Source organism: Diadema setosum, chromosome 17, assembly GCF_964275005.1.
Source record: "Diadema setosum chromosome 17, eeDiaSeto1, whole genome shotgun sequence".
In the NCBI taxonomy this organism is placed as follows: domain Eukaryota; kingdom Metazoa; phylum Echinodermata; class Echinoidea; order Diadematoida; family Diadematidae; genus Diadema; species Diadema setosum.
Window position 1 is genome coordinate 27781878 of NC_092701.1, and position 144179 is coordinate 27926056.

General features: G+C 37.8%; 2 protein-coding genes across 2 annotated transcripts; both read right to left on the bottom strand.

The window, feature by feature from the left end:
* Positions 1-29839: 29839 nt before the first annotated feature.
* On the bottom strand, positions 29840-73710 carry LOC140240853 (uncharacterized). The gene is made up of 7 exons (XM_072320627.1): positions 73672-73710; positions 65555-65738; positions 47288-47470; positions 38535-38647; positions 37319-37519; positions 36540-36639; positions 29840-32253 (listed from the first exon to the last, which is right to left on the bottom strand). Exons 1-7 carry the CDS (start codon positions 73708-73710, stop codon positions 30131-30133), a joined length of 2943 nt encoding a protein of 980 aa, XP_072176728.1. The 3' UTR covers positions 29840-30130.
* Positions 73711-87035: 13325 nt separating this feature from the next.
* On the bottom strand, positions 87036-106569 carry LOC140240728 (neuronal calcium sensor 1-like). Its single transcript, XM_072320490.1, has 8 exons — positions 106445-106569; positions 101458-101547; positions 98245-98269; positions 96169-96217; positions 93327-93416; positions 90140-90218; positions 88209-88375; positions 87036-87579 (listed from the first exon to the last, which is right to left on the bottom strand). The coding sequence occupies exons 2-8, from the start codon at positions 101519-101521 to the stop codon at positions 87481-87483; spliced, it is 573 nt and encodes a 190-aa protein (XP_072176591.1). The 5' UTR covers positions 101522-101547; positions 106445-106569; the 3' UTR covers positions 87036-87480.
* Positions 106570-144179: the final 37610 nt, after the last annotated feature.

The window sequence follows — 144179 nt, forward strand, 5'->3', positions numbered from 1 at the left end:
CTCTTTCGAGAGCACAAGAAAACATCACACAAAAATTGTGCGAAGGCTCAACAGAAACAAAAACCGCCCCATAATCAAAATCTGTGAATAGAAATAATCTATCATTGTAATACACTTTTATCCAAAGTTCCCGTAAAAATTGATTGTGATTTTTCGTCAAACCATCACCCATGTTGGCATCACTTTTAAGCTTCCGTCGCCATTAGCAATTTTGCTATGATGTCGTTTTAGCCTGAAGTTCATTATTTGCACGATTAGAAGAAGATGTAAATTTGGGTACTACTCAACCAATAACAACATTTGGGTACTACTGCAACAATATTTTGTACGATTAGGAGAAGATGTAAATTTGGGTACTACTCAACCAGACAGAGCGAATGATAGGCCCAGCCAGTTTTCACCCGAAATAGATATTCTAGGACTTTTTAGAAAGTTTAGCAAGGTCGCTACACCACTCTTCCATTGACAACTCGACCCCTCTGCTACTCGACCAGAAAAACGTCGCACTCATTATTACATCATTGGCAGTGTGGTTAAAAAAGAATTAGCAGCAAGGACAGGGGTGCCGAATAATTCTCAATCCAGCCCTGTTGTACGTGAGCCGTAATCTACACCCGAAAGCCTTTAGAGCCCTCTCTTTGTCCAACGAGTCCATTCTCCCCATGACAAAGGCTGAAGAAAGGCTCTAAGATAAACATTCATTTCGATCAGTCGATACGAGACCTGTCGTTAGTCTGCCATGCAGGTTGTACGGGGATCCCCAGCCAGGTTTGGACAGAAGAATGACATAGAACATCGTGAAATCGAAGATTTGGGTTTGGTCTCCCACTACGCGTCCAATCTTTTGTTGATCCCCTATGCCATCGACAGCAACCCCATCTCTGCCCCATCGCCCTCCACAACCCAGCAGCCCCTGCCTGGCTCCTGTTTCCTATTCTTTACCTTCTTGATATATTTCCTTTTGTCTGAGCCTGAAATCCTCTGCAGTTATATGTCATCATTACAGTCCGTTCAATAGATTCATTATCCACCTGTCAACTCAATGCGCCTGACCCTGAGATCATCTTAAATTGTCGTCTTTATGCAGGGGCAATTTTGCATTGTATCTGTTCTGTTACTTTTTTTTTTAATTTGCTCGGCAGGTTTGAAAGGTTGGTCTGGTCTGAAGCAACGTGGGCGGGGTCACAGCAGTACACTTTCATCACTGATCTCAACGCGTCTGTGAGTGACAGTTCTCGCCTTTCTAAATCTCACCGATGAGGGGGCTCCGATCGTTTGGCAGAGATGACGGAGATGAACAGATGTCTACATTGGTCTTCTTCGTCTTCTTCCTGGGTCTTGTTAATTGTTTTCGTTTTTCACCGTTCCTCTTCCTCTTATTCTACCTCATAAACTTCTTCTCCTTCTGATTCTTCTCCCTCTTCTTCTTCTTCTTCTTCTTCTTCTTCTTCTTCTTCTTCATCACCATCATCTTAATTCTTCTTCTTCCTCTCCTCCATCTTCCTCTTCGTTCCTTTCCTTCTTCTAAACGTAGAACTGTGATAGAGAGATGAGAAGAGCGAGTCGTAACAATTTACCATGGATTGTATGTGGAATCACGCACTATTGTCTATTGTTACTAGTAAAACTGAAAAGACCTGCCTTGTAAGCGAACGTTTGATCATATAAGTGACAACTTTTACGATGATAAAAAGCAAAGAAAATGAAAATTCCAATGATATAAATGATTTCTACCTAATGCTTGAATTAAATGGACGTTCGATGTTATCATCTCTGTTCATCTTAGTACGTCCTATGGGTTGACTGGCTTTTATCAATTTCCACTCTTCTCTTGCGTGTATATCTCTGTTGTTCATGCTTTCTAGAGTCCAGCCCCTCCTCCTCCTCCTCTCCCTTCCCTTTGCCCCTACCCCCTCCCCCAACCCCCGGGAAAACAATATGACGGGAACCATGAATGAGCGACACCGTACCGTAGCCCCATCATGCCGGTCACGGAGGCAAAATTTACTACGACACCTCCCACCCTTTCCCAGTTCCCCGGGTGGTCATTGTTTTGCCCCAGATACAAAGTCCCAGCCCTCCCCGCTGCACTTTTCAAGTCAGCGGGCCGAAGATACACAATCCGACACTCGGGCCCATCCCCCATTCATCACCGCCTTCCCGTTGCTCTTTCATTCATACCCCCGTGAACCCTGCGCCTCCTTTCCTTTAACCCCCACCGTCCCTAAATGATTGTTTTAATCTTCTAATCACGTCTTTACTTCGGAGGTATATCGCTACCTCATTCATAAATCAGAGGTGCCTTGGCTCAATCCATCAACACATATGCATATTGGTTGTGACACGGAACGAGGCGCGATGCCTGGGAAGGGGTAACTAAACATTAAAGATTTAAAAAGGGAGGGAAAAAAGGTAACTGTAAGTGACTCGCACTTACACGATATTCGGTGTTGTTTGTTTGTGGGCGAGTCCTCCGAACTGGCTGATGACTGCGGTGATGACAACGATGTCGGCGAAGTCTGGGGAGCAGCATTGACGACGTCGTTGACGCAGAAAATTACAAGAAGAATGATGACGATGAAGTGCATGGTGACATTGTTGATGATAATGACGACTATGATGATAGTGATTACATTCCGTTAGTGACGATGATATACTGCGGAGCAGTTAATTTCCATTTTATAGTTGTTGTTGTTGTTGTTTTTTGCTTAAAAAAAGAAGCATAGCTATGTCTCGGACCAAATACAAAATCTGCGACAACATTCTGGAGGCACAACAATAAAAGGGACAGCAAGTGGTGTCATGACGTGTGAATGACGTCACTATTTGACAACAGATTACGAAAAGTATATTTTCGTTATTGCAAAATATTCAGCATCTCGTTGCGTCTCGTTGCAAGGTAAAAATAATTTCATTAAGACCATTTCTGTACAGTTCACACTAATATTTTGTCTGTGTTCTAGTGGAAATGAAAACTAAATTGAGAGAAAAAGAAAAGTTTAAAAGAATAAACGAAAGCAAGATTCCATGCACATCAGGGAATGTCGACAGCTGCGAGGAGTAACCACAACTTTTGGATGATATCTTACTTACATCTGAAGAATTAGGGAAAGGAAATAGACTTGACCTGACCCCTTCCCATCCTGTCACGGACGACTTTCAGTCATAATCATCATACAACATTACACATCTATTTTTTTCCCTTATTGTCCTCCGTAGCTTGCTTCCATAGTCTTCGAGTACAGTGGGGTACGTGGCGGTTCGAGCAATGTGGTCGCATTATCCCACCGAACTAACTACAAAACTAGTTTGGGGCGTTACTGATAGACGTGTCTATATAGATCATCACAACGCGAGGAATTACTACAACTTATGTCTAGAATTAACTTTAGAAGAGGAAACTATTCGTTAATAGTAGGCAACCCCTTACACTACGTAAATCGTGAGGATTGGAATAGCCAAGTCTCATGGTCGAAAGATGGGAGTGGGGGGGGGGGGGGGGTTGAGGCGATAATTATGAGGACTTTGCGAAATAAACATCCCCAAACTCTTCGTCTGTTATCGTCTGACATAAATATCATTCTTTTGTTACAGATCGACGAGTCACGTGAAGGTTTAGTGGAAATTCATAATCTTTTGTAATTACTGTTGATCAGACCTTATACAAAGTGATGCACAAGACAGGGTGGATCGGTGACAATTGGATGCTCTTGTTTAACTTCGGAACTGCGGATTTTAGAGGATGCATGACTCAGTGAGGTTCGGTAAAAATCAATGCATGATGACTTATTTATGATTGATTCTAAAGCCATTATTATAATCTTATCTTGCACATTCAATAAGCTGCAACTCCATTTCATATTTGATAAACTATTCACCTTACTTTCGTTGCAGTCAGCAACTTGCTGGCGTGCAATGCTGGTAACAATTCGAGTCCGCTGTTCCAAGAGAGTTAAACACGGATACTATTACGTGCAGGTTCTTTTGAGATATTGATATCATCACTTCCGCGTTTGTACTTCAGCTACTTCTTCCTTGCAAGCGCGTGTGCTATTCCTAGCATATTATAACGTGCACACTCCTCAACCATGGTGTAGAAAAAAAAATCCATCACGAAATAAAGGTTATTGATAAAGAAACGACACCAGTTACAGATTTTGTCTCAGATGGCGGACTGGTTATAGCTAGGAGGTCCTCGTGTAGCTCTAATAGTAGGGGGTTCAACCTCCTTGCTTCTTTGGTCCGTCAGTATATATGCACTGTCCATAAGTTTATCTCTGAGTCTATCCTGCCTATTGGGAGGTGTATACAGGGCGATGACCTATACTTAATCATCGTATCCTTTACATTTTTGTTTGTCTGCCCCAATCTTCTCTTTATTATGGCATTCATTGCCACTCTCTTCCTTCTAGCCGAAAAGATAATTGTTGGTTCAAAAAAGAGCCGCGGATAAGACGATAGTAATCCGCGCCAGTCGTTTGTCGTTTGTCGTTTCATAAAACAAGTGTCCCCGATTTACTGGCAGACCAGGAAACAGCTGGATTGGATAAACGGTGATATGGGTAAAAATGAGCAACAAATATAACATATCTTTCGTCCATAATTGATGCCTGATACTCTACGATATGTATCTGTTGCCTTCAAGAAATTGAATGTTCCCGACTATGTCAGTCATTGACGAAATCATGTTCCCGTGTGAAAAGGTATGAGAATGATTTTCCTCTTCACCAAACTCCGCCTCTTTCCTTTCATTTTGCTTCTTCTTTTTCTCTCTTTTTTTTTTGGGGGGGGGGGGGGAGGGGCATTACCAAAGCATTATTCACCTTTCGTCATAGAGTTCTATTGGGACCTATTCGGGTATTCAAGCCTTGGTTTTGAATTAGGTTCTACCACTTTTCTTTTTTTTACGATGGACTTTGCCATACCAAACAGTGGGTAGACGTTATCCTCGAAAAGAATGATTTCATGAGAGATTGATTCTGTTTTCTGTTGTTGTTGTTTTTAAAATTTGATTTGAAATGATGATAAACCAATGAATGCTTAAAGTAAGCAACAATGAGACCTACGACTTTAGAGGACTATTAGGCAATGGAGCTAGAGTGTCTTGGAACAGAATTGGAACAAATTCAAACTAGGGACCTCGTGGTTGATAATATGTAGTCTTATCCATAGAACCAAAACTGCTCCGACGCGTTCATATTAAGAAGAACGCTGATGCTTCGCAGTTCAGTTGTTTCCATAATATCTTATTTTATTGATTGTTTCCCCCTGAAAGAGTAATAAAATCGAAATATACGACGTCTAAGTTCAGCATCATTGCTCTGAACTGAACTCAACTGAACTGAACTCAACTGAACTGAACTGAACTGAACTGAACTCAACTCAACTCAACTCAACTCGGCTCAACTCAAGTCAAGTCAAGTCAAGTCAAGTCAAGTCAAGTCAAGTCAACTCAACTCAACTCAACTCAACTCAACTCAGCTCAGCTCAACTCAACTCTCGGTATAAGATAGAATGGAAGAGGTGGAGCTTTGCTCTGTGCGCGGACTCACTTTAGATTCCATTTAATCGCATATAAATATTGAACATGGTGTGCCTACACACGTCATAACGATGATGAATTCCAATCAATACAAATTTTGGACGAAGGACAATTTGACTTGTTGATGATGTCAATACAGAAAGATATCTTAGGAAGTGCTGAAGATTTGCACAGACATGGAATTGGAGATGTTTGAAAAAAAAAAGAGATATGGGGAGAGGTGACAGGCATTTATGCATGCGAGGAAGAAAGACTGCCGTTTTACTTAGATGGTAAAGGGGTGGAAAGAATGCTAACGTGAGTTGGTCTGAGAATTAGAGAGAAGAATAAAAAGAAGGATTTTTAAAAAAATTGTCGTTTTTTGTCAGCTTCCCATTTTGCCACTACAACTTCTCTTTGAGTTTCCTGACTTGACATGAGCTATATTAAACTGTAACAGTGCGATTAATCAACTCATGCTTCCCAGGTACAAAAAAAAGAGAGAAAAATTGGAGAGCTCTAATCCTGTAAACGGCTACCTTAACATTAAAAAAAAAAAGCACTGACAATCTACTTTCGAAGAAGATCGACGATTTAACTTTAGCGGGCTTTTCATTATCATTCAAGAAAAGGGAAAAATTTCACCTAGAACCTTCATTAGTCTTTTTTTTTTCTGAGAGGACAAAACCTGCGTGGCGCAAATTACGGGTTGTCTGACAGCCAGCGCAATAAGGCTCAGACTTTCGGACGACGCTGTGTTTTGTCCAATGTATCGAACGAATCAGCGAGGTGTCTCCGATATCATAAAGGTCTTGCATACACGGAACTCTCCAGACTTGATTGGATCGGTCCTGAAAGAAGACGAGGTCCTCCGAATGTGTAACTTTTTTTTTCCTCCCCTCTTTATTCGCTTTTCAGGAGGCGCATGGATTCCTTTCACATTATTTTTGTCATGTCAGCGGCGAGGCAGGTTGGAGAAAGCGAATTACTTACGATCACTTGCGGCGGTATTGTTCGTCGGATTGCGGATGAAAGGGAGAACGACTCGAAGATTATCGGGATGACTGGGGCAGAACAATGCCGATAATCCGTTCGTCAATGGCAGACGGAGAAACCGATCGAGAGGGCACTGGTGTGATTATCGATCACACCCGATAGCAGGCGTCGTCAACAGCCTAAATTTTTTTTTTTTCATTTTTTTCCCTCACTGGGATATTTATTATTCTCTTTCATCTATACACATATTACAACATATTTCAAATAACATCATGCTTTTTTTTTCAAATTCAATACAATATACATCAAGAAAAAAGGTGTCTAAAAAGACACCATTTTTTCTGAAACACTTGCAAGTTATGATTATTTCTTGCGATAAATTTCTCTCTATCATAATATTCCTTTATACTATATTTACATAAATCAAAACGAGGTATTATTTTTCTTATTTTACAAACATAAATTTCATATCTCACAAGCATGGTAATGCAATTCAATGCCGAATTGTTAATACCCCCAAAACCAAATAATTTATTTTCCGTCGTAAATGTTATTTCTAACCCCGTGTTAATATTAATCCATTCTCTTACTTCAACCCACAATCTATCAACATATTGACACTCACTAAAAAAATGTATTAAAGTCTCAACATTCACATTACAGAATGAACATTCACTTCTTTCAACCAATCCAATTCTATTCAACATCTTATTTGTATATAAAATTCTATTAACTATTTTAAACTGAAACCATCGTAAACTAACATCTTCCGTGCTCTTAAACGGGGCCAACGATAAAGATTGCCATTTCTTTTCTTCAAGTTGTATCAATTGTCGCCATTTTAAAAATTCTTTACATTGATTTACATTGATATACATTATTTCTATTCTTTAACAAAACAGCATAAATATGTGAACAGCCTAAATTTAGTTGTTCCCGGGCCATTAACACAACTACGCCATAGCTATTAATCTCGGCACTTCGCTTTTCTGCGATTGCTACTTTCTTCTAGAATTCAATTTCTCTTGGGTTCATTATTATACTACTAGCGTTATCCACACTAATGATTTTGAACCAGGTTCCACCACAATATCATGTTTTGTTTTCGTTCGCAGCCATTATTGAATTTAAACAAATTCGAGTTTAATACCACTTTCCCTATACTTAACCACTGTTTTGTTTGTATTTTGTCTAATGAAATGAGCAATCCAGTCAATGAAACAAACATGTCACATTTGTATGTTTGGAGAGTAAATTCTACTCATACAAAAATAGCTTTATTTTTAAAGGAAACAAAATATAATGGGATTAACTTCAAAAGCAAGTATAGCAAGAATAAAATAAAGCATTTTTTTATCTTCTGTAGTGACTGTCATATAGAAAACTGATTACTCTGGAGATAGAAAATGTAGTTACGTTTGGTCATACAATGAATGCCGAAGGTTTTTTTTTTCCTCTTATTTCGCGTGAACTTGTTATATATCCTGTTTACCGCTTGTCAATTTTATGAACAAACAAGATCAAGAATGAACAAATTAAACAGGAAACAAACTCAGCTCAACTCAACTCAACTCAACGCAAGCCTACGTCATCATTGTATGTTCGAAGGCAGTTGGGTTGAGTTGTTTTCTCTTTGTTATTTTTTTTTTGTTTCAACAGAAATGCACAATGTCTCGATGAAAAACAAAATGTTACTGCTACAAATGAAATGCAATATAGCAGTTGACATAGCGTTCGGTTTCCCCAGGTAATTGGTACACCATTGCACAACGTATATAGGGAAATGAGTATTGTGGTACCAGTTGATTAGGTAAGTCGTCAGCTTATCTTTCGATTCGACACATATGTACTCCATAACAGACCCATTATTTCTTATCTCCACAATAGAGGCCTTACATACCTTTAAAATCTATTAAGTCGATTTTAACAGCAAACTGTGCCAACAACATGTTATGTGCATTATGTGTACGAACCGGAGCATGGATGAAGAACAATAGCTAAGTTGACATTAATAGACGGTTTGAAGAACACTCGTAAGAATCGGACTTTTGCTCTGTACAGTGTCTTAATTAGACGATTTGACGCTATAGAAATGCAGCTAACCGTGCACGATTAAGGGGGGACCGATCAATCTCTGCGCAATCGGTCATGTCGGTTCGATACTTTCTCACCCGATTCCCGCGTCCGACCACATTCTTTTGATCGTCCCTTTTCACGCCGTCTGCTCACGAACAGTGACAGGGGATCGTACCGCTATAATAATAAGGACGGGACAGGCGCAAACAGCGAAACTGATAGCTTGCGATCGTTTGAAAAGGGGGATGAAAATCGAAAATTTGTCGGGGTCTACACACAGGAATGTACTTTTCACAAGAAGGCGGAATAAACTGAACTAACAATTATCGACCCCTTCGAGCCGATCAATGCAATGCTCGATTGTCCATCGAAGGTCGCACGAACGAAAAGATCGTTTACCGTGGCTTTTCTCTTTCCTTTTTACGTACTTTTCACTCAAGTTGCCGATCGCTCCCTTCTTCTGTTTCCTTTTCATAGTTTTTCTTTTTCCCCTGGTGATCGGTCACTCCTAAATCATCCTTTCCAGTCCTATTGACGTGATGTAATTGGTTACGAGCTTAGACACGTATTGTCGCGTACCTCTTATCACAGTGCTGCAACGGAATCCTCTCTAGCTATAAAAGAAAATATAAACATCAGTAAATTAATAATATTATTGTTGTTTGAAAAATCTCTCTTCACCACATCCTCCAAGCGTTTGAGTATTCAGCGGAAGGCTTTCAACACAAACAAACAAACAATCAATCAATAAATCAAACAAACAAACAAACAAACACATAAATACAACGCAATAATGTGAATATCCATTTCTAGATAGAATTCTAAAAGCCACTGTCATTTTAAAATTGAACTCCATCCTATCTACATCATTCTGTTCCTAACTATTCATCTTTGTAACCCTGTAACTGAGGTGGTAACATTGGCATGAGATGTAACTGGTGGCAATATACGTGAAGTGCTTTTTATATACCATTGCATACATTAACTTAAAAGGGAATTTTAGACCAGTTGAAAGTTAGTGCGAAAAGAAAAGAAAATGTTACAAGCATTGAAAATTTGATCAAATCGAATCGAAAGTAATAGAGTTTCGAAATATTAAAGATTCACTAATCTTTGCAAAAATGTTTCTCAAACACTTAATATGAATATGCTGTCTGCACCTCGCAGTATCTCATTGGTTGTGTACCAAAAAAAAATGATGAAAATGCAATTGTTCTGGCAAAAGAGTGTTATATTTGGCTGAATAACTGCAAAATAATGATCGCTGAGAAATTTTAGGATTTGAGATTGAGTCATAATGATGTGTCAAAAATGCACAAACTTTATGTGAGTTGTAAAGCGATGACATCATCAACTCACAATTTGCATAAACATTTTAAAATGTTCGAGAATTATTTTGTGAAACTTAGCGCAAATTGACAACTCCATAACTTCCTTAATATTTACTCGATTTTGATCGACCTTAATGCTCGATATTGTGCTTTCTTGTCCGATTTTAACTTTCAAGTGGTCCGAAATTGTCCTTTAGTCTCCTGGGACTGAATGTATAAATTTCTATAAAGATGAAAACAGACTCCCAGGTTTCAGACACAGTCCTTCAGTGTAAGATTCTTACTTTCCAACTCAGCTTTTGTTGTGGGGATTGTGTTAAGCATTCGACCTCTGCTACCTTTTCACAAATAAAACGAGATCAGAGGTTTATGACACATCTGAAACGAAATCATCGTTTCACTGAAAATTTAAAAGGAAGAAGGTATTTTTAATGAGACCTGTTCAAGTCTCAAGGTTACAAGGAAAATGAGCTGAGGACAAAGGGAGAGATCAATTGATATAAAAGTTGCCAGAGTAAAGGTCACGTGTCTAGGAATTATGTAAGCGGTGTGGTGTTTTTATCACCCCATGATATGTATAGGGCTGCAATCTACAGCAATCCAAAGTTTTCGCAACTCCATTATGAACGGTGTTCTTATTCGTCGTTTATTTGTTATAAGTTCTTTTATGTCCATAGTGAAAGTGTCGCCACCACAAAAAGTTTGTTTTCTTAACATACAAAGAAGCCTACATGAAGAAAACTGACACCTATTCTTTTGTGTGAAAATGCATCAGGCACCAATATCTACAAATAGTAAAATTTTATGCAGCACACTTTGGCCATGAGCGAAGTATTTTAGGTAAAAAAAATAAAAATACAAGAAACGCAAACACATCACAATTTATTTTACCCCCTTTTTCACTCTCACTGCAGATGATTTTGCAGGGAGAACGGTTTAAGAAAACGCAGACGCTATCTTAACCATGTTAACCATATAATTGAGATAGTTGATGAAAACATGAAAAAATCTGGGCAAGAAAACCCCTCAAAAAACTTCTAAAACTTCAACGAATTCCCGTCGCTGTCTTTTACCCTGTGACGCTCTCGCTCGGCCACGTCTCTATATTTTCTTCTCTCGGTTGTTTGTTCGTTTGTTTGGCATTCTTTTTCTTTCTCTTTTCCCAGCTCTCCCTATCTTCTCATTGCCACCCCCCCCCCCCGTCTCTCTCTCTCTCTTTCTTCTTCCATGTCGTTACATCCCGGTTCTACTACAGTGTATTCTTTGGATGGCTGTCATGACAATTATTTCCCCTCCGTACTATCGTCACTATCAACGAGCGCAGTTACTAATTGATTATGATAACTACTCTTTGTTAGTTTGACTGACACCCTGATCAATACACATTTAACCAGGCTTCTCCGTTATATATCTGTTTGTCTCGGTCTTATCCTTTCACGCGAACAGACTCTAAATAGAAGAAGTAGACGCATGTAAATAATTTAGGGCACTGTATAAAGTAAACGCTGGCAATTTTCCATCATTAAGGACCTTGGTTTCGGGCCGTTTTTCCGCTTAAAAGTATCCGTATCAAAATCAATACCGCGCCTTGAGAGTGGTGTCAGACGAGGCGACTTCTTTCTGTAAGCTTCACACCTTCTCCGGAGATGACAAAGCCCTGGAAGACGGTGACTCCTTTCCCGCCACAAAAGACGTGGAGACGAGCAGACGACGTGTCTCCGAGAGTCTTTTCAACCCCAACATCCAAAATGCTCGGCCCGCATTGAGTGGGATGAGATAACTCTGCTGCCTGCGTGTGATAAATCCGACATTATCCGATGCGATTTGTCCGTTTTCTGAGCTCACCTCTCCCCTCTCCTCCCCGTCTCTCTTTGTCACCCATTGCCAAAGATTTGTTTCTTTTTGTGTATGTCTTGTCTAATTTATCTCTCTGCGCGGAGCAAGGAGAAACTGATGACTGGCATTCATGTCGGGTTTTTCTTTTTATTTAATGGAAATGAATGATTTCGTCCCTCTTCTGGTGTTTGCACCTTTTCTTTATTGTGTGAAGCATCAAGCCATGTCGTGATATTACATTATTCATGTCCAATACTATTCGATAAAAGCATGTTTCAAAATTCCAAGACGTTCGTATTCTATGTCCAATCTAAATGAATGTCCATCAATCTAATTTGCAAGTTCTTAATCCTCTGTGATATTCTATTCTAGAGGACTGTGAGTGTAACAATCCCCTCATCTTCCTGGATGAAGGAGGCAGACTTTATCAGAAGAAGAAGAAGATACGTGTTCGCGACAGACGTAACTGCTTATCAAAAAGTAGTGAATACTTTAGATTCTACAATGCTCTTATTTCATGTCGAAATTCAGTGAAATTTCTGCTATTTTATGTATCGTATTCTGTTTTTCCATTTGTTAAAGTTTTGTCGTAAAATTGAACATTGGTGCTTTTGGTGTCTTCTTCTGCAAGTAAAAGTTCATACACGTCACAGGAAACAACTGGACGTAAGATATCATATGTTGTACAGGACATTTTAGAGATATTTGGTTTGATCTCGCAAAGCAGCATGATAATACCATCAACAATCTCCATTCAATGATACCCATAAGGAAGCACGCAGTTGACGTGGGGTAAAGTAAGAAATAAGATGAGTCTAAGTCTACTTCGCATTGTATCTCTAACTCGGAAACACTAGCTCCATCGATTGCTTATTTCATTTGAGAAAGAAAGAGAAAGCTGGCAATAAACTGAAATTCAAATTAAGTCAACAATGTGGTTCTGTAACCTTCTGTCTATCAACGGCGTTTGGGAACCCTCGTAAAGAGCCAATGTTCAAAACTTTGACAAACTTGTTCATTCATTCCTGTGAGAAATAATGATAGACACATGGAGCTGACTCACAGGTAATAAACTGCAGTAAAATGTTTTTATTGATACTTTTGGGTATTTTAAGCAGGTCTAGATGTGGAGTGAATTTTAAGTAAATTCCTGTATATATTTTGTTTGATTCCTTTTTCACAAAACTCTGCAGCGATTGACTTGTGCATGGACGGGCAGATGATTTCGTTATTCACACCTCACTGGCGCTAAATCTTATCAAAATAAAACATGATAGAAAATATGTAAGGAAAGAAAATAGGTTAAGTGGATAATAGTTTTCATTTCCACAGCTTTTCAAGTCAGGGTGTGTAAATGAGAGGCGTAATCGTGAGACTTTTTTTTTTTTCTGGTCCGTCTCGTTAACTGTGAGAATCGCTTCGAAGTAAAAGATAATTGTGTTTGTGAAAAAGAATGACAGGCAAGAAAGGGTGAGAAAGGGGGATATAGATAGATAGATAGATGGTGAGAGAGGGAGAGATAGAGAGGAATAGAGATGGAGATAGAGATAGAGATAGAGATAGAGATAGAGATAGAGATAGAGATAGAGATAGAGATAGAGATAGAGATAGAGATAGAGATAGAGATAGAGATAGAGATAGAGATAGAGATAGAGATAGAGATAGAGATAGAGATAGAGATAGAGATAGAGATAGAGATAGAGATAGAGATAGAGATAGAGATAGAGATAGAGATAGAGATAGAGATAGAGATAGAGATAGAGATAGAGATAGAGATAGAGATAGAGATAGAGATAGAGATAGAGACAGAGATAGAGATAGAGATAGAGATAGAGATAGAGATAGAGATAGAGATAGAGATAGAGACAGAGATAGAGATAGAGATAGAGATAGAGATAGAGATAGAGATAGAGATAGAGATAGGGATAGAGATAGAGACAGAGACAGAGACAGAGACAGAGATAGAGATAGAGATAGAGATAGAGATAGAGATAGATATAGAGATAGAAATAGAGATAGAGATAGAGATAGAGATAGAGATAGAAATAGAAATAGAGAGGGAGATAGAAAGAGAGAGAGAGATAATGGTAGAGATAGAGCAGGTCCATGGATAGAGTTATATATATATATATATATATATATATACATATATATATAGGGAGAGAGATATGGGAATAAGAAATATAACAAAGAAGTGACTGCTCGTGAGCCTTTTAACAATTTAATGACAGTGTGATACTATACTACATTTATGGATAAAATGCAATTTCACACAATCATCAGGCTGAATTTAATAGAATGAATTCGGACGAACAGAATGGCACATGTTTCATATCTGACACGAAAGACTGAAGAATTCCTTTTCAATTTATATCAACTTTATATTAACCTTTCACTTCCATAGATAAAGAATATGTATGATTTTAGGTCATTTGGAGTTTTGAGAGGCAAGTGACTTCGCCTCATCCAGTTTGCATTATGTGGTTGCCACTAATCACTTGTTCCTAAAAACGTGTGAAAAATGATATTCTTGAACTTTCCAAGTTTCGGCCCGCTTTTGAGACACGTCTGTCATTAAGTTTGTGTGGGGCTTTATACTCTTGGACATGATGTGAAAATTACACCTTCAGCGCAAGTGAAGTCTGGTTAAAGGGGAAGGCTAGTAACTGATCAGTGGGAATCAGTGGAAATGCTGGGAGGTGATTGTTCCAATCCTTATGGGATTCATTCAAGAGTTCATTGTATATCTATTGTTGTGTGAAAATGATTTGCTTCAGAACGGTCTCATATTCAAGTAATGTGCAGATTAATGCTCCGTCACTGACCAGGGACGCTAACCTGGAAGCATTAAACTGCACATTACTTGAATATGAGACCATTCTGAAGCAAATCATTTTCACACAACAATAGATATACAATGAACTCTTGAATGAATCCCATAAGGATTGGAACAATCATCTCCCATCATTTCCACTGATTCCCACTGATCAGTTACTAGCCTTCCCCTTTAAACAAGACATAAAGACGTCCAGACATTTTGGCAGTTATTATAATCATGATAACAACATTGATTAAAATAATTATAGATAATAACAGTGATAATAAAATTGTAATTAATAATGATAATAATAATGATAATAATAATAATAATAATAATAATAATAATAATAATAATAATAATAATAATAATAATAATAATAATAATAATAATAATAATAACAGATAGATAGATAGTAGCAAGAAGAAGGAGAATCACCATCGTCGTGAAAGCAATTCAACGTTACTGCCAACACCCAGTATTAATAACATTGTATTACCCTTTTCGAGAGAGAAGAAGTCGCTCACACTATCCAAAGCATGTGCTGGTGTACCAGAATATTCAATCTGTTCATGAAATGTTAAGTATACATTAGAAATCCAATCAGCATAGGATTATAGTCCCTTTGGATGCGGTTACTTCATTTAAGGGCATGTATTCATCATTAGAATCCACAACAAAGCGAAGCTAATTTCATTCTATGACATACTTTACACAATATCAGACAAAAGATATTCAATATTCTATGACATACTTTACACAATATCAAGAACATTAGAGAACAATGAGAGAAAATGATTGCATCAAGCAAGATGTTATTTCCCTCCTTTCTGATATCTTTTTATATATATTCTGATATCTTTCTGATGCAAAATTCAAGGTTGCAATCTTGCCTTTTCTTATCACCATGAAGTATTGATGGCAAGACCCAGAATAAAAAGAATTCATAGAGATCATCAAGAATCGTTTCAGAAAAGATAGTATGCGAACGGGAAGATTCTGACACTAGAGGGCAGTATTACAGACTTTAGTGCAGCTGCTTTAGTGCAGCTTGTCAGCTTTCATATGTTTTGCAACAAACATTCTTGCTCCGATTATAGTATAAGGGATTATGCGAGGCTTTATTTAGCAGACCTGGTAATACAGATACTGTTACAATACAATGTACCTCTTGTTCAATGAAGATTGCACAATATTTTACACTAATGCTTTTTAATGTGAATGTTTCACTTGATCTTCTTTTCCATACTGTATTCGTCTGCTCATGATTTTACTTGAAATCATCAAAAATTCTTATGTTTCGTCTTACACCATCAATAAATGATGAATTAACAGCAAACTAAAGTGAGAAACGAAAAGTAAGTCTGGCGAGAAGGGTTGGAAGCATCGTATCTAAAGAATGGTTTCAAGAAATAAGAGAAAAGAAAAGAATGAAGCCATTATCAGAGTCGGGCATATTAATATATTCCGCATGAAAGCAAAAAACAACTACAACAATCCGTAGTCGAGACCACCAGGACGAAGAGAAACAAGAGGGGAAAAAATGATTAAGGAATTACTACCCTCCCCCCGAAATATTTTTTTCTTATTTTTCCACAGTAATTCACCCACAGTACAAGTTCAACTTAGTTTCCCTTTTTTCTCTTCTTCTTGTTTTTGCGGCGGCGTATGAAATCGCCCACTTATTTAGACAACTTTGACGCTTACTCATCCGGGAAAAATCGACCGACAAAGCGCTTGACACCTTTTAGGGAGGGCTTTACTCGCCTGTTTTCAACGACTTCGCATCAAACGGGTGCGCATTCAAATCCGGAAATGAACGTATCGAGCCGAAAAATTAGCCGCTAAAAGGGCTTTATTATCTAAAGACGCTAAACAATTTGGCAGACACAAGCAAAGTTGCGGTGTACCTCTGGAGTGGGTGTGATTCGCTTTTGTCTGGATCATTTTTCTATCAACACGCGAGGGGCTTTGGAATTTTGAAGATCAAACGTTTAATCTCTCTCCTTTTTTTTAATTCCGTTTTTTTTTTTCTTTTACGCATTGTACTTCAGCATGAGTTCATGCAAGTGTGGGAAGTGCATTGGTTGTTTGTGGCAGATGAAACATATAATGTATGTTACTGTGATGAAAACGATGTTGGTGTACATGACTATACTTTATATACTCTCTCTGACAGTTGTCAGAGGACTATCTTTTCAAAATTCCGTTGGTATTCTACACAAAAAGGAGATTATGAAATGACAATGATAGATTATGAATGAACATGACACCTCTGAAGAAAAGGTACTGAATATATCTACTATCAACATCTATCTATCTATCTATCTATCTATATATCTATCTATCTATCTATCTATCTATTTATCCATCTTTATCTATCTATCTATCTATCTATCTATCTATCTATCTATCTATCTATCTATCTATCTATCTATCTATCTTTCTATCTATCTATCTATCTATCTATCTATCTATCTATCTATCTATCTATCTATCTATCTATCTATTTATCCATCTTTATCTATCTATCTGCATACTTATATACATTTATTTACCAACAAAAAAGACAGACAGAAAGGTAACTTTATAGACATGAACAAATCAATGCGAACAACACATTGTAATGTTAAAGATATATTTATGCATTTATTTTCTGTAAAACTTTATATCTATATGATTCTGTTGGAAATGGAAAAATATATGAATGAAGAAATGACTGAATACAAGACAATCGATCAGATGTTCATGTTCATGATAATTAGGCATATTTGCATGTATAATATAAACTGACATTAAATCTACTGAAATCCAATCATCAGAGTCGGTGTTAATGATCTGAAAGCAACAGAATTATCTGGAACTTTGGCAGCTGCTTCGCGTCGTATGTAAGTGACTTTGAACACACTTGCTATCGTATCTCATACTTGTTGTCGGAGGTAGCGGATCTTGTTAACAAGTTTTCACGATTCCTGTTGACTTTAGCCAGCATGTAGCACTATAATATTCTGGAAACCAATTCCGACACTTCGTTCAGTTTCAGCCTTATTCAGAGTTGCCAAATTTCCTTTACAAACGGGTTTCTGCTCCCACCTAATAAAAGTATTTATCACTGTGAATCAGGTAATTCATATTATCCGAACGCGTGAAAATTCGCGGGTACGGGGATTAAGGCTCTCCCCCTAGTGTGGGCCGATTTTCACGGGCCGCCACCCCGGCAGAAAATGTCTCTAACAATGGCGATGAATTCTCGCTCCATATAGCTAAAATCAACGGATGACCTTGTCTCCGCGAAGTGGAAGTTCTTCCGTTTTCGCACCCTTGATTCTCTTTTAAAAGAAACTCGAAATTAGCTCAAGGTTAAACGGATTAAACTAGGTGTGTAATGCCGGGGACCTGACATTATATATGTCAACTGCAAATATAAGCTGGAAGAAAATATTTATACGGCTCATTCCTTACAAACGCCGCCAAACGTGAAAGAATTAGTCAATGAAGCAAAGCGGTATGACCTGCTTGATATGCCTGAGATTGCCCAGGTCAGTTTCTTCGAGCTTCATATATGTAGCCACTGTCGTCTTCGTCTTCGTATCCGTCGTCGTCGTCGTTGTTAATGTTATTTTTTTGTTCCATTTATTTCGTTCCTTCCTCGTCAGGTATATCTGTTCTAGTTCTGCACTGGAAACTCTTCGAGTTTCCAGTGCGTCATCACAATGAGTCATACAGCCCACGACTCATACAACCCATGAGTTCGACATTAGGGAAATAAGACCCATTGGTTCGACACGAGGTAAAAACAACCCACGGGTTCGACATTACAACACGTGGTTTAAAGGGATCGTATAGTTGTGGTTGAGATCTAATTTCAGGTTTCTAACATTTTTGGTGAGATAATGAGAAACCTCTTATGAAATATGAAAGAGCATGTAATTCCATGAGGAATTCAACGTTTATTTGATAAAAATTGGTTTTGAAATGGCTGAGATATCCAAAACAGAGCGATTCTAATAAAGTGTGGGACCCACATTTTATTACGATCGCTTTGTTTTACTTTGTTTTTGGATGTTTCAGTCATTCCAAACCCAATTTTCATCAAATAAACTTTGAATTCCTCTTAAAATGGTATGCTCTGTAATATTTCATAAGTGTTTTCTTGATATCTCGCAAAAAGTTAAAAGCCCAATTCTCATCTCCACCAATACTGTACCATCCCTTTAATGTGTCGGTCTCGCCGGTCTTGTTCGCCTAGTGTCGAACTCATGGGCTGTATGATTACCTCGTGGGCTGTATGATTATCTCGTGGGCTGTATGACTCATGGGCAGTATGACTCGTGGGCTGTATGATCCGTGGACTCTATGATTCGTGGGCTGTATGATTCGTGGGTGTTGAACTCGTGACGCGTGCATCCAACAAATCTCGTCACCCTCTCAAGCTTCAAACAAGTCATTCAAGTACAACTCATGAAACTACTCTTTATAAGGCGCATATAGATTTATTCAGTATGAAGTCTGCATCTTGTTTGAATTTTATGATGTCATAGTGCTAAAAAATGCACACTGATATACACGCAAACCCATAAACGCATAAACGCACACACAACACACACAACACTCACAACACCTTCATTCTCATCCCCCCCCCCCTCCTTCTCAGAGTGCACCATTTGCTGGATTTTTGTAATCAAGGTGTGCAACACTGCCAATCAATTCTTCACAGCCATTCCTTCGAAACTGAACACCTACAACTCAGGTGCCATCTCCAAAACTTGCCCTCCCTATCTTTCTCTCCCCGTCGCCACGTAATTCTCAGTTTCTTGCTCTCCCGTGCCGAGCGCCTCAAACAGCAGCTGAAGAAGAAGAAGAAGAAGAAGAAGAAGAAGAAGAAGAAGAAGAAGAAGAAGAAGAAGAAGAAGAAGAAGAAGAAGAAGATGATGATGATGATGATGATGATGAAAAGGAAGAAGAGGGGGGAAAAAGGATGAGAATGAGGCGAAAAAGAATATGAGCAGATGAGAACAAAATAAAGCCAGAATGACGATGGTGAAAAGGTGATGACAAGCATGATGATGAAGAAAAATGACAACAAGGAAACACGAAAATGCCGCGCTTCATGGTTTCAGAAAGTGTGCATAGAAAAGGTCTTTATCAGCGATAAACATTAAAGAGGCAGGATCATATTGCATTAAATATACGTCATTTCAGCTTATGCGATAAAATCGGTTTTTTTTCGATAATATCACTTATATGCCATTTACCTTTCAAACCCCTATGGCTATTTTACATCAATTTGTACGTGCTTTGTAATATTCTAAGCAATTGATTAGTGATCCTGTAATTCCATGACGTTAAGAACATGACAATGCAAGGGCCGTCCGTGACTGCTTCTTCAACAACCGTTCAAGTTTTTAACTAGTTCCGCACACCAAGACGTGGTGTTGCCTTTGTTGCAATTCACAGACAGGTTTTATGACACAAAGGATGATTCATTCATTGTCTTTTGCTATGAATACGCGACCGCAATATAATGTTGTTTTTCCCTATTTTCAATCGCATAGTATATTTCACATCGCAAGTTTTTACCCATATCACTTTTCTGCGCAGCATTCAATTCGAATCTTGTTTTGGTTTGTGGGTTAGGAGATTAGAGCTTTTTTTTTTCTTCTTTCCAAACCGCATACTGCCAGTATTGGGGGCAATTTGAGTCTATTTTGCGCTTACTTTGGACCTATTTTCCGCTTATTAAGCCCAGATAGTTACCTTTCTTCCCCCCTCCTATTGGAAGTCGGAAGTTTTGACGCTTACAAATAACAGGTGCTTGCAGCTCACCGTCGACATCAACGCAGAAAATTGAGTTTTCCGTTCCGCGTGCTGCGCGCCGCACTCAAATTCCTGCTGCCAATTAGATATAATTATGTATTAAAGATTTTATCATACACTAGAAAAGGAAAGAAAAAAAAAAAAAAAACCCGACAGGCCTGGAGCTTCAGCTTGTAATTTGTTATGACTTGTAAAATGCCTAAATTTTATTTTGATTTGTGCAATAAAAAGTGGAATTGACATGTCATTATTGACTAGTGAAAGACCATTTACATGTCTGTTATTACCACAGGCTCCCCGACTGTATACAATATCACCGAAGTCTTGAGATAGCAGGCGCGAATGTGTTTATAATGATTATATGCATCATGTAGATTACAAATAGCAGTTTGCCAAAGACGGATGACATTATTAAAGAATATCTCACAGTCGTTGACTTGTTTCGACCTCGTCAGTGATATCCAATTCTAACAATATTTGTCTGTGCTTAATTGTTAGTCGAGCAATTTTAGAAATATCTCTTTGGGTACGTCAGGATTCATCCTCTGTCATTTGCTATTTTATCATCATTTCTAAACCCTCTAACAGCTAGCATAATAGCATATATTCAATTTTGTCCATCTTCCCCATTACCCTCACATCATCCTTGCATTACTAAATTACACAAGTACCAATGCTATTATCATTCTCACTATACCATCGCCATTATCGTCATCATCATTATTGTTATCCTTATGGCAGCGTGTCGTTATTTCATCACTTGCTGTCAATTAATGTCGTTTCCATTAACACGATGGCTGCCATCATACCCGTCATCTCCACAGTCATCACCACTATAACCATGGTCATCTCTTTCTCCGTTAGCCCGACCGTAACTACAGCAACCACTTCCAACATCATCGCAACCGCCTCTAACACCATCGCCACCTCCACGTACGCCACTGTCATCACCATATCCATGCCAACCACCTCTTAACATCATCGCCATCTCCATAAACACCACCCCAACGGTCATCGTCATCATAATTACCACTACCACCTCTAACATCATTACTTTCTCCGTGTAAACCAGTACCATCTAACGCTAACCCAACTACCCCCATCCATACCCTCCCTATTCCACTATCATTACCTCAACGGTCATCATGGTCACCATCGCCATCACCTCTAACATCATCGCCGTCAACGTCATCAACATCTCCACCTGGGCCCACTACTATAATATCACCATCACCACGCCTGCTATCATCACCGTCAACATCTTTCATCAACACCACAATTTTCACCGTTTATTGTCATCTTGCTATTCCATACAATCATGGTCACCACCATCACCACCACAATAGTCGTGATAATCTTAATCGGTAGCAGCACCTCCATGAACAGACCACGAAAAATTACCATCGTTACAGCGAATTGAACTAGAAATATGTAGAGCTGGCTTTGTATCATTGCGAAAATTTTACTTTTTCATTCATCACCCACCAAAGAAATCTTCACCACAAATGTCATTTCGATTAAGCCCCTTCATAGGGTGAAATATTGGTGATTACAACTTGTAAACTTAATTTGCAAAAGTTATTTCATCTCATAGCACAGTGTTCAAAAAGGAATAATCAATTTATACATTTCAAATGTGTAACAACCTCAGTCCGTAGGCCAATCTACTTTTTTAATGTTCCCTGATCAACTACCATATTTGATGCAGAAAATCTACACTCTTTCCTTAACTTTTAATTTGCAGAATGTTTAAAAGATACTAATTATGATAATTTGCATCAAACACCATGTCATCATCGAGATCGGGAAACCAAAATTCCACTTGTTAAACGAACACAAACATCCTTTTCACGAAGCCTCGGTAACGCAAAGTACAAGTTCAGTGTGTATCGCCGTAGGTGTACATGCATGTGGCCGGCTTTATCCCGCATGAAAGCTATTGTCGTCGCTCTGATCCAGCTTGGGGCATTTTTCTTCTTTCTTTCCTTTTTTTTTTCTTTCGCTGCCAAACTTCCAAACAATCGCTCCAAATACTATTGTTCGCCGCTTGACTGCGGTTGTTATGAGGCGAAATCCGCCAAAAGTGCATTCACTCTGGATGAAAAAATATATATGTTGTGTCAAGGTGTGAAAGACTTCCAGATTGTTTCCTGCAGTTTCCTAATCTACAGCGTGTTAAAAGGTAGGGGAACTTTATTAAAGGGCTGTTGGTATCATGGAAACATGGTACGTGTTGGTTACCTTACCCTTTACCACCAGAGGGCGTGTGAACAGTTTCTGTGATTGGGCATTTTCTAAATTCTCTCTTCTTTTTTTTTCCCCCTCAAAGAATGACTGATCACCCAAAACGTATCATTTTGATAAACACCGACAGTTAAAGTCGGCCTTCCTTTACTACATTTGATATTCAATAAGGAAAGAAACAAAAAGAAAAAAAAATACTTCCGCCACATCTTTCACATAAAAAAAAAAAATTATAAAAAAAAAATTCTGCAATGGCGCCTTCGTCCAATAGTTTTGTATATTATATTATTATACCCAAAGATACAAGTCTTGCTTAATTGAAACCATTTAGTGTGATGTGTCACAAGTACATGTATTCCAAACTGCGCAAAAACAAATCGGGTTGCGAGGACAGATGCAAAAGCGTTCTGTATTCAAAGAGTGACGTGTACATGATTACCGTTGGTGGCGCTATGCCTCTTTTGGGCTGTGGAGGCACTGTATTTTATTTAATTCTCCTTTGTGTTGAATGATACGAGCTTCCTCCAATATATATATACCGGGGTAAATTATATTCTATAATTCTTGGGGACAGTGTGGTATAGGAATACAGTGTATATGATTTGTCTATTAGGGTAGCTTTATATCTCTCTTTGTGCCTTATTCATTTCTCACTCTCTCCCCCTCTCCCTCCCCCTTTCGTTTCCCCTCTCTCGCTCTCATCTATATGTTTCTCTATTTTTATAGCCTGCATTATATGAATGCATACATGAATAAAAAAAAAAAAAAAAAAAAAACAGGGCTCAACACTTACTTTCTTGTCTAGTGGCCCATTATGGCCACTAAAATCTTTAAATCTGAAATTTTTGTGGCCTGGAAAAGATATATAGAGGCCTGTAATGACAGAAGGGATAAAAATCTATTTTGAACCACAGTTGCCCAATCAGGCCACCAAAAGATAACTTTGGTGGCCTGATAACAATTCATTTTTAGTGGCCCTGGGGCCACTGGGCCACCACTAATGTCGAGCCCTGCACAAAATATTATGAACTATGTACTGCCTGCCCACTCCTCAAAGAACGACCAAGACACACTCACCAATGAAGTAAAAGATGACTCATATTCATACACAGCAAAATTTCAGCAGGTATCTTTTTTTTTTTTTTGCAAAATTTCTTTTCATACACCTATTCAGTGTGTTGTACATTTCGTCATGAAGATTCTGATCCCATAATACTGGCTGGGATGCCAACCTTGTATACAGCGTTGCAGTTTTCCGAGGGCTTAAAAGGTGTACTTTTGGTAGAAAATGGTATTTTACCTTTTCTGCAACAGACATGTGTTGTAATGACATTGGGGACAAATAGTATTTTCTATAAAATCTACAGTATCTTTGACTAAAAAAACAGTACAAAAACTTGGAAACAAGGTAACATTTGGCATCTCTGTACTAGGCTAAATGTAGTCAAACAAGGGGCAGAGGTACGGACAGGTTTGGACATGCAACTCCAGTATATCATTTACATTAGTTAACAATTCCCTACAAGGAGGCAGGATTGATATAGAGCTCTAGTATACAATATATCCTTGTCAACTTCAAATTGTGTCTGACAAAGAAGAAAAAATGTCCACGGAAGGGGAGATATTCATATTTCACTAGATACTGATAGATACAAATGTTACATTTCATTTCAATTTATAATCATTATTATTATTATTATCATTATTATTATTGTTTTTTGCCAGAAAATATAATGCCACCAAGTTGTTGAGAATTTTTTGGGGCAATGAAATTAAGCTCTTGATGATAATACATGTAGCAACAAACAGTGGAAGTTATATGCGACCTGGAGGAGAGACTACGAGGTGGGTGCAAAAGCTTGGCCCTTGAGAATGTATTTCCACAGATGTTCAATGAAAATACACAAGAGTCAGATCCCTTCACATTAAGCTTAAAAGCTTCACAGTGGGTGCAGGGATTCCCAAATCAAAGTCGGCCAATCTCTAACGATAATTTCTATGTCAATCTAGCCAAGAAAGAGATAGCACTGAAAGAAGCTTGCTGTCAAAGTCTGTATTCAAATGTATGCCCGGTATTCAAACACAGGAGTTAGATGGATACAAAACTAAAAGATTAACTCTAAAAAGTCTTGCTTTTGGGTTAGTACAATGCAGTTGGCTATCAAATTATCAGTACTATACATATGAAGTGCCATGTATTCTGAGCTTTATGTCTGTTGTACTCAGTGATGCCATATTAAAGGATTAAAATCATATCACAAAAATCATGATTATATTCAATATCAAAGCTAAAACCTGGTACTCAGAAGGGGGTAATAATTAATTTCCCTCCATTTGGAATTTGCTTGCAATGTATGAGAAAGCTCTAACAAGAAACATGTCTGGCTGTTGCATTTTGGAGGGATAATGAGTTGTTTTGCAGTATTTTGAGATCAAAAGTGTGAAATAATAAAGGTCAGTATACCAACTTTTATTCCTGAAGCGCCCTCCCCCACTCAGTAGTGAGTAGGAGGCTGCTAGTATGTGATGATCCAATCATGTTCAAGCAGTAGTATTACATCACACGCAGAACACGCTGCAGGCAACCACTCAAGTGCGCAGTAGATACTGCTGTGGCCCAATTGTAATTGATGAAATTTAATATGAAACATACATTGCAACCACGATCAGGTAATCTCTCAGATTGTAGAACCTCCACCAAAGCTTTTTGGTTAATATTTTGCATTTTTGTTGTTACCCAACTGATACCACATTACAGTGTTATTTCACACATTTTTTATCCATTTGTGTACATTTTAGGGCAGAAATCAATAAATCTGCAGCCACGCAAGAAATATGTTTAGGTTTTCACTGTAAGAAGTTATGTAGCATACTATTCATTTGAATAGTTAAGAGCCTCTAAAGCTTATTTTACAAAGTACACCTTGTTTTTACACCCACAGATGGTGTGAGAGAAGTAAATATGTACTGGAACATGTACACACATGTGCGTTTATGTAAAGTATAATATATCATACATATACGATATGCATGCCACATAGAGATGCAACATTCATCATTGTGCTAGACATAACTGAGAGCTTTCAAGTTGTCATAACCACAATCATCACAACATGGGCTGGAATCGAATAAACATTGTGGATGCCGTCATATTGTCGAGTTGCAAGTGAGGCAGAATGTAGCATACAGCGTGCATTTGTCAAATGGCTTAATATACACATCTTCTACACATACATGTCTCAATTCTATATTTGTCTATTTTACAATCCATACACACAAAACCAAACAATATTCTTATCATGATCAGCAGGAATAAATACTCAATGCCTCTGAAACTTTTCTTTGGAAATGATGCTACATAGTACTACATTTGTAGCTATATTCACAACTCAGTTGCATATGTCGTTGATATTCCAATGTGGAGTTACTGCTTATGAAAGGCTTCACTTAGTCACAAAATGATTTACAACATGTAGCTAGTCAACCAGCATAAAGTAAATACATGTATATATATTTTTTTCTTGATAAAGATAGAAAGACTGATATATATAAAAAACGGTAAAAATAATTGGCAGTTCAGCAATCAGCAACACTATTGCAAAAGATCATACAGAGATATATTGTACATGCACAGAGAGTGACAGTTTTGGGTGCATCACTAAAGTGATAAAAAAATGATGTGGTATATAATTTGAGGCATGCACAGAGAACTGAAAAGAAAACTCACAAACAAGATGAAATATATTCCAAGGAATAAATTTGCTTCCTTTCACTAGACAGCTTCGGCTGCGTATTCATGCCATATGTTGGCTTTGTTCACAAAAGTTGCCCTTAACAACCACAAAGTTTGCTGGAGGCTTGCACTACCTAGCAACAACTAAGTGATTTCCTGCCTTGAAGAAACTTAATGGGAGGAAGCAGGTAGACAAGATGCTTCGTTACTAGGCTGTAGGATATAAACAAACAAACATGACGTGTAATACATTATCTATTTTAATAGCAAATCATCCTGCCCCTGACCAAAATATCACTTCAGAATCAATAGTGTGGTTGTCATCTGAGTTCAAATGTTGTGTTTGTGTGTGCATGTGTATGTGAAATCTGGTCAATTGATGCATTATTCAATCACAATAGATGCCCATTGATGACTTCAAAACTTGTGTGAGGTTTGACATGGCACCTCTGCGAGAAAATGTCACTTAAACACACTCAAGAAACCAAACACAAGTACCAGGGCGATTCTTGCATTTGATCTTCAGTTGTATTCAATTAGCTAATCTACATTTCTAGCAATTGACATCTTTGCAGTTGCATAATAATGTCAGCAAGTTCCATTAAACATTTTGTGGTTCAAGTATTTTATATCATGATTGCTTGTAGGAAGCTGTAGACTCATTACTGTCAATACACGCCCATCATTAACATTTGAAATTACTGAATGCCTCCATACTTTATGCCCAGTGATAAGCTATACATTGCACCTGCTTCTGTTTGAACCATATTTCAGGAATCAATAGAGCAGCTCATGATCACATTCAAATTGTATGCATGATTGTCTTTTGTTAACAAAGACTTGCCTGACACAGCAACAACAAATACTGCAAACTGTATTCCAAGTACAGAAATGAATTAACCGGAAACAGTTGGCTTGAACAGCTATTAGCTACTTCCTTAATAGAGGGAGAGGAAAACATTGTATTTGAATGTATCAAGCTATTATGCATGCCTATTGTAGTTTCTTGGCTGGCCCCGGCCTTACCTAGACCGCTAGCAAGTTCCGGAGTTGTCATGGCAATAAACTGTGTGAAAACATTGCACCTCAAATCACAGCAGATGTACATCAGTGAACTAGTCCACTGGCAGAAGCACATCTGCAAATTTAAGTACATGATGAGACTAACTCGTCAAACGTATGCCTTCCCAAAGCGACATCGTCTTGAAAGCAAGGCATAATTTTGCATCTAATTTCACTTTGCTAGATTTCTTTTTTGAAAAAGCAGTGATATCTCTGAGGCTAAACACTTACAAATGTTGTGACAGCTGTCCATTGATGTGTGGCAGTGCAATGTGCTTACATAATTATATCACATGATTTCGAACACAAAAATTACAAAATGAAAATACTGAATTTGTGAATGCCTTGAAGCCATGGGGCCAGAGTACCATTTTGTTTGGCACCATTGCATGCAACTGAAACTAGTGCACTATTGAGCTACAATAAAAAGAATTTGAAATATCATATGACAAATTTCCTGCATGAACATGAAACTTTGGGCTGTCCTCCCCCACCTCCCCCCCCCCAAAAAAAAGTAAAATTCTATTCTTCTTGTATTACAATGAAATACAAATACGGCTTTCTTGGAAAGTAAATATTAGTGTGCTATTATTTGCGGTGCAAATCTGTACAGATATGCTGATTTTTATGTGCATTACATCAAATTAAAACAATTTAAATCAAAGTGTGTGTGCTTTTTAGGGGGGTATAAATACTTTTTCTATGAAGAGAATAATCTGGAAAAACTATACTTTTTTTTAATGCTAAAGAAGGCTTTAACTGAATTTACATGAAACATTTGAGCAGTTGGGTAATCTAATGAGCAGTGACATAAATTACATGTACAATGTATGTCTCTTGAACAACATTGGTAAGTTCATGGTTGACTGAAATTATGCAAAAATTACATCATGACGCAAAACTACAGAACATTTGTGTTCCATGTGGCATTTCTGGTTTTTACCCTGTTCTTGTCCTTTTCTGTGTTTCAGAATTCAGATTCAATTATATGAATAATTATTTCCACAGTTTACTCTTCCATAGTCGTTCCCTTCACCATTCTGTGCAAAAGGTTAAACTTTTCAACAAACAAAAAAGAGAGGACATTATTGTGTTATGTCTCGCTGTGAAATACGAAATACTGAAATACATGTATTGTGTGAATGTTTTTTTTTTTTTTTTTTTTTACTTCCACTACCATTGCTGATTATTTTAAGTTCAAAGCATCCCTGAACTTGTGAGCTACTTTTAGTGTGCTTGTTTGCTTTTGTGTGTGATAGGAAATGTTAATGTTAGAAGCAGCGTACAGAATTTTCTGGCCATATGCAATTTCTAACTGAAAACAAAGATACTGCGGTGAAGTACTGGAAGATTTTAAAATATTATTAAATGAAAACAACAAGCAAACAAAAAGCAAAACGGTGGTTTGGTTTTACAACATATTTAGATGAACATTACTACTGTAATTAGTACAAAGCATGTTTTGGAATGGTTAAAAAAAAAAAAAGTACGAGTAGCGGTAAACCTGTAGTACTGTTAATGGTATGATGGAAGTAATATTAGAATTTTCTGCCATGTTGAGCTACCACGGAAAATTCTGTGAGAAATACATTTCAGCCATATTTCAACTAGACTGGAGTAGATGAGAAAAATGAATTGGCAATATGTATCACATTAGGAACTGGTAGGGCAGAAAAACACAAGAATGACGATGCATCTTGTGTGGAGAAAATAAAACAAAAATAGTTATTTAACACTCATCCACCTCTCTGCTTCTGATAACGCCTTTTACCCTGGCCGAAAAGTTTGATTCTGCTGGGACTGAAACATACTTTAGAAATGTCTACAAGGTTCACTGAATGACATTAATTCCTTAATACATCTGAGTATATTGAGTACCACAAACTTATGATGTGTAGGACTTTCTGAGAGACTTGAGCATGATAGAGGAAAAGCAATTGAAGGCAACATGAAAATATCTTTGCTAGAGGTCCCATTGACTGAAGAGATTTTACGAACCGAGACATTATTCATCCTCGCAAACAGGTATTCACTGAATTCAAATAAACCCAAGTTGGCTATCTGTTTCCCAAATTTTTGATGAAATCCTAGCAGACAGAGACATGAATTACAGTTGTTAAAATCAATCAGGGCCCCATTTCATAAAAGATGTTAGGATGGCAACTCTTTGCTGGGATGGTAACTTCCAATAGCAACAGCCAATCAGAAAGCTGGGTTCTTGTCGTTACTATGACAACTGCCATTCCAGCAAGAGTTGCTATCATATCAACTTTTTATGAAATAGGGCCCTGATGTAGTGGTTTCCTGAAGGTGCTTTCCTGGTACGAAATAAACTTTACAGTCGGTACACATTGCAGTCTCATCTTCATACATTATATTGTATGATAAATAAAGAAATGTCACCATTGTCTGCACTACTCTTACCCTGACACAGAACGTTGGAGCACACACTCCACAATACCAAATTGACGAGCTGCATGTTCAAACATCTGAATCTACAAGGATGGGTACAAAACATCATCTGGGATACACTTTACTTGTGTATGTTGCATACACTTGCACATGTCTTATCGCTTGGTGAAAGGTGGTTTCTTATTCAAGTGTTCACACAGAGTTGTTATAATAGTGTCATATTCTTTCTTTTACACAGTCCAATTGCTCCTTCGCAGTAAATGAGAGCAGAACGCAACCTTTAGCTAGAGCACCACCTCACCGGTTGTCTGCACTCTGCCATTTAAATGCATCAAGGGTGCACTCTGGGAATGGGCTGGTGGGCTGGGGAGTGGTCGGGATGGAAGGGGTCTGTCACTCATGTCGGGACCCTCAAGCTGGACGTCAGAGAGCATCTTGATGGGAGAGCCCACCTCCGATGGGGTGAGGTACCCGTCTTCATCGACTCCAGTGGAGTCTGATGCTGCGCTACCGGCATTGGACAGCCGGGCACCCCTGCTGCTCGATGCCAGAGGGTTTGAAAACATGCCGGGGGAGTTGGAACTCTCACCGAGCATCGCCTCAACGGCAGCCGCCGATCCTGCAGAAATCGCCCTCTGTCGCTGCCCACCAGGGCCTCCCAGTTTGCCCTGTCTGACCCTGGTTTGGACCGCCCCATCGGTAGGCAGGTCACTCAGCTGTCCCTGGGACCGCCTGCTGTAGGACTTGGTCTTGTTGGTGGCCGCGATACCCTTCACGTCTTTCAGATGCTGGGGTGTCTTCGGTTCCCCGCTCTCCCCTTCCTCATCCCGGCTGCGGCTCTTCTGCCTCATCATCTTCAACCCGAGTCCAAACTTCCTCCTCACCCCTGAGACCTGGTTCTGCTTGTCGGAACTCCTTTGCGGGGAGTCAAAGTGCACCGGCGCCACAGCAATGTCGTGGGACTGTTCAGAGAGCAGATCTGGGTTGGACTGGGATTTCTTCATTCCACGCTTAAACTCCCGCTTGACGTGCTCCCTTTTGCTCAGCACATCCTCAAGGGCAACAGAACTGCGCGAGGGAGGTTTCTCTGGCTTTGAAAGATCCACGAGCGACTTAGATTTGATCATTTTCACTCTCTCAAGTGTCCGGGCTTTGAACGATTTTCTCCTGACTGCAGGTTCCGTTTCATTTCCGTCCATCTCCGATGCTGCTGCCACCTGGCTGTACACTACACCTGGATTCAAGACCGCAGTTTCTGCCTGATGTGCTGACACTCGGTGCACTAAACGTGCAGTGTTTGCCACAGATTCTCCCATGTCCTCATAGGTAGTGACCGCATCCACATAGCCCACTGAGAATGTACTGTTCCTGATCACGTGGCCCTGGACGCTGATTTCTTGAGGTGGCGCTTCATCGCTGATCCCCGCGTAATTCGTCTGATCGGCATCCTGCGCGGGGGTGGGGGGAAATATAGTGTTCACCTCCTCGTAGGCATACCGGGTCTTTTCTGGTGACAAAATGTAGGGGTTGTCTTCCAGGGGAGGAACAGCGTCGCGGGGCAGTGATGGAAGCTCCCGAGAGTTTACCCAGTCGGGGTTAGTCGGAGAGAACGCAAATGCCAGGTCAAGGGAACCGAGTGTTGGTGATCGATCGATGTAAGAGTCTGTAATTGAGGGGCTTCGCATGTTGTCCACAGATATTGACCTCGCAAGTGGGCTTCCCCCTACAGCGCCCTCTGGATACACGCCCTGATAAAAGTGTTCTCTCTCGGCAGAGGAGGCTCCCTCTTCCTGGAAGCCCCCTTCAAAGTAGGTGTGTATGAGGGGGCTGGGTGGGCTCTTGTCCTCGGCAGCTCTGCCAGAGGCATCTCTTTTGGTCTCCACCATGTAGTAACTGTGGTCCTGGGGCTTTATATCAGCCAGAGTCACCTGCACAGGAGAGCCTTCGTACCCCTCATTACCGATTCCTCCGAGGCCCTTCGGACTAGGGCTGCCGATCAGGGGTGTGTTCTCGTAGTTCTGCGTCAGCGTGTTGCGGTAGGACTGGGGGGTGAAATCCATGGACTGGTAGCTGGAGCGGTCGCTGGCCGCCGTGCTCTGGGTCAGGGTGCGCGGGATGGGCCGGTCCCAGCTGGCCCGGTCCTTGCTGTCCCGACCCAGGCCGGCCCTGGTGAGGGTGCTCGACCCGGACATGCTTCCCGCGCCCATCTCGGTGTAAGGCAGGTTCTCCTTGCCTGGCTCATCCATTTCTGTGTAGGGAAAGTTGTAGTCCTGGCTCAAGGAGGGCGTGGCACCTCGTGGATGGTACACCTTCTGAGGTAGGGACGGAACCCGGGGTGGTACGACTGGAGGTGGTTGAGTCCTCTGCGCCTGATCACTCCTTGTTCTGTCAAGACGATGTTTTGATCCTGGAAAGACCAATAGCACACATGCATGTTGATGGCTATGAGTGTATTGTGTTATCCTGAAAGAGCAGTAATGTCTATGATTAAAATGACACCATTCATATCACTTGAACTATTGTTATTTGCCTATTTCAGATAAAAAAACACAACAAATTTGACAGCCTATGATTACCAACATGAAAAGATCATTAACATTAAGCGACAGAAAATTTCAAGGGGGGGGGGGGATAATGGGTTTGTTGGGGTGTGCTGGACAAACTATTTAACTAACTTATGGTATACAAACCTCACTAGCAGCTTTGTAGGAGACACTTTGGAGGGTAAAATAAAACATCAAAATCACTGTACTGACAGATGGTATGCATCTTTAAGAATACATTATTTGTAATATATCATATATATATATATGGGCCGTGACGCGAGAAAAGGGCCCTTAGCGCCGCTGCGCGCAAACGCCAGAAAACGGCGCGGAAGTTTAACAAAGCAATACGCGCAAAAAAAGATCAACTAGCTAACTATGCGGAAATGCATAGACGCATCAAAAAGTGACAGGATTTGGACAAAACATGCTGTTTTGAATGTCATAATTGGAGCATTTAGGAGTGGAATGTCAGACAAAGGTTTGCATATCCAAATACGTCAGAGTTTCTTCTACAGTATGGAGGTGAAAACTAATTTTCGGTATATAATGCCCTAAGGGCCCTTTTCTCGCGTCACGGCCCATATATATATATATATATATATATATATATATATATATATATATCGTCGCTGGGGTGACAAGACCTTGTATCTACAAATTGTCAAATGTTCAGGAGAGCCAAAAAACATGGCGGCCAAAGCACTGTGGTGAATGGGATAGCCTTTCCTTTGACATGCCGTGGTGGCTTCATTTTTGGAGTAAGACAGTTGGGATTTGGACAGGACATCACTTAACCCATTATTTGACAATTAATCCAAAAAAGTCATTTTCACCAAAATTGCAGATACAAGGTCTTGTCACCCCAGCGACGATATATATATATATATATATATATATATATATATAGAGGTGTTTTTTTTTTTTTTTATAACATATCGTCTTGCATGTGTGAGTGTGATTTTTTTTTTCTCTTGTTTTTTGAGTGAGAGAAAGCATGGTGCCAGTTATTTACACATTGGATGAGATGTCTTTAATATGGTTCAAACTGTTGGGGAGTTTCCCAATGATACACAGCAAAACAGACAATTTCAAGCACACACAGCTAGCTAAATGTATATCTGAAACAAGAAAAATACAAATTTTTAAACATACGATTGTGCATGGTGCAGAAAGGTCGATTAGAACTAAAGCAAAGTATTTTCTGGGGTTCTGTACTTGGAAAGCTCGGACATGCATTTGAAGAAATGGCACATTAAGTGTAGTGTCTCCACAGAAAGTGGGGTTTACCAGCTACTACATAGCAGAGTTGTGTGCTACCTTTCTTTTATTTTCTTTACCTCTGCAAACTCTTATTTCAAGCTTTTCAGCAATCATTAGTAATCCCATCTAGAGGACTCATGGAACACATATTAAATTTTGAATTAAACAAAAAATTCTTAATACGGCAGTAACACTCTCATTTCACAAGAGTAAGTCTCATGAATAGAACACACACTTCTTAATGAAGTTGTTCAAAATTCGAATATATTATTGCTTTGCACCTCACTAACAGTAAGACCATCTGTACATCTTGAAAGTATAAGTCAGGGTTACAAAAAAATGAAAATATTCTGTGATATATTCCCCACATGGGCACGTACATACCACAAATAAGCCATTTCATAAATGTCTTAGATGTTTGTTTAAGTTTACCCAGCATTTTAAAATTGTCCATACTGGATGAAAGTCCTTTGTCAGTGCATATTATGGCCCCACTTTGGTGCCAGAGTTCATTTGGGATTGTCGTAGTAACGCACCATTTCTCGATCGGTCCAGCCGATCGTAAACCTTCTGGCTACCTGGAACCGGTACGGCGGCGCTGTGGGGAGTGGGAGAAGTGGCTCTAGCTGCTTTTTAAAAAACACACAGAAGAAACAAACAAACACGGACATGCATGGGTTATATCTACAGTGCATGGGAGTTTGGAAGAAGCAGACAGTGAACTACTTACGGAGCATACAGTGGACTGCTTAAAGAGAAATACCACACACGTTTAATGTTGGCTTTAGTAAACAGAGATAGAATGAGATGAATAAAATATTACAAGTCTCATGATAATCAGACTTATTATGATTTATGGAATTTTAATGTTTCACAATGTTTGTACTGATCGGAGGTATCCTTTCCAACCAAATATGCAAATTAGTTGCCTTGATATCATGAATTCATAACTATACAATTGGTTTGTGTAATAAATATCAGGAAAAAAAATATGGGTTTTTGTCAATAATTCAGCAACCACATCATTCAGCCCCCTAATACTATATAGCATCTGCACTGAGTTATAAAGCACAACAAAAATTGCTTTGAAGGATATAAAGTCTTTTTTTCATTTCATATCAATATACTTCATATCGAAATCAGAAATTCATTGAAAATTTGTGTGTGGGTCGATGGGACCCTTGTAAAGCCATGACATCATCACCTCATCAAATTTACATATGTGGCTGCTACTAGTATCACTGTTTCATGAACATGTGAAATCTCATGAATTCCATAACTTTCCTATTTCAGGGCTGATTCTGATGTATCTTCTAAACTCCCATTAATCGGATTTTACTCTATTTATCAAAGCCAAATCAAACATTGTGTGGAATTGCAGTTTAACCCTTACTGTGCCATGATGGATGTCCTTTACCATCAAGTCTTTTTTTTTTTTGCCTTATATTTTCAGCAGAGAGAGAAATAAATGGTCATCTTAATCCCACACACTAAGATTCATGCTGTGAAAAACCTGCCAAAGTGAGAGTGAGATAGGTGTACACACTTCATTTTACAATGGTGGACATATTTGAAAATACAGTGTGTTCCGCAGTGATCGATCGGCATTAAAACAATTCCAAATGCACATATGCTTGAAGTCTTAATACAGACATGTGCACACACTCACATACTCATCTTTAACTTTGGTGCTTCAATGTTTGCACGTTTACACAAGCATGGCACACTAAGGGTTAAAAGAAAGCACTTGTTTTGTTTTGTGTGTTTTTGAGGGATGCTACATAAAAGCAGAAAAGGACTTATTTGGCAAAAAGGCATGCTCACACATACTATTGTCTAGCTTCAGTGTGCAATAACATTGACTACTTCCTGAGTCCAAGCTAATATCAGACAGCCAAAAACCTGCAATATCTAGCCGACTATTCAAATAGAGAGGAGAAATGACAATCAAAGCATGTGAACAGTGATCCGTGGATGTTGTCTTTATACTTATCAGAATTTTGAAGTTCTACAGAACAATCATTTAATCAATTAAAATCAAAATTATGTCACTTGAACACAACAGAACGGAATGTCACACTTTTTCACGACACAGTGGCTCTATGAAATGCCTCAAATGTATTTACAATTATAGAGAGCCTCTGTGTATATTCAGCTCTCATTTCAGGTAGTGCCATTGACTCACATTATCATGAGTTGTGATTGCTCTTAAACCATCGTGTTATACAACAACCATCTGAAGAGTATCGTATCTTTACAGTCTTTGCTTTCATGAAGATTAACAATGTTGGAAAGGAAAACAACTGAGCTAAATTCTTGCCCATGCTGTTCTGGTATAATGCTGCTGCAGTAATGACAGAGAAAGTACCAAATACACGAAGAAATGAGTGAATTGATAAAGTGCACCAAAACAGTTCATGACACTCAGAGAACACTGCAAAAAAGACAAATTCACAGCAATGCACACTTCAAGATTGAAAAATTCCCAGCAAAGGCAGCAAGGCAGAGAGTAATATTCAAAAACCATGTAGCATGATTGAAGTATGGAGAGGAAGTGATAATTTTAGAGGGATATTTGCAGGTGCCACACTACATCACTCAAGCAAAAGCCATAATTTGGTAAAAGTGATGCTTTTTGATAGTGATTATTATTATTTTTTTAATGTACCTCTTGAGGCAGAGTGCAACTTTGAAAGCATACTTCGATTTGCATCAAGAAGACTTTATTTTCTTTTCACAAACATCGAATACACAGTGAGCAACGATTTACGAGCAGGCTGTAAAGAAGAGGTCTAGGTGCATCAAAAAATTTCTATCAACAGATGAGAAGCAGAGTTTTAATGAAAAAAAAAAAATGCTGAGCTCAGTAAACTTGCTGAAATATCACCTTGTGACCCCCTCCTTGGCAGGAGTCCAAAAGTTGCTAATCGGAGCCTCTCGTAGTCCTGGTTGATTTCTTCCGCACTCGGCCTGGCCTGGACTTCTCCCTAGATCAGAGAACAGACAGAATGCATGGTTAGTTGTAAAAACTCACTATCAAAAACAAGATGCAATGCCTCAGCAGACTTGTATTCTACAGAACTACAGAAGAAGAAGAAGAAAAAATATGCCTTCCCACTTATTTGAAATCTTTCTCTTAATGACACATCTTTCCAAAGAAATTCTATTATCAAATTTCAGCTTATTAATTGACAACATATCATCATGGGAGGTACCAGTTGACAGAGTCTGTTGTCACACTCTTGTGACTTCCAGTCTATGATCTCACACTCACCAGTTATTTGTAATTTTCCCTTCTCTGCCAGTCAATAAACCGATTATTGTGACTTCCAGGCCTGTGTCATCTCACTCGTCAATAACATGTGATATTCCCTACCAGTCAATATGGTTTATATTGACTACCACTATTCTGATGACATCAAACTTCTCGAGAGTCAGCTCTACATGATTATCAAAGAGAACATGGGATAACAAGTGATATTCCCCTTCCAGTCAATATATATTTAAATTGACTTTCATCAGTATGTCTTTAAACTATTTTGGAGTCTGATCTACCTGAGACAGAGAACGTGTGATAACATGTGATATTCCCCTACCAGTCAATATACATTTACATTGACTTCAACCAGTCAGATGAACTCAAACTGCCTGGGATGTCTTCTATACCTGATTTCCAATGTCCTCTGTTGTGTAGGTGTCCAGGAGGTCGTAGATCTCCCCGTCCTGGCCTGGAAGGGTCGCAAAGTCATACTCTGCTTCACCCATGGGGGCATTCCGGCCTGCCTTGAAGGAGAACCGCCCCGTTTCCGAGCTCTCAAATTCTCGGATGCTCTTCAGTGGCCACTGAGCGACCACAGACCGGGTGCGCTGGGAGACATAAGGATTAGTACAGGCAAAAATGTTATCTAGTGCCGACGTTGGTCAAAAAGTTCTTCTGTATTTTTAATTCTGAGACAAGTTGAATTCATCCAACCTATAATTCATTACATTCTACATAAACACAAAGGCACAGACACAAAAGGATATGCAAAAAGGAAAAAGAAAAAAAGACAGGTTTGCCAATGTATTCAAACTATACTGCAAATCTTCGCAATAAAGGTAACTGTTGTTCCTGCCACACACAGCAAGAACTACTATGTAATGCATGAAAACTAGATTTTTGCTCCTTAAAGGGGATGGCTAGTACCTGATCAGTGGGAATCAGTGAGAATGCTGGGGGATGATTGTTCCAATTCTTGTGGGATTCATTTAAGAGTACATTATATATCTTTTGTTGTGTGAAAATCATTTGCTTCAGAACGGTCCCATATTCAAGTAAAGTGCAGTTTAATGCCCTGTCACTGTTAAGGCATGCTAACCTGGAACATTAAACTGCACTTTACTTGAAAATGAGACCATTCTGAAGCAAATCATTTTCACACAACAACAGATATATAATGTACTCTCAAATGAATCCCACAAGGATTGGAACAATCATCCTCCAGCATTTCCACTGATTCCCACTGATTGGTTACTAGCCATCCCCTTTAATTGGTAGAGATATTTTATTGGCACAGGCCCACAGAAAAATATTGATGAATTAGAGTGCACCTGTATACCAGCCAGTAGCAGGGCTGCCTATATTGGCACATCAAAATCAGGAAGTTTTCAAAAAGAAACACTTGCATGTTACAGTACATACATCTCAGCAGGGAATAGCAATTCCAAAATCAGGGAGGCTTTTACATTGTACATCCTCTTTTGAGAACATTTTCAAGAATCATCCAAGTTGTCAGGAAGCACCCAGCAAGAATCGATTCCAGAGACTTGGTGGCAGCTCTGCTTTTGGGGGAAACTGAGGGTGTGGGGGAAGAGGACGGCTTGAATACCAGTGTGTACCTACCTTGATGGCAACGGTCATACCCCATTTGGAGAGGTGGAGAAGACACTTGGAGGCCCTGGCTCCTATCCTTCGCATGGACTCTGAGTTGTCTGGGTTCACTTCGAAGCACCGGCCTAGGTCAATGAAAGGGAAAAGAGAAGCAATGATGATGGAGATACCTGATGTAATAGTGAAGATGATGGTACTGATGCTAATAATATCAACAATGATCATAATAATGATAATAATAATGATAATAATAATGATAATAGGCCCGTTTCACGGTTAGGCGCCACTTTTTGTCAACCTAGGGGTCAAAATTTCAAGTTCTCTTTAAGAGATGGAATGTATTGATTTTTTATTCCCAAGAATGTGAATTTAATGGAAAATGTAATGCCAGAGCTTAATTATTATTACAATAGCTGATATTATGAATGGTTCTATAGGAGATGAAGGTAATTTTGCTAAAAGATAACACTATGATACCATGGACAGAGCTGACACACTATGTGTCCAACAGGTAATTTGATACTGTAACATGATTTAGTGATATTTAAGCAAACTTCGTGCCAGATTTTGAGTTCTTATTTGGATTTATTGGAAAATTGTACCGCTTTGAAGGAAAAATATGGTGTGAAATAGAGTAAATGACTTCAAAAAGTTTCTCTTGTTTTACACTTCCTCATTCAGGATGTGTAATATTTCATGGAGATAATGCTTATGTTGGGGGACATACACACACCTAATATTAACATTGTGAGTGTCCAACTTTTACATTTAAAATTTCAGCTGGAGGATGTGGTGGATGTGACAAAAACAGATCTATGATGTGAACGGACATTTTACACCTTGAGCAATAAACAAAAGAAATAAGCCAAGTGATTACCCAATGAACAGTCAGCACAAGTCAGTTTACAGTAAGAAACAAATTATGTTTCACAAGAAAGCTTTTGTTTTTTGTCAGCATAAATGATATCAGTAATATCCAACACGGTGGATGTGACATGTGAACGGAACACCAATTTCCTTATTTTTTTTTCCTGCACACCTTGCATTGCAACCAATGATTATAATGCATGCAGTACCATCAAGAATGCTGTATTCAAAGTACAAGTCACTGCTGACAAGGTTCCATGTCCTGTAAAAGTTATGAATGCCTGAAATTCCTTATAAGTGGTGGATGTGACGGATTGGAGATGTGAACGGACATTTTTACTCTTCTTCAATTTATACTTAATAGTAATAGTTGAAATCATTACTAACATTTCTATTGGCTCACATGCACTGAATGACCAAAGTATTTTTTAGGTCTTTTTGCAGACATACATGTACACTGTTAATTGTACAGTTCACTTAATTTTCTTTGTAAAGTGGAGTAAATTGGATCCAACACAGGGGATGTGATGCCAAAATTGTGAACAGAATTCCGAATTTTAATCTTTCTTTATCATAAACTGGTAACAGTAATCCTGCTTGGAAGAACCACATAGAAAAACCACATTTTAGAATGCAAATCACTGCTCACAAGGGTCCACATACAGTTGTATTCTCAAGTTTCAATGTATGAATGCCTGAAACTCCTTGGTGCAGATGTGACGAAATCAAATGTTAACAGACATTTTTTTACCTTCAATTTATGTGAACTGCATATGAATAAAACAATAAATTCATCAACATAGTAATGACATTCTTACTCTTTAACCAATGAAGTCATACATAATGTTTCTGATAGAGCAATTATGCACTCAATTTTTCTCACAGTAAATGATATCCAACATGGTGAATGTGACATTTTTATTGTGATCAAAATCCCCAATGTGCAGTTAAGTGTTTTCCCAGGGTATCGAAAAGAAAAGGTACAAGTAATGTGAGTCTTAGTCTTACCTTAACCTGTCCTACCTATAGTTTCTGCCTATGACAAACTTTAAAAGTGAAAACCTGGTATAAAGACCAATCCTCAATAATAATAACAAAAAATGCAGATTATGTGGTCATGACCCTGTGTGCATTATGCATTGTAAACCTACAGCACAGGCAAAAGCTACAATAACTCTCGCATATGTCACCTACCAGGATTCCACCCATAAACTTCATCATGTCACTTAAAAATCACATTTCTAATTTGCCAGAGTTTCTTGATATTGAAGCACCACTGTAAGTATGTTAATGCACAGGGTATACATAGGCCCTACATATTGACAAAATGAAATCTTTATTTGTATAGTTTGTGTTCTGTAAAAAGAAGAATTTTCTCCTCCTCATCCATATACCACCCTTCCACCTCTCCTACATCATCACCAGGATATGCCATTCTTTGTCAATTGAAGACCATTCATTTTTTTTTTTTTTTGGTGGAAATAACAAACTTTATTTCCTTTTTTGCTTCATGAGTATCATTATGTATTCAGATTAAAAAATAATAATTTAGGGTTAACAAAACTTGTTACACCTTCAGATGAACAAACCTTCAGAATAACATGCCTTATTTCATATTTGGATTTATGAACATTTGGAATAATGACCTTTATCTAATTCTGGGATTTACAAAGCCTCAGAAAAATAAACCCTCTCTCATTTTTCCGCTGAACGAACCTGTAAGTTAAGGGAATTTGTGTGTTTCAGAATAACAAACATTGGGAATAATGAACAACCCTAATGAGCTTTTGATAGCTGGCTATAACATGTAATCTTGTGAAGCACATACAGCAAGTGTATTTTTTTTTAATCATGGCTAATACTGAATAATGCTAATTTTTGTCAACAACGGGCAATTTGTCAGTCAGTTGCAATAAAAACAACTTGATACAAGGGTTTATTTATTTGCACAAATATTGACTTACCCTCTGCTAAAAAGAATGGGAAGGAGCACTGGTTGGCTGTTGGGGTTGAGGTAGTTTAGTGGATATGAATTACATTGCCTGCCTAATAATAAGGAGCTTGTTGGTTACAGAGTTGTATGCCCATGATTTTTTATTAGGACTACAACTATAAACACTGAATAATTGGTGCTTATTGTACATCGACAAGGGGCAATTTGTCAATCAGCTCCACTTAAAAACAACTTGATGTAAGAATTCATTTATTTGAATACCAGGTAAATACACAGTATCTACTGCACAGGATCACATACATACATCGTAGAACTAGCACGGGCTCTGTAGCGGAAGCTTGGTAGTCTACTGGATATGACGCCAGTCTTGTAATCAGGAGATGGTCGATTTAAATCCAGCTTGAGTATCATATGGCCATGATTTTTTCATCACACATTTGGTTATACTCATAAAACACTGAATAACTATGCAAGAATTCCTTTCTTTCTAAAAATGCATTGGAAAGTGGGGTTAAACGGACCCCTTCAGTGAGATGGACCCATACCATTATCTCTGTGAATCACCTTCACTGTACCTTCACTGGAAACTAAACATCAGGAGATAGCTGGTTTAAATCTGACCCAAGTTGAATGCCCATTATTTTTTGTCATGGCTACTACTAGAACACTGCATAACCGGTGCTTACTTATGTTGAAGGGCAATTTTCAATCAGTTGCAGTAAAGTGATATATAAATCAATTTAACTTCTTTTTTTTTCACCCCTCAATATAAGTTAACCATTCCAATGGTTGTGGATCATTTCACACTGTGTTCAAGTCTTGATGCTGGGTGAAGCATTGGGAACTAATGCTGAAAAATGCTGTGCATTGGGGAGATATACTGTGTGTCCGTTCACACCCCAAAATGTCACATCCACCACATATTCAATCAGTTTTAAACTTATTGAATATAGTATACAGGAGAGGTCTAATCAATGTAATTAAATAACATTTATATTCTTTTGCCTTTTTGAGATTAATTATCTGGAAAATTGATTAGAATATGTAGAACATCAGTTTTCACAGTCACAGTGACAAAATCATACTACATCCTCACTGTGAACAAGTATTCTAATGTAAAATTATAGTGAATGTGGTATAAAAGTGGGTGTCTGATATCTAGATATCTTGGGAAAGACATGTTTTTTAAATCTAAACATATTTTGTCCCCTCAAAAATAAGTTGTCTCTAGATTTTACGTGATATTCACGGAAATGTCCGTTCACATCTTAAAACGTCACATCCACCAGGGCATTTCACATATTTTTTAAGTTTTTCAAATTTTTAGTTTCATAGTAATCTCAAAATCAGTGGCATTTATAAGGTTGCTAAAGAGTCTAAAATGTGTTGAGATTTAAAGTTAATTGGACCAGTATTTACTGAGATGCACACCAAAATGTGTTTCTGACAAGAAAGGCTGGTGGATGTGACATGTGTGAACGGACACCATGTTTTGTGAAATAAAAAAAGCATTTGAATTTCAAATCCTAAATTGTTTCAGAGGGATAGCCACCCAACTGTGTATCATTGATTTATGCAAAAATTTTAGAAATAATCTAAACCATTAAAAAGTTATAGATTTATAAAATCTTGGTGGATGTGACAAAAATGTGAACGGACATTTAAATTTTGTTTTCAAATTACTGTCATTTCATCAGATGGAACTGAAGCACAAACAAACTTTCTACAGTCACTCATACAAAGCTATACTTTACTTTTACATTATTTTCCTGAGACTTGCCTTTGTTTTCTTACTTACACAACCCATATAAGCAGATGATTAAATGTGAACGGACAATGTCACATCCACCAAGAGAATTTTGGGGTGGAAAAAATGTAACAAAAAGGAGTTCAAACTTTTTAACTCTGACATGATTCATTATGGCTACTCATACACTTAACATAGATATGTTCACTTAACTCATAGCTAGATATGATACAGAATGGCAAAGTTTGCAAAAAAGGGATGTTTGCCAGGTTGACACACAGTGGGTCCGATTTGGGCACATCTTGCCTCACTGTGAGCAAATGCTTTGGAGTTGCATTTTCGTTATGCTATGGGAGGTAGACCCCATGGGGGTCTAACATATGCATATCAAAACATTTCATGAATCTACTCTTATTCTGTGTAGTAGACTGAAAACTGAAAAAAATGAAAAGTGGCGCCTAACCGGGAAACGGGCCAATAATAATAATAATAATAGTTATAATAATAATAATAACTATAATAATAATAATTGTGATGAAAGTATCATAGTTCAATGTTGGATTGGCTCATATGAATTGTTTTATGCAAAATCGTTTGAGGATACTAAAATTGGCAACTTTTAGAATTAATTAGATCAGTAAATTGGTTGCAAATTGGCAACTGGTTTGAATGAAAATTATGATGAAAAAATATTTGCTTAAATGAAATATGGTGAAAGTACACCTGAAATTGTTCTCACTCAGCCTGTTGCCAATTTGACCCTTGTACAGAGTGACATACTTTATGTAGTAGCACATCCTTAGACAAGGCACCTGACATAGCACCATGCATGTGTATGCACAGCTAAATGTACAGCTGCTACACACACACATGCACAAACGGTAGAAGCCAATATAGACTGGACTACATGCAGGTTGTAGTGAGCAACATGGATCCTCTTTCTGCTGGAATACTGAAGAATTGGATCCAAAATACCTTGCAAAAAGCAGGCAAAGAGGTTAGTTTTTGCTTTGTTTAAGTAAAACCATGATCTGTTGTGTAGTAGGGCATGTATCTGTACGCACTCATAAAACTTCTGAAAAGTTATGTTGTTATTTGCATTTATGTATATGTATGTATACACATTTGATGTTGAATTCGGAATTTAGAACTACAAAACAAAATAGATAAGTAAGAAAATATCGATAATTATTTCAATTGAAGGTTTGACAGTTCAAGTAAGAATTCATTTTTGATCGTGAATGTGTGTTAGATTTGAGTCAGTTCATCTACATGTGCATCATTATGTTAAATGAGGTAGTAGAATTGAGATGCCTATGGTATTGGTCTGCATTTTCATTTGTCAATTCATATGTAATTTTGATTGCTAAAATGTTATAGTGAAATGAATAGATTAAGTCTAAGGTATCTTTTAGACTTTTCGTTTGAGAAACTCTGTTTATATAATCATGAATCTGATAATTGGTTTCATGTGAGCACATGTATTTATGATTCTTTACTATGCATTATTACTCAACAGTTTTCACGGAATTATGCATGGAATTATGCAAGAAATCACAAATGGAACTAAGAACGGAGTTACACATATGGAAATAATTCTGGAAGCAAGTGAAACGAAAATGCGAAACTTCCAATAAAACATAATTCCCGTAGAAACCTTTGTTGGTGTTTTTGTACTGTCAACCACTACAGCCACAGTAATGGTAATGATAAAAATGATAACAATAATAATAATGATAATGATAACAATGACAATAATAATAATGATAATAATAATAATTATTATTATTATCATAATGCTACAGTTATTAGTAATAATTTTGGGGCGAACCGGGTGCACCCTCCTTAATTTCATTTCTTTTTTTTTTCCAGAATTATAAAGAATTATAAAATCATTAAAAATGTAAACCAAACATGAAATCTCACAATGACCAACATAAATATCAACAAATCTTCCTACCATGGCAGAACATCCCCTCCCACACCCTTCCCCCTTGCTCACTCTGCTTGCCTTGTGCCCCCCCCCCCCCCTTCACATAATTCCTGGATCCGCTCCTGGTTTCATAATAACAATTCTCATACCACTATTCTGAGTCCATGACACTCGGCAGAAACTGCTTCACAGTTTTCATTTTACAAGTTAACAGCTCATTTCTTCTTTAAATGAGAATCTCACTAAATTTCTAGCTTTAACAACAGTGTTTTGTTATACGTAGACTTTTAGTAGGATAGCCAACAAAATCTACTTTATCACAAGGAATATTCAATTGTATATTTGTGCTCAGATCTAAAAATAATGCCTCAGTACTATAATCAGTACTTTGATAATCTGCCTGATCAATTGCAAGTGGAGAAGGTCAAGGAAAGCTAGAAAGAGGCTGGGAGACAAGTCTATCATCCTATAGCAAAAACCCTCATACTGAGGTGAAAGACGATCCTACAGACCATTCCAGCACAAACAATTATTTATTTTTTTTCAAATAGCCTTGACCCTGCTGGATTAATAAAAGGCTTTCAAGCAAGCAAACAAGCAAGCACGAAGTAAGAAATAAGAAAAAAAAAAAAAAAACGGTTATTACACAACTTCTCCACATTATATCACAATTTTCATTCTTTATTTTTACTTTGCATCTGTACTTCTGAATAGGAACAACTTAGCTCAACGACAATTGTGTGCTCTACAACAACATCTTTTAAAAAAAAAGAAAAAAAAGACAATTCTGTATTCGTCTTCCCTCACACAGGTCAAAAGAAGGCAGGCTATTCAATCTGAGATCAAATCAGTGAACTCATGGATGAAGAAACAAGAAATGCCTTGATAGTATTGAAAAGGCAAAAAGAAAAAGAAAAAAAAGGCCCTGTATTACAAGATGTTAAAACCATTATCATTTTTAATATCACAACAAATATGAAAGTATCAGACCATCTATGCAAAGTTGGAAATTACAATTTTTTTCCTAATAAGGAATCACAATCACTTGTGATTCTTGATTGCGAATTCGACAAGTAAAAATAATTGTTCAAGTCCTTGTACGCTAAATATACTCTCAAAATGCATGGCTCACAGAGAGTATCTACCTGATGCATCAAGACTTCTTCAAAAGTCTTCACAGCGGTACGTACAACTGTACCAAGGGGTAATAAAATGTGCCTATAGTACTGATGGGATATCAGGGGCAACGTCATGTGATTTGAAAATGTCTAGAGTTTAGCACAGACATTATATTGTGACAAACCAGTAAAACTACATCATCATTAAGACAACATTCTGAGATTTTCGAAACTATACCAGTGTAGCTACTATAATTGCTGCCACCACAAAATCTGAAATGAAAATACTCACAGCCGAGTGGCTGTTGTAAAGTTGTTGCCATGCCAGCTACCGGTTACTGCACATTGTAATCACTGCCCACTGTCGGTACTTCATTGAAACTTAGCCCTTGCTGCTAAAGTGTGATAATCCCATCTAACTTGTATCGTGGCACTAATTGCTTCATTGTGGCTTTGTCTTTAAAAATCCAGGTTAATGAGAGTCTATGCACTATCAGTACATCAGGTAGCGCAGTACATTTTTTCCGGCTCGTCAAACTTTCCGCGTAATTTCCTCTTAAATTGCCTACTGGACTACCTGTTGTCCACAAAGCCCAATACTTCTGGAAAAATAACGATGAAAATGCAACACCCATCACTGACCTGCATTTCATGGCAAAGTTGTTTTTGTTTTAAGTCCAAATTTTATTCTGCCCCCCCCTTTTCATATGCATTCACAATTTAAAACCAAATCATTGTAAATATTTACAACAAGAATATGGAAGTTTGAACTATACTATCCCACATGGCATACTGTAATATCCACTGGCTTTCTTAATACAATGCCTATAATACAACAACTATTGTAGCAGACACTCTGAGCAGTGAAGAAAATGAGATTAAAATTAAACTTTCTTTACTAGTGGATTTTCTTGCTAGAAGTTATGGCCAGAGTATGCCAGTTTTAGCAAAAATTTCTGTGACCTTTGACCTTCATATCAAACTTCAACCCTGTCATTTCAGAATGTACGACCTGAGAGACAACCTGTGAATGCATTGCCTCTAGCTCCCTTTAGGGCAGAGACATACAATCACAAGAGTCTGCTGACAGACATGATGTATAATTCATGGGGTTGGTTTGTGACGGGGGCTTGTTGCTATGGTTACCTGGAAAATCCGCCCGAAGCTTGGTCTGGATCTGGAGGTAGAAGACCCACAGGTCCATCACCATCTGGCTGTCCGCCAGGAAGCGCCATTTCACCTTGGGCGTGTGAAGCTCGAAGATGTGCTGCTTGCCCGTTGGGTCGTGGCGCTTGTCCACCCTGTAGTATGGAGCCAGCCGGAGGCTGCCTGGGGAAGGGAGGATGTGATGAAGATTAAAAATAAAGATTGAGGCTTGTAATGAGACTACCTAACTAGCTGTTCTATATAATCATATCTCTACTTATGTGGAGGGGAGGGGGTACTGTTAGCAGGCACTGAAATTATCACTTACCAGTCTATCTCTACACATAATATAGGATTTTAGTCTTTATTTCTGCCAAACTTAATGCACATAAAATGTGACACAAAACCTTTAAGATTTATGAAGGGGGTGATGCACTGACATCATAGAAGGTTCACATATATGTTGAGTACATGCTGCCCTCTTGTGTCATCTACTTGTACATGGATGCCTCGTATGTTTTTATTCTTTTGTTTTCAGAATATGGCGGCACTAGTCTCACTGCCACAGCCAAATGACATGTATCAATCCCTCTGTGGATTCCGTTATACCCACACTGCACTGTTGTAATGTAGGTCTACAGAATATTCATGACCACTGTGCAGTACACTCAAGGCACTGTCAATATAATCTATTATAATGCAGTCTAGCTCTAGTCTGGGTGTTAAACTGCTTTGGATGAATAATGATGATGCAAAAAAGGAGACCAAACATCTGGAAGTCAGACCAAGTTGACCTTGGAGCATGAACCTGTGACTCCGCATTCTATGAATAAACACAGCCAGTTGTTGGAAGACAATGACACAATGGTCAACACAACAAAAACATACTGGGCCCTCGTGACAATAACTTGTTTTCCAACTTCTCTAGAGCTGTATATTTGACATTGAGGGCATACCATCCCTGGTATCTTTTTTTCAATATTATCCCTACCTTGCATTCTTGCCATCACACTGTGTATCTACACCTCATTTCATACAAAGTAAGTTTTCAGATACTTCTAACCATAGTGAAACCAAAATGGCTATTATATTTCAGCTTTCACAGGATGTCATGTGAATGATCAATTTTACAACTAACTATAGTCAAACTCCCATTGATATGAAAGCAAAAATCAACCCCCCCCCCAAAAAAAAAAAAAAAAAAAACTTTTATCTTGCAAGAAATCAGCACAAATAAGCAGTAGATCATTGACAAAATACTGAACAATTACTGATGAAAGTAAAAGAGCTTTTGATGTTGAATATACCCATTATTGTTTAGATCACATGACTTTACTATTTTAGGAATATAAAGTCACATAATCTACATGTAATAACCCATTGTCAAAGACAAGTCCTGAGTATACTCGGGCAAGTGTCTATGGGAAGTGCGTGTTGTAGCAAAATCACCCCATCCTAAATGGGTTAAATGTAATGTAAATTCAACATTTTCAGGCAAGAAACACACTGGTTCAAGATTCAACCTTTAACCTACAGATATGCAGTAATGGTGGTTGTTTTGTGTGTGTGACTAGGTCATATTCTTTTCTGACATTTGTCAGATCTGAACAAAACTTATGTGGGTTGGTTCTATAACAGCAAGTTTTCAAAGGATCCTTTTCTTGAAAGAACAAATTCTGCTGATACAAATCTTCTGCAGTAATGCTGCATGGTAATTATAATTGCAGCCTAGCATTGGCACGTTTACATCATGAATTACCTCTGTTTTGTGTCATTACTGATCTTCTTACACTGTACATTCTTGAAAACGAAAGGGGGTTATCAACAAACAAGCAGAAAATGAAATACAGGCTGGAAATTGGTATACTGTGTACTGGGCTGAACTGAGTAGGTGGAAGAACCAAAAATATGACTTCCAGTTTCAATTCCTGTGTAGAGTCAAACATTCATTGTTATGCACTACACAGTGTACATGTGTCACCAATAATATACATTGTACATGAGATAGAATTATTTTGAAAAAAGAAAGAAAGAGAGAGGGAGAGAGAGATAGAAGGAAAGACAAATGGGGGAAGACAGGGAGACAGGGAAAGAGACAGAAAAGAAAGAAAGAGAGAAAGAAAGAGAGAAAGAGAGAAAGAAAGAACGAAAGAAAGAAAGAAAGAAAGAAAGAAAGAAAGACAGAAAGAAAAAAAAAAGGAAGGAAAGATTCAGGACATGTATTGTGTACTTATCCCTACTGTACAAGTTGTATGACTGACTCTCGGTATCATGGTGGTAAACTTTCAATTAGCAGTACATTTTGCACAAATCTGGTTCTCTGTTTTGTTTTTGCTTGTTTGTTTTTATAGGGTCAGATCTAACCTGATTTTGGCCTAATAAATGCACAATGCTACTCTGTGTTCAGTATGACTTTGAAAACTATGCAATAGTAAAACCACACAAACAGGATCCATGAAGTTTCATTAAAATAACATACAGTATATAAGGGTTACCAAATTTGTCAGTTTAAACAGGGAATAATTTTCTTGGTATTGCATCGCAATTTGCTATGCATTTTTATACCATGGCTACACAAAGTAACTTTTGTGTAGAAGTTTTCTTCTACAGAAACGTACAGGATACCTTATTGCATAAATTAGCAAAATCCTCTGACTGACAAAGGGTTTCACAATGTATTCAGCTTTACTTTATTTTTCCCCAGAAGTCTTTTTCAAATGTCTGCTGTAGTTGCTTTGTAGCTCCTAAAAATTGGCACATGGGTTTCATAGTATCTGTCTGTAGATTTCTTAAACTTGCTTGAATCAAGTGATCTCCTCTTCACTAGTACCTGGTGGTACAGTGTTAGGCCAATTCTATAGAGAGATTCCAGTCCAGTTATACTTTGGTCTGATTAGAAAGAGTAAGATCTTATGAGAACAACAATAAAAATTTGATCAAAATTTGATAATATTATGAAAGTTATGAGATTGTGATGTTTCTCCAACTTCTGCAGAAAAGTTTTTCTACACTTGATATAAATGTGCAAATGAGTGAGCTGATAATGTCACTACCAAGACAATTTTTCAATGATTGTGTACAAAAATGACAAAAATTCCATGTTTCTGTTATTGAACTGTATGATGATGGTGTTCCTGATTGAATAACTTCAGAATAATGATCAGTTATAGATAGAAGGATTTGAGACTGGGGCATAATTGCATTTCAATGAAAAACTGGAAATTTCAAAATCTTATGTACAAATTTTATGGGAAATTGTGAGGGGATGACATCATCACTTCACTATTCGTATATTGACTGTTCAAGAACTGTTTCCTGAAAGATTAGCGAAACTTCAAAATGTCACGATAACTTCCTTAGTTTTCATGTGATTTTGATCAAATTTTCATTGTTGCACTAAAAAAATGTTGCCTTCTTCTTTCCCTGAGACTTACTTTTATTTGCACGGAATTCCCCTCTAGATAAAATATCAATGAACTTCCTCTTGCACAGTATACAGAAATTAAAAGTCAGATGACAAACTGATGAAACACTCACAATGACAACCACTCTCGTTTTGTGTGTGTGTGTGTGCGCTGGTTTGGCACTTTCCTGTCTCACATGCTTGACGTATTTTTGTTGTTGTTGCTGTAAAAACCATATTCTGGTATGATACTCCTTCAAGTGTACTCTCCAGAACAGGGACAATGATAATTTTGATACGAAACATTCTGCGAATTGTCACCGTGGCCTATACCACAAGTTGAAGTGTTTGTTTGCAAAAACCGATAAGTCCATATTTGTCAAATGGAGATATTTGCGATTAAAGGTCAAGAAAAATAAAGAGAATAATAAGAAAATTTTTGCTTCTTTTGACCATAACTTCAAAAATATACCTTTGTATGTAGTGACCAATATAGCATTTAAAAGGTATTATTTTGTACTTTATGACAGAGACCGTACTTCAAAATCTTCAAAAATGGACTTATCGGTTTTTGCAAACAAACTCTTCAGTTTCTCTTGACGGAAGTGGGCTAAGTGGGAAGCTGTATTAAAGTCTCGTGAGTTTCAACAGATCTTCTCTGAAAAAAAAGGAGAAGAAATATAAAAGAAAAATCAAATGCTATTTACAGCACAATCTCTCTATGTATCATGGCAGCAAACCAATACCCCATCACTACAGATGATGGTACTTAATAATCTAAAACATTGCTGAATCTTTCCTTGATGATAACCACACCGCTGAATATTCAATTTGTTTCTCTTTTGCTTTCACCTACGGTGAGAGATAAAGCAAAAAATCTGAAAATAATGCAAGTGAGTAATGATTGTTGCCTGTTTGTTTCTTCAACATAGATAACAAGTAACCAGAAATATTTACTAGTCACAGTAATGATGCTATTTATGAATGGAATAACAAAGCAGCACCTACACAAATCTTGTAAATAGAATTTATGTGCAGCTCAATCTTTCTTCCAAATTATGTTTCAGAGAGGAAAAAATTTCCTATGTAGAGTTTAAGTACGGTATGTGCCACACTCAGTTCTAGCAGGGAGGTGTAAGAAAAGGAGAGACAACTCGTTCGCAATTCATGCAAACACATGTTTGGTTTCAAAGCGTTACAATGGGATGTCTAGCATTCCACTATACGCTTTGAAGTCATGCTCTGCACCGCTCTAGTTGGAAGGCGAAGTTCGGAGACAAAGAACGCATTTCACCTTTCGTTGAATTACAAGCTTTATTCCCCCGTAAAATTTTAAATGAAATACTGGAATTGATTAAGAGTAGTTTAAGAAAGAATTCAATATTATAAACATGTATTTCTAGTTTCTTCGTAATACGCAAATCGAAATGAAATGAAAATTAGGCCCTCTTAAAAACCTAATATTTTCTTATAATGCGCACATTTCCGCATGTTAGTTTTCTATCCTTTAATCTGGGATATTTTGATCTTTCAAATTAAGTACTCCGCTAAAGCGTGCACCAGCATGCTTTTAAACTATTTGCTGTTAAAATTGTCAGTTTTACACTGCATTTTGATTCGCTGCTCCAATTCAAGGTACACAAATTCATTGTTGCCATCACATTGAAAGAGAGAGAGCGAAAAGCAGTAGGGGCAAGTATTTCTAGATGTGAGAGCGCTAGTCACGATTATTGATGCTCTCTTTTGTCAAAGCACCTGATTTCCACCTGTAGTTAAGCGCATAACTTCTCGGCGGTGCCGCGCATCCTTCAAAGGAGAGCAGGAGTTGTCTCTCCTTTTCTTACACCTCCCTGGTTCTAAAGCAAAGGATATCAAATGGCAATTGTTGCTTAGATGAATGTGTATGTGCCTGCACCTTGCTCTTCCTCTTTTATGGGTACTATTAAAAGTGGTTGCAAGTGACAGACAAAATGTGTAAAGTGGCCTTGGTAATCACCATTTGTAACAATCACTTTATTCATCACACCCTAGGGTAATGCAACTTGCAATATTCAACACAAGAAATCAAATGTTGAGAAGAAATTAAAGATCTATGATCAGTAATCCATCCCATCCACATTGTTTTCATTCAAAACCCTCAGAAGATGGCTTCCGCAGTTATATCGGAAGTGCTCACTATGATGTTCCCAAGTACCCGGCTAATTTCTTCTTCAAAATTAATTACCAGAACTTACTGCAATCACTGCACACTGAAGGAGATATCATGTTTCATAAGTATCGATGTATCATGACATTTTTTATGTCCAATACTACATACAGCCAAATGGAGAGCAAATGACTGGTATGTAAATATTACCTATTATTATTCCCATCGTACCTCTGGAACAAATGTACTCAAGACTATCAAATAAGGAACATGTGTACTCACGACTATTGAATAACAGCATGATAAATCTGATGGAAATGTACATTTCTTCAGTTCCACTGGCCTATAGAAGTCTAGTTGTAAACTGTGTAATAAGCTACACAGTCCAGAGTAGGTGGTGAGTTCTGTTCATACCCTATGCAGATAAAGTACACATGATCTGTGTTACCTTGACATCTTGAACCTGTAATCCTAATTGGGTCATCACAAATTGTTACCAAACATCTGGTTCTTTTGAATCGTACAGCTAAACTGTGCATTTAGAATGACAATTGTAACCTTGGTTAGCGCAGTGGCAATATCCTATAGAAAGTGAACTTACCATATATGGTATAAAATACAGAAAATTTACTGATGGCTGATTTCAAAATTCATGCATGATTTTTCACCTACATTATGCTTCCTTTTAATTTATGATAATATCTGTCACATATCAATTATCATATATGCTATATTTCAACATTGTATGTTGGATTATTCATACACACGCACTTACTATGTTTCCACTCACCAAAAATTCTGGAATTATGGCTTTGACCAAAGAGGCTTCCTTTCCTCTGAAACCCTAGCAGTACTCATGAAAATATTTCTTTGCTTTGCACATCATTTTCAAACTTGATGTCTGTGTGAAATGCATATACCAGGTAGTATTACCTCATTTTCATGCATAGCTCCTATTTCTGATGCTTGCCCTGTACATACTATTATATGTGACCGTGCACCTCAAAACGAACATTAAGTCGCACACACTGATTTTGCGTGAGGACTGAAAATAAGTGAAATGGGTCAACCTAGCTGTACTTGACTTTTTCATATTTTCTGAAAGAGCGGGTCTTCTTTTACATTATGCTAAAATTTGGTATCATAAAACAGGCAGGAAAAAGTGTATTTTTTAGCAGTTTATCTCGAACATTTTTGGTAGAATAGTGTGATAAGGTGTGTCTTTAGAATCCCTTTTTCATTTCTGAAAAACCTTGTCCACACTCTTCAATTTCAACTCTAATAACTTTTGAAAGGATAGTGCTACTGCTTTGAAAGTTGGCATTAATTATGGACAGAATGTGTTAATGAGGCATGCTTAATTTCAGTTTAATCTGATAATCCCTTCATTGTTGTTACTCGGGTGGTTTACTTCCTGTTTTTTGTCCCATTCATCGCACAGCCAGCACGGTTTGGTAAAGATTAAGCGCTTGAATAGACACTGTACTTCAGAGCCTCTTTTCTCAGTTCACACTTTTCCTGAGTTTGTGCTTTCTTTCCAATATTTAGATAGGTTAGGAGAGTCCATTTGATTTGAGTTATACATCATTTTAGAGCTTAAAGTCTGCTCTTTCAGAATATGCTCTTAACTAAAAATTCATGTCTGGCAACTTTGTGTTTGTTTTGAGGTGCAGGGTCACATATGCATAATTGCTGTTTTTATGATTGAGTGCAACACAGCGAACTGAAAGGAATGGAAATAGAAAATTGTGTGTTGATTTATAAATGCATTTCACCTTTGCAGGGGGGGGGGGGAGGGCTGAGGTTGCTGTATATGCATTAACTTTGTATGCTTGGGGGTTGAAGAAAAACCCATCAGTGTCCAGCCACCAAGATAATCAGGGCTGCCAACATTCATAGATCAAAATCAGCAAGGTTCCATAGAGCCATGCATCAGGGAGACACTAACATGAGTCTGAACATCATGACAAGTGAAAATAACTCCCAAATCTTTCATACATGTACTTTATTCTCTAGTCAGGATAAAAAAGAGATGGATTTTCAGGGAGCCTCCGGTAGAATCATAATACAAAGATTTGTTTCTTTGTATTAGGGATGCCTGTACAGAGCGTTAAAGTGGGGGAGGTATTCATGACCCCATTGCTACAAAACGTATGACACTCGAGTCCAAAAATAACTTGTGAAGTTCCTTATCCAGATAGAGCACTTGAATGCCCAATCTGACATGGTATAGTGCTGTTTGGATCGCTTTTGGAACTTAAACCGGCCAAAGTTTTGATTTGAATTTCATAAAAATCACCACAAGGGGAATATAAGACAGAGTAAATTGGCTTATCCACAGTCACTTTTAATATTAATTGCTGAATCTCTTTTTCCACACAATGGCCGTGGAACTCTTTTTTTTTTTTGGGGGGGGGGGCTGTGGGTCAATGGTCATTGGTACAAGTTTAGACAGAAGAATGTAAGGATGGGACCTTCAAAACATACAGATTCCCCCCCCCCTACCATTTTTTTTCCAGACACAAGAAAAATGCGTGGGGGTGGGGGGGGGGGGGGGGGGGAGTATGCAGTCCCCCCTTCGAAAAATACTGGTGGTGTGATTTTTTTTCCCAACGTTTTTATGTTTTTTTGTTTGTTTTTTTGTTTTTCAGTCAATGCAGTCCCTGCACTGTAAATGATCCATCTTGATTGTGTGGCACTGTAGTCTTCAAACCTTGTGATTTTGATATTTATGAAACATAAAACATGTATAGTGAAATTCACAGACAGTGAACTTTACAAATTTCTAAAAAAGGAACACTGAATATTCTTTTTGATAACAGCAGTCTGTTGATGACAGACATCAGCAACAGCCTCATTTTTCATGGTAGTTCAGTCTTTATATTTTGTGGTTTTTTTTTACTGTGTGGGATAACATTGCTCGACAACTTTCTAGAAAGAAATGCTGCAGTTTGAACCATTTTCTGCTCAAGATAGTACGTCAGTGACACTATTTTTCTTTTACGCCCATCGGGACAATGGAAGTAACATCCTTCCTTCGTGTGAGCAACAACAAAAGAAAAACCAAAACAAACCTGTAATTGTGACACCACAATCACATGACTATTAAAGCACTTCAAAATCAAACACTGGATAGTATATCTTTTATCTATCGACATTCAATTGGTTGTAACTTTCTATTCGAGCTCTTTGATTTGGTATTGATTTCCTGCAAGTGCACACCTTAAAAGTCATGATAGATGAGCAATAACTTTCCCTTTCGGTCTGAACTCGCATGTCACTCCTCGAAGTGATTTCAATCTACACTAATGCAAACGTAGATAACTAAACTTTGCATACATGTTCTGTACAACGGCTCACTGGAGCATACAGCAAGTGATAGGGTAATGACGACTGAGGAGACAAAGTACGAATTCCCACACCTTGTACAGATGTACAGACAGTGAAACAAAAACAACAAAATTTACTGAAAAACTACTTTCAGCAAATGTCAGGTAAGTCTTCAAAACATTTTGACCATTAAAATGCCTTAAAATGTACAAACGGCGCATTCAATTAGTTTCTCACTGGAGTTACATGTACGTCCAATGTTATGTCCAATATATTCTATCACTTTAACATCAATAACAAGTGTCACGTTCTCTGTCTGCAAATATTATGAATTTCAATCTTACTCAAAAGATATCTTATCTCCTTGTTTCTCTTGGAAACATATCACATAGAAACATTTGTTTATGCCTCACAAAGTAATTTTTTTCCCCAAAGTTCTGCCATAAAGCAATTACAATGTATGTATCTGGGTGGTATAGCAAGGCAATTGTGTGGAAAATGAGTTTGCTTTTGGTGATTGAATTCATCTACTGGTGATACACTACCTCACCAACTGAGATATTATGCCAAATTGCCGTAAGAAATTTAACAAAGAAAGCAATATAATGTCCTCTAAAATATTGTTTTTATTTTCCTTGCATGCTTTAAGTATTGCACAAAAGGGCATGATTTACCCAGCGCAGCCTAATATTATCACTTATTACTGCTGTATGAGTGTCCTGTCATTTTCATTACATTCCAGCCCCCAGCATTGCTAGGTACCCATTTTTACACTTTGGTCAAGAGGGACACTATTGGTCTATTTTAAAGGGATGATATAGTTTTGGTTGAGATGGGGGATTCAAATCTTAACTTGTTGCTAGATGATAAGAAACCACTTGTGAAATATGAAAGAGCATATAATTCTCTAAGATGAATTACAAGTTTATTTTAATATGAAAATTGGAACTGAAATGGCTGAGATATGCATAAACAAAGTAAAACAAAATGATCCTAATAAAAGGTGGGTCCCATCTTTTATGAGGACTTTTTTTTTTTTGGACATCTAGGCCATTTCAAAACTGATATTCATCAAATAAATCTTCCTCTTAGAATAGTATGTTCTTTAATATTTCATATGGAAGGTTTCTCATTATATCTCAAACTAGATATATCACTACAGCGACTGATATGACTCCGCCATAATGCATGGTTCTCCTAATAGGTCTATAGTACAATGTCTTGACAATGTGTGATGACAGTTTCACACAATTGGCAAAATATTAAAATGACAGGTTTGCCACAGATGTGCTGAATGTTCACTTTCCTAGAACTGGGTTCAATTGGATGAATGATTAAAAATGTCAGAGTGCTGGTATTTGGGGAACTGATGATTTTTACTTGACTTTTGACCCTTTTATAAGTTTATGCATTGAGTAATTTTCAAGGTATTGAGAAAAAGTATAATTTCAGTATCAAATGGGAAAATAGCATTATCTAAACCTGGCCTTTGACCTTTGACCTCACAGTTCCAAAGAGAATCACTGTTAGGTTGAACATGCATAAATATGTAAGTTTCATGACGATACCTTGAGTTACTTTTGAGATATGGAGGAAAAAGTGCAATTCAACACTTTCACTTGACTTTGACCTTTTGACCTTTGACCTTTCGGCAAGAAACTTCCCACAGAATATATATCGGGTAATACATGCATACATCAAGTTAAAAAAAAAAAACCTTCAGGCATTGCATAAATATAAGGAAAGTAGTGATATTTTGAGGAGTTGACCTTGACCTTTGACCCCCTGACCTTTGAACCATGACCCCCAACTCCCCTAGATAATCACTGCCCATTGGAACAAGCATATATACTAAGTTCCATGAAGATACCTTGAACCATTTGCGAGATATGGAGAAAAACATGAATTTTCAACCTTTTTTTCACAAAATAACCTGTGACCTTTGACCTTCGACCCTGTGACCCTAAAATCCAAATAAAGTATTATCCCCCCAGGATATACCCTCATACCAAGTTTGATGTAAAACCACCACACGGTTCTTGAGATATCGACAAAAACAAAATGGGACTGACGTACGTACGGACGGACGGATGACCCGAAAACATAATGCCTCCGGCCACTTCGTTGGCGGAGGCATAAAAAAAATTGGTCACGAAGCAAGGCCAGCGTCACACACACAAACAGACCCTGTTAAATTTACTTTTTCATGTATAAAGACGGAACAAGCGAGGGCACCATCACCAAAAACAATAGGCGTCTTCGTTTTACCATAACACACCTTCATGCCAAGTTTGAAGATGATCTAAGAAGAACTACAATTGTACAGCCAGTAGAGTGCTCACAAGAAAATCTCTGCGGCGGACGCGGCGCAACGAGGCCAAATCCATAGTATCCTCCGAACTCTGTTTGGGGGATACAATGAGTGGATGACCTATATGTCAACACTCAGCATACTTTCACACCCCATGATAGCATACTATTCAAATGATATGCAAATGAGTCCATTATGCCCATTGCATAAGCCCTAATGGATATGAAAGATTGAAAATACTGAAAAATGTGAAATACATACACTTTGTATGACTACGTTCCTCTTTAACTGGAACATTTTCTCTGTGTGTGCAGCTATAATTGTCATCTACAGAAACATTCAAATCCAAACTTCAAAACTTTACCTATTCCTCTCACACTGAGGACTGTAATTGCAGTCTATAATGTTCAGAACAATTGTATTCTTTATCTGGTATGTGTTTGTTGTTGTTTGCCATTTTCTTCTCTGTTGTCATGTTTGAACATGTGTTATATTTATCTTTTCATTTATGAAGCGCCATGAGCACTAAAAAGCGGACCTGTGCGCTAAACAAGTAGCCACTATTATCATTATTATCATTGCTACTTCTACTACTATTACTACTACTACTACTACTACTACTACTACTACTACTACTACTACTAATACTACTACTAATACTAATACTAATTGAACTCTGCAATACATCTTGTAAAATTATGTCTGCTGATTCTTTAACTCCTTTACATGTACATGTATCAGTGTTTTTTGTGAGTGAATATATGCTACTGTCATACATTGAATAGTACATGTGTGAATAATGTGCACAGCTATTAATATTTACCAGGTACCATATTTTTTCCTTTCATTGATTTCACATTTTTCACAGAGGAAGACATTCAAAACTACAGAAGCACTCTGAGAGCGCAGACCTCCGCCAAGCATGCAGCTCATTTCCACCACTGATCTTGTTCTTCCATAGAAGTGATTTCCACCCATACATACTTATAGCATTGTGTGCTGAAAGTCGCCCAATTTCCCAATATAGAAGCCTTTGTTACGTCATAAACCCTCAGCTGCACGGCGCGCCTCGCCCTAGCAGAAACTAGAGCACGCACTTTAGTGCGCGCATGCAAACCTCAAATACGCGCAGCCTGAACTCCGAAGTTCATTGACCCTACCTGCCAAAATATAAAAAATCCTTCATAAATTCCTCCAAAATTCTCAGATCACTACCAAAATTTGATCATCTGTTTAATACTTGTATCAATCTAAACCTTTCCTGCAAGTTTCATCCAAATTCGTTACCTACTTTTTGAGTTATTTTGCACACAGACAAACTAACAAACAAACAAACAAACAAACCAACGGTCACGAAAACATAACCTTCCCCCTTGGCGGAGGTAATAACACAGTAACAGCAGATTTGTGACAGAAAAAATCTACTTTGTCTGCAGATTATCCAATCATTGTTTTGATAGCAGAAATTCTAAAGAATTTGATAGGGCTGGGGTTTTAGGTGGTATGGAATTGTTAAATGGTATTGTTAAATTCAAGTATCAGAATGGCTAATCACTTTCGACATCCAGCTGAATCCCTGCTTGGCAAACTGCTTGGCACACTCTATTATTGCCACAAACTAGCATTAGACTAATATGAAAACATATGAGTGGGACTGCAAGGACAGCAGCAATTCTGCTTAACCCACCACCTAGGCTTCAGTTTCTGTACCCGTTCACATGGGTGAACCAACATTTAAGAATTTTTAGCTGGCAGAAATGTATCAATACATTGCTTTGAAAGTGATTGCTATACAGAATCAGAGCATATGTGAGTTTTGTCCTGGCAGCTCATATTGCAGGATATAACAGTAGTTGTTGAATTCATGTTCATGGAATACAGCAGTGAACACAGAAATGTACACAGTCATGCATGTTACATGATCAGGAGTTGATATTTTCACATGTTGTTAGATTTGCGAATAGTACCCAGATCGCAGAATTCCCACAAATAACCCCAGGAAAACAGGTACGGTATGAAGTCTCATTAATAAAGATTGTCTTTGATGCGTTTGAGGTGACAAAAAATGATGTCAAGTATCAAAACTAAGTGCAATCGTAAAATTTGCTTTGTGTTTGCTCTGTGTTGTGGGCTGCTCAGGTACAGCCCTGTCGCGATTTATACAGCGACTGGGCTGTGTATAGTTAGTGTACAGTGTATTTACGTAATATGTGTATGCACAGGCCTGTCACATCATTATCACAGCAAGTCATGCCTGTGTATAGTTAGTGTACAGTGTATTTACATAATATGCACAGCCCTGTACAGTGTATTTTAATACATAATGTGTATGCACAGGCCCGTGGCCTTGGGTCCGGCCTTAGGCCCCGCCTTTGGCCCGGCTGTACTTTGTACATGGTCTATGTGAAATCAGGCTTGTCTGTAACTGTATAATTACAAATAATTACAAATAATCACAAATGATCAACAGGTCCATACTACATATAGGACTATATGAATATATGATTATATGAATATATGAATATATGATTATATGAATATATAAATGTATGAATATATACAATGTATGTGAATATATATATTATTATATATGAATATATAAATGTGATCAGCCATTCTGTGACACATGGTGTCACCGCAAATCTTTCTTCCTAATTAACTTCACCATGCAAACCTTCAAACAACACATGACTCAATGCTTGTAATTATGAACTCTGTAGAGGTATGCAGCCTTCTTCAGATGGAAAACATACAGTTGGCTATCAAACAGAGCTTGCAAAACCATCAACAATTTATTGAGTTGGATTTGTGTGTGTGTGTGTGTGTGTGTGTGTGTGTGTGTGTGTGTGATAGAGCTATTTGGCTTGTTTCCTTTGCATGCATCATCACAAATTCCCGAAGTCTGAATAAAGTGAAACCAAGACCTTCATATAGATGTGCTGCTTTGTAAGGTGCTGGATCAGATGGATCAGATGCCTCCGGCCACTTCGTTGGCGGAGGCATAAAAATGAATACAAAAGAACAGTTCAATCTTCACCAAATGTTATTCATGTTGTAACATTCTATCTTGTTTATCTAACAAAAGTAATACTTTCAGGGAAAACATCAGAGGTGTAAAGAGCTGGCATGGTTCTACAGTTCATAAGAGATCACCTGGTCAAAATCCTCACATTGAATTTAACATATTACTGTGGAATACATTACATTAGTAAACACCCATCACCACTGATCCAGAAAAACCATCACAAACATCATTATGTGAAAGTTGAAAAAAAATTTTGGTTGGTTTTATACAACTTGTAGACATGTTGATTACTGGCAACTTTCCCACAATGATAATATCAAAAAAAAATCTTAAACACAGACATTGCAGAAAATCAGGCGCAAACACAAACACAGACACAGACACTGACAGAGACACAGACAGAGACACAGACACAAATGCACACACACACATGCATGCACACATGCACATACATACACACACATTGCCATCAAACACTTTCCTTACATACACTTCAAAGTAGCCTGATGTTCAGCTGAATTGCCACCTCCTCAACTAATGTGCATCTTTGGTAATACATTAATTTGTGGTACATGAGGCTAGACTTAGCCTTAACCTAAGGCTACATTCTAACCCCAATTATAACACTGCTTCCCACCATGAAAACCTCAATACAGTTGCTGAAAATTGATACATACAGGTTTTGATATCATTAGATCTGCCAGACTCCATGGAAACCATCCAATGATACATAATTTGTCACAACACATTGGGATCAAAATCTGCCACGAAAATGATACCTAAGCTATTAAACAAACATATAAACACAATTTCCAGAAAATTAGCTTTGAGGTTTACAAACAATCAAACATGCAGGATATTGAGTAATTGAATGTAATAGGCCAATGTAAGTCACCATGATAACATGCTTCTTTAAAAGAAATGCAAGTGTTGATTTCAACATATTCTTGGACTTGACATTCAGGACAGTAGCTTTTAACATAATTATAAAACTTACTTGATTTTTGAATGGATATGAGATTAGTTCTATTGTCATCCAGACCACATTCATTTGCCTTTTCTGGGGTTTAATGTCTCTATACCTTTATCAAGACATAGTCACACTTGAAATCAAAGACTAAGTGTGCAACTAGAAATGTCGCTATGGCGACTGGTATGCCTCTGCCATAATGCATGATTCTCCTAATACTAAATAGGTCTAAATAGTACATGTGGACAATGTGTGACTACATTTTCACAAAATTGGCAAAATGTTAAAATGACAAGCTTGTCACAAATGTGATGAATGCTCACCTTCCTTAACCTAGGTTTAATTGGATAAATAGGAGAGCATGTATTTGGGATTTACGGACTTTAACTTGACTTTGACCCATTCATACGTTTATGCATTGAGAAATGTTCAAGGTATGGAGAAAAAGTGCAATTTCTGTATTGAATAGTATATTGTTACCATTTTCATCTGGCCTTTGACCCTAAAATTCATCAGCTAATCACTGTCATTTTCATTTTTTTTCATTCATTTATTTTTCATTTCCAACAAACACTTATAAATATATTACACAAATTGAATACAGTACGTGTACTTACATAAATTTCATTATACAAAGTAAAGGATAAGTTTACAGAAAACTTGTAAGTATACGAAAATGTTGGAAATGGGGAGGAATGCTAAAAAGCAGAAGCAGGCAGAAGATGCATAAAGCAGGCAGGCAGAAGATGCATAGATATGTAGTATGTTTCAAGATAACTTGAGCCACTTCCTAGATATGGAGGAAAAACTTAGTTCAGCACTTTCACTTCATCTTTGACCTTTTGACCTTTGAGGCAAAAACAAAAGAAAAAAAAACTTCCCAGAGAATCTCTATTAGGTTAAACATGCATACACCTAGTGTAAAAAAAAAAAATTATAATCCTGCTGGTATTGCATAAACATGAGGGAAATATTCAGTAAAATTTTGAAGTGTTGCCCTTGACCTTTGACCCCTGACCTTTGACCCATGAACCATAAATTCTCTAGATAATCACTGCCAGTCAGTACATGTATGTTCCATGAAGAGACCTTGAACAATTTCCAAGGTACAGAGAAAAAAGGTGAAGTTTTAATATTTTTACTTGACCTTTTACCTTTGACCTCATGACTCAAACTTTCACCAGAGAATCTTAATTGAGTAATACATGTATACACTAAGTTTCAAGAAAATATCTTCAGGCATTGCATAGATATGATGGAAATAGTAAAATCTTATGTATTTGACCTTGACCTTTTGACCTTTGACCTTGAGCATGTGCACCCAAAAGTTGATAGGCACAACTTCACCCCCTAATACACATACATGCCAAGTTTCATTAGGATACCTCAAAAGGTTTTGATAGTTACCTTGTCCACAAAATTCAGTATGGACGGAAGGACGGACGGACGGACGGACAATCGAAAACATAATGCCACCGGCACCACTTTGTGGCTGAGGCATAAAAAGTAGGAAACCTGAAACCCCATCTCAACTAAAACTATGCCATCCCTGTAACACCTTGCTCACAGATGGCCTTGTTTTCTTTGAACCCATGAATACCACATAGCCACTAACAGTGTACAGATTTAGGTCATGTTCTGTCCTTCTATGCTGCACTCAGATACAAACTTCAGATTGCAATCCGCTTTGGACAATGAGTGATGTGTGAAAGAGTCACCATGATGAACATACACAAACTGCAAATGTTGCCACACCATAAACACCCGCATGTCATGAATCGTACATTAATTACACCAAATGTTGCAACTGTCAATTCATTTTAAAACATAGTGCAATAAGGATGTGCCCTACATTGCAAAGACAAAACAGGATGCAGACTTGCCATATTTGGGTATATTTTACTGGATGGCACAGAATGGGATATCTATCAGAAAATACTGTACAATCAAGGGCAATATTTTCCGCTATTTTGCGAAATCAAGCAATCCAATCTGCTCATCACTATTCACAGATCAAATGATTTAGCACTCTTCTGATAGGATTTATTCCACTTCTTTGTTGTTCAGCGAGTAAGATCGGCTACTGGAGGTTACACGAATATCAAAATATCCATCATGCCATATTAACATGCATTCTGAGCTTACTTCACTCAAGCAGATCGAGGCTGCGGAACATTTTTTTTTTTTTTTTTTTTTTTTGGGGGGGGGGGGAGTTGGGAAGGGGGTGTTGTGGTCAAAAGTACCCCCATAACACATAAACACATACACATGCACACACACACTGAGACAGAAAGAAACTCATTAAAGATGGAACCTTTGGAATGTTGGAGCCAAAAGTGTGCGTACAGTGTATGTGTGTGTGTGTGTGGGGGGGGGGGGGGGGGAGGGAACAGCTGCAGCCCCCCTCCCCCAGCATGGTTCCACAGCCGCTGCCAAGTCCAACAGTGAGACTGCACATTTTACACATTCGGTGTATTTCTGATTTTGTGTGGTGCATGTTTTGGGTTGCTTTTATTTTGGCAAATTTGGCAAGTCCATCAAAGTTTGCAAAATGAACAACGCGTCAAATCAGTTTCCCATAAAACATTGTGCATCGTTTATCATCTCTAAACTGGGAAGTTGTTAACTTTCCTCTTCAAAAGTGATATTACTTCTTTTTCATTCTATCAATGCAACTCTTGATTATGAATTCAACCTGTCATGGTTTCTCAAGTCCCCATGGACAAAATACCATATTTGCAAAACATTAAATGGCACACAGTTTATAAAGTATACAAATCTCTTACTACAGATTTTGGTATAAAAACATAATTGCCCGAATTCATGAAGGTGTTCTAAATTTAGAGCATGGTTTATGCAAATTTGTTCCGCGTAAATGTGCATGACAGGTTGTGTACTCCGACGGACGTCCAACAACAATCGCATGTTGATATGCGCAAGTCTAAAGTACCGGGTACCTATTTCAAGCTTGTCTAGTCCATGGACTAAATTCAAATCATGGTCTAAATTCAAACCATCTTCATGAATTCGAGCCCATATGCATCAAAAGTTCTCTTGACCTTAGTGATGAACTTCTACTTACTCTTGGGTTTGTCAAAGTTCGTGCCGACCTCCTTGTCGAAGATGAGGACCGTGGCTGCATCCTGCCCATCATCCGTTTCTCGTAGCAACACCACATAACGCTTCTTCCAGCTGGACGAATGCCTGTTGAGGAAGTTCTTCTTCTTGGAGTCTGCCTCTGGTTCCACTGCCTTTTTGAGCCAGCCCTGTCGGCCATTTTGATTGATCAAAAAATGGGTGGTGGGGAGGGAAGTGAGAGATGGGAGAGGAAATGACAACACATTATGATTGATATAAGAACGTATCTTTGAAAATTTGGTCTTGGCAAAGAGAGCGTGGTAATTTGCAGATATTTCTTCCGTATCACTGCACAACTTGGCTTCAGATTAGTCGGTAGCGTCTCTGTAATATGCGACAGGTAAGACTCCAAGGGCGGTTCCTTCTTTTTCACTTGGTCTATCATTCAAGATATTTGGCATGCCACCTGCCACAAGCAGTGCTCAGCTAGCATGCACAAAGTACAGTATGTCACTACTGTCGGCAACCGTCAGTAACCTATCTGAATGTGATGATGGTGGCAGTTTGAAAAGTTGGTGTCAAAAGGGTTGACAGTGGGGCACCTGTTCAAAGCTCATAAGAGGGGCCCATATACATATTTTACCATGGTTAACCCATCATAAGGGATGAGAGGAGCTTGGTCGCAGAAGTTATCATCTTGCCATCATCAAATTGGCAACTCTGAATTTCATTACAAAACAACTTTATACTGGAAATACTTAGATCAAACTGTATGGGTGAATGAAGTAACTCTGTACAAGTCAAAAAGAAATATAAAAAAAAATTGCCAATTTGAGAGAGGGAGACAGGATCTTTCTATCTTGTTATAGTGTGTTGCCAAATTACAACTCATCACAATTTAGCTACTTGAAACTTCCGCAACTGAAACAATTATATACTAACAACACAGGACACAGAGGAAAGAGATTTTTTTTTTCCTAACAATGATTAATGAATACAAAAATGATGAATAGTAAAAATTTATGATTAAAAAGATACACGTGTACAATGGCAAACTGAAATATTTTTTTTCCCTCAAACTTGACGTTTTAAGTAGCTATCAAATTTTGACAATCATTCTGGTGGTGCAAGTTGATAATAGAAGAAAAAAGGTTAATCCATCAACGGAGGAGCACAGCTGGCCAGCTTTCAGTGAAAAGGTTGCAAAGGTCGCAAGACTCACTCTGAAGTAGAAGCAGTAGGGAGTATTGTCATTACTTGTCAGGACCAGGTCTGTGTTTCGCGGTGCCATCTCCCGACCTGTTTAAACCCTCAATTTAAGTCGATCAAAGCACTGACAAAGCTAGCCCAAAACAGGTGGACAAAGCTTTCTTTCCGCAACAAAAACAAAAATCTTGCGTACAATCAAGAGTATATCCAAAGTATTCCTTTCTACTGAAAATAAATTCTTGAGCACTTTGTTCCACAGTGACACGATAATTCCCTAGCTGGCTGCCTCAGCTCAGAGTGCACTCGAGCTAAAGTTTCAAGTGCGATTTATATCACTCCTGAAAAAAAAAAAAGGAACCAAGGTTAGAGTATCACTGGCACATATGGGTAATTAAACTAATCAAGTGTTGCAATGCATGCTGGGTAAGGACAAGTTTGGGAATCATCTCTTGGCATTGTTGAAGCCGACTAACGTCACCATTTCTGACCCCGCAGTAGCTTCCGAGTTTCCTGTTTTTGCGAGGACATCCGACACGCAAAGGGTTGTGACTAAAGTGAGGGCTTTTTATGTTGTTGTTTGTTGTTTTATCTCAAAGATAAAGTTTAAACACGATAAAAATTTGGTCTCAAAGCACAGTACAGTGTAGTAATCTCATTCTGTGCCAACCATATTCTGTACAGTAGCAGTAGATGCTACCATGGAAATGTATGTTGACACATCTGTATGCAGTACACGCAGGTATGTCTGCATTTATAAACACGTCACATGAAATGTGTCCACGTGACATTTCTTGTTTGAGATTGCACACACTGTCATGCTGCAGCAGTCCTATTATCGCAGTTCTTCTTCCTTTGAGCTCCATGAATGTACAACTCCCAGAAATTGTAGTACATTTACCCCTACATTACATTAAACAGTATGTTAACATGAAATTGATAAGGACATATAGATCTGCTGATACACACTGTTGCTCCTGTCTTGCCTGTACTAGCATTTCATAGCTCATGTCCAGTATAATGCTGACAATATGCATTTTACATCTAGTAAAATTGTCACAACAACAAGCTCAAAAGTAGCATTGAACTTTTCAATATTCTTTTTGAAAATTGAAATTAACAAATTTCTAAGTGTCCAAAAATTAAAAGCTGATACACTCTGTATCTTGAGTAATTCTGAACATATTCAAAAGTCCAGATAACTATTCAAATAATGTTCAAAATATTTCACTTTTTACATAGCATGTTACCATGGCATCTGAAATTACCTCCTGTGATCTCCACAGCGTATGTTAAATATTGAGCACAATCTTTTCTTTTTCTTTCTTTTTTTTTTTTTTTGGGGGGGGGTACAAAATTGCTCTAAATGTATGCAATATGATTCATATAAACTATAAAAAGTATGTAAGATTGAACGAGCAAAGAAAATATCAAATTCTGAGGACACCACGATCTTGTGGAGGCTAATATTGAAATATCATCATGTATTACATGAACTCTGCTAAATAGTATCCACAATTTTGATAAAATCATGCATTCTTGATTTTCCGCCAATATGAATTAATACAACATGGCTATTAAAGATATCTTTTTGCCTACAGGTGCTTTCTTTGATATGTACACCAGGGTTTGTGCTATCACCAATGGTTCAACTCCAAGGCATTTTCCACATTGTATAAACACATTTAACAATGTACAAGTTTCTATACTTGTATTAGATTTTCAAAGTTGAAGTAATTATGGGGTCAAGATGAAAGTTGTGTACAACTTATCAATCCTTAGATACATTTTTTTTCCTGATTGCACTTGAGTGTAACAGATCTGTAATAATATAACAGCTATGATTGTGAAATGTAGAGATTAAATCAAATTCAGTTCTTCATGTTCATTTCAGGCAAGTAAGTGCACTGCATTGGTCAAATAAACTTAAGTACAGTGTATATGACACAGAAATGTCATTCTGTTTCATTTTTTTATTTTTTATTTTTTATTTTTTATTTTATTTTTATTTTTTTTTTTGGGGGGGGATATCCTGACAACTTTTATGCTGCCATTATCAGCATAAAAAGAAACCCAACAGTCAATGTATAAATAAAAAATATATATATATCCATGACTGACTAGACCTCCTTTCTTCCTCTACCTTTCTCTTTCTCATCTCTTTTTCTCTGTATACTAAGGATGAATGTGCGAGTGTGTGCGTGTGTGTACTATGTCTGCCAACAAATTAAGCAAAGATATGTTTTTGTGTCAATAACAGATGACTTGAGTACACATTGTGTTATTTTAATTTGGACTAATCTTCTGTGTGTATTAGTCCATATCACAAAAAGTGCTGTGTGATTGTATGTATAGTATTTTATCCTTTTTGGTTTGAGGGCTCCAGCCACAAGCATACATTTGCTTCTTAGGAGTCCTGGCATGTATTTGTTTCTTGTTTCTTGTACATTGTTTTATATTCTGCCAAATAAAATGAAATGAAATGAAATATATATTTTGTGAGTATGTGTGTGTGCGGGGGGGGGGGGGATAAATTATGAGTTATCAGCACATTTTTCCCCATGTTTCATTATAAATATGAACTATAAAATTTACAGATTGGTAACAATATACCTTGGTATTTACAAAATGTACAAGAGATGACTGAACCACGAGTACATTTTGCACTTAGAAGCAAGAGGTATTTCAAGACTCAATCTACGTAGTCTTGTTTCACGACAACACACATGCAGCTGGATGAGCTCATCTGACTCGGTCAAGAACAAGAAACAGGTATTGGTCAGTCTCATCACTGACAGCCAAACCACAAGTGGTCACTGTTCGCAAGTTAAGCAGTCTCTTTATTATAAGTGGAAATTGGGGTGGAAGATTTTCTCCTCTAAAAAATGTGGCCGGCCCATGCCACATTGATCAGTTTGCTGAGCTGTGTTTAGTCGTCTTTCCTGTTTATTTCACGATATGTGGGGAAAGGGAAGACCCTGTCAGCATTGTGGATTTCCTTCTATTGTTTCAAAACAGACCATGATGGAAGTGATGCAGTGTATGGTGTTTTTTACTCTAAGAGAAGAAAATTCAGTGAAAAATAAAACCCACACTGATCGTCAAGATTAATCACCCTGGTTTTCTAGTCATGCCTGGTTTCTTCTGGTTGCATTCTGCCACACAACCCTGTGAGACAAATTCCACTTCATTTAAGAAAGCTTTTTTTTTTTCTTTTCTTTTCTTTTTTTTAAGCAGATTTCAATTTCAATTTCAATTTCATTTGGGACTGTGTAATTTCAAAAGTGAATATATATACTGTCACTGATGATACATTCTCATTACAACAGCACACCCTTTACACCATATAAAGTCATATGGGGATCCAGTAATTCCTCATAAATGTTACAGAAGATAACATCAGTCCTTGGACAGAAATGGCGAATCACGGGTATGAGGATATTGGAGAAGGGAAACAGACAAATTCATTTCTATGACAATTCTTTTGGCACATTTTCTTAAAAGCTTTCACTCTAATGTTATACCACAGAGTGGAAAAGCAAACAGTATTTTGCCAAATGTACACATTGCTTGCCATAATCAAGGGATTGTTGTAGTTGTTGTTATTTTTTTAAAGACAAACTTGGATAAGGCTAACCCTGGTGGCATATACAATGTAGGCCAATATTCAACTATTAAGTGGTTCAACAATTGAAACAAACGAATGCCATCGATTACAGACGGAAATTCAATTAGCCTATAAAAAATAGTGAGAGCATAATACACATAATGGGGGTCTACATCTAAGGGGGGGGGGGGGGGGGGAGGGTTAATACATGACCGGCATGTGAAATTGTATGTACGGTGACATATCTTCTATGCATACACAATAATATGTATATGTAGCATATGTGGTTATTGCCTATCTCAGAATCAGGGGGTTCAAGGGATGAAGTTTAGACCTTTGTACTAATATGTTACTCAAGAAGAAGGCAACCAGTAGTTAAACATTTTTGTCTAGAAAGGACAATGGCATCTAGCTACAATGAATAATGCTGTGCAACCAAATATGAGCTTGCAGTTTACACAGAAATGAATGAGAAACAAATGGATGCACAGAATAGACATTCTGGAATGCAGGTAAATGATAACAATCTCTATGGCTAGCACCTCCAGTGACTCCAGGTACATTGTAGCTGAATGGCATTATTAGATGTATCCGCCAAGGGGGGAGGTTATGTTTTTGTTCCCATTTGTTTGTCCATGTGCAAAATAACTCAAAAAGTTGCGAGCAGATTTAGATGAAACTTGCAGGGAAGGTTGAGAATGACACAAGGAACAAATGATTTAATTTTGGTAGTGATCCAGAAACTTTTAAAGGACAAGTCCACCTTCATATACATATGGATTGAGTGGATGCAACAATATTAGTAGAACACATCGGTGAAAGTTTGGGGAAAATCCGACAATCCGTTCAGAAGTTACACATTTTTAGAGCATCTGCGCAGTCACTGCCGAATGAGGAGACTACTACATTGTATGATGTCACATGCGTACAACGGTATAAGGAAAATAAAAAGATAATTTCACAAAACTTTGTTTTTTGAATAAAGTGCACATTTCTTCGACTCATTACTGACGTATGTTAAGGGAAATATCATTCCCCTTGCCTTCTGAAAGAGAGAAGTCGAGTGTTCTTTTGTTATGCGAGAAAAGTGAAACTATGTTGAATTTTCTTTATACTTTCTTTATATCGTTGAACTCATCACAAGCTATAGTAGTCTCCTCATCCAGCCGTGACTGAGCAGAAACTTCAAAAATTCATAACTTTTGAACGGATTGTCCGATTTTCCTCAAACTCTCAGTGATGTGCTCTACTAATACTGCTGCATTCACTCAACCCACATGTCTATGAAGGTGAACTTGTCCTTTAAGGATTTTATGAAGAATTTTCGATATTTTGGTAGGTAGGGTCAATGAACTGGAGAGTTCAAGCTGCGCATTTTTGAGGTTTTCATATGCGCACTAAAGTGCTAGGACGAGGCGTGCCATGCAGTAGAGGGCCTATGACGCAACAAAGGCTTCTATATTATTGGGAAATAGGACGATTTTCAGCATGCATACGTACGGGAGGAAATCACTGATCACTATGGAAGAGCAAGATCATCGGTGGAAAGTAGCTGCTTAGCCGAGGTCTGCGCTCTCAGAGTGCTTTTCTAGTTTTGATAAGGCACAGTGTGCTGTACAATTTAAGGACAAGTCCACCTTCACAGACATGTGGATTGTGTGAATGCAACAATATTAGTAGAACACATTAGTGAAAGTTTGGGGAAAATTTTTAAAGAATCTGCGCAGTCACTGGTGGATGAGAAGATTACAACAGTGTATGATGTCATATGTGTACAACGATATAGAGAAAATAAAAAGAGAACTTCACAAAACTTCTCTTTTTGAATAAGGTACACATTTTTTTGACTTAAAATGTAACTGAGATATATTATTCCATTCAGTGCATGCATGCACACCTCAAATATGCACAGCTTGAATTCCCTCATTTGTTGGCCCTATGTTGGCCAAATGATAAAGAATCCTTCGAAAATAGAAAATTAAATCCTGGATTTAGACAGTGATCCAGATTAATACCAGAATATAATAACCTATTCTTTGTGTCAAAATCAACTCATTCTTACAAATTTCATCCGAGTCCATTCATCAATATTTTACTTATTTTGCAAACAAACAGATAGCTAGGCAGACAGACAGAATGACAAACAAACCAATGCCAACAAAAACATTATAAACCTCTTTTCTATTGGGGCTGGCAGAGACAAAAATATCAGTAATCTCATGAATGCTTTTGGTAAAAATTATCATAGCCAGTGCAACCCCTTCCCTCGCTTCATTATAGAAATCACTGTTGGTGAGTAGAATATCACAAGACTACTGAATATTCAATTAAAAAAAGATAACATATCTCATTCTTGTGGTGATCTATTGTAGTATGGTATGAGATGCTCAGCCTATTAATAAAGAAATCTGAGTAGTCCATAATTTATAGAAGATTGATGTCGCTACACAGGTCAGGTCAATATTAATAAAAAGAGACTTACTGGTAGACACTACAGTGTGGGGGAGGTGAGGGCATCAACATATCAAATTGGCATGTGTAAAATTCAGTCTGGGCAATAAGATAAAATCAAGTCACTTGTACATCCATGTAAATAGTCGAGTATGTATTGATATTGGACAAGTTGTGTCTCGGAATTACTGACTGTAAATAATTTTATACTGCATGCATGACTGTAATATGATGCGGGTCTCCTTCTATCTCTATACGAGTATCTGGTGTGCAACCACGGCTCAAGTCTGGAATTTCTGCCCCCCAAAAATCACTCTAGCAAATTGAATTTGATCATCATTTATGGGTCAAAGGCACCTAATGATATCGAAAATACTGTCAAATGGGCGCTTTGACTCACTTACAAGATACGATTATAAAATGAGTACAAGTACTAAGCAATATCAATACCGCTTCTGTTATGATAGAACTGTGTCATTTCCGGATCCTACTGTGTATGTGCTGCCGCGCTGCGCTGGCTGGGCTACCCGCGTTGAACTGGTACGATGTACACGGACTTGCGCGCACACCCACTATGAACCACTCGGTGTATCTGCAGCGGAGCGGAATTGATTTCCAACACAGCCGGCCGAGTCCAGCCCGCTGGAAGTCCCACAAACGAGTGGTGATATCTACTGAGCTGCACGCGCTTCCACAATCCGCACCACACACACGAAAATGACATGGAAAAATGGGCATTCTATAGATGTGTAACACTTCTTCTTATCTAAAATCCGTGTGAAAATCTACATACAGATAAAATACTGTGAATTATTCGAAAAATGTGGCTGAATCAAACATCAAACCTTCAAATTTACCTTGTATATCACCTCCGCGCCCTGGCCCAAAGACGCCATTGTTTATATTTACTTTATAATTTCGGTTGAAGTTAGCCAATCATGAAACATGCACTCCGGACAACGATGTGTATGGTGTCTTCCAAGTGATTATAAGTAATACAAAATACTGACTGCTAACTTCACACTGGCGCATTTCATGAACCTTACAGATATTAGTCATACTTTGGCTTATACCAACTCTATGACATTTTACTGCAGATACTATATGAATAGAGTCATCAAAGATTCATTAATGGTTTAAAAATGAATCATATATGTAAAATTTTCAACCTGTCTGTGCTAGTCAATATGCTCTGTTATATTTGCAAATTCATGAGTCAACTGATAGGTGCAAACTCAAGAACTCATGTAACTTTTGCTATCCATAAACAAATGCCCAGTACATTGCATCCAAGATAGGAAATCATCTAATTTTTTTTTTGTGAAAAAGGAAAATATTTGTTCCTGATCATTCAATCACCACTCTGTGGTTCTCGATCTCATATTTGATAACTTGCAAAATTTTCTTACAAGTTCCAATTTGCAAACTATTAAACTCCTGAAATAAATGATAGGCCTACATGCAGTATTTCATACATTTGTATATATATGTATATATATATATATATATATATATATATATATATATATATATAGATGTGTGTGTGTGTGTGTGTGTATATATATATATATATATATATATATATATATATATATACATATATGCCTACATACATACATACATATTATATGAAGAGTTTCATTGCAAAACGGCTATGCATCATTTTTAAACATTTTAAGTAACTCCATCGATCCAGCAAAATGAAACCTTTTCAGTGGGACACGTCACTTGTAACATAATCACAAAGAATATCATTCTTGAAGTTATGATTGACATCCTGAACATTCTTATTATTTTCTCAGTCTTTCAGCAGCTTTTATCACAAATATCTCAACTTTACAGAAGTGGAGTTAGCTTGTTTTGCAATGAAAGTGTCTCTCTCTCTCTCTCTCTATATATATATATATATATGTATATATACTGGACAGCAAAAGAAAGTACCCACTTCTGTCAAAGGCTGCACACAAAAATTCACCACCTAGAAATAGACAATTTTTGTACACAGGTATGCTGCAATATCCATTAGTAATCACATACCCAATAGCAAGTAATTATCTTTATTACAAAGAAAGAAAATGGCATGCACAGCATCTTGGTCACTGAATCAAAAGTCACAAAATGTAACAGAATGAGCCTCACAAGCCTTACAAGACATGGCATAATTTTCTAATGGAAGCTTGCTTAGACCAGAGTAAAGTAATGTCCAGTCTAAAGAGCTAACTGATTTTATTCTGAGAATTAGCATAATCAGGAAGTGTAGCATCCCTAAATACAGAATACACTCATTAACATCATTTTGACAAAACAGATGTTCATTTGACATATTGGTTGTTTAAAAATGTCATCCATTCAGAGGCCATTTTTGCATGGTGGAAAGTGCTGTTGTGTGGGACTTTTGATTCATTGACCAAGATGCTGTGCATGTCATTTTTTTTTCTTTGTAATAAAGACAATCACTTGCATTGGGTATGTGATTACAAATGGATATCGCAGCATACCTGTGTACCAAAATTGTTTATTTCTAGGTGGTGAATTTTCATATGCTGCCTTTGACAGAAGTGGGTACTTTCTTTTGCTGTCCAGTGTATATATATATATATATATATATATATATATATATATATATATATATACTCCTAGATGGGTCATTTGGAAGACATTTCCATTTGTTTTATATGCAAATTTTAAAATACATGTTCAATGGCAATTTACGCAATGGAGACACGAAAATTGTCTCCTTAATGACCAGTTGTCTCCCTAATGAAGACACTTCCCCCCAATATGTCTCCCTAAGGTGCCAACTAGGGATATATATATATATATATATATATATATATATATATATATATGTATATATATATATATATATATATGTATATATATATGTATATATATATATATATATATTTATATATATGTATATATATATATATATATATGCACATGTATATATTGCTATATCGTCGTGCGCATGGCAGATTGTCGTTAGCGCACTTCCCTGCGCCTGGCAGATTGTCGTTACAGCGTGGGAGTGCGCATGGCAGATTGTCGTTAGGGTGTGGGAGTGCGCGTAGGGTTAACAACATTCTGCCATGCGCACGGAAGTGCTCTAACAACAATCTGCCATGCGCACGGAAGCGCGCTAACGACAATCTGCCATGCGCACGACGATATATTTGTATGTATGTATGCATGCATGCATTGAATGTAAGTATATGTACATAATGCACCCATCAAAGGGTTACCTGTGAATAGAATTTTAATTTCTCTCACATCAATTCTCAATTTGTCTGCCCTTTCAAACTCGCTTACAGCTATTTAGAAGAATGTATAAAGCAGCTTTTAAATGCAGTTGATTTCTGGCCGACTCACCTTTCTGCACCTATAATGACAAACCTCAAAGATTTGTTTTTTTCTTATTATTTTCTCTGTCTTTTAGCAGCTTTTATCGCAAATGTCTCATCTTAAAAGGAGTTGAGTGTCATTGTTTTTTTTTTCAATGCAATTAAAGCATTGGATCATAAAGAGGAGATCACAAAGAAGAGAAATTATGTTTTAAATTTTGAATGACACTATATGGCGGGTACTATTCAGGCCTACACGATTTTTACTTCACAAAGATCTCATTCATGACAAGCATTCCTAAAATTTTGAAATAGGCAATAACCTTTAGTTTTGTAAAAAGCAAACATACCAACAGACAGACAGACAGAAACATGCACACGCACAGCCATTAACATATCAATTTATACATAGATCAGCATGTTTACTTTCAATGTTCAATATCGAGGTTTGGATTGGAACTACTACATGTATAGGAAAGTGTGAATAAGATGATGTTTTCATAACAAAAAGGAAGATATATTTTCAAGTCTACATGTGGTATAATATACTATATATAATATTATAGTATGATATTTGGTATTTTTTGTCTCTTGGCACACATAGTGAGATTGTGATTAAATGAACTATGGACTTTTTTTTTTCCAATTGTAACTGGTTGAAACTACTCTGCATCATGCCATTGCAAACTGCGTTTTGACCTTTATGAGAAAACTTATCTTAAAGTGATACATAGTGTGGGTTAGGACACCAGCTTGGGGAACAGTTTTGAGAATTAAAGGTCCTTGAAACTTGGAAATCAGCAAGTCATCTTACATCACAATCACTGAAGACCAGTTTTGTGCTGTGCTTGATTGGAGCACTCATCAGTAGATGACATGGCATGACGAGTTCTCCCATACCACATTGGGTATTTATGAATCTATCCTGGTATAGCTTGTCTGTATGGGATTGAACACTCTCCTTCACTTTAGAGCATTGTATTCAGTGGTCTAAGCTTTTGAAATTTGCAATGTCTACAATCAAATGTGCACTTGAATAGAGAAACATACTTTCTGCTGGTAATGCTTTGTTTCATTCTTTCAAAAAACTGAGATGGCTTCAGGACAAAGTGGCTTCCTCTTGTTTCTTTTTCTCTTTTAAGCCCTTTTTCTTCTTCTTCCTGGTAATAGTAATAATGATTATGATGAAAGTAAGAGAATATTAAGCAGAGGGGTGAGGTTGAGGTGTGAATGGTCTTCAACTTGTCACCCTGCCTTTAACCCGTTGAGGACTAGTCCCGAGTATACTCGGGCAGGTGTCTATGGGAAATGCATGTTGTAGCCAAATCATCCCATCCTCAACAGGTTAAGAGAGGGAGACAAATAGAAAAAAATTCACACCTCAATGATAATGATGATAATCATCATCATCATCATCATTGTCGTCGTCGTCATCGTCATCATAGTTATCATTACAATTATCATTATCATAATCATTGTCATTTGCACTATCATCACTTTTATCAATGATTGTGAAATCTTAAGCACAGGTACCTCTAATTACTTTGGTGTTGCTGTGTACACACAAAGACCATAATGTCATCTTAATTGCAATTATGAGAAGACTGGAATTCGTCCTGAGAAGACAAAAACATTGAATAATCTTTATATAGACATTCCTCCAGATAGGCCATAAAACAGACATTTTATACACACACAAACATGCACACAAACAACAGAAATACATTGCACCAGCATCATTTGGTTACTAAGTATAACTAGTATCCACATGGCCACAATAACTCTTCCAGAGTGCCTCAGAACACAACATGCTCAACTTCTTAACATCATTCAAACTTTTTGCAACATTTTCTTTTCTTCACTGCATACACATGACATCAAATTCTCAAAATACAAAGTGATGGTGATGTATAAATTTATCTAATTTATTCAATATTAATAAAACACCAAAAGATTGCACACATTATCACCACACGATTAGTGCTTTCCCTATTTACACATCAAAAAATGGAACTTCATAGTACAATGTATCCTCGTAGTACCAGCACAGTGAAAATCTCTTCCCAAACATTATGCAACTACTGGTTTCACAGCTGCACATGACTGATATTGGTACTGTATTACACCAGCATAAGTCTTAGACCTCTCTACCTGCACAGTCACTATGTTTGAAAGTATTGGCAGTTTGGTATATCTTGAATCAGACTGTGAAAGCTCACTGTTCGGTGATGAACTTTGAGCCATTATGCTCTCTTAGAATGATATTACAAAAAATTGACTTCAATACCCAGTCTTACTCCCAGCTTTACACAAAGTTTAAAGAACTTGGTGTAAAAGCTGCAGTTCCCATTTTCCCCTTTTTATGTATACAAGCATCATCATAAATACAGTAAAATTAACCCTGCATCATCACCAAATCGTGAACATTTCAATCATGTAGATTTGGTGGAAAAAAGAGCAAAACAAAACAAAACAAGAGACCCGCGGGTCTAGCGCTCACCTGAGTATCGCAAGTTCACCTTTCACGCAGACACTAATCTAAATTATTCACAGCTCTACTAAAATTTGACCAGGCATTCTCAAGTAGAAGATTAAAATGTATAATAAGGGCCCAAATTTTTTAAGATTCCTTAATTTGGGGGGATTGGGGCCCCCTGGGGCCCTCTGGGTGTGGCATGGTGCCCATTTTGATAAATTGAGATCCTGACCCCCTAGGGATGCTACCTGCCAAGTTTGACGAAAATCCATCATGAGGTTTTCAGGAAGAAGATGAAAATGTACAATTCAGGCCCCCATTTGGACCGTCCCACCCCCCACCGCGCCCCCAAGAGGGGCACCCCTGGATCTGCTATGAACAAACTTGAAACTACAGTCATTAATGTACTCACTCATAGTATTATCTTAGCTCTATAACTTCTGATTCTAGAGAAGATTTTTAAAGATTCCTTCATTTTGGGGGGTTTGGGCCCCCTGAGGGCCCCCTGGGTGGGGCATTGTGCCCATTTTAACAAATTGAGATCCTAACCCCTTAGGGATGCTACCTGCCAAGTTTGGTGAAAATGGGTCAAGGGGTTCTCAAGAAGAAGATGAAAATGTACAATTTAGGCCCCATTAGGACCCCTCCCCACCCCCCTCCCCTGGGTCCCAAGGGGGGCACCCCTCATTCTGCCATGAACAAACTTGAAACTACAGTCATCAATGTACTAACTCATAGTATTAACTTAGCTCTATCACTTCTGGTTCAAGAGAAGAAGATTTTTACAGATTCCTTAATTTTGGGGGGTTTGGGCCCCCCTGGGGGCCCCCTGGGTGGGGCATGGTGCCCATTTTAACAAATTGAGTTCCTAACCCCCTAGGGATGCTACCTGCCAAGTTTGATGAAAATCGGTCTTGGGGTTTTCAAGAAGAAGATGAAAATGTAAAAAGTTTACGCACGACACACGACGCACGACGGACGACAGACGACGCACGACGCATGATGGACGCCGGACGAAGGGAGATCGCAATAGCTCACTTGAGCCTTTGGCTCAGGTGAGCTAACAAACCAACCCAGGATTCAAGTTAATGCCAAAACCATCACTATCAATTCTGATTGCAACTTCATGAATAATATCATAATTAAAAGATCTGGTTACGATAGAGAAAGACAGCTGAAAATATGTCTCCTGCAACATCCCTCCTACAGACTACAGAAGAATTACATAACTATATCTTATCACATCATTTTCCCCTTGTATAATACAAAGGAGGGGGGGGGGGTTACAATAACTATAAATTTATCAACTACCAAATCTGTCACCTTATCATTTTTTTCTTTGTTTTTGACAAGTTGTATCAAATTACAGTATCTTCTCGTTTTCCTTTTCCTGTGCTTTTGCATTCTACAGTTAAAAAAAAACCTGCAATATTAGGATTATAATGATTCATAATACTCAACACATAATTCTGTGGAAAACTGCAGTATTCATTTAAAGAACAAAAAAATTTACAAACAAGTGAAGTATTTGGTAAAAACTACAACAAACAGACTTGGATTAGATTTGTACTGGTCACAAACTGAAACAGGATGTTATCAGAAATATAAGGCAAGGTTGCAAGTAAACACGCACAAAAACTTGCTGCGAGCTAGAAATAAGAAATAAGTCTGTACACTGTTTATTCCCTCCCTTTTATGATGAACATAAATTAGGATTAGAAAAGGGGCTCTATCCACCCACCCATGTGGTCATTGATCTGCAGAAGCATAAATTATTCTTTGTTTCATCACATCATTTGTACTAATGTGAGTTAAACTCCCTCTGCCAGTGAAGAACTCCTCAAACAGAATGGAAATAAATGCATAAATGAATTAATGGATGGAAGGATGAATAAATGAATTAATTAATGAATGAATGAACAAATGAATGAATTAATTAATTAATAGATAAATAAATGAATAAATAAAATGATAAATAAATACATAATTAAATAGGAATAAATGAATAAATAAAATGATAAATAAATACATAATTAAATAGGAATAAATGAATAAACAAACAATCAAATAAACATATAAAAGTGAATAAAGAAATGAATATATAAAAGATGAAAATGAATAAATAGATAAAGAAGAAAAGAAAGAAAGAAAGAAAGAAAATAATAAAAAGGAGTAAAAATGAAAACCAACATCTGGCAGTGTTTAAGCTGGTCTAATGGCACATTCAGCTGATACAAACACAACTAGACATGATTGATTGAAAAATAAGATCAAAATCGGTAAACATTATTGACCTATCAGCCAGTATCAGATTTCATTCATGTGAAGTTCAGTGAATGGCATAATATGAACAGGTAGAGTACTTACTAACAATAAAGATCTTTACAAATCTTTGATATGTAATACACTTATCTCTCTCTCTCTCCTCTCTCTTCCTCTTTCCCTCTGCACACAGCTTCCCCGAATGTAATTGACATTTTAAGTTTGTAAGTAAAAAAAAAAAAAAAAAAAAAACAAGAGAAGAAAAAGACCATCATCCCCATGCAACCCAAAGCCACAGTACTTTTCGTTATTAAACCGCAAGGATGGGCTGATTTTGCTACAACACACATTCCCCATAGACACTTGCCCGAGTATCTTGGTACCCGCCTTCAAAAGGTTAAAACAGATTGATCCCACAAGGGTTCACACATACATGACCTTTGTGATGAATATTCTGTTGAAAAACGTGGTAGCATGTACATTCATGGGTGGTCCGATTCATTCACTGCCCACGGGGGGGTGCGTTTGAAAACCATAAATAGCACCGATTAGCGAATGTGTGCAGTGAAGCATACGCTCATCTGTAACAGTTGATTCCAAATGAGATTCTTCAACTGTATGTGTACTTTAACCCGTTGAGGATGAGTCCCGAGTATACTCGGGCAGGTGTCTATGGGAAATGTGTGTTGTAGCAAAATCAGTCCGTCCTCAACGGTTTAATACACAGAGCTCAGTGATAAATGTTGTGCACAATTCCTTACAGGGATTTTCAAACATATCCCAGCCGGGGCCAGCCTTCCCACTCCATAGTATACCCACGTTGCCAGGTCTTCAACCCGTTGAGAACGGTTTGATTTTGCTACAACATGCATTTCCCATAGACACCTGCCCGAGTGTACTCGGGACTCGTCCTCAACAGGTTAAGGCGATACTTGAGTTACATGTTGTAATTTCTCGCTGACTTCGGGGCATCATACAACATACACACAGGCTTACATGAAATAGTCCTAAATGTATCACTACACATTGAGTGTTCTGCTGGATCCTCCTGATGAAAGTTGAATGCAGAGTACACATTGCATTCTCAGATAGAACACATTTAACTCTTTCACAACCAAGGGCAGGTATAGGTTCATTAAACGTGGATGCCATTTCTAAATGGTGGTCCTGTGGGGGTTAAATCTCGGCTTATACCAGAGAATACATTGATACCATAATACATGAAGTGTGTATACCAATTGCACATAATAAGAGAAGATAATTGCACCCAACATCATGGACATAAACAAACTTGGTCATATAATCACTGCTGGACAGGAAAAGTTTCCTCTGGTGATTACATAATCCCAAGATACCCCATTCCTTTGGTATCAGCTGGTTGAAAGTACAAATAGGGTCACATGATATGGTTACCCAGGGGTGTATCCAGGATTTTTTCTGGGGGGGTCGTAATCAAAATCTTTGGACCTTTACCTTTGCGAGGGAGTGGAGCGACCGAGCGGGGGGAGGGTGTGGGAGGGGGGTGTCCCCCCTCCCACAGTAGGGAGTTTTTTGAATTTTATATCTTAAAATGGGCCATTTGGTGCATACAAAAGTGACTTTTTCAGCATACTTAAAAAAAAACCCACACATTTATCATGTTAAAATTGGTGATAAAACCTGTGTTGGTCACTTGTAAGTTCATTAATCGGTAAGTTGAAAACTGCACAAGTGCATTTAAAAAAAGTTGCTAACTAGCTAACCTTACACCTTCATAAAGTACATAGACCCCAGGGTAAGGCCCTCAAAAAACAGAAATTGTCTTTTACAAAAAGTGGACCTTTTGAAAATTTGGGGGGGGGGGGGGGGGTCGTACAACCCTCCCGACCCCCCCTTGCATACACCCATGTTACCAAAACACTGAGGGGGAGCATGCAAGCTTGATGATAAACATTAGTTCTTGGTAGTTCATACTCTGTCTCGTCTGTGTGTTTGTTGTTTCTTTATCTATCTCTTTTCTCATATAAGGCTGGCAGGAATGATGGTTAGGCATTCCCTCATGGTTGTTGAAACATTATGATCAATGTAAGCAGGGGAGATAGAAGGAGATAAGCAGGGAGAGAGAGAAATATATAGTGGAAAAAATGTGATATATGAATACTGTATCTCTTTCTCTTTCTCTCTCATACATACATATGCTAGCCTTTGATGTTGTCTTGAACAGTAGATGGGTGTGTCTACCACAGCACACTTCTTTGTGTTCTATTGGCAGAGAGTAGCAACTCGAGACATCATCTCCATTAAACCATATGGACATTAATGTCATATACTGCTGACGTGAGGTTTCTCCGGCACGATGCAATACAATAAATAATGCATGATACATTGACAATCTGTCGCATGAATTATCTGTACATGCAGAATAGATGCAAGTACTCAGTACACTCTAGTCTTTTCCTTTGTACAGCATAATGTGGCAAGTTGATACCGTCTGCTCGACTATTGCCAGTCGCCAGAGAATGACATGCACTATGACTGTGAAATTACTGGCAGTACTGTATCTTGGATTGTGAACACAATTTCTTCCATTGCTGTGGTAATAACATGTAATAATTTTGCACTGAGATAATACATCAATGATTTGAAATTGCAAAGGCACACACAGTCAGTGGAATATATACATCATAATGAATCTAAAAACTCGACACAGTTGTTTTGCTAAACACACATTCATATACCAGTGCTGTAGTTAGGACCAACATACTATGTCCTGCCAATATAAGAGGTTCACAAGAAGGTAGACATCCTGTGTTACAATGTATTTTATAAGATCTTGACATCTGTATATCAATTTCAAGACCAAGATCTCTTCAAAATAATGTTGCACACAGCCAGATATCTGCAGTACTATTTTGACATCATTGGGACTGCTACTACAAAGGATTTTTTCTTCCAATTCTTAACTCCATACAAGTCCACATTGTATACCTACACTTTCCCATGCTTATCGTCGCTAGGGCGACAAGACCTCGTATCTACAAAACGTCAAATGTTCAGGAGAGCAAAAAAACATGGCAGCCAAAGCACAGTGGTGAATGGGATAGCCTTTCCTTTGACATGCCGTGGTGGCTTCATTTTTGGAGTAAGACAGTTGGGATTTGGAAAGGACATCACTTAACCCATTATTTGACCATTAATCCAAAAAAGTCATTTTCACCAAAATTGCAGATACAAGGTCTCGTCACCCCAGCGACGTTATATGACAAACTGTAAAGCAAGAAATTTTTGTGAACTGGAGCCGACGGCATTTCTCGCGCCTTGAAAATTTTGCGAATTGCCACAGGCAATCAATGCATATAGTGAAGACAATCTTGGCTCTCGTGAAATTACGATGCACACTAAAATTTCTGACTTCACAGTATACTGTTCTCACAGAGGAGCATGTCACACTTGTGACAAATATAATATTTCTCAGTGGATAATGATCTCTTTGACCTTGCTTGAATAACCAAATTACCCAAATACCGAAATAACACTGTCAAATCATGAAAGTCTGCAATACTTGATAGTTCTCTGATATTCTATATCTTTCAAAAATGAAGTAACAAGCAATATTTTAATCACACATGAATACACAAAAATCACACAACAAATATCGAAATATAGACATGATTAAAATTTCTCTCTTAAAAAATTGTCAGGTCTAATGTGCCAGAAGAGAAGCAAAATTCCTTTTCTTTCATGGATGACAAAAGAAATAATGCACCTGATCCAACATTGACACCCTGGTGGTCAAGAAATAATTGCCTAAAAATCTTTAAAATGTCTTTTGACACAAAGGCAAACAATCTACCGGTAATTTTGAAGCACATAAGGTGGCAAGATTTGGAACAGTGAAAAGCCTCTAGCAAGAAAATTGTGCACTATGACAATTCTTTAACCAGAAATCAGTCTACATGTGTCAGGGTTTAACGATATGTACAGATGTTAAGAAAATTTTGATCCAATCTATGTTGGAATATCCTGATTTAAAAGATAATCTACAATTGTTTGATATGAACATTTCCCACATACACTGACATGAAAACCATTATTTTGTCACTGTCCTTATTCCTGCTTTAAAAAAAAATGCAGGAGAATAGAATATCTGAATATCAATCTGTTAAAAATTAAAACTTTAAAATTGAATAAGTTTTATGATGAAGGATCTTTGGAAATGGTGACTGGAGTATATTGATGACCATGCTACAAAATGAATACTGAAGTACAGCCCTCTGCATTTTTTTCCCTGTAAAAGTGGAATTTTCTGTGCCTTTTGTGCAACATGAAACTAGCGTGAAAATAATTGCTTGATAAACAAACTAGTTATTTATATTTTGATTCTGTCGAATTAAAAACACATAAAAATTCATATTGTTACGCTGAGTGTAAAGAATAATATGAAAATTTCAACATTTACAGTATTTGTGTGTAACTTTGCAGGAAACACATCCACAAACATCATTTAAAATATTCCCTATGGGAACAGATGACAAACTTCTACATTTTAATCCTAAACAAAAGGCACATCATCATTTTGGTGATCTATTGTCTCCTCAGGCAAGATTTATGATATTACATTAAAAGAAGAGAAATTTTGATGAAACATCAAAACACAATGATTGGATGTGGAAGTTCCTCCATCACTGATAAAAGTGAGTCCATGTGCAGTAAGCTTAGGGAGACTTAAAATGCACTTAATCAGTTTCTTACAAAGATTTACATTTGACAACACTGACTAATATAGGCCTTATCTAACTCTACCACTCAGTGGAATGCAATATGTCAACCTCCTCACTTGGTACAAATTGCTTGATTTCTGTCAGAAATTATTACAGGGTTTTGCTGAGCCACATAATTTGTTTATTCGTTTGATTTTGCTCTGATTTTTTTTTTTAGATTTCATCAATCTGTGAATTTATTGAAGTACAGAGTTTAAAAAACTGTAAGAAGTGGAGAGAAAGATAATCTATGTCATCTTGATACATTTTAATAGTGTACTACAAACACAGGATGTTGATGTGTATTCAGTACTGTACATGCCATATATTTCACAGGGTTTCTATTTTCCTGAATTTCAAAGAGTTGGACGTTATTTGCCAATTTTTAAATGAATAAAAACATTGACTCCGATCCTGACACGAATGTGACATGCACGCATATATTTCTCCGTCTATTGCTGAACTCCAATATCGTTGAATTGTCCTGATTCATAAGAAAGTAGACTCTCTAAATATATGGCATACACAGAAGCACATTTTCAATAACAATGGCTCGAGCACATTTGCTATTGACAAAATGTGCACAATACTTGTCAGTTTGAAATACAGTTGAACCTCTCGTATCCGGACAAGTCGGGACCGGGGCTCATCCGGATAAGGGATTTGGCCGGATACGGGAGACTCAATGCTTTATACATGTACATATACATACACATGTACTGATGTAGCCCATTGTAGTACCACATGTAGTAATGTGTATACTGCAACCTTTTCATTGTTACACTCAGTAACAGACCCCAAAATAGAATGAAATCATTTTCTTTTACAAATTCTTGGGATGATTTACCTAAATAATTATCAAGAAATGTATCAAGTATATGTAATTCATGTATGTTTGTGTAGGAGTTCTCAAGGAGTTGGGAATCCCCCTTTCCTCCCGTAATTCTTAAAAAAGATAAAAAAAATCACGGCGAGATTGCGTCCGGATAATAGAGAGATCCGGATAAAGGGAGGCCGGATAATAGAGGTTCAACTGTACAACAAATTTTCTTGTGGAATTCAGAGATTTGTCTGAATGATAATATTGCTTGTGTATGATTTTATAATGAATACTCACACTTCATCTAAAAGCAAACTATAAAAAAGAGACCAAAAAATAATATTCTTCATGGCCATTCATTACATCATTGACAATTAGATGCATCTCACAACTTGAAAACAGTATATTTTCATTGCTGAAACCCAGTGAGTGCCGAAATTACAACCGCAAATCACAGTTTGATTCATTTGATTCATGTCCCACGCTAGAGCGAGAATTCTTCCAGGCATGACTGAATACAGGAGCCATCCAACTGCACGACGTCGCCAACACTTGCAAGCTTAAACATGCACACTTTTTACGTCGGTTGTGTAGCCACGCCTATAAAGCTGTGGCTGCAGCAATGGCACAAATTTTGCACACTGTGCAAATTCCTTGGCAGGCCAGCCACCGTGTTCGGTCGGTCTGCCCGCCTGCTGAAAGCCCAAGATGGATTCTCCTTGCAAATTATTGCAAATGTTCACCCAACTTACGTCCAAACACCACAATGTGGCGCAATCTGACAGCAAAAGCTTGTGCCATACCCAAAGTGACATGCATGTACTACTTTCATCCTTGATGGAATAATTATGTTGATTTCACCACTGACAGAACCATCATGCCGTACATCAACTAGTTTTTTAAAGTAAAAGTGTGAAAAATGGAAAATAAAATGCACATGCCAGCAGAGGCCAACACTGAGTCAAGCACAAGGAGGTGCAACGGCCACTTGTCCACTGTCTCTCTTTGTTGGTGGGCGGGGCTCCTCACACCAGACCATCATAAAGAGATAGCGCCTGCACTATGGAGGGGTCCTTCTTGGAGCCCTCCAGAAACTCTTCTTTGGTGATTCGGTTGTCGCGGTTCTGTTGAGGAGAGACCACAAGTTGGAGACAGAAAAAGGAGAATACAGATCTCAATTACTTGTACAGATGTGTACATGACCATAAATCCACCAAAAGACGCAAACCCCTACTAGCATATGTACTGGATGTAAATTGATAGAAGTATTTGGCATATCTGTGGGGGTTGCACATCCATACCCTTAGATCATTTCATGGCTTTTTACAGTTTTTAAACCATAAAACTATCAAGTTATTTCCAGCTTTTTAAAACATCATCCTCAAGTCAGCACACAAAAAAGTTATAGTAGTGTTGGGCCGAGAAACCATCAACATTGGAGCCATCAATTTTCACCATGCAGACAAAACTGTAATATCTCATGACATTCAGTTGGTCCCGTGACCCGTCCACTCGGACAGACTCAAAGAATTTCCACTTTATACCTGATTTGAGCCTTTAATTCCAGCTTGACCAGCTCTGACCACAAATTTGTAACAAATATTTCTGATGCTTTTGGTTCTTTTTCTTCCTTATTGCTAATTTAGTAATTTCTCTGGCCAAGAGTCTCACCTTTGTCTAATGAATATTTTCTAATTGCATTTTTCTCGTTGATGTTGCCAATTTGGTCAGTTTTTTGATACAAGAATCTCACCTTGTCCATGAGGGCAAAGATTTTGTCCACCCGCTTCTCTGGAGTGTTCTCATCCTCCGGCATCTGGACCATGTTTCCTACCATCTGGTAGATGGCTCCCACGATGCTCAGCATCTCCTTTTTGGTGATCATCCCATCCCCGTCGAGATCGTACAGCCTGAAGGCCCCTGGAATGAGGAAGACGAAGAAGAGTCGTATTTCTCTGAACCCCTTATAGCCCCGTTTTAACAGATCTCACTGCGGCAACATTGCGACAACGTACAGAGAATTCCTCGCCTCGAACAATAAAGCAGCAGGAGATTACAAGAGCAAAAAGCAAAAGTTACTACCACATCATCTAAGCAATAAACTTTTGAACAGGCAGGTTGAAAAAAGATTACCCAGATGCTGCCATGGTAGTTTTAATTTGAAAGGCTCTGCTACACGGGGCTTGAGTGCGAGGGCACTACGCTTAACTTGCTAAGCTTTATTTTTATGAGCATTCAGCAATCCAACCAAACTTGACCTCGTTGCAGATTAGCACTTACACTCACAGGTGGAGCAATGTGCCTCAACCCAACAGGAAGGCCATAGTGATACAATATTTGATGGAAAACTGTGAAGCAAGATATTTTCGCAGCATGAAATTTTTCATGAATTGGAGCTGAAGGCATTCTTTCACGGCATGAAATTTTCATGGCATGAAATTTTCATGAACTGTAATGTATTTGCTGCACATCGTGTAGACAAGAACTTTTGCATGGATTTTGATTTTGCAAATCTTGGCTCTCACGAAAATTGTGAAGTTAAAATGAACGCGAATATATCTGGTTTTACAGTATGCAGATTAGGTATTTCTCTATTCATTAGCAATTAGTTTCTAGACATCAGTACCAATGGGCTTATGAAGCACAGTATCAAATACAGTTAAAGAAGATGCCCAAGTACCTCTGAATCCTCATGCAAAAATATTGTCAATGCTACATTCTCAACTGTACCTTGAAGGCAACCCTAGTGTTTCTAAAGTTTGTCCTCTTGATAGTGAGACAGTCACAGAATTCAAGTTCAGACAAAAATGATTTAGATTTGATTCTCAAATAAGACCTTGTACAATTCAATGCCCAATACCATATCCAGCTGATTTTTTTTACATTACAGGGCCTTTATATACTTTGCTGTTGTTGTTGTGTGCACTAAATGTAATTCCGTATGTTTCGGGGATGAAGTAACATTCTAAATGATTCAACACATTTTTTGAATAGGCAATATCAAATTGTGTTTGCAATCTACTGAAATTCACATTTATGGCACACGAGATGAAGCAAACTAGATTTTGAATTCATAAAAATAAAGTCACCAAGTAATCAATTTATGAAAAGACAGTGAGACAACATTGTGTATCATGATTTTTATTGCTGATCACTTTGAAATAGAATTCCCTCATAAACTGTTGTATGGGTCTACAATGACTAATAATTTCATATCATATTAAGGGAATGGAGAGAGACTGTAGACAACTAAATTTTTTTATTTTCTGCACCTTCACTTTATTTCCAATTTAAAAAGTAGCATGAAAGACATGTCAAATATTACTCCCATTAGCCAGGTACTAAGTGCTCAGTGATACATTTATGACAAATACTATAAACACACACACTTACACACCAAAAGACACAAAGACAAAAAACAATTTTTGACATGCAAGTGTATGGGGTGACAATCGTCAAATCTAAATACATTTTGCCATTAAGTGTGCCTTGTACGACTAACCTTTACCCGATCTGTCAATATTGTCACAGAAAGAAGCACTAAAGAATTATTATTCAATACTAAACATTCACACATGTTTAATATTAAAAGACAGTAAAGAAAGCTGTTTGAATAAAGTCACAAAGTAATAGGATTCATCACTGCTACACAAAGGTCAATACAAAGCTGAATGATTGACTTACAGTTGAGTTTCTCATCGATATTCCCTCTTGACGTAACTGAAAGTGCTTGGATGAATTCATCAAACTCAATCTTCTCATCCTATCGAAGAAGAGATAGAGATGAAAGTAAAGAGTAAAACATGAATACCATGTATCATGAAATTATCATGACATGTCACTGCCACTTTATGACGTGTATTCAATTTGAATGGATATTTTCCTCTAAGAACCTAGTAACATGCGTTTTCATCTACACATGCACCCGTACATATTCAATGCACTTCAATACTTACTCAGCATAACAGAAGTTATACTGAGAGTATGTGCTACTCTTGCAAAATGAATGAAAAAAAAAAAATTAGAATCACTGTGTGTTGCATACAGAATGTTTGGAGAAAGTTAATGGCATGAAACTGAAATCGTTCAAGAAAAACAGTGAATTCCAAATCGATGCTTAGGAAAAAACAACAACAACACAAATTTTCACAAAAATGACCCCAAAAGGTCTGATGTGTTTAAACGAGTATGTGGACAAAAGCAACAAAGTACACTTTAATGCTAGAACAACCGCAATGTCAAAAATTCAGCAGCGTATCAATACCTAATAAATTCCCAGAGGAGTAACCCATTTATTTGATTAGAATTATATGATATTCATAAGAAATAAAATGTGTTGCCAAACTCCCTTCCATATGAGTCATTTTGATGTTCTCAAAACAAAGCTTTCTCTCTATAATAGAAAAAAAAAGGGAGAAAATTGCTAACACCTACACATACTGTATAAGGAGTCTGGCAAACAATAATTTCCTCCATCTTTTGCTCATGTGAATGCACTTTTAAAGCCATTTGTTTGTTGTTGTTGTTGGTTTTTTACTTCAATCAGGTGTACTACTGAGTTTGTTTCCACCCACATGAAAATGTAGGGTGAGTCACCTGTACTTGGCTTTTTCTTGCACTATTTGTGAAACCAGCACCGTTCTCATAAAAGATGACATTATCACATACAATCTTGACTGTTTCACCGACAATAATCTGACAAGCACGATTTGTTCTTTCAGACAGTCACTATGCCCCTTTCACTTCTTAAAATAGGAGGCAATAAATTCAACAGACGTACAGCAGAACACATACTGTAATGTACAAACTGCATTGTATTGACCAGTAACACTGCAGAATATACAAAGTGATTATTTTTCTCTCACAACAAGAGAGACAGAAAAAAAAGCTTCAATCATGCCTATTATCACATATAAAAAGGTTACAATGTACTTCCCTGGAGTTGGCTGCCACACCCAATCCCTCGGAAAAAGTCATTGGGGACACATTTCATAACACCAGGGCAGGTATCCACCACAGTTGTCCATGGCAACCTGACGTAATGACTAGTCTGACAGCGCAGACAGGCCACGGCAGTGAAATTCTAAACCCATGTCTGAATCAAGACTAGCACCACATTCAGGCATTTATTACAGTGCTGGAACACCATGAAGGGTATTTGCAACATAACTCTCTGTTTTAAAATCTACATTGCATACTGAGCCCGGATTATGAGGGCAATGACATGTGCCAATGCACTATACATTGCAATACTCAATATGCCTGGCATCTGCATCTACATCCACTCTGGCTACAGTGGCACATAAGAATATCCTCACTTGGTCTTTTATAAGCAGGAGGATGCTGCCGCCATATTAGCTCTTTTGTTTACAGGCTTTTCTGGGGAGGATTTCAACATTCTTGAGGGTTTTTGTTTGCTTGAGCTGTGTCTCTCATTGATTCCCTTGCAGCTTTGAAATTTAAAAACAGCCATATCAGTTAAATCTTGTTCCTTTTTTTTTTCTTCTTTTTCTGTTTCATGCCATAAAGTCTCAGAATGCACACTATCTCTGTAGGTTGGTTTGCTTTATCTTTTTTTCCCCTAAAATTTTCACTACTCAATGTCAATGTTTCATAAGTAAAAAAAAAAAAAAAAAACCAAAACAACTTTCATATGAGCCTTTCATGGTTAAAATGTAATTCTTTCAATTGCAATTTTTAACTGCCTAAATTCATAGTCATTCGTAAATTGGCAACACATGTGAGATGATTAAAGTTCATGTCTATCCCTCAAACTGGCAAAATTTTTCAAATTTCTTTCTGATTTTGTGCAGATTTCCTGTCAGTGATTTCAACCAATTTCATCCTTATAATCCTCTTCCAATATAAGTTGCGTATTGCCAAATATTTGCCAATTTTATAATAATGACAAAATCATAAATCTTGAAACAATTCCTTGGGGGGGGGGGGGGGGGCATATAACAATCTGCTTCCGGAATGAATACATGCATACCTGCTAAGAAGAGGCTGTGTCAACAAACTAGGGTTAGACACTACCTTGGTACCCACAAATTTCCATAGCAACTTGCTTCCTTAAATGTACTACAAAATATTGTGATAAATCATAAAACACTGCAATCTGCAGGTGTAATAAATCAAACCACCTCACAGAGTACAAGTACAATGTATATTGCCACAGCTGAGGTTGTAAACCAGTTTTTGTCATGTTTTTGTGAAATAGAAAGAAGCTATTTGTTCCTTCTTTTTTTTAAGTCAATCTAGTTCATGTAATTTTTTAACACTCCACATCATACATTGTATGTCAACTATATTTTGTATAGCTGATCCATGCATATTCACAGTGCAAAATTATAATGGATGTATTAATGGATAAACATAAATCTTGGGCATGCTTGTAAAATTCTTTTTTTTTTTCTCCCTTGTAAATCCAAGAGTGGATTATCTGTTCGGCAAACACACTTTGCATTACCACTGCATGTTCCCAGCACTGTGTTCAATCCTTGCTATGTAAAGAAATCTTAATTCATCAAACTACAAAACAGCAAAAAAAAAACAACAAAACAAAACAAAACAAAATTACCCCCCCCCCCAAAAAAAAAAAAAAAAAAAAAAATCCCACACAAGTAAAAATCTGGTAAAGTAGCACCAAAACTTTACTGCTGAACTATCAGATTGAGACAGCATTAGCCAAACATTCACCTTAACTCAGATATGAAAATTTCTAAAATCCAGGTTGACGTGCTGAGAGGAGCCTTAACATTTCATGAGATGTTCATACTGAAATCTTTATCTAGTAGTTAGTTTAAACATCTAACTTTTGTTTCACATTTGATTTCACACAATCATTCAGGATATTTCGTAGTTTACTCACCCCATTTTCATCAAATACATCAAACACGTAGGAGGCAAACTTCTTGGCATCTCCGAAGGGAAAGAATTGCTTGTAGATTTCTATGAACTCCTGTTGGGAATTCAAACAAGATACAATACAAAACAAAAAATGAGACATAAGCTGACCATAGAAATACCTGGAATAGGTGCACCCCGAGAAAAATATGCACGGAATACATATCTTACACACACAGAACATGAAATCTGAATAATAAACTTGTAAACAAACATTTAAACATATATGTGTTTGAGGTGATTAATTTTAGCATTTTGATGAAGAGTTTTTGAGACTTACCGTAGAAAAAGTGTCAACATCAGTTCATTCTGACTCATATGTAGAAGCCTAAAAAAAAAAATATATCTGTACTAAAACACTTATTGTATAATTCTGGATTTATTTATTTATTTTTTGTTGTTGTATGCAATAAAGTATTAACAAGGAGGTGATCACGGCAAGCTTTATGGCTATGGATAGCAAACAGATAACCAGTTAGAGCTTTATGATTAACATCTGCATCAACTTCAATTCAAGGTTTGTGTATTTGGTAAAGAAACAAGGACCTAATTGCATCATGTTAAATCATTATTCAACTTTTTTTCATTTAAAAGCTTGCAAATACTACCAATCACTCCATGAATATATATACATACCAAAATCAATGTAAACAGCAGCCATAATTATGCTCTTGTCAAATGAACTTATTTGTCTGCTTTTCAAGCAGACAAATTACAAGAGGTCAGTGTACAAGCATGGTAGTGTCTGCAGCAAAAGTGTGCGTAAGGACATATAATTCCTCCTTTTAAAGATTCTGAGAAAAAAAAAGGAGGGACAAAATCTTAGATGGTAGCTATGGATGGAAAATATAGCAACAGATAGGACATTAGTTCCATTCACACACATCTGAAATAATATCTTTTTTTTAATTCATTAATTCTAAAATGAGATGCAAAAAACATTAATTCCTGTGGATACCAAAAAAAAAAAAAAAGTTATCTCTCCCAATACACATGGAAATGTAAAATTTGTGCAGCAAGATTTTTGTTTTCTTTCTTTAAGTTCTTGCAATAACTTGCCCTGCATGGCATGTATGAGCTGCACAGCATGTGTGATCAGTGAAGAAACCATCATTTTTTTTTTTTCAATCCCATAATGCACCTCCCCACACAAGGTCCCCACACTTGGGCACCAAAGGTCACACTCAGGTCACTGTTTTAGGCATGCGCAGTCTGGAGATTCAAACTTGTGTGAACAGCGGCAAATAAAATTGATTTTCACATCGCAATGCAAAAACTGATCACTCCTATGTGTGAATAAGGCTAAAAGAATAAACGGAGGTAGACTAATAGAAAGAAAGAAAAAAGAAGCACACCGCAGAGAAGACAAAGAAGAGGAGAGAGAGAGAAAATAGAATGTATGGAAAATGGGATGACACTTAGACCAAAATCAGATAAGATCATACACTGAGAACAACAGCATTAACCATTTGGCATCTGAACAACTGGCGGCTGCCCCTTGCATACAGCACCAAACTACCCTTGCATAATATGTGAGTTTGTGTGTGTGTGTGTGTGTGTGTGTGTGTGTGTAAATGTGTGTATTTGTTCACCTGGTACATATTGTCTCCGTCTCATCCTACTCTGCAATCTGATCTTTATCAAAATTCACGATCAATTAATTTAACCTCGTGCAGAATTGTGTGAAAAATACTGCTTGAGATCTTTCTTCGGTGAACAGAGGTCGGCATAGGAAAGACAAAACAAAACAAAACAAAACAAAACAAAACTCTCTATGATGAAAGGGTAGCGATGTTCAAGCTGTACACGGAGTACCAGTCTATACCTTTACACTTTTTAAAGAGATGAAAAACTGAATGATACAAACAAAAAGAAAGAAAGATTTTGATTCTTTTCCACACACTGATTCTCATACTGGCATAACCTATGAAAGGAGTTTCCACACCTGGTCTGTGCAAGGTTGTGTACTGATTATGCTGCTGTAAACTGTGTCTACACTGGCCTACGCTGGCCTACGCAACAATATGCAAAGGAAAGCAAAAGAGTATGCCATATGTGCGCCCAAAATGAGAGATATGTTTAATTTTATTGTGTACTTTTAGCGCACAGTACACGACACAAAAAAACTATGCAGTTTATGCGCAAGTTTACGTAACATTACATTACTGTAAAGCCATGCCTATGCAATAGTATGTTATCCTATGCCAGTCCGACAAAACAAAAAGCCTTTGAGTCTGAATCCAAGGGCTTAAATCCAAACATTTCTTCTTCTAATTCTTGCGAATGCTTGCTTCCTTCAACATTTTTTCCGATTAGCACACAGCCTAATTACTATGCATCTCTATTCAATTCAATTCAAGTCATACATTTATTCAGTAATAAAAATCATTTGGATATGAAATGTTTCCAAAATGTAGCAGGTACAGTTCAGAGAAACCCAGAGGCTTGTTACAATAGAATGTGGCCTTAAAAACAAATCATACACATATTGCAAATTAAACATTAAAATATCATATGAAAAAAAGATGCAGTCACATTGTGAAAGCCCCTTCAGAAAGAATGCAAACAGTCATGAGAATTAAAAGCTTAATGCTTCTTATCCGCATCTAGAGCATGTCTCTCCTGCTACAGGGCCACAGAAACAAAGAAAGATAGAAAGAGAGAGAAAGAGATCAGTACAAATATAGCAAGATAATGAGATGCAGACACATGTAGATGCATGAGGCAGGGTGGAAAAGCTTAGATAGACGATTATTGAAATTATACCTCAATGACTGTAATATTTAAAGTATATCACAATAACTTACATCTCGGCACAGCGTTCCACTGGGGCAGTCCCTAGCAAAACCATCATACCTAAAAGAGGAGATCAGAGAGAATACAGTCCAGTCAAGTTAATCACAGGAGGAAGGTCCACTTTCTTCTCAGTTCATCCTTCAAATTCTTTTAACTCATTGAGGATGAGTCCCGAGTATACTCGGGGCAGGAGTCCATGGGAAATGCATGTTGTAGCAAAATCAGCCTGTCCTCAACGGGTTAACCTTACTAGAAATCATAATGTTATCAAACTTAAAAACAAAAGAGAAAATTTCTTACTTTCAGTCATGCTGATTATTGGGGAAAGGTCATTTATTCTATAGTCCTCAAAGTTATGATCAATGCCAGAACTCATACCTTAAAGGAGAGACAAGTGTCAGGTCATGCTGATTCAACCCACTGAAGGCTAGCCATGAGTATACTCAGGTGGATGTCTATGGGAAATGCGTTTTAACCTAAAATCAGCTTGACCCCAACCGGCTAAAGGGGAAAAACTTTTTTCTCTCTCTCTTTTGCAGTATTTTCCTCTTTGGATCTTCAAGCTGGAAGCACCATATAAAACAAAAAGAAAAACATTCAGCATCCACTGAATGCTGGAATGAAATAATTTTTTCTTTACTCTTTTGAGTGAAATCATTTTATAAATGCCCATGCCTCGTCATATAAATTATGTAAATGTGCTTTCATTTTGTAATTGTGCCTTCTACAAAGTTACATCTGACAATATGAAACGGAAACCAAGCAGATGGAGTAACAACTTGTTAAGAGTACACAAGCAGTAAAAGAAATTACATCGGAAGGAAATTAGAAGGTCTGAAAAATAATAATGAGACAGACATATTTACCTATCAGAGCTTTTCCCAATCATTTTTAAGTTAATTCACTCTTCCATGAGCAATGAGTTTTACAAAGTCAATAGATGTCTCCATTACATACACATAATGCTGATGATTGGGGGATGGAGGGGTGGGTGGGGGAGACATTTATGCAACAACCAAACTCTACGTGCAGGTTGCTGCGATTTTATCTTCGTGAGAACCATGTAACTATTCATCTCTATACGAATCACATGTACTGTGTACCACGAGATCAATATTGGCAACTCCGAGACGATATGATGATACTCATCTAGCTCTACAGGGAAGCAGTGTGCTCATACTCTACTGCCAAGTTTAGTTGCCATGGCAACAGGCAGTTTTCACAAGGATTTTCCATATGGAATGAATATCATTTCTTTTTTCATCTCTCCCATCTGACCTACACCAGTGAGGCATATGTAAATGGCACTGTGTACAATGCATCTATCAGAAACTGCTATCATAATGTTAAAGGTGGCTATTATGTTTGAAATTTTCCTAATTATATGTCTCATTGTACATCTGATAAACCCAAATTAATATCTGCAGCTTTGATGATGATGATGACGATAATGATGACGATGATAACATAACAAAAAATAACAATGATAATATCATTACCCTCCTTCTTATTATCATCATCATAATCTATTCAAAGCATCATTTGTTCTATTATCAGGGTTTAACACTAACTTTTTTTTTTTTGTGGCACATTTGGGCCACTAAAATCTTTATATCTGACATTTCGGTAGCCCTAAAGAGAAATGAAGTGGCCCGCAATATTAAAGCACATGTTTGGGTATATATATATATATATATATATATATATATATATATATATATGTGCAAATCCATTCTGGATCGTAACTGCCCAATCAGGCTACCAAAGGATAACCTTTCTGGAATTTTGGTGGTGCAATTTTTGTGGCCCCTGGCCACCAGCCCAATGCAAATGTCCAGCGGTGTATACATAGATGTAGACATAAGCCTACTGTATTGCTATCAGTGAATATTCAATGAATTCGCTCTATTCTACTTGAAGCAAAACACACATACAACCCCCCCAAAAAAAAAACACAAAAAACCCAAAAAACGACAACAAAAAAAAAAACAACAACAACAAACAGGAGTGCTGTCTCTGAAAATACCATAATTCAAAGAATGGACAGAAAAGGTTATATAAAACACTGTATTGGAGTACATACTCACCATTGTCGTATCTCCTTTTCATCAACTGTAAAACAAATAAAAAAGATATAGTTACATCCTTTATATAGGAGTCTATAGATTCATATTTTTCTGTCATACCACTATATCTACATTTAAAAACACATTGAAAAATTTGTTGACATTCAATCCATAATAATGATGACATTCTGGAGGGGAAAAAAATGATCGCCAAGATGTCTTAACGAAAAGGGAAGCCATAAATATAGACAAAACAAATATTTTTCTTCAGATTGCAAGACAGTGCAAACAGGAAATGGGGATGGCCTGAAACATGTCAGCATGTCTGTAATCTACTGAAAAATCAAGAAAAGAAAATACAGTAATAAATAACCCACTTTTGAATAAATGAGGTTGGATATTTGCTTGAGAAAGCCATTACCGAAGATGGCACAAATGAGCTCCCATTGTTGGTCGATGGCTAGATACATTAGCGGCGGTATCCGATAAATTCTCATCCGGGACGATTGCCCTTGGTCTACTAATGGCTATTCTCCCTGTTTGACCATGAATGCCTAGTTAACCAGTAATATTTCTTATCACAAAAACAAATATTCACTTCGTCATGAACACATATTGCAACCCATGGATCCCTTGAACACATACAGTACACATACATACGTGGCAATAGCTCACTGCAGACAAATGGGATTTTGTTTTATTTTTTCTTTCCCAAGAGAGATTATGAGTGGAAATTAACTTTATGGGAGAGGCATGAAAACTCCTATCAATGACGATCAATTCTTGTGCTGAAATGACTAATAGTAGTACGTAGCACCCTTTAGCTTTCAATGTTTAGAATGATGAAACCTTATCGTCAAAGTGTCTCTATCAAGAAAAAAACAAACAAACAAACAGTTAATTTAAGATACTGTGGTCTAGAATTTGCTGACCAATGTGATGAACAGTAAGTACCAGAAAAATGCAGAACCAGGCTGTAAAACAACTACATGAAGATATGTGACCGGCGACAACGGTTTCAGGCAAAAGTCGGGCATTTTGAAAATTCATTTTTTCACTGAATCACATTGCCCACTATCTAAGCTTTGCATTGATATAAAACACTTGTATTCTTCGGCATCATAAGTGGGCATGGAAAGCGAAATAAAATGCACTTTTTAAGTTGTTAGCCTAACAAAATTGCGATAAAACGGGCTTTGAAGATTCACCTCTTACTCAAAGACAATGTCCAAGCGGCGATGCGAGGTGAGAATCACCCATGCGTACGATGGTGCCAATCGATGTTAAGCTCCGCCTCTAGCAACCACATCGCCTTCTGATTGGCTCACTGAGAGAGTCAAATTTCCCGGGCACCCTTCCTAGGAGCTCAGCGTATGGAGCCAAAAAACAATGCGGTTCGCTCGGGTTTGTTTTACCATTACGTCTTTTAAGATGGCGGATACGATAATTGCACGTACGGTGTACATGACTGTGTATGGTGCACGCATTACGCAATGGCATCCACACGCCATGACCATGTGCATGTAACAGGAGCGGGTGGCGAATCCATACATTTACAAATCGCGTTTTCATTGTTGTTGATTTGACTTTATCATTGGCGACCCTTTTGAAGGCAGAAAAATGCCAGTGCTGGCAAGGGTCACGCTTCCTCTTTGTTTTGCTTTTACAAGCCGTGCATAATGTTGCCTTGTTCGGTGGTGTTGATTATATTAAAACAAACAAACAAACAAACAAACACGTACGACTCATTAGTTGCTGCGATCTTGATGTGTAGTATTTGAATACACTGTATAACTGGTTACATGTGACCTCTCCTTTCCCGTACCCTTCCCTTGAGTCAGTCTGCTGTCATAATTTTTACTACATGTACAAGTAGACTATTTTTTTTTTTCTTTTCACACCATTATGTCGTGCAGCTACATGATTTTTGTTTCACTTCCGTTGTCAAACATTGCGGTAGAATAGTTTGGATAGAAAGCCAAACGAAGAGCACGCACTACAGAGCGAGCGTATAAACCACTATAGTAAGAACAATGGAGCATGTAATCATGTACGCATCGACAAAGCATTCCCAAAACGCTGCAACTGGTGTCTCCGAAAGCCGAATTATGTAAATGTCTGCGACGCACCAGCCAATCGCATGGGAGACCCTGCGCCGTAGCAACGCTGGGGATATTGGCGCGGCATTCGAAAGAAGCTCGAAACTCACGAGTGCGATCCAACATAGGATGATTAAAATTCCATTTTCGATAGGAAAAACGTAGTCTGATGCTTTGAAATTTAGTGTAGATGTAGAAAACATATCAAAGATTCGATTTCTGCAAAAAACCCAAATCGACCAAAATAATGGTAAAAATCTTTGTACCCCGCCTAGGAGGGAATTTGCTCTTGCGACTTTTGCCTGAAACCGTTGTCGCGGGTCACATATGCATCTAATAGGTTATATACAAGCAGCATGTACATGTAATACAGGGTTTCAGGTTACTACTGAAGCCCATGTCAAGTTTGGTTGTAAAACAAACAAAAAATAATAATAATAAAAACAAAAACAAAAATTGCAATATCTTATGGAGAATCAAATTTGTATTTAAAGAAAAAAAAGAACGCACACACACACACACACACACACAGACACACCGATTATTAAGCTGCTTAGGTCTCTACTGTAAAATCTACAGACAAAATTAATGGCACGATGAACGAGTGTCATAAATTGACAATAAGTAAATACAGAATAGATTGAAAATCACTCTTTCAGAATTGCAACTGTGAGAACTTTGGTCTTCATGTCTTTGTTTTTGTTTTTCAGCTTGATCTCAAACCGTAGTTGCACAGACATTATTTATTATGTCTTATTTTGTCAAGTTGGAAAATAAATACTTCCTGAACAATGCCTATTTTATGAGGTGTGCTGGTGTAATTCTTTGACATTTTTTTTTAAAGACTAAAAACAGATGTTCTTGAGAAAATATTCTCTGCAATCAAATGCATGAGTGGTTTTTAACTGGATTTCTATTCAGTGGCCAAGCCATAGTATTTTCCAGTACCACTGATATGAAAACTGTATGCCACTAATTTAGAGGCAGTTTCGTTTTCATTTGCCAAATTGGCAACACACCAGAATATTGCCTTCCATAAATCAAATGCAATGTTAATTGTCTCATAATGTTGATTTATCGGCACTGCTAACCTCGATAACACTCATTTTTTTTATTCTGTCCGTTTGGTACTTACAATGTGTACACTCCGTCAACTTGTCCAGATTGCATCTCGTAAGCTTACTGTTCTGCTTCCCCATGGCCCAGGGTCAATCACTACCTGTAGCTGAGAAAAAAAAAAAGAATTGCAATGGAAAAATGAATAATAATTAAAACATAAAAGAGCCTTTAAAAACTAAAAAAAGCCAGCAGACAGGTAAGGCAACACCCTTTTAGTTGGATGCAAAACATTTGTTTGGAAAAGAACACCTGATGTCCAAATGCTGACAGAAAAGATGCAAGGTATTTGTCGGCAGTACTTAAGTTTATGTTTTGCTAGTAGTGACAGGGATCTGAATCCGAGAATTTTTGACATGAAGATGCCAACTCTTACAGTTATATGTCCTCCACTCACACCCCTCTGCTCATCAATCTGTCAATAATTTTTGTCACAATAAAATTTTGTTTGCTGCTTCACTTTGAACTTTTACTTCTAGCCTACTACAATGTATCATACAGTTCTCTGTCTATCACTCTTTCTCCTTTGCCGGAGTCTGATTCGATTTTGAAATTCACTGTACAAGTCACAGTAACTGTATCAACAGAGCGATCCTCAATTGTGTCCTCAGCTTTTCATGCTATGAACCTAACACAAATCAGATGATCAGCATATATTACATATATATATATATATATATTTTATTTTATTTATTTATTTACTTTTTTTAGGGGGTAATACAAAGGGTGCGTTTATGCTTCCATTTTGGGGGCCAAAATCAGGCTTTTGAAATGTGATTAGTACAAAACGCTGTTGCGTTCATGCTCATTTCGATAGAAACGCCGATTCAAAACGCCGATCCAAAACGCACAAAAAGGTGCGTTTACGATCGGCGTTTCTGACTAATCATGTTTGACGGGGAAGCATGAACGCAACAGCGTTTCTAAACGCGTTTAGAGTGACGTCATCTAAACGCCTTTCTGGTTCACGTGAAAAAGCGCGCGCCTGGCCAGCCAGCTACCCTGGCCTGTGCAGTTTTCCCATGTACTGTGCATACGCATGTCTTTCCCAGCTGCTCTCCCAGGCCAGGCCACCGATCGCAGCGCGCGCCCCAATTTGACCTGCCTCTGCTGAGGTCAGCAAAGCAATCGCAAACGCTCTTTCCAAGGCTCGAAGAAAGTGAGCATAAACAGTGCTCCCGTGAACGGCGTTTTGAATCAGCATTTTGAATCAGCGTTTCAAAACGCTGATTCTGCCTTCGCAAATTGAGCATAAACACACCCTCAATCATCTAAACCACATGCAAAAGACACTGCGATAATTAAAGTTGGTTGTGAAAACTTTGGGTCACATTGCAAACTACCAGAATCCATGTCAACATCAAACAAAGATATGAATCTTTTTGTAATGCAGAGCAAGGTATTTGATGGAATGCAAAAAATATGCATGCCTGATGTGTGACAGCATATTATAACTAAACTTTAAACTCAACTATCAATTCACATACCATGTATTTAATAATGAATAAAATGATCAATATACACATATAGCATGGAATATGTAGCATGGAATATAGCAAAGATCACAAAATGACCAGCCTAATCATACCTCTTCATGATTTATACAATTTGACCAACTAGGCCCCCATGGTATACAGCTTTAATAAAATCAAGATAATTTGATCCAGGGAGAAAAACCTACAGGCCATAGTGGGAATACTATTGATGAGAACTGTGCACATTTAACGGTTAATTGGACAGAAACTAAACATCCTAAATGAAATACAAAGAATTATTCACTTGCAGAAAACTATGACTATTTCAGCTGATTTACAAATATGCAATGATGCGAACAGATCAGTGGTATGCATGTACAGTAACAAATTGTAACTGTTGCGCCACTAGGCAGGAAGAAGATAAGACAACACTTGATGCGATTATTTCTCTTTTTAAAAGTCTTTATCAGCCACTGAATATTCAGTGTAATACCACAGTGTCAGTGACTGTCACATACAGTATGTTACAGAAATTATCATTTCCAAACATAGCTGAGCTGTATTTACTTTTTGTAGGTACACAAATGGTTGCAAGATGTACCTGACACACAGTGTCACTATGAAAGCAGTATTGAACAAGTCAAGGGCAACAAGATACAACTTGTATGCACACATCTAGTAACTGAATGTTGAAAAAAAAACAAAAACAAAAACAACTTGGACATTACACAAGGAATGCAACTGTATACACACATTGTAAGTGCATCCGTACATTGTTGCAATAAATATGAAGTTCTCTATACTTGTCATTTATGCACAAATACGCACAAATTACTGATCATTCAGAGAAACCAAGCATTCATTGTATTTGAGGCCTACATACTTCATCAAGGTGTATTGTCTGCATGTTGTCTGTTGTTTTAGTGATTAGAAAATGAAGCAAAGCAAATTAACCATTCTGCATGGCAGCTAGAAATCTCCAGACCAGTCCAACTGCAATAGCATGTCTTACATTCCTACATCTAAATCATCCTACTCTCAAAAGACACCTACCTATGCTCTAAATGATTACTTGACCGACGCTCGCCAGGCTGCCTCACAAGCTTCTGGTGATATCTATTTCGACATCATCCAAGAAGACCAGACAAAGTCATTTAAACACCACAAATAATGTTCCCCTGGGCAGTAACTCTTGAGAAAACACGGCAGCAGGTCATTAAACAAGCTTACACAATCTATCAGCTAATTACGAACTGATAAATATTTCGGTCTCCTCCGACTCGATCTCCGGCTTAAACAGGCTCGTAGATTTGAGTTACATTGCATAACCTTGCTCTCTGTAAGGTATCTCTGGAGTTATTCCAACTTTATCGCGGAGAAACAGAGAAAGCAAAGAGAGCGGTGCGGCAAATACCATCAAACATCCAACCAGTGCTGCGGTGATGAAGCTGTGTGTGTGTGTGTGTGTCTCTGTGTACCGAGAACAACGAACAGCAACTGTTCGTGCGCAGGTCTTCCGGCAGAAGAGAAGGGGACTGCAGACTACATGTACTTTGTGAGAGCTTCCCCCCCCCCCCCCTTCCCCGTTGTTGTCGTTGCACAATAGACTTTCAGTTGTTTGCTGAGTAGCGCTGAACACAATGGGTGGAAAAAACCCCAGAGACAAGTGTGCGGAGGCAATCAGCACGATGGCATAGGAAGTGTACGCGGACAATAGGGGGAGATGAGAAAGATACTAAGGGTATACGCCGATAAATAGCATGCTCTGCAGCAGTGAATAGCCCCCTCATTGGAAGACAGAGCTCGTGATGAAAGGGGGGAAAATCAATTAGGCTGTTGCATGCTTGAGTGGTTGCCACAGCAGCCAATCATATATTCTAGACAGCAATCAGGCATGAATATGCATGACATCTCCATATATTCCGATATGCCAACATATTTCAAATGACATATCATATCAATTACTGCTCTACAGCGCAGAAAGCTTGTCAGGCATTCACAATGGAGGAAAGAACGAGTACACTTGTGTACAGTGTATGTTTGCAGCGAATGTTACAGTCTGCATGACTGACTCAAGAAATAATAATAATAGAGAGACTCTTAAAGCGCTAATTCTACCTCTAGAAAGATACTCATGGCGCTGTAGAACAGAGTACATACAGTGTATGTATCATGTTACAGCAGAGTATCACAGAAGAAACAAACACACAATATACGTACATGTACAGATAAACAATTGTCGATTTAAATTGAAAAGGTAGGTCTTGAGGTTCTTTTTAAAAGCATCAATAGAAGATGCTTGTCGAAGAGATTTTGGCAGGCTATTCCAAAGTTTTGGGCCCATGTATGAAAAACAAATTGCATGTTATGAAATCAACTGATGCTATTTCACACCATACTGGAGTAGAAAGACAAGAAATGTTGCTATAGTATTATAACAACTTGTATGCCTCTGCCACATGGCATTATTCTCCCAACAGGTCTATAGTAAATCTTGAATATTATAATATGACAGTTTCACATAATTGGCCAAAAAATTGAAATGATGTATTTGAAAGTTCGATGGCACAACCCCAGATGTCTTGACTGTTTATCAAATTACCTAGAGCCAGGTTTCATTTGGATAGCTAAAATGTTACCGAGAGCAAGTATTTGGAAATTTGAGCATTAGCACTTGACCTCTGACCCTTATCCCTTTGACCCTATGGGCAACAACTTTCTTCAAACAATCACTAACTGGTAATACTTTTAAAAGGCTTTTTCAAAATACAAGAAAGAAGGTACAGTTTAACAAAACTGTTTCACTTGACCTTTAATATAACCTAATTAATATTCAAGTGTATACATTGAGTAGTTTATAAGTTGGAAAAAATGGTAATTTCCAGCATTAAATGAAATTTTATTTTTAGCATTCTGATCTGAACACCTCAGAGAATAATTGTTAGGCAGTACACTGTACAATCTGCATGTACACTAATTTTTTGTGTCCACGATTACTAGAGCACACAAATTTAAAGAAATTGAATTTGACCTTTGACCCTGAGTGTGTGTACAGAAGGTTGATAGGCACATTGTTGTCCTTTCATACATGCATATCATGCCATTTTTTAATCATGTAGTTATGGTAATAATGACCAAAGTCACTGTACTATCTTAAGATGACTCCCAAATCTGATTTTTATATAAAAATTTTACCCTTCTGCTCCTCTTATCTAACTCTTATAACGTGTATTTGAAAAAATTCAGTCACACAGCATAAAATTCCTTTTTATGCATTGCATGTGCATTTTATACAGAACAGTCAGAAGATTGGAAGATTGGATAAAAAATAAGGAAAATATGGCATTTTTAGATTTCACATTTTTCAGAAAATATTTCCTGACCAGCCCTTCTGAATATTCAAATGAGCAAGTTGGCAATGCCATCCAATCATTAACCCTGGTACCTGCCACTTTTGTAAAAAGACAATGAGATCTAAAATTGTGCAAGATGTGAAATGAGCCTCAAAAGACATCAATGGTAATTACTTACCTCTGACTTCTTGTGGCGGTGAAAACACACAATCAGCTGCACAGATGCTGGCATGCCTCCGAAGAGAAATTAACTCAGAATGCTGAAGGAAATAACAATAGTTCATGTAATCGAGTGGTGTGTTCCCACATCCTTTCTTTTCTGTCTCAGTTATTTCTTTTAGTTTATATTGCACAACTGTCAAACAGGCAACAAAACTGGAAAGTGCATCAATCTGCGGGCCTGATGGTGATGACCTTGGAGAGGTAGTAAGCGACGATGAATGTTGAGACGACAACCACGAGGGCAGTCCAGTAAAACGTCTCCTCGTCGAACACTTCCTCGAAAGACGGCAGCTGTTCGACGAGCTGCAGGAGAACTTGGCTGAATTTCTTCTGTTGCTGCATCTTCACTGCACACAGATCTGTTTGTCTACCAGACTGACAACATGCAGGGGGTTCCCAGGATGACTGGGCAGGCGGATTGTCTCTTCAGATCGATACTGATGGGGCATCAATTTTTCAGGGTACCAGGGTGTCTGTGGTAAGGGAGCAAGATAAAATAAAAAGGCGGTACCAGATTCAATAACCACAGTACACTGACATACACTACCAGTGCTGGATCCAGAGGGGGGCACACCGGGACACGCCCCCTCTTTATTTGTTGTTAAAACAAAAGAAATAAAAAGAAAAAAATGACATGAAACCTGGAAGTAGCACCAGAAATATTGTTCCCCCCCCCCTCCCCCCATTTACGAATTCATGGATCCGCCCCTGACTACAGTACAGGTTTGGCTATACTTTGCCTTGTTCCCCCCCCCCTCCCCCCCCCCCCCCCCCACACACACACAAAAATGAAATCGCGTTAATTCACATCTCTGCTCTTTAATGTAATATGAAGAATGATATGAAAAACTTACATTAAATGCAATGTGTTGATGATAGTCATCATGTGATAACATGGCAGGAATGAGGTTCTTGTATTATAAAGAAATTTTGATAGTTATTGATACAATTGTAAGTATTATAGCTACATAAGTACTACAACTGTCTTGATTCTTCTTTTCCCCAAAGATGTATACAGTGTAACTAGGCCCTATACTGTAAGCAAAGCTTAATTCATGAAAATATTGGACCTGTCCTCATAAACTTCTTCTTCTTCCTAATCTTAGTGAGTGATCGCCATCAACAAGCTGATAATTATGTCACTTTATATACTGTATAACAAGGAATGTTCGCATGCATTTTAATTTCGCAAATTTCGTGAGCGGCAACATTTGCGAAATGACAATGCATGCAAAAGTTCTTGCCTACACAATATGCAATGGATGCCAGTGGCAAGTCATGAAAATTTCATGCTGCAAGAAAGGCCGTTGGCTCCAATTCGCGAAATTTTCATGCCGCAAATATATGTATCGTGTTTTACAGTAGTTACTGCACAGCATTGTGGATCTTTTTTTCTTTTATCTAAATTTAAAGGGACTCTCTTTGACTCTTACTAAGAGTCTTGGTCATGTTAGTAGAACCCTACCTTTGTGATAATGAATGAATTGTCCATCACTCACTAGAATTCTTAGTATTCAATGCCAATGCAATGCACCCGATTGCACATGCAATTTCTAATCTAGCCCCTCTAGTCTAAATAATGTTAGACTAGACAAAAAATTCTGTCTGTCTGGAGGAGTCTTTTATAATTTTTTGCCTTTATAAAATCAGCTCTCCTCCTTATAGGTCTAGGAGATCGGTAAAGCCAGACGCAGATCACCGCGCAAAATATCCATCCCCGACGACCAGATACAGACCTATCCTTCGGTCAAACATTATACCTACTGTACTCCTGCCTGATACCAGTACACAGTGGAAATCAATGGTCATGGTACATTGGTAGTGGCTAGTGCACCAGAGTGGCAGTACCAAATCAGGTCCCAAGGATCTTGGTAAGGTCGGACTTTATGCCGCAAGGTCAAGGAGCAGGTACAGACTTCAGGTACAGCTGTGTCAGTGGTCAGGGGGTTGTTGAAATTTAATATTGACTAAAAATTATGGTATGCTGTGTGTGTCTTCAATGCTGCTCAACTTTCTAATGAAAATGAAGATTTTGGAGACATTTTTAAAGCGTTTAGCCATTGATTAATACAATGCTGCACATTGGCACTGGTCCAATGGTCCCTGACCATTAAAATGACTAAAAATTACTGTCAGTACTGTCAGTAACTTTTTCGGGATTGGACTAGTAAAAAATGGAAAAACTGGGTACCTACTGCAGTACTGGTCTGACCTATATCATAGAAGTATCTGTCAGACTGCAGTAGAAAAAAAAAGAAAAAAAGCTTAGTGTGCAGCCCTAGAAATGCACTTTACCGCCCTATGATATTGTTGCGAGATTTTACCCCTAGAATCGAGCAGTGCGTGCGAATTCGAGTACCTATCAGGCACCGTGGGTTTGATAGCATGTGTTCTGGTACTGTGCTGTGTGCATGTGTGTGAGATTTCGCGTTGGGATTCAGTGTGTGTATGTGTCAACGTGAGTGTGCATAATGAAAGCACTTATGGTACACCACATGGTTGCTCTCACGCCCTTCCCTGCGCATTGTTATTGAGAAGAGACAGGCAGGGTGCTGTGCATCATTGGCACACAACAGAACGTAACCAGTAGTAAACCTTCGTTCTTCATTCATGATTTTAAATGAATGGATGCTGCATTTTTATCTCAAGCAGGGTATCAATATAACCTATCGCATGGACTTTTATGTCCACTGCCTTGGCAAAATTATTCTGTGAAATAATGAACAAAAAAAAAATCCAAAATCTTATCCCGATTCGTCAGTTTGTTGTTTTTATATCGTCTACACAGTCAGTTACCTATTTACTTGCCCAATCAGCCCTGACCAGTTGACGCCGTGCACCACGCACTTGTGTACAGGGCTGTGTGTATCACACACACAAGCAAGCTGTGCCCACCGCGCGCGTGGGTGGTTTGCGCGATTTGTGATGGGGTCGGGATAGATAACAGAGGCATAAATATATTCACGTAACTGTTGTGGCTAGCCAGAATGTTCAGAAATGGAAGCTATTAATTGTATCACAGACATACTGCCAACTTTCTCACATTTTGCGCCGTGATCACAGCAATTTTCTGTGTCATAAGTAACATTACAAATGTAAAGCTCGATAACCCTGCAGCGGAGAGCAAAGGCACACAATATCGCGATCGCACAGTGTTCTATGTGGATATGTGACAGCTATGCAGCTAACACCAACAGTAGACGCATGGAGGTGGGAAGAGAAGTGCAGTATGGCGGGCTTACTCGTCAAACGGCATTCCATACAGCATGAGCAAGAGTAAGACAAGAGAAGCTCTCGCCAGCTACTGCTCAGTGCACGCCACTGCACGGTAGTTCATTTTCATGGGATATGGGGAATGCCCAAGATAAAATAGATCTATTGGGGATAAGATAACAATGGAATTATTCTGTAGACTGTAAATACTGATGACAAATTGAAGTGGATGGTGATTTAATAGGCTAAACGTCAATAATGAAATTGAACAGGGTGAGGGAAACCAAGCAGTGGGGCCAGTGGCATAATTAAATTTAAATTTACCATGGCATAATCTAATTTTTAATTTAGTAGATGGTCGATGGTCTAAATCTTAAATATAAGTTTGACTTAGAGTTTAGACCTTTAGAATTCTAACGTTAGTCTTTCAATTTTCTAGTTAGTGAAATCCCCCACCACCACCAGCACCAGACAGAGAGGAGAGAGACCCATGCATGATGAATCATATTAAAATTGTGCGTGGGCCTGTCCTAGCCTGGTCGCCTGAAGTTAAACTAATTTACACTGTACCCATAGGGTCTATTTATATTTACTATGATAGCTATGCCTATGTTCTATTACTAACCTTTAGACTCCGATCGAGATCTAGACTAGTAAATTAGATTACCGCAGCACGGTAGATCCATTTAGCTAGAGGGATGTTGATGTGTGAACTGAAATATGGTTCCAATACTCACTCGCTCGCGCTCGCAGCCGCAGTAACCTATTCAATTCACTTCTCACTTCGGGATGTTTGGAAGTTTTGGAGCCTGCTTCTCTTGTTGTCGATTTTGTAGCTCTTTTCGTGAGCACTGGCGCACAAAGCTGGGCTGGGACTCGACTAGCTGGGTGAATAAATATAAATTTACAGGCACTGTTGTTCACCACTGACCACCGTGCACCGCTGCTGATAGAGCAGCTTTTCATCACGTTCTCTAGACTGTTCGATGCCGCGCCTCTTGCCCCTGCCGTGTCCATCGGCCTGATGGAAAGTACGGAATCGCTCAAGCTGTCAGCAGAAGAAGCTAGCTGCCTGCATGCGATAATGGCACGGCTGCAGCTCGCTTTGTAGACCGTACTTCTAGAATAAATATCATTAAAATACAAGTATATGATAGCATATAAAATTGGATGCATCTAAAAGTATTTATCAAAGCTTTGAGATTCACAAATTTTGTTTAAAAATAGTTCAAAATATTTTGTAAGGAACGTTAAGTAGGCAACGGAGGTTATTGTTGCCGAGTTCTGTCATTTCTTGTGGGGAGGGCGCAAGATGTACACCAGCCAAGCCAGTAGGACAGTATAGCCCATTTCTGAAGATCATTAAGGTATGTTGCCAATTTGAAGAGGACACAACAATGCTAATGATTCGTGCTGTGCAGTGCACTGTGCTGTGGGCAAAGAGATTTTTCTTATCTGTTTGGCTGTGGGCGTGTCACTGAATTCGATAAGGAGTAAGGAGTAGTAACCAAAGAGTACTCTTTGGTAGTACAGCCCACGCAGACATAGAACGCCGGAACATTTTTTCTTTTTCTTTTTCAACGTGAATGCGGTACAGTATACTAGTAGTAAAACTGTGACTCCTCTAGAGTAGCTATATTTATGTCCGTAATACAAAATATGACCGTAATAATAATAATAATGATAAAACAAAAGAGAGAAAAAAAATCCCACTGGCGACTACTGGTAATCTGTCCCCCGAAGCTAAACATAAATCTTATTTAATATGTATATAAGATATGAATGAAATCCGGGACAAAATAACACAAACACACACACAGACATTTTTTTTTTTTGCTTTTAAGTAATCTTTATTTGATTGCCACAATATTTTACATAACAAAAACATTCATGTTGAATGTATAAACACAATATACAATCAGCGATGAGATTAAAAAAGAAAAATCAATCTGTGCGTGGCCCGAAATACATTCAACTTACATTCTACACACAGACTCGCGTAGCTGCAAAAAAACAAAAACAAAACAAAACAAAAACCTCCATATCTGCCGTCTTACCTGTCCTCCTCCCCCCCCCCATCAGTATAGGGTCCCAGCTCACATCTCAATCTCTGCACTTCAATAATAATTGACAAAAAAAAAATCAATCATATCCCACAATAGAGATCCTGTTATGCAATGGCATTAGCCGTAAGAGAAAGTAGCAGAAAAAAAAAGCAAGTTACAGAGAGAAGTACAGAAGTTTGAACCCCCCCCCCCCCCACACACACACATGCACACACATACAACAAAACAAATAGTCCCCTAAAACAAGCACGATAATATGTGCGAGGACAAAATAATAGGCTACTCATAATCTGGAAGTTAAGGCCCCCTTGTATCTGTTAAAAATGTATAATAACCGCAAATGGTGTGCAGGGCCGTCCGTCATGATCGAATAAAAAGAAACATAATCACATTTTCATTATATAATTATGTGCGGGACTGTCGTGCAAAAATGGCACATATTTTTTTTTTTTTTGTTCTTGAAGTCTATAATGCTATCACTTCTTTTATTTTGTTCCCATTCAAATTAAAATAGAGCGAGACCCACCACTTGATGAGTCGACTAATCATTTTTTGAAACATAATTATCCACACATTGTTTCAATTTAAATGTGAAATCACTGCATCATTCGCATATTTACTGGTAATAATTAAACACTCGCCCCTTCCAGTGGTAAATATTCACAAGTAGCGCCTATTACATGAAAAATAAAACGGGTATCCACATGGTCGGCGGAACCGTGGGGGCCGTGGGGGCTCGGGCCCCCACACTTTTTGTGAACCACACAAAGGAATACATAAGGTGTCATCACTTTGGGCCCCCACACTTTTTTTAAAACCCGGAAGTATCAACATACGTAAGTGGCACTAAGATCTTGAAGTGTGAGCGCGGTAAGGTTATGTTTTTCCACTGTTCACGTTTTTTGTTTGTTTGTTTGTTTTTTTTTTTGCTTGTCAGCTGAAAAAAAACCCAAAACAAAACCGGAAATGGAAGGGGAAAGATGAGGTGAGGACCTTTTTTTTTTTGTTTTTTGTTTTTGTTTTTGTTTTTTTGCTTGTTAGCTCATGAAACCCGGAAGTGGGCCCCCACACTTGAAAACGCTCTGCCTGTCCTGATCCACACGAGTAAAAGTAAAACAAAGCGATCTTATAAATAAAAGGTAGGTCCCACCTTTTATTGGGATCATTTTGTTTGGATATCTCAGTCATTACAAATCCAATTTTCATCAAATAAATCTTGAATTCCTCCTAGAATTATATGCTCTTTCATATTTCATAAGAGGTTTCTCATTTTATCTCAAAGAATCATCATAAAAAGAAGTTTGAAACTTGAAGCCCCATCTCAACTGAAACTGCACCATCCCTTTAAAATACCTTCCGATCTTACTCAGCCATGACCACCCTTTAAAATACTTTCCGATCCTAAAGGGGCGATCACACATCGCCGGTTTAGATGGCTGTTCATTTTCGGTTCCCAAACCGCCGTGAACCGTGTCGCAACGATGTAACTACGTTCTCAACACGTTTTAAACACGGTGCTGACGCGATTGGCGCGGTAGTAACACGGATCTCCCCGAAAGGTGGAGGAGTCCATACCAAGCCCCTAAAGTTGGATGCAATCAGGGCCCTTTCACTCGTATTCAATGGGTTACGACAAGGAGCGTATTAGACATTGCTTTGTAGGTAATCACAATTTGAAAGAAATTACGAAACGTTGTAACCCCCTGTGTATTTACAGGTTGACATAATTAGTGATGTAATAAGCATTTATTGTCTTCAAGTTTCAATATGCTTTTTTCTCTCTCTTTTAACTTTAAAAATAACTGTCATTAAAAAGACATATACATGGCAAAGCAGAATCCAACATAGTTTACAACGTTTCCTGTTCATTTGCAGGTTGCAACGGGTAAGTGGTGTACAAGACCTTGCTTGTTTCAACACCTCTTTTTTCTCTTTCTTTATTAAGTTTTCAAAATGTCTCCAACCAGTGGCGTATCTAGGGAAAACGGCGCTCCGGGCAAGTGCGAAAATTGCGCCCCTAAGTTCTGAAATAGTGTTCAACCCCAACCCCGAGACTTTTCAAGCTCTTAAAAGGGGTCTTTTGAGGGTGATTTAAATGTAATAAATTTTGATAAATTTTGGCGAGCGAGCGCAGCGAGCGAGCCGAAAATTTTTGTATTTCAGCTTACAAAGCATTGAATTCTTGTCATTTTTGGTTATTAAATCTTCGAATTACAATTCTAATCAATGTATAGTGACGGCCTTATATAACGAATTATACCAACAGTGTTCAATCCCAATCCTGTCCCGGTAGGGGCTTTAAAAAAAGTCTATGAAATGCTTTTTCAAGCATTAAAAGGGATCTTTTGAGGGTGATTTAAATGTATTAAATTTTGATGAATTTTGGCCAGCGAGCGCAGCGACAACAAAGTGAGCACTTGAAAAAATATTCTAAATTAGTACAAGCTTGTGAGCCGAAATTTGTATATTTCCGCGTCATTATTACGGTTTGTTCTTATCTTTTTTTTTATTTGATAAATTTTGGCGAGCGAGCGTAGCGAGCGAGCCGAAAATTTTTACATTTCAGCTTACAAAACATGGAATTCATGTTTTGTTTTTATCTTGTTTGATTTGGCTTTCGTTCTCAACAAGATCGGGTAAATTATTGAATGCTAAAGTTTCATTACTTTTTTTTTTTAATTTTAACACAGAGTAACAAAGAAAGTTAAATGTTCAAAAAGTTGGTAGGTATTGAACATCAGTTACATTAAAAGATTGTGTTCATATTTTTTGTTAAAGCTTACCAGCTTAAAAGATGACCAGCTACGTGAACCTGTAAGTTATACACAGAAGACTTATGTAAATATACTGTATGTTGGGTTCTGCTTTCGTGATTATGACATTGTATGCCTTTTTGTAAGACTGCATGTTGATAAAGATATGTTGAAACTTAAGAGACTAGAGTTAAAAGCGATGTTGAAACTTGCGGAAAAACAAACAAACCCACGAACCTGTAAATAAACAAGAAAAACTATACTGAATTCTTCTTTGATATTTGTCTTTTTATTGACTGTTGTTGGAGATATGTGAAAACTTAATAAAGAAAGAGAAAAAAAAAGAGGTGTTGAAACAAATAAGTACACTTGAACATCACTTGATATAATCATAAACCTGCAAATGAACAGGAAACTTTGTAAACTATGTTGGATTCTGCTTTGCCATGTATGTCTTTATTAATGACAGTTAATACGGATATTTTAAAATTCAAAAGAGAGAAAAGAAAAGCATATTGAAACTTGGAGACGATTGCTTATTGCGTCACTTATGTCAATCTGTAAATACACAGGGGGTTACAACGTTTTTGCAATTTCTTTTAAATTGTGTTACGCTCCTTGTTGTAACCCAATGAAGACGAGTGGAAGGGCGCCGATTGCATCCAACTACAGGGGCTTGGTATGGACTCCTCCACCTTTCGGGGAGATCCGTGTTACTACCGCGCCAATCGCGTCAGCACCGTGTTTAAAACGTGTTGAGAACGTAGTTACATCGCGTTTGAGTGCTTTCCGCCATTGTTGGGACACGGTTCACGGCGGTTTTAGAACCGCCATGAACCGCCATCTAAACCGGCGATGTGTCATGATCGCCCCATTACTCAGCCATGGTTAAATAGACCAAGACATGGCACGATTTGATAGATAAAAGTAAGCATTCTTGTTTCTTGTCCAAGATAATGATGCAACCGAAGTCATTAATTCAGTTTGCAAAGGAAAAGTTCTGAATGGACGGCTTCTTGAAATCACATTTTGATTTAGGACCATGTTGGTGCTTTTCGTCCACCCGTGTGATTCCAGAGTTCTGTGTGTAATGCTGACGGAAGAAGCTGTAAAATTATGACCGAGAGATGGCGCATTGCCAATGCCGTATCCCAGAGCCTTTGTAATGGAAGGCTCTGGCCGTATCGGCCTCTGGAGAATTTCCCCATAAGATAAGTGACTGTATGGGAGGAGAAAAATCTCTTTGATCGGCCTGCTCGTTGCTGGTTGAAAGTACAAGACTGTGACATATTTCTCATCCTCTTCCAAGGAGGTCAGTTATTTATTATTTATTTATTCCTCTCCCTTTTTTTGCTTTGTTTGTTTGTCTGCTTATTTGTCTATCTTTTTTGCAAAATAATTTGAAAGGTTGTGGATTTGGATGAATTTTTAGGAAAAGTTGATCATGACGCAGGGAACAGATAATACTGGTATAGAGTGATGAGAATCACAGTCTGGATCATTTTTTTTTTTTTTTAAGGATTCTTTATCATTCAGAAATAGGGCCCTTTCAGTGTATATATGTATGTAACTCCACAATGAATAGCCAGATTACTTATCATCGCCATTGTACACTGAATCATACTATATTATATTATTATATGAATGATGATTACCACCTCTGATTTAATGTAGGACTAACAGGATCGAAAATCACAATATGGGTGGAAATAAGCTGCTTGGCGGAGGTCTGCGCTCTCCAAGTGGTTTTCCAGTCTGTGTTTTTTTTTTTCTCTCGATATCATTGGCTAATCTTCAGCACTGCACTTGAGGTAATTTCCCCCAAAACTGGGTTTGTCGGTTTCAGTGCATGCTGATTTCCACGTAGCCTTGTTTGTTTGTTTATCTTCTTTATTATGTATTCCCATGAGCGGAGGATGAATATAAAAACGTATGTACACATAGTGGGACAAAAATTAGTATAACGCAGCATAATCACTATGTGGAACAGGTTTAAAGGTTTTTAGTGTCCCGTCGGGCACTATGAATAGAGAAAACAATCTCTCATAGCTAATACTGCCCTACTTTGGCAAAAGGAAGCAAGTGACATACCATCCGAATTTGAATTATTGATGTTTTCATAATTCACACAATGAGCTCTTCTTCCAGGCCAAATTTCATGCAGAAACACTCATCCTACTAAGAGATAAGACATCATGATAGTCCACTGACGTCAGTGCGGTAAATAACAGACACATTTTGCTCTTTTACGAGACATAAATATGTCACTTTTGTCACTTGCTTCCTTTTGCCAAAGTAGGGCAGAATAGTTATGTACATGTAGTTGTTTTTACGACACTTGGTAATTCTCTCGGTATAATGGAAAGCGATTGCATAAACTTTACACCACACCTGTGTCCACTGACATGTTTGTTGTGTTTGTAATGTTTATGATATAAATTATCCCGGTATTATTCTTAACCTCGTCGAATGAAGTTTATATCTCTCGATGTACATGCCTTCGCACCTCTTTTGACATAATTATCACTGAATGTTTCCCTAACCACTTTTCCCAGGATCCTTTTGTGTTTGTGTGTGTGTGTGTGGGGGGGGGGGGGGGGAGGAGGGGATGTTATCATCATAATGTATTTTTCGTACTTCAAGATACCGTGAGGATGTCTTGTAGCGTTCACCTGATCTAAACATGAAGAAAAAAAAAAGACAGCATGCATCCTTCGCACAAAATTATTTTGTGTTATGTTGTAACAATGGTGACCCTTTTTTTTTATAGGTGGAGGGAATGGCAGGTGGATGAAGCTGCGAATTATTGACTTTACACGTCTTTCCATGCTATTTTTGTGCACAAATTAACAGTTTCATTTCATTCCATTCCATTGTCGCTACAGTACTAGAACTCGGCCAATGGCTGTTTTCGGCCAGTCTGTGTTCGAATTTTTCGCTGTATTATAGGTCCTATCGCACGAGAAGAAGAAAAAAAGATAAAAAAAGAATGTAGCTCTTTTTTAACAGACCTCCCGAGTTGATAGTTTGGCTGTGCATGCTAAGTGCATGCAACAAATTCGCTGTTTTTCATTACGTCAAACGGGAATATCAGAATAATAGTTAGAAAACAACGACAAACTCTATCAAAACATCAGTTTTTCATTGCAGTAGTTAATTGTCTGACTTGTTAAATCTCTAATTTTTTCTACAAGTTATCTCAGGTTATTTTCATGTTACTTCTTGAAAATAGTATAGGCTGTATGCTACAAAACAGTAACACGCTTTGCTCTCCTGCCTATTGTCATTATCATTATTGCTTTATTGTTACCATCATTGTTATTATTATTATTATTATTATCATTATCATTATTATTATTATTAGCATTATCATACATAGTTGACTGGTATTTCATTGAGATAACATGTTTAGCAGTCATAAGACTGAATTGCACAAAGAATTACAAGGTAAAAGAGACAACAAGTATTCACATCAAATAAAGAACAAAGTACACACAAATAAATAAAATGCGATGTCATCACAGATGTTGAAAGAACGGGACATGCATAGTGCTGGTATACCCTGGATTCTATAATCAGGGAGGGGGACAGGGTTCCCACCTCCCTGATTCTATCACGGAAAATAGGCGTGCCCTCCTGGAATGTAGACAGTACTCGTAACACGATATGTAAGAAAACAATTGTTGCCAAATTTATGTATTGTGATTATTTTTGTCTCTGGAAAAATATTTTAATATCTAAATTTATTCCAATAAAATAAGTATTATACTTGTCTTTATTATCTATGAACTAAATGATGTAATATCTAAATGTTTGATGAATAAATATATGATTGTACGTGAGGTATGTAAATCGACAACACTCTAACAATCGATTTTTCGCGAGGGAAATGCCGACGTTATGAGACATGCATGTATGGTGGTGGTTTCTGGTAGGAGGTACTTGTGGGGGGTACGTAGGAGGAGTACGGTGTGTTCGCAAATTGGTCAGCAAGTAGGATCGTAGGATCGCATGCAGTTTGTGATATATTGCCGGAACGTTACTACGAAATTACGCGACGAATATTCCCGGCATTCCGAGGGCTTCTTTCTAGGACAACCTAACTGCCGAGGAAAAGTCTATACCAATCAATGAGAGGCAATGTTTTGACAGTCACATGAAAACCTTGATCGTATTTCAAGAGGACCGCAATTTTTCGTGAGGAGTTTCGAGAGAGGAAGATGAGCGTTATGGATGTGTCGCTCGTCTGGCGTTCTTCACAGTTGATGCTGGCGTTGCTCGGTAAGTGCACCGGTTCTCCGTTCCCTCGCCTGAACGGATCGAGACGGGCCGGCCGGGCCTGGTTTGGGTTGGGTGCCGCTGCCGCTGCATGCACCCACCGGTCCCCGATGCTGGGCTTGGGCGACATCTAACTGTTAGATATCAATCTAGTATCACGTATTTTCGACTCGGGAGTTAAAGCTTTGGTCAAACGAAAATGCAGTAATTTTTATTCACTTGTACTTAGTAAGGCCTAGGCCCTACTGGTATTCTGCATATAATGTGAGGGTTTAGAAACTTGTTGCCAGAGAACCATCGCCTATCGGCATCAGTATGATCAGGGAGGAGTGATGTAATGATTAAAAGAATATGATTTTTTCCTCACTGCCTGCACTCGGCCTGCAAAGTTAGAATTAAGAAAGTAATTACAGCTTGAATTTGACACACCAATAGCAGTCCTGAGACACTGCATACAGATGAACAGACATTTGAAATCATGAATGGAAGGATAAACCACATCAGTTACAGTCGAGCAAAACCACTGAATCCTATTTGATTTTGTATTTGACTTGAGTGTATTTTTTTCTCTTCGTGTTTTCCAGTGCAGCAAGAGAGTAAGAATTTATTGTTAGAGGGAATTGTAATCTTGCTAGAAAGCAACCAGCAAGGGCTCAATTTCAGGCCTGATTTCTCTGTGTATATGAATGAGTTTTTTTTTTTTTGTGTGTGTGTGTGACTGTTCAATTTCTCCACTAGATAATGTCATATTGACTCATGAGAAGGTAAACTTTCAGTATCACATTTCAGGTATACACCCCCCAACCCCCCCCCCCCAACCAACAACAACAAATGAACAAACAGACCTCAGGCTGAGCTCAGAGGGTGCAAGTCATTGAAAGTATTGCACACAACTCACAAGTACTGTAAAGCAAGGAATATTCGCATGTATTTGAATTTCGCGAGAGCCAAGATTTCTTGTGCGTAATTAAAATGCACATGAAAGTTTATGAAAGCCACTTAGCAAATTTGTATTAAATTAGACAATTCCATGACATTTGCTCCTGGGACAAGTGCTTCCATGAAATATCTGCATGCTGAGGCCAAACATAATTTCTACCTGCAAACATTTAACCCCTTCCCCTGAGCATCCTCATGTCAAAACTAAAACTAAAACCCAATCACAACCCTAACCCTAACACTATTTTCCTTGGAAAAAAAAAGAAGAAAAAAAAAAAAGAGGGACTGGAGCAATTGTCGCTGGAGCAAATGTTGTGTTACCATTCTTTAGGCATAATTTACTTTTTGCAGATGAAACAAAAACCCAGCATTAGTGCTTTAAAATAGTTCTAAAATGTGAGTTAGGGATAGAAACAACCACAGTAAAACATTGAATCTTTATACCAGGTAATTGATGATAAGTATTGTTAAAAACAATAAATGTGAACAATGGTATAATGCTTCCATACTAAACCATCTACAGTTATGGTTTATTAAGAAAAATGCTGGTAATGTATCTCCTTATATTTTAGGCTTTATTGTGAAAATTTTATATGGTAGGATGTTTTGTGATACAGTTGACCTACAGCTGTACACATATCCATCAAATGTGATATCTTGACACCATTGCTCCCAAAGGTAAAACACAGCCCTGTCGTACTGGTGCACATCTTCTGAAGTTTTTCAAGTTTCTTCAAATGTTGTTTTGCTTTTGCTATTTAAACAGTGTGACATTGATTTACAATGTAAATTCATTTGATGTCAGCCATACAATGTATACTATATTGTGAAAGGAGGCCTTTATCATTCTAACACAATATACTGCTAGAGTATGCCTCTTTAATGATACAATATACAAATGTAAGCTCAAGTTTGTAAAAACACAAATACACAGATTTATAGAATTAATTTCTGATAACAGTATTGACCTTTCAACACTCCAAAGACAGTATGCCTTTCACACACCTTTTTGGGGAGTACATGACGTACAGTATTACAAGTGTGGAATGACATCCAAGTACAGACTGCAGTCCAACTACTAGGTGTTACAAAAAAAAATTTTCCACTTTTGATCCATTATAGTTCAAAAACTATGTATCAGATTACTAAACACTGACATTGATATGAGCAATAGCTGAATAGTGTACAATTTTGTTGGAGGTAATTTAAAAACGAAAGCATTAAATTGAAGATTTATTTTCAAGAAAGGTTTCAGATTTTGTTCTATTTTTGACCCTCTGCACAAAACAGGGGCCAGTCGGTGTGTACATGTATGGGAGTGTGTGGTTAACACCCAGATAACAGTCCTGAACAATGGCTGGGATTTGAAAGCTCTAATACATACATGTATATTCATGAGAAATTCCACCAACACAGCTAGTCTTAATTTATCCTGAAATGTAGTGTATGCAAGGACATGAAAACATACAACATTGTATAACACTTACTTTTTTCATGTGCATGCATTTTGCCCTTTACCATGAATTCAGACTAACAGTGCCTAGGGCAATCAATCATGAATTATTAATAAAGCATTCATGTGCCTTGAGCAAGAGTCCAGAAGCCTAGTCAGCAGAGCTCTGAAAAGGTGATATTCTTGGTATTCGTGTCTATTGTTCAGGGTCATTGTAAGCACACACTCTCACTCACATTATTGGTTTTTGTGTAAAGTTCAATTTTTTACAGAGCTTCAAATTTGAAAAAAACAAACAAACAAACAAACAAAAACTGGAACTGAACTTTGAAATTAATCATGGATTTAATGAAACTGATTCATGCTCTCATATTCAAATTATGTTACCTCCAACTAAATTGTACACTATTCAGCTATTACTCATATCAATGACAGTGTTATCTGATGTATACTTTTTGAACTATTAAGGATTAAATGAGGGAAATGTGTTTTGTAACACCCAGTACTTATGCGGATACATTATACACATTTTACTACTGTATACGTTATAATTTTCGCGTACATAAATTTTCGCGAATTGCCGCTGTCACACATTTTCGCGAGTGGTTAAATTCGCGATTGGGGGACCAGAGAAAATATGAAGTGGCAAAGAAAGTGTGAATTTTCAACTTACTAGCAAATAAGAATGATACTAGTTATACACTGCATGAAAAAAAAAAACTTACCAAACTCTCCGAACTAGTAAGTTAGAATTCAACATTTTTGAAGTGGTTAAGTCCATTGCGCTAGATTTGTGACGAGTGGTCCCCTTGCGATAATGGATTGGCTCTCTACAGTATTCGTAAGTAGACGTGGACGTGCTATATGTACGTAAACAAGCTTAGCCAGTATGGTCTGTTCGGAAAGCCGTGACATGGTATACTAGTACTGAAATGTTCGTATCATCAAGGCAAGGGATTCATTTTGGAAGGTAATATTTTCGCGTGTTGTTAATTTCGCGAATAGCTCCCGACTCGCGAAATTCGCGAAAATAAAACCCCCGCGAAATATATAGCGTATACAGTAAATCATACAATATAGGCCTACATGTACATTGTATAAGATACACAATGCCACACTGGTTTCATTATTACCTGAGTTTTAGTTTGTTTGTGCAGTGTGATATTTGCATTAAAAAAATAACAGCTTGTCAAATGCAGTGTATAGTAAAAGACCATACTGTGTGCTAAGAAAACGAAATGAGAAATTGAATGTACACTTGTACTGTATCTGATCTGAACTGGAAGTACAAATGTTATGTCAGTTTATGAACATGTCTGGTTCTGTAGGTACAGTGTATGTACAGTATTCGTATCTTTAAGGTACACACTGAACAATGTACAATACATTATAAACTTGAAAGTTGTTGCAGAGTTCCAGTAAACAGGGTATTATGCTGATTTGTACACTAGAGAATGTTGTGCATTGTAATTGTAGCTTTCTGCATTCAAGCGTCTCGTTGCATTGTTCACATTCCAGTGAGCTGAGGAATGTCTGGTCCATTGTTGCCCCTATTGTATGCTTGTTCCGCTCGATGCTGGACTGTATGGCCTGTGGTGTGCCCAAGTTTGACCTGCATCATGGGATTAATTTACAGTTCACCGGATTAATCACTGAAAACCAAAGGCTTTGGTGCTGAATAGACTGCCACTACCAACCAAATATGTTGATATTTGGTTGGTAGTGTCGTTTGTCATAAATGTAGATTCGACGTTGTGTTCGTAATTGTACATAATTTGTTAAGATTTTAGGGTACTTTCACTGCATTATTACATTAGAGTTGAAGAAAGAAACTGTTCGTACATCACATACTGTAACACACTTTGTCTGTTGATAAGGAGTACATATGTAAATACTACAATGTGCTTGCATATCACAGTCTGCAAAGATATCATATCAGGGCCCTGTTTTATGAAGAGTTAAAATTGATTATAAAGTTGATTTCAACTCTAAGTCTATGGCAACCTGTGTGGTAAGGACATTTAAAATCGATTTTATCTTTTGATAAAACGGGGCCCAGACATGCTACTGGTTTGTGTAATTGAAGTAAAAGATACAGAATGGACCAGCTTGTTGTTGTGTTCTAGGATTTTACTGTAAAAGTGGATATTTTTGCGTGACTAATTTTTCAAGCTCGGCTGGACAAGAAGAGTTTCACCTTTTTTTAATTCCATGGAATCAAAACGTCAACTACTGGAACACACGGCATGCAAAAATATTTGTTTGCATTTATTTTCGGTCTAGTTTCTCATTGCGCAAAATGCACGAAAATTTCAACAGGGCAAAAATTTCCAGTTTTACAGTAAATGCAAAAGTACAATATTTCGGTTATTTTTCCTACAGCACACATACCAGTACACTATTAGTCTCAACTTGAGCTACATTTTTTAATTTTATTTTGTTTTATTTATTTATTTATTTTTTTAATTCCATAGGCCTGTATGCAATTTGATTCAGTGTACAACTTTTGTACTGGTTCCTGTATTTCAATACTTGTTTCTATGTCACACAAGGTAAAATTGGGCAAGCTTTCAGGTTGTTTGGACAAGTCTTTGTTGGGACAAGTCTTTGTTGTAACGGTACAACTGCAATGTATGTATATGTGGAAACATACTCTGCATACAGAATTGGTCAGTACTGGTTACAAACTGAACATCTACAGCAATTTGAGTCTTCACTACAGATACATGTACAGTATGGCCCAATTTTGAATAGTGCTGTTATTAGGCAAAACAGGGCAAAAGACCTTTGATTGTTTTCAGAGTAATATACCGGTAGTACATTTGCTTTTTAATCTTCAAGGAAACATTGTAACTTACTGTACAGTTTTAAAGGGTGTGTACAGTTCTGGTCGAGGTGAAGATTTAGCTCTTAACATTTTGTGAGATATTCAGAAACCACTCTATGAGATGTCAAAGAGCATGCAGTTCTAAAGGGTATCAAAAGTTTATTCGATGAAAATCGGTTTTGAAATGGCTGAGATATCCGAAAACAAAGTGAAACAAAGAGATGCTAATAAAGTTGGGGCATGTCGCCTTTTATTATTAGCACTTTTTTGGATATCTCAGCCATTTGAAAACCAATTTTCATCAAATAAACGTTGAATCCATCTTAAAATTACATGCTCTTTCATATTTCATAAGAGGCTTTTCATTATCTCACTTAGGAATGTTCAAAATATGAATCCCTACCTCAACCAGTACTGTACAGTCCCTTTAAGGTGCAAGGATACTGTACAAGTTTAAATAAAAAAACAAACAAACAAAACCCAACCCAACAACTACAATTGTAGGTGTTTGACATTAATTTAGTTTGTTTTGTTTATGAGGGAAACTTATGACCCAAAATGTCCTTTCTGCAGTCCTGTACATGTACATGTAGATGTACATGTACAATGTAGGCTACATTGCACCTTTACTGTACCGGTATGCTGTGCTGTTTATTACGTGATATGTTTTTGTTAAAAAAAAGGGGGGGGGGTGGGGGAGGGCATGGAGGATGTGGGACATGATAAAATAATGTGCTTACAAGTACATTGTATGCTACCCTCTGCTTCATTCAGAATTTATTGCTGCTGGCATGTAACCAACCAGCAAAAATCACAGCACACTTGAGTGGCCATTGACAAATCACAGGGCTCTGTAAATCACGGTGTAAAAGGGGAGCACAGTGTCACTTGATCTTTCGTTAGTACTTAGATTTCAGGAGCTGTCAGGACTGTGGTAATAAATATTTGGATCATTTAACGATGACCTGTAGCCTTTGCTATGTACATTTGTAGAGACCTGTCACAGTGTCAAGAGTGATGGTGGTTGGGCAGGCATTTTTGAAACATTGTTGCAGTACTGTGGTTGTACATTCTGTAATTGACTTGATTGAATGAATTGAATTGAAGTGGTTTATTGATTAAAAAAAACAACAAAACACTAAAACATTTAACAGCCAGCAGGCTAAATTGCTGTTTACACTTTACAATTATTCAAATTTACACTGGATAGCACTCTGAAAACTCTTTATATCAAAATGAAAATGTAAAGATTGTTTTACCCTGTCGTCCAAAAAGATCTAGTCTCAACACACATTGTACAGGTGCACTGTAGGCCTACATGTACACGTGTACACTGTAGTCTTAACGCTTGTATTGTATTAAAGTAAGTACAATTGTAGAGACTTACAGTTTGTAATACATTTTAGTACCAGTATATAAAATATGATTGAGCAGGATGTTTGAGATTAGTGTAAAATGTCATTTTACCTTTATCAAAACATTATACCTGTTGGTTCTAAAAATCATCATTATTTTTTTAATATGATCACCTGTAGCACTCTCCTAATTATTAGGACCTACATAAAATTTGTTTCAATTTTTTTTTTTTTTTTTCATCTGCTGTTCAACATACCACAATTCTGTCTTTAGCCATTTGCATGAGACTGTTTTGACCTGTTTGTTGAGTTGTAGCAGCATACATGTACATGTACCTGTAAGACACTGGCCAGCCCCATTTAATAAAAAGTTGCTATGATAGCTACACATGTACTTGTACTCTTTCTGGAATGGTAATTGTCATGGCAACAAAAAAGAATCCAGAGCTCTTCCTGATTGACTGTTGCTACAAGAAGTTGCTGTTCTTGCCAGAATTGCTATCCTATCATCTTGTATGAAAATGGGACCTGAAGTCCATTGATGACAAATAACATTATTTCGGCACACTGATCAAGAAGAATTTTAAATCAAACTTTAGAGGTTTACCAGTATATGCATGCAATAGTCCTTGTCCCAATTTATTTTCTGGTACAAAGATGGTCAGTATCTATCGTGTTCTTTCCATCTTTGAACACCAACATTGGATACAGGTACTGTGTCCAATTGTGATCAAATCTTAATGATTTTTATATAGTCATTATATTTTAAGATTTTGGAATCATTGATCTTGTGTGCTTATTCAAATCAGTCCTTTTCCTATTTGTTCTTAAATTTGTATCCATGGACCATGCAAATGGAGAGAGCTACAGTTATATTAAAATCTCAAATATTAGCTTCTGGTGCATTGTATTGCAGAATACACCATATATTTCTTGAGTCTAAATTTTTGCGAATCGAGACTTCCCGACAATTTCGCGAGTGGTTAAATTCGCAATCGTGGAGTCCTGTACTGAATGGAGAAATGTTAACGCGTACGTCACATTCATATCATGATCAGAGTCAATATTTTTGTGTGTTTTTAATTTCGCGAATAGCAGCTTACTCGCGAAATTCGTGAAAATGAAAAACCTCACGAAATACAATGTATTCGGCGTATACAGTTTATACCTTATGGATCCATCCGTTGCAGTACAGTGTAAACTGAAAGCCTTGTCATGGGATGCAGCAGGCTGTTCTGTGTGCAGATGTGTAAGATACACATACATGTACAGTGTAAATTGATTCATGAGTGATGTACGATTTGTACAGTGTGTAAATATGGCCTTAACAGGCTTCATCTGTCCGATTCACAACATCAGACGATGAGATAGAATTTGTACAAAGTAGTGACATTGCTCTATGATGCCCTTTATTGATGTGGGTCTTTATATATAGCCTGTGCCAGCGTGCATCTGTTTGAAGATGATTTGCTGACGTTAGGGTCTCATGTTGCCTGGCAGCGAGTTCAGGCAAACATTGCCATGGTAACCTTTGGTAGCATACTGGAAGTTTAACTACCTTGTTTGCACTATGTTCAGATACTACGTCATCATATTATCATGTGCAGTATCTTTATGTAGTTCCGTGGTGAAAGTGTATCAGTCAACATCAGGTGTAATGTCCTCTCAGGTGACTGTGATTTGATATCACAAACGTTCCTGGAACAAACACATTAATGTCGTAAAGCCCATAATTGCATGATTGTAGGTATGCAGTCTTATCTGTTTACTTCTCATAGTGTCCTAGTTTCAGTGCAGTCGGCCAGTCTCATTCTTGTGTTTACTTGGAATGGCAGTGTAAACTCCATCCAGTGTGTACACCCCCCACACACATTTAACATACATACACACGTACCATACACACACACAAACGCATTCATTACACAAGCATTTTGAAACTGCTTACAATGGACCGTTGGTCCTTGAACAATGGCACCGTTTACTAGTATTACAGTACACCATTGTACAATTGTATTGGTCTGCAAATATTATTGTTGCATGAACAAACATGAAAATTGGAATATTTGTTGCAGTCTGAATATTTTGACAATGGCCTTTTTTGTCAAGTCAAAAAAGGAGATGGGATATGCATGGGGAGAATTGTGGGAGTTCCTCGTGAAATGTCCTAATGAGTTTTATAGTTAATGTACTTTTAAGTACATGAAAAGTTGAATCCTGAACAATTAGGAATACTTCTGTGACATCAGTATACACACATTACTAAATTTGATAGTATACAAATTTGTATTAGTGTATATCTACAATGTATAGTACTGTGTACACTTTATCAGCAAAATATGTGTACTTTACAGAGTTGTGTAAATATGAAAAGTACTGAAATATTTATGATCAAAACGTTGCTGGTGGTGGTACCAATATCATGAAACAAATCCTGTCATGCTTTTTTCTTCATATTTACTGCATTATTGTGTTAATCTGTAAGATACAACACAATACATAATAGTCAAAGATAGGATGCCACCAAATTGGACTGTACATGCATGAATGCTATCAATTTGTAGAATTCCTCATATAAGTTTGTCAGCTTTCTGCTGTGCTCACTCAACGCCAGTTATGTTCCGTGAGAAAAGCGTCATGTGCAAGTTGATGGATGTTCTGTCGTGAAAGATGCCTTTGTCACCGTGAGACTGTGAGAGACAGGCTTCTTTTTTTTTTTATTGTTTTCTTTTCTTATTTTGACTGGTTCATTGTGAAATCCTAAAGTAATTGTTTCCTGAATTACTTCCTGGTCTTGTCCATCTCTGATTGTCGATTTCCTCCCCGCCACCGGTCACATTTTCATCGGAAACGTGTCAGTCCGACAATTTCCCCCTTTGAGCTGGCAGCTGTAATGTGATCAGAATTTGTGCTCCGCATGTGACGATTTCCACGTCTGAATCAGTGTCAAGTATTTTTGGATACAAATGGAAACTAAAAAAAAGAAAAAGAGAAAAAAAAAGGAGATGAATCTTCAGACGACAAATGTTGTGGTTGCTCATGACTCAAGCAATATGTCAGTGATCTGTCTCACAATGTCACACGATGGAAATTTGACACTTGTATTAAAGGCAACACTATCATTTTATAGTAAATACTACATGTTTGTAGTATACACCTGACACTATAAAACCCATTTGTTGACAATGATACACACTTGACAGTATCATTTTGATTGGGGAGAAATGGGCAAAACACTGGGAAAACTAAAGATGTCTGTGTTCAATCAGAACAGTTTTCCTTTGGCCGTACTCAGTTAAGTTCAATGCCTGTAAAAATTTGAGAGTCTATTTTTGCTTGTTTTTTCTCTTTCACTTTCTTGGTGTTTAATATTGTGAGGTACACTGCACAGTGAAATGGACAGTCATGAGGAAGAAAATTACAAAAATTTTGTCATCAAAGAAAGATTTTACAGTAGAATGTTTTGTGATTAACACAAGTACATGTAGTACACTGTATCTCTTCCTCTTATAATTCTACTATTACACAAGAATGTGTGTATTAAAGTGTATTGCCTTTTAATAATCTTCCTGCATATTTTTATGACTGCTGGCAGGGTGGTCCACAACTTGAAATGTGAGCATGTTTGCAAGCTCAGAATCTGAGAATATTGCAGATATTATATGCGCAAAAGTGCACATTATGAGCACTTAGTATGCAATATTTTGCAGCTTACACTGTATCTCTCTTTTTCTGCTCACGTTTAATGTTCTCTTTTATGTTTTGCAGACAAATATCTAAGTTCCAGGTAGTTTGATGTTTCTTTTGTTTTTCACATGTTTGAATACATTTTATTTTGCGCTTGTTTCATATTCTTGAGGATGTTGCATCACGTTGCTGGATTTTGAGGATGTCGCACAAGAATTTGAGCATGTTGCAGTGACATGCTGAAACCCCTTGTGGGCCACCCTGCGAAGTGTTGTATTTTCACATTTTTTTTTTGTTCTTGTCATGTACGGAGGTCGATTCACCTTCTCTTCAGAACTGTTTTTGATACCAAAGGTCTCTTGTGGATGTGTTGTCTCTGAGCAAAATTTAAAGCAACACTGATTGCCATTTCACTCAAGATATCATCATCAATGAGTGAATGTAGGGCTCCTACAGTACAGGGAAGCAAAAATACTCCAAAATGAGAACTTACGACATCCTTGTCAGTGATGGGGTGTATCTTGTTTCTCCCTCACCAACCACAACCAAAACCTGTCACAAACAGCCTTTTTTTAAAGCCTTTCTAATAAAAAAAATAATGTCTTACTTATTATCATAGTACCTATGGGGCAGCTAGGGTTGGCCCAGAGAGTACACATTGCGAATTAGTTTAAATTCCCATGATTTCTGCCATTTTTAGAGACATCTTGCAAGAATGGAAAAAGGGGATCATAGTTTGTACTAATGATGGGGGGGGGGGGGGGGTCCCCAAAGAGGGCCCTACAATATTTGTAGGAGTGGGGTCAAAATACTATACAGTAGGGTCCTAGGTGATACACAAAATCACTCACTTTCAAAGTCAAGCAGTCTCATTTTACATTGTCACCTCCAAATTTACTTGAAGTTTGATAGAAAATCTCGTTCAGTAAATGCAGTTTTGTTTGCAATGTTTCATGCGATTTAAAGTTTACGTAGGCCTGTACCTGTACATTTCATTGTGGTAAAATCTTTGAATCTCTGGCTGTCAAACCTTTTTATGGTAGTGTTTCTCACCTCACCAATCTGAAACACATTTTATGTCGTCCATCAACTCTCAGAGTCATTGAGAACATACAGATATATTTGTATTGTTAAATCAATGTTTTCAAGTCATAATTTTTGTGATATGATTAGTGTACATAAGATACTGTAGGTGCAATGACGTTTCAGTGTAAATATTGCATTATCTGCATGAACTTTGAAGTCTTTCTTTCAGACAAACAAGTAGTAATGTGAAGTCAATCTTTTTTTTTCCTCCTTTGCCCTTTGTTAAATGTCTTTTTTTAATGAAATTATTGTTTGTACTGTTTAGTCTTTCAAAGAAATTTCTAAAAGAAAAGAAAATTTTCTAGGTTCTAACCAAGAATGTATATTTTGCTTTTGAAATACAGCTGCAAATGTAAGTCAAAAATATGTTGAAAAAAGGCACTGCTCTATTGAGCTTTTGATAAATGTTGAAGATCAATATTGTCCCAAAGGGTGTGACAGGTTTTTAATGCTGTGGTGATGTCATAGCTCTGCAAGTTTGGTTTGTTGTTGATCAATCATTCTTGGTAGTTTAGCTTTCTGACTTGTCACTTTCAGATGGTCATTGATGAAGTTTTGAAGTACAGTATGAGTCAACAGGGTACTGGCATGTGGTTTGTACCTTTTACTCAAGTCATTGCAAGTGAGACTGCATTGAGGTTCTTCCAACATTACTGATATAGGTACTATAAAAGTGGATATTTTCGCGCTTGGCTGGATAAGAAGAGTTTCGCGTGTTCCATGGGATCAAGACATCAACTACTGGAACATATGGCAAGCAGAGACATTCGCATGCTTTTATTTTCGCGCTAGTTTCTGGTTGCGCAAAATGCGTGAAAATTTCAACTCCGCAAAAATTTCCACTTTTGCAGTACAGGATAATTATGGTACATTGTACCAGTAGTCACCTTTGCCTTTCCAAATGCTGTTCATTGACATATTGTTATCTTCATGATTACTTTTGTGTGTGTCTGTGTGATTGTGTGTGTGTTCATACAATGTTCTACATTGTATAACCAGCAGGTATAATGTAGATGAATATGTCCTCGCTTACCCCATGTGTCTGACAGTGATGTACATCAGTCACGTCCATATGAGGGACCAACTGGAATTATGAATGAACAATTAGAAATGTCATGAAACGATCAAGAGATGGGTAGTAAAAATGACAGGTTTGTAAAGTGCAAGTTTACGCGTGTGTACAGTGTAGGGTAGAGTCTGGCTGTCGGATGTGGTACTGTTAAAGGCACTTCACTGTACACATTATAGTGAAATGAACTTTTACCACATAATAAATTCATAACAGTCCAAGTTCAGTTTTATATGACAGATCAGGAAGGTTTTTACAAGTTTCAGATGTTTACCTGAAACATTGTAATTGTATCCTTCCATCATCAAAACTTGATGTCCTCACTCAAAATAAGGAAAATTAAAAAAACATCTGGTCTGTTTGTAATCCTATCAAATGAAGATTTCGACACAAGTTTATATGCCTTTTTTTCTTTTCTTTTTTTTTGGTAGGGGATGATAAGAGATGTTCTTAGATGATCCTGGTCTACAGTATATGGTAACTTGAATGAAACTTGCCTCACATCTGTTAGTTTCCAATACAGTAGATCGCATTGCTGGCATTATTGAAAACATTTTACTCTGAGGACACCCTCCCCCCCCCCCCCCCCCTTGGCTAAATACTGATTACTGGTAGTGAAAAGTTTAGAGTGAAGATTAGGGTTAGTGTTAGGGTTGGAGTTTGGGTTAGGGTTAGGATATGGTCCAGGATTAGGGTTAGGGTCAGGGGAAGGATCTGAGATAATTGTAGGGGGGGGGGGGGTAATTGACCTAGAACTGGTTCAAGGATCAGATACATGTAGAAATGTATGTGATCACCGGAAGTGTGAAATCTGGTATTGCTGTGTGTGGTATTGCAGCATGTAATGATGTTTAACAAAAAACTAAGGAGCTGAAGATGAACCAGTGTGAAGAGTCTTTTTCTCAGTATTGATATGTACATGTATTTCAAATGAAAAGACTTTGAATTCTGCAAGAGACAATGTGCAGTACATGTGGTATTGCTTGTGTTTTTGTCTCTGCTTGGTCAGTTTGGGTCACTTTTAGAAATGATGACATTGAACAGTGTGAATGGGTGTGTGTGTGTGTGGGGGGGGGGGGGCAAGATGATAGAGACAGACAGTTAAAGGGGAAGGCTAGTAACTGATCAGTGGGAATCAGTGGAAATGCTGGAAGATGATTGTTCCAATCCTTATGGGATTCATTCAAGAGTTCATTGTATATCTATTGTTGTGTGAAAATGATTTGCTTCAGTATGGTCTCATATTCAAGTAATGTGCAGTTTAATGCTTCCAGGTTAACGTCCCTGGTCAGTGACGGGGCATTAATCTGCACATTACTTGAATATGAGACCGTTCTGAAGCAAATCATTTTCACACAACAATAGATATACAATGAACTCTTGAATGAATCCCATAAGGATTGGAACAATCATCTCCCAGCATTTCCACTGATTCCCACTGATCAGTTACTAGCCTTCCCCTTTAAAAACAAATCAACCAGTAACCATGCCTGACACCTACAGTTGTACAGCTGTAGCTAACCTTTTCTTTGTCTGGGACTATGTAAGGAAGGACAATTCAAAGTCACCCCCAATACACACACTTACCCCCTATTCAGACGCAAGCCAGTTTATACCAAAACTCGATAAAGAAACGACCTACAGATGTATAAAGAATCATCATATAGCCGATAGACCGTTCAGACGCTAATTTCGACCATTCCGGAAAAACGTCGTATACAAATGTAGATGTGCAGTTTCTCACTGCGCATGTTGTTATGGTCGTGAGTGACAGGTACTAGGTCACCTTTCGTGCTCGCTCCCATTATGCCCCGCCCAGTTATACCGTTCTATGGTCGCCATATGTTCAGACGCACAATGCACACGATGGAATGCTGATTCGTTACCGAGTTCTAATTCAAAACGATGCTCTGACCATCGTTTCGCTATACGTCGTTTCGTTAGTCAGCGTTCAGACGTATAAATTCATCGTATAGCTATACCATTTTGGTATAGCTATACCGTTCTAGTATAAATTTTTTGCGTCTGAATGCCCTGTTAGTATCATTATATTTTTTTTTCTCATTGTCTGTGACCACAAAAATTCGAGATAAATACATTCCTTTCTACCACTCTCCATGCTGACTTCAAAGGGAGGTATTTTTCCCCAGTGAAGCTGTGGTTTAGAAGAGAGAGAGGTTGGAAAGTTAAGTTGTCTAGCTATCACTTGCAGTTGGGACAAGTTCAGAGTTGGTTCAGGATCTTGTTTATCAGCTTGGACAGGTCCTGAGGTCAAGCTGTCATTTTGAAAAAGGGGGTAGGGCTGACCCCCTTATAACCCCACACACTCCATAGGAGGAACTCTGGCACTGGTTTTGAGTTGGATCACCTCCCATGATTGAACTGGAGGCAGCTGCCATGAAGTCAGGGTTTTGATCGTGCTTGATTAATCTGATGGAATGTGTCAGTCATGCATATTGTGGTGAAGTCTTTCATAACCATTATGTCACAGTGCCATTGACATTGTACACAAAAAACCTTGCCAAAGGTTATGAGAGAGTTAAATGGGGAGGTGTTGTAAAATCTCCTGTACTGTACACATAGATGTGACAGCAGTTTCATTATGCCTGAAATAATTCCATCTCATAAATGTGACATACAATTTAGAGGGCCTGATAGACTGCATTGTACTAATTTCATTCATCATAGTACAATGTAGGCCTACAGTATGTATTGTGTTCCACTGAGGCACCATGAAGGGAAGTTTAATAGAGGGGAAAGCTGAAAAAAGGCATGAATAGGGCATAATTGGCCATTTTTCTTTAAAAGGTGAAAGTGGTCTAATGATGAGGAATTAGGCCTACATGTACATAGCCAAGGCACCTGCTTTGCTTCTAGTCCATGTTTAATAACTAAGTACCGGTACTTTAATACGTGTACATTGCAGTGTTGAATGATACACTTATGTGAAAGCCACCAATTTTTAATCACTTTGCTGGGTTTTATTCAGATTCGTTCCAAATACATTTTGTATGTTGTGGGTACATGATGTCTAGAATAAAAATGGGATTTAATTAATAGGTTTTTCTTCAATGCTACCTCAAAGGTGTGACCATAAATCCTTGTTTTACACTAAGTGTATGAAAGCATTCTTTAAATTTAATAAGTTGGGGAATACGCAATAGTCACATTGGTTGGTTGCTACTGGACACATACATTGTAGGCTATATGTAGCAACTATTGTTGCACTTGAATAATACATGCATACACATGTACACATGTACAATGTCGGCCTATGTCATGATTTGATGTGCAGGTTCAAATTGCAGAAAATAGTATGCTATGTTTGTAACTTGCAGTAGTAGTTTACACAACTGTAGGGTGTCATGTTTCCCATGGCCTTTATTTCACTCCTACCTATTCAAATGATATTGCAGTTTGCATAATATGGACAAATTGAAATATTTACCAGATATGATAACATATTCGTGCCCTGTTGTACTGTCCATTTGCACCATGAAATTTTGTTAATGTAAAAGTTTATAGCACATGACACAGAACAAGCAAGAAAAAATTTGTCTCTCTCTGTCTTCCTCCCTCCCTTTCTATCTTTAACCCATTCAAGAATATTCCCGAGTATACTCGGGCAGGTATCTATTGGAAATGCGTGTTGAAACAATATCAGCCCATCCTCAATGGATTAACTTGAATCCTGTTGAGTGTTGTATTTGTCATTGTGTACACAACACATCTTCTACATAAACCACCAAGTGGACTTTTACCAGCCTTTCATTGCAATTTTATGTCATTGCAATGCCATTATGCATGCACAGAACAAACACTACAATACATGTTTTTGTATTCGTGTGTAATGCCCAGTGTGTTGAAGAAGGAGCCCACTAGACATTGCAGTTCTGCATTGGGTTGACCCGACTTTCTAGACTCCGGTTTTCTTCAGCAGAAGAGTAATCTAGTTGGAATGTGGGATTGTTTGATGAAATGTGACATTTTAACCTGCGTCAAGGAGCAGCCAAGATTACTTCATGCATGACACTTCACCGCAGTGTGTAAAAAAAAAATGGTTTGACCATAAATGGAGATCCACAGGGTATGCAATGCAACTTGTAACAACTATTTATGTAGTCTCACTTTATCTCAATAAAGCGCATAAAACAATGAAGTCAAATCCCATCCAGAAATATAATATGGGAAAGTATAAAATCAGAACTGTATCATGAAAGCGTTCAGATTGTACCCTCTGGTTTTATTAGTTTTCCACGTACACTGTAATAAATAGAGCCAGATATGGAATAATCTTCGAGTACATTGTATTTATAATCCTTTATATGTATCTCAGATTAGTGCCTGGGCATGCCCAGTCAAGAAATTTTCATTTTTATTTCATCATTTTTCTGCCCAATTTCTATTCATGCATCCCTGTTGTCTTTACATAAATTTACATGTTGTATCACCTATCATTTATAAGCAGGGATGGCGAAAAGTTATTATCATTACAAAGACGTATTGTGCCCTCCTTAGAAAGTGGCTGGTGAATATGCAGTGAGACACAAGTCAAGAAAAGCTAGTTCGTAATTAGCTCATGCGAACGTTGGTATAAATGACCTTTCTTTTTTCTCAGTTGGTTAGGCATATCTCTTGTTTTCAAAGCAACATAATGCATACCGGTAAGCTTGCCCGGCGTAACAATTTTTGGAATTTGTGTTAAACAAAAAATGATCTTGCATAGGGCGACCATGTGACCACAATGGTCCTTCAAACAACCCTCGAGGGTTTCGTTGTTTTGTATTGAATGCATTAAGACATGTTTTTATTCGTTCTGCCAAATCCATGCTTCCTGTCAGGTGGATGTATTGGCAAGTACCAGGTACAAGCATTGCATGAATACCGGTAATCATTATACGTGTGACAGATGCTTATCTTTTAATGAATTTAAAAACTATCATGCGTTTTGGTACAAATGACCTTTTTCTGCTCATGCGCAAAGTAGAAGTACAAACTGTACGAACTGGCTTATTAGGCGTGTCTTCATCAGCCCGAAGTTCAAACTAGCGGGACATTTTTCGGTCTTATAAAATAGCCCGATAGAGCGAATGTGGCGTCTTCATCAGCTCGAACAGCGTACTTCGGGAAATTAGTCCGAAAATTGACGCATGCGCACTTTGCATCATTACTCTGCCTAGCTCGCTGTTCGAAAGTGGATTTCCCCGCTCAAAATCTCCTACAACACCGTATGTACATATGTACGATACTACAACCAGGGAGGTGAGCAGTACAGCAAATTCTCTCCAAAGGGATATTAATAACGCTACTCTTCTGTCCAGTGACACATCTTATATGAAATGAACGAATTGCAATGTTTAAACAAATCCAAAATACACACAATCTGCAAGAATCTTTAGCTAAGGTAGAGTGGACCAGAAAAAGAAGTTTACAAAAAACAGCTAGCATGCACGGAATCACCTCCCTGGTTTTAAAGATGTCAACAACAGTAGTAGGCCTAGTACACACATGTGATCCTTGAATACGCCGTGAGTGTATGATGCACTATACACAATCACTAGCTTGTACATGCGCTTTCAATAGCCAGCTGGCTAACCAGAAGCGTGGAGGGATTGAGAAAATTTCGGGCTGATGGAGACGCACCCAAAACAGCGCGCTATTTCACGAATTAGCGCTCTAGTTCACGAACTAGACCAAGATTTTGGGGGAAATTTTCCCGATCAAATAGCGCGCTATTTGCATCTTCACTACACAGATAGCACGCTATTTTGACATCGGACTAGTTTGGTAACCGCAAGATAGCGCGCTATTTTGAAACTTCGGGCTGATGAAGACACGCCTTTTGTCTTCCTACATGTATGTAGGCCCTACATGTATCTGCGCAGCAGATCCAGTTTGACGCATGCTTCAAATATTTTCAAGTGGTGGCATTGAACAGGTTTCATACTAGGAAATGAGACAGTTGTGACTTCATTCTCTTAAAGCTTCTTGATTTGTTGATGTACAGCTGCAGATTGAATGTGGATATACAACTGTATATATGGTTGGACGAAGGAGTACCAAGTAATGAAAAACATGAGTACGCAGGGCTTGACCTTAACTTTTTTTCTAGGAAGCCAGCCGGGCTCCTCAGGGACCTTTTTAGGGAGCCAAATTGAGTTTTAGGGAGCCACGTTTCCCTCAGTCATAATCAGCAGTAGAGGTCTATTACATGTACTAACCTGGTGGAGAAGATTTCATTTAGATATAACATGCATTTCTCCATAGACACAAGCCTGAGATACCTTGTTCTTAGTCTCTAACGGGTTTTAGCACAGTCAAAATGTGTGTGTGTGTGTGTGTGTGTGTGTGTGTGTGCCTGTGCCTGCCATGCACCTGCGTGTGTGTGTGTGTGTGTAGGTGTTTTGTGTGGTCCTAGCTCTCCCATTCCCTTCTGTAATTTCTTACCCTGGTCTGTTCATATTGTCTTTCTTTCTCGGTTCTTCTTTTTTTAGCTGCAAGGTCTAGTTAGAAACATTCATGTCACAATCATGTTGATTGATCAGCAGAGCTGCCAAGCTTTGGAAGCACAAATCCATACTCAGCAGCTAAAAAATCTGTATTTTCCACCAGAATTCGTATTTTTTCCCATCTCCCTCTTTTTGCTATTTTGAATTAAACTCGTCGACTTATAAGGCTTACAGACTCTAAACATAAAATTACGACACATGCCGAAGTATCGAGCTGGTCACCAGCACGATAAAGAATCCAAACTATGCAATGTTCAGCGTTGATTGATTGCTTTCTCGCAATGCATGTGTACAAGCACATGTATGTACCTCCAGAAACTTGTTGGGCTGGTTATGGAAGCTTCCACTATCTAGCAGGGGAGGGGGAATGCTTTCATCTTCTCAAGAAAGCTTCTGTGTGAGCGAATGCAAAACTCTGTTCGGTGTTTCCAACTATTGTTTACTATAAAACATAATCATGCCTTGTTTTCAGGCTTTTTCATTGTACTGGATTTTAAACATCAGTATTTTCCGAACCTATTCCAATTTCTTTTACCCTGACTGGAATCGGAAAGTCTGCTATAACGATGATCGCAAAATGCCGCGCTGTGTGTGGTTGCGCCACTGTGCAAACACGTGGTTTCACTTTCAAGTTTAAAGGAATGCGCCATGTGCTCCAGCCTAAGAGGTTACTGCAAGTTTGATGGATCGAATGCGCCATAGCTGAGCTGAATGGCTTGTTTACGGTAAACATGCAGTTTACATTCGATACAAAGAAGTCATTACGTCTTTCATGAGGAAAAACATACAAAACAAACAAACAAAAAACACCTACGAACGAATGCTGATAGCCAAAACTTTGAAAAATAATAAGCAGTTATGATGAGCATGAACTGAAATTGTCAATTGTCATGATTTTTCTGTCTAACCAGGTGATGACTGCATCTCATTGGACCTACTCGTAGTGAATTTGTCTGGGCATACGAGACCTTTTAAGTATTTCTGTGATTGCCTTTTTAATTGACTGATTAATCGATCCTTTTTTTATTTTTCAGGGAACATAAGATATTCGATTAAGTACACTATATTCGACTGTTTGATGTTTCCTACTATACGCCAAAAGAAAGGTTATAGAATCACGATATCTTTGCAATACAACTAATGAGCTGGTTCTTCGATCGATATTTCCAGGATATTTACACGCTGTTTATTCCAGCGCGCGCATTCTTTCGTCTGGCACGCACCTGGGTGTGGCACCTGCTTTTGTGGAAATTTCCACAAGGGGAGATGGGTGGGGTGTCAAGTTTCTTCGAGCCGCAGAGACTGCATGTATTCAGTATTTCACAATCTCTTCGCTCTAATTTATTGTCATTCGTGCTTTCCCCTTATTCTTTGCTGATATCGAACATTTAGATTTAACTTTACGAAGGTTGGTAGATCGTGGATCTTTTTGTTGTGAGGTGTATGTAATTTCTTTTTTTATCATTCTTTGGAGGGGGAAGATGAGTGTGAAGGGGGAAAGAAGAATAAGAGGACGGTGAAATAAAACGAAAGGCACGTACGCTCAGCATTCACAGTAAGCCGTCTTTTTATACCAGCATAGTTTTCATCACCATTAGACATCACTCAGATCATTTTAGCCTTTTCCTATCAACATTAAGAAACATGCATAGTCCCTCGAGATAAACACCGAGAAAAATAAATAACAAATACAAATACACCTCCCAACAACACAAATGTTTAGAAAAGACAACACACGTCGCTTCGATTCGAAAAAGTATTGCTGCAAAGAAATCGCCGTTACGAAAATCACAGTGCGAGACACTTGAAAGAATTATGTTTAAATATTTTTAAGTATAAAGAGAACGGATAAAGTGATATAAAATGGAAGAAATCGTACCAAACGAGGTGTGAGAAACGACAGAAATGAAACGATATGTTTAGTAGTAGGATAAGGCCCTAGCAAAAGTTTGCAGCACCAAAAGCCACGCGAAAATTTATACACATCGGAAACTCGGTATTGCGACGAGATCCTTGGGATCGTCAAGAAACGATACAGAACAAAGGAAATTAATTCATTTTGACCGGAAAATAGTTTGTTATAAGTATTCTGTTATATGAGATCTCCTTCAATAGGCCTAGAAATACATCGAGTTTCCACGATACTCGCGGGAAATAAAGCTCGAACGCTTTTCACCTGCACATACTGCAGTGCACATCAATACACGAACAGAAACTCACCTCTTCCTTGCAGAAAAATGATGCAATAACATTACAAAAAACACACACAACACTCTAAAAATCATTTCGTACTTGGTGGCAAGGGAAAAGCGGAAGAAGTAGAGAAAAAGAAGCAGATATTGCACAACGGAGCGCTTCTACCCCGACTCAAAACGAAATAAGGTACTGTTTCAGCTGGCTATACAGTGTGTAGCTTACTCACGCTCCCCAGCCGGCCACACACATAGGGATACCATGGCGATCGATGTAAACATCCAGGGTCCGTAGGCGACAGGGATTCAGGCGCGCGAAGTTCCGTTCGGTGTACACAGTACGCAAGCAGCGAAATTGCGTGTGCGCATAGTCTATATTGCAATTGTAATTGCAGGGATAATAACTTAATTCGGGCGTCAGTCAGGGCTCGCTGTGCGCGCCGGGGCCGCTCGCGCTGGTCGATAGTGTGAGTGTGTACGGTACATAAACTAAATTCTGTGTTGAAACGTGAGGCTATACGGCAAAAAAAAAAAAACTTGAGGAGCCAGCCGGGCTTTTTTCATACATTTCTAGGGAGCCCGTAGCGATTCTGGGGAGCCAGTGGTCCCCGGGCTCCCGCTAAGGTCGAGCCCTGGTACGCTTTACACAACTGGATTACATTTGTCTGTGCTATATTCTTGTTAGACTACATACAATGTACAATGTGAAATGCATTACAGGAATTGTTTGGATGAGTTCGGTCAGAAGGTATTAAACAATGTTCTCTGAAAATTGCTCCACGTGAGGTGTGCATCAGGTATTTCCTTGAGTTCATTGTACTGTACATGTGTACCCTCAACACGAGGTCACAAACGAGTGTACATGTACAAGTAGCTGTTCAAGCACATTGTCGTTACACTCTTCGTCTTTAGAGATTGGGCTCTCACTCATATTCGTTAGTGAGCACTTCCCAAACTTTAAATGTGAACACGATTGGTTTCAAAAAGTCTTGTTCTGCATCATACAATGTAATGTAGATTCCGCTCACTTAAAACCATGAATATCTCTGAATGGTGGTATCTGAGCTTTTAGCAAGTGGGTGTGTAGATGATCCTTTCAACAGTCACCAGAAGGTAGTCTCGTTCTTAGACCTCATCATAGTGAATTGAGTACTCAAAGCTGTTCGAGTTTTCTGTAGTACACATAGTAGTTTTTAAAACAGTGAATTCGTGTGGCCTTTTCCTTGTTAGCCGAGAGTCAGATCTTTGCCTGGTGTACACTGTAAAATGTGTGAAATTTTTGTTGATTTTGTATTTCTGGATTTTACTGATCAGAAAAAAAAAGGCATTCTCATTTTCACAATATTCTCAGAGTACACGCACGACAAAGTTGTAATTCTTACGTAAAAATACAATTGTACAGACTTACAGTCCGGATTATGTGTATTGATACAGTACAACATACGTGTGAACATCAATATTCAAAGTCATGCACCAGTAAAACCTTGGGAAAAGGAAAAGATGTTACAGAGGATGGTATAAACACACTCAAAAAAGCAAAATGCACACACACACACACACACACACACACTCACAGAAAAAAAAAGCAGACGAAAAAGCAATTGTGACATTTGATTGAAAAAAAAAAAGAAGAACAGGGAGGTAAAATTAGACTGGCTCATGTAAACATTTGCAATTGACTTTCGTGTGAATAAGTTTGCCAACCCTGGGCTAAAGGTGTGTACGTAATCTCTCAGTTTCTCCATTGGGGGTGGGGGGGGGGGGGGCGATGCACTAGCCACTTTAAACACTGGAGCCAGACAAAGCAGTAAATTCATCACTACAGATGAGAACAAATGAGATTAAAAGGGTGCTGATTTTTTTTCATGACTGTAGTTTATTCTGTGAAAGGAACAGTCGGTTAAATACATGTACAGTGTACATTGTACTGCACTGGACATTAGTTTTGCATGTGAAACGTGCAGCACATGTGCAGTACAATGTTATTCAAATGCTTCAGTACGAACTGTAACTCATTCCCCAGATGAGTGTATTGAATCTCAACTGCACATATGAAGAGCTTCATTCCTAAAGGTGTGAAATCCACTTTTGGTATTTTTAAGTAAATCAAGGTTTTTCATTTCACCACATTCAGTTCTTCTTCTCCTCAAGAAGACCTTTTTATACAGTGAAGAAATGTTATCATATACATCTTTGAATTGGTGTTATAAGAAATCCTGATATTGTATTTTTTTAAAAGAAATATTTCAAATTAAATTTTTATGGATATAGGGCCATTTGGAATTTCACATGAATTTGTTTGATATCCATTTTTTTCACTTTTCCTCAAAAAATTACAATTAGCTCTACAGCTAATCATATTCTCAAGTCAATTAAGAACCTTTTTATGAGGAGATCTTGATTTCGATGAAATATGTATTTAGCTGCTTTTGGCATTGAACTCTTCATACATTGGTTCTGCCCTGTGTAATGCTGAGCTTCATACACTGTAGACGAGGATGATCAACACTGCAGGCTTGTCATCCATCGTAATGGAAACCTCATACCGGTATCTCACCGATCAGCAGATTTGGAAGACGCATTCTTGCGTGATGATTGTGTGATGGTGAGAGAAAGAGAGGGGGGTGGATAGAGAGAGAGGGAGAAGGAGAGAAGGGAAAAGGAAAGAAAGAGGGTGATCACTGATGAGATTGAGAGAGAGAAAGATGAGAAAAACATGGATTAAAGAGACTGTACAGTACTGGTTGAGGTGGGGATTCATGTTTTGAACATTCATAAGTGAGATAATGAAAAGCCTCTTATGAAATATGAAAGAGCATGTAATTTTAAGAAGGATTCAACGTTTATTTGATGAAAACTGGTTTCAAATGGCTGAGATATCCAAAAAAAGTGCTAATAATAAAAGGCGACATGCCACAACTTTATTAGGATCTCTTTGTTTCACCTTGTTTTTTGATATCTCAGCCATTTCAAAACCGATTTTCATCGAATAAGCTTTTGATACCCCTTAGAACTGCATGCTCTTTGACATCTCATAGAGTGGTTTCTGAATATCTCGCAAAACATTAAAAGCTAAATGCTCATCTCGACCAGAACTGTACACACCCTTTAAATTACAAAAGTAAGACAGACTAGGAAGAGAGGAAAAGAACAAGGAAAAGAAGAGAAGAGGAGAGGATGAATGGAAGAAAACAAGTGTTTCATTGTTCAGTGTGCATTGCATTGTTTGTTCCCATCAAATCTAAAGATTGATCTCCTACAGCAAAAATATGATGAAATGACAACTGCGTAGAGTGCTAGCTGTTAGCTTACAGTATATACTACGTCATCCATCTTCGCGGTGATTTAATGAAGTGGTCGTGCTCGTCTGTTTATATGGTCTCTGGTCTGGACGCTGGTGATTCATGAAGTGCCCTTTTTCGCTGTCACGCCCAGTATCCAAACAATAATGGCATTGAATGTGGGTTAATTATTCATCGCATGATGTGTGATACTGCAAAGGGGAAGTTTGTGGGGGGGGGGGGGATTTCCCCTAGAGGCAGAGGGATGATACAATGATGAAATTGGAACAAATCATGCAGCTGGAAATATGTATTGTCCCTTGGATTGAGTGATGAGCTAGTGGACTGCATGTTTGTAGCAGCACATACATCTTTTATGTATGTGTTTTATTACCTGTATGCATTTCTTATCTTTTTTTTTTAATGATGCAGATATTCTATGCAAAAACACACAACATAAAGATCAATTTAATGTTGTTTATTAAAACAAAACATGTTTATTGATATTCTTTCTGGAAGGAATTAGTAACAATGTGAAGTACATGCATGTACAATTCATGTTAGATACTACACAGCTCATTTTTACATACGTACCTGGTTGTATGTATACTGTATGTAACCTACAAGGTAGCATGTAAATTTAAAAAAAAAAAAAAATCTTTGCCAGTTTATGACTACAGTTGGTATTACACTGTATCTAGTATTTTTTATGGTAAAAGGGGCAAAGGAAAATATTCAATTCAGCAGTAGGCCTGTTTTAGAGAAATATGTGTGCAGTCTTTTTGTTTTCTTTTGTTTTGTTTTCACTCCTCAGTAGCAGTGTATTTCAAGCAAAGTGTGCCTGAACTTTGTAATAACCATGCAGTACACTTCCTGCGACAATTTAAACACAAAATTTGGCATTAAAGGACAAGTTCACCTTCATTAACATAAGGATTGAGAGAATGTAGCAATATTAGTAGAACACATCATTGAAAGTTTGAGGA

What these genes read in the sequence shown, in the direction of transcription:
- LOC140240728 (XM_072320490.1), bottom strand. Translation starts at nt 101,521, where the DNA reads ATGGGGAAGCAGAACAGTAAGCTTACGAGATGCAATCTGGACAAGTTG. An exon ending in TATCGATGAGAAACTCAACT is followed by an intron (nt 88,376 to 90,139) that starts GTAAGTCAATCA and finishes TCCTCATTCCAG; the next exon opens with GGGCCTTCAGGCTGTACGAT. An exon ending in TCTTTGCCCTCATGGACAAG is followed by an intron (nt 87,580 to 88,208) that starts GTGAGATTCTTG and finishes TCTCCTCAACAG; the next exon opens with AACCGCGACAACCGAATCAC.
- LOC140240853 (XM_072320627.1), bottom strand. Translation starts at nt 73,710, where the DNA reads ATGGCGTCTTTGGGCCAGGGCGCGGAGGTGATATACAAG. An exon ending in GAACTTTGACAAACCCAAGA is followed by an intron (nt 47,471 to 65,554) that starts GTAAGTAGAAGT and finishes TCCCTTCCCCAG; the next exon opens with GCAGCCTCCGGCTGGCTCCA. An exon ending in GCCAAGGAGGGGGTCACAAG is followed by an intron (nt 32,254 to 36,539) that starts GTGATATTTCAG and finishes TGGTCTTTCCAG; the next exon opens with GATCAAAACATCGTCTTGAC.